At 36.5% G+C, this 136,435-nt stretch overlaps 2 protein-coding genes and 1 long non-coding RNA gene across 3 annotated transcripts; 2 read left to right on the plus strand and 1 right to left on the minus strand.

The window, feature by feature from the left end:
* The first annotated feature begins 9,492 nt into the window (after nt 1-9,492).
* On the plus strand, nt 9,493-10,107 carry LOC126695970 (secreted RxLR effector protein 161-like). Its single transcript, XM_050392759.1, has one exon. The coding sequence runs from the start codon at nt 9,493-9,495 to the stop codon at nt 10,105-10,107; it is 615 nt and encodes a 204-aa protein (XP_050248716.1).
* Nucleotides 10,108-34,394: 24,287 nt separating this feature from the next.
* LOC126694842 (uncharacterized) lies at nt 34,395-86,845 on the plus strand. The gene is made up of 4 exons (XR_007645903.1): nt 34,395-34,556; nt 72,583-72,647; nt 86,224-86,361; nt 86,494-86,845. It is a non-coding gene; the product is annotated as an uncharacterized LOC126694842 (long non-coding RNA).
* Nucleotides 86,846-93,861: 7,016 nt separating this feature from the next.
* On the minus strand, nt 93,862-98,970 carry LOC126694843 (G-type lectin S-receptor-like serine/threonine-protein kinase At4g03230). The gene is made up of 7 exons (XM_050391353.1): nt 97,569-98,970; nt 96,913-97,089; nt 96,607-96,806; nt 96,174-96,384; nt 95,824-96,061; nt 95,590-95,737; nt 93,862-94,595 (listed from the first exon to the last, which is right to left on the minus strand). The coding sequence occupies exons 1-7, from the start codon at nt 98,779-98,781 to the stop codon at nt 94,287-94,289; spliced, it is 2,496 nt and encodes an 831-aa protein (XP_050247310.1). The 5' UTR covers nt 98,782-98,970; the 3' UTR covers nt 93,862-94,286.
* Nucleotides 98,971-136,435: the final 37,465 nt, after the last annotated feature.

Genomic DNA, 136,435 nt, shown 5'->3' on the forward strand with positions numbered 1-136,435 from the left:
ATTGCAAACCCTCAATTCGTTTATGTAGAGAATAGCTGAGAATGAAGAAAGGCGTCTTAATTCTCCCAACAATGGATCACGAGCTCTTCAAATTGGGAATACCACCAACCTAGAATCTTCTTCAATGTGTACCATCAAGAACTTAAAGCTGGACTTCCCTCGGTTTCATGGTGAAGATCCAACTTGTTGGATTTCTAAACCAATCAGTTCTTTTCATTCCATGGTACTCCAGAACATCAGAAAGTACTCATGGCTTCTTATCATCTTGATGGAGTAGCTCTCATCTAGTTTCAAGATTCGGAACAAGTAGGTGGCTTTGCTATTTGGGAGGTCTTTATTAGAGCCTTTCAAACCCGTTTTGGTACCTTAGCCTATGAAGATCCAATGGAAGCACTCACTAGGCTGAAACAGACTACCTCTGTGGTTTCCTATAAAGGTAACTTTGAAATTCTTTCTAACAAAATTAAAGGGCTATCTGAATCTCACAAACTTAGTTGTTTTTTGAGTGGTCTAAAAGATGAGATTAGATTTCCTGTGGGGATGTTAGTTCCTAAGTCCCTTAATGATGCATTTAGGCTAGATAAGATTCAATTAGAGTTCTTAATCAGTAATAGGAAGTCTTTTAAACCTGTAACAGATGTTAGTAAACCTTCTATCTTAGGGTTACCTAGGTTGGAGGTCAGGAATGATTCTAAGGTTAAGCTTCCATTGTAAAAGTTAACTAATGCCCAAATAGAGGAGAGAAGGAAATAGGTCTTGTGTTATAATTGTAATGAGAAATGGCATTTCGGACATAAGTGTAAAGGGGAAAAGTTTTTTTTGTTGGAGGGCTGGGATATGCATGTTGAGCATTGTTCTGGTGCTCAATTAGTGGAGTTGGGGGAAGATAGGGTGGTGTTGGGACCTCAAGAGCATGTGCAAGTAGCTAACAATGTACCTGCTAAGATTACTTTGTATGCTTTGGTGGGTAATCCATCTACTCAAACTATGAGGGTGAAGGGTAGAATCAAGAATCATGAGGTTATGTCTCTCATTGATTCTGGGAGCACACACAATTTTTTGGATGCTGCTGAGTTGCTTACTCTAAATTTACCATTAGATACTTCCCAAATTGTAGAAGTTAAGGTGGCTGATGGCAATACTATCAAGACTTTAGGGGTTTATCATGGAGTGACCATTATTATCCAAGGGTTTACATTTGTTGTGGATTTCAATTTGTTGCATTTAGGGGGGTGTGCAATGGTCCTTAGTACTGAGTGGTTGAGCACATTGGGTGCTATTGTATGGAATTTTAAGCTTTTGACCATGAGGTTTTGCTATTTGGGTAAAGAGGTGTTCTTGCAAGGTCTGTATCTGTCACCTTCAAGCTTTTTAGAGGCAGACAACTTGTTTTCTCATGGAGAAAAGAAGGGCTTGGTTCTTCACATTGCTGTTGTCACTAGTTCTGGTCCTAAGGATAAGCCCTTGTTGCTTGCTGCCTTGTTAGATCTTTTGGCTCAATCTCCCAAGGTGTTTGAAGTTCCTACAGGATTACCTCCAATCCATGGGCATGAGCATCAGATTGTGTTAAAAGATGGCACCCTACCAGTCTGTGAAAGACCCTACAAGTACCCCTCTTTCCAAAAGTCTGAAATTGAGAAAATTGTAAATGAATTGTTAGAACTTGGGTCGATTCAACCTAGCCAAAGTCCTTTTTCCTCACCTGTTATTCTTGTTAGAAAGGCTGATGGTAGTTGGAGGATGTGCATTGATTATAGAGCACTTAATAAGGCCACCATTTAAGGATAAATTTCCAATTCTTGTGATGGATGAGTAGATGAACTTGTAGGTTCTACCATCTTTTCTAAGTTGGATTTAAGATCAGGGTATCACCAAATCTGTATGAAACCTGAGGATGTTCCTAAAACAACCTTTAGGACTCATTAGGGTCACTATGAGTTCCTTGTAATGCCTTTTGGACTAACAAATGCTCCTTCAACATTTCAGGCTCTTATGAATGCTATTTTTAGGCCTTATTTAAGGAAATTTGTACTGGTTTTCTTTGATGATATTTTGGTTTTCAGTTCCAATTTTTCTAATCATCTTTCTCACTTGAAGATTGTGTTAGAGGTCTTGCAATCTCATCAGTTATATGCTAAGCAATCCAAATGTGTGTTTAGGTGTGATGAGGTTGAGTATTTGGGCCATATCATTTCTGGCAATGGGGTGAAAGTTGATCCTAAGAAGACTTTAGCTATGCAATAGTGGCCAATTCCTTAAAATGCTAAGGCTTTGAGAGGGTTTCTTGGTCTTACAAGTTACTATAGATCAAAAACTATAGAGCTATTGCCCAACCTTTAACTGATCTTCTCAAGAAGGATGGGTTTCATTGGACAGACAAAGCTCTTCTTACTTTTAATGAGCTCAAGGCTATAGTAGCTCAGCCTCTAGTGTTGGCTCTTCCAGATTTTTCAAAGCCCTTCATCATTGAGTGTGATGCCCTAGAGAATGGGTTAAGGGCTGTTTTGATGCAAGATCATAGGTCCATTCCTTATTGCAGCCAGGCCTTGAAGGGAAAACATCTTCATCTATTTGCTTATGAGTCTGAATTGCTTTCCTTGGCCACTGCAATCAAGAAATAGAGGCCTTACCTGTTGGGCAGGCCCTTCATTGTGAGAATTGATTATCAGAGTTTGAAAATCTTATTAGAGTAGAGAATTGCCACACCAGCTCAGCCGAAGTGGTTGGCTAAATTTTTGGGGTGTGCTTTCATAGTTGAATAGAAAAAAGGGGCTGAAAACAAAGTGCCTGATGCCCTTTCAAGGAGGTCTGACCATATCCCTATGTCTGGTTAGCATGAGGAGTTTCCTAAAGCTAGCTATCTACTGCTTCTTTCAGTTCCCGATCCTACTTGGTTGCATATTCTCAGAGATAGTTATTCTCAAGATCAGTTTATGCAGCAACTCATCCCATCCATTCAAGCTGGTTCAGCTCCTAATGGATTCACTTGGAAGAATAATCTTGTTTTCTACAAGGGCAAATTTTTCTTAGGTCCTCAATGCCCTTTGAAGTCTCAAGTGTTGCAGCTGGTTCATAGCAACCCTATGGCTGGTCACTCAGGGTTCCTCAAGTGTTATTAGAGGGCTAAAAGGGAGTTTTTTTAGCATGGCATGAAGGCAGATATTAAAGCTTTTGTAAGGGATTGTGATGTGTACCAAAGAATCAAGTCTAAGACTTCTGCTCTAGCAAGTTTTCTTTAACCTTTGGAAATTCCTACCACTCCTTGGATAGATGTAAACTTGGATTTTGTTGAGGGTCTTCCTAAGTCCCAAGGGTATGAGGTAATTCTAGTTGTGGTTGATAGACTGACCAAGTATTCCCATTTTATACCTATTTCTCATCCCTATTCTGTAGCCAAGGTAGCTTCCATGTATATGCATTATGTCTTCAAATTGCATGGTCTACCAACCACATTCATTTCACTATTTTGGTCTAAACTCTTTAGGCTGCAAGGGACTAATTTGGACATGTCCACTACTTACCATCCTCAAAGTGATGGTCAAACAGAAGTTATGAATAGGAGTTTGGAGCAATACCTAAGGGCCTTCATTAGTGACAATCCACACAGATAGGCTGAATGGTTGCCCTTAGTTGAATTTTGGTTTAATTCCAACTTTCATACCAACTTGAAGCTAACCCCTTTTGAAGCTCTATATGGTTTTCCTCCTCCTACCTTGTAATCCTATGTGCTAGGTACTACTAGAGTGGTTTCTTTGGATGACCTTTTATGTCAAAGGGAAGTTGTCCTAGTTACTCTTAGAGCTAATTTAGCTGCTGCACAGGAGAATGAAGATCCAAGCTGATAAGCATAGACAGGACAGATCCTTTGAGGTTGGGGATTGGGTCTATTTGAGGTTACAACCCTATAGATAGGGAACTTTGGCTTATAAGGGTAAGTGGAAGCTGTCACCTAAGTTTTTTGGTCCTTTCCAAGTGCTACAGAAGGTAGGGGCAGTCTCTTATAGGTTGAATTTACCTCCTAAAGCCAAGATCCATCCTGTTTTTCATGAATCATGCCTGAAGTTAAAGCTTGGCTAGAAGGTTCATCCTATTCCTACTCTGCCTTCTGTGGATGCTAATGGACAAGTGTGTATGGAACCTATCAAGGTGTTGCAAACTAGGTCTAGATCACTAAGGTCCAGAGAGATTACTGATACGTATCTCAAGACCATTGGGAAGAGCATGGCACTTGCTGCTACTTTAAGCGACACCGAGCCTGAGGATGATTCTGATAATGAGGATGATGGAATCCTAAATGCCTTTACTGCCATTGTAAATCCTATTAAGGGGATTGTTGAAGATGTGGATGATGAAGAGGACTTGGTGGATTCTAAGTTTCGAGAAAATGGATGATCAAGATGATATCCATACATCTTATGAAAAATTGTATAAAGTGTCTAAGAAGCATGAAAAACTATATAGGCTGGCCACCAAGAAGCTGAGTGATTTGGAATTTAATTGAGAAGAGCTTTTCACAAAGTTTGATGAAGCGAATCAGACCATTAGAGCACTGCGGTTTGAGAACAATTTCTTGATTGAAAAGACCAAGAAGCTTGAGGCAAAGTTGTTCCAAGTCAAAGCTCAGTTGGAAAGGACTTCAAGTGCAAAGCTTGACGAGATGCTCAACATTAAGAAATCTGCTTTTGAATGAACCGGTTTAGGGTATGATTTCTCTTCTCCTAGTATTGTTTCTACTAGTACTACTGTTTTTGTTTCTCTTACTAATAATGTTGAATCGGAAAACAATGATGTGAAAAATGTGTTAGCTAGTGAGAACATAGACAAGGGTAAATCTATCTTAGGAGCACCCCTTAAGCTGGATAAGAAAGAGACTAAAAACCCTAGGGCTAAGAAGGGAAACACTCAAAAACCTAAATAAAAGAAGCAGCATCTTTGTCATCACTGTGGAGCAGCTGGACATACTCAACCTAATTGCTATAAGTGGTTAGCCACTCAAAAAAGTAACAGGATGATCTCATCAGGAAACCAGAATTAGTTTCCGTCCTCCTTTGCTCCTCTTGGAAATCTTCTCAAAGCCCTCATGTTCCTTTTGAACTTGAGCAGTTTCAATTCTTCCCCCTCACCGCCGGATCAAGAGTTTACTAAACGGAAAGGTTCTTTCAAGGTATGGAAGGAAAAAGGCTCCAAGTGATTTAGTCATTTTTTTTCTCTCTCTCCTTTTCTTGTTTTTGATTTTGCATTACTTGTGTGTTTTGCTTTCTTGTTTTTGGTCAGTCTAGTTTTATGCATTGCTTTGTTTACCATGTTTTTGTTTGTTTATTTTTTTTCAGTTTTGCTTTATTTTGTTTTTCATAAAAATTAAAAAAAAAATTGAAAAATCAGAAAAATACAAAAACAATGTGTGCTTGTGTACATTGGTATTTGTGTACCTTGAATGGCTATTGAAACAAAGTTTTCTAAACTTTGTATCTTTTGTAGTTTAGATGAGCATCTCTATGCACAACTAAGCAAGTGAGCTTTGTGGCTCGTGTTTCTGATGAGTAAGATTAAGTAATCTCTTATACTTAACACTCGTATCACTATTTTTTACGAGAAGTACTAGAAAATCCTAAGAGAAAGGCATAAGTAACCATCTCATCATTGTTGCCCATCAAACATGAAATGACATAGGCATAGCAAAAGTGCAATGTCAAAAGCTTAACATCATTGGGTATTTCTTTTCTCTCTCTTATATGCCCATGCACAATTTGCTTAAAAGAAAATATGCAAAGAAAAATAAAAGCAAAAAGAATCAAAATGCTTTATATATGATTGCAAGCGTGTCTTCTAGGAGATGTGAGAGTTATAGGATGTACCTCGAAGGTGATAGTGCCCATCAAGCAGTTATGATTGTGTGTGAGTTAAAATGATTTTCTCATATCTCAAATCGTCATAACATGTAGACACTTATGCAATCTTGCGATGTTTTTCACACACAACACGCAATATTCTTTGCTACTCTTGACACATGTGCATGTACAATGTGATTTGGCCATCACAAGAAATACATGTGTTAATATATGCTTACTAAACTGTCTTAACTTGTTTTTGAAATATAAAATTGGTTAGACTTGTTTAGTGTGTGTGTGTGTGTTTTGGATCTAAATGCTTGACATTTTTGTTGAGAAATGGTTTTGGGAGCTCAAAATGTTGTTTGGATCTTTGGTTGAGTAGCATGTTTGATTGCATTTATGTTTGTGTTTTTCTCTTCCTTGAAAAAACTATTTTTAAGCAATCTCAACAGCTTCTCGATACCTCTCGACAGCTAGGCTATCTGTCGAGCCTCTTAAGCTTCTTTTCTCAATAGCTATTATCGCAATCTCGATCCATCGAGATTCTTGAGATTCAATCTCGATAGCTTCTCGACAACTTCTCGATCCATCGAGGAAGTTTCTGTATGCTCGATAGATGCTCGATAGCTTCTCGATCCATCGAGCCCCTTTTGCTTTGGACACCTCTCGATAGCTTCTTGATAGCTGCTCGATAGCTCCTTCTAGCAAATTTTAATTCTCGACACCTACTGATCCATCGAGCTGCGAATATGTCTATATATGGTGATAGCGCAATTTTTCTTCATTTCTCCCCTATCTCTCTCGACAGTTTTTGTCTCTTCATCTCCCAAAACTTTTCTCTCTCACTCCAAACCTCAAACCTAGAAGTTTTTTAGCCTCAAGATCATTTCTTTATCTGGTATGATCTTATTCTCTCTTTTCTTATCATGCATTTCATGATTTTTGACCTAACTTTTGGGATTTTTTTTTTTTTTTAAAATTTGGGGTTTTTCAAAATTAATGAGTTTTTCACAAATTTTTAGGTTGGTTTTTGTGTAAATGATTTTAAATCATCATGCATTGCATCACATGTGCATTTTTAACAATGTTCATTCATTTTAGATGTGTGATTACTATGTTAAAATGTTGTGTGCTAGCAGGTTTGGATTGGGCTAAGCCTATGATGTTTTTAATGTTGCATGTCACATGTTCATGCATTTTTCATGCATACGGACCAATTTTTGTTTCTATCTGTTGATACTAAACTGTTTGGTGATTTTCTGCGTGTCTCTCTCTCTTTCTCTCTCTCTCTTTCTTTCGTTAGTTGCTCTATGGCACCTAATCAAAAATCTACTATGTCCCAGAACCCTCTTCATTCCATAACATCTTCTTCTTCTTCCCCCTCTAATTCTACTCCTTCTCACGTCCGATTCCATGATGATAAAGCCCGTAAGGAATTTTCAGAGAAGTTTTCATGACGAGGCATTCATTCGGAATGCCAAGTCGTTCTATCGGATTTTTCCGACACTGACCTTCCCATTGTCATCTACAGTGAGGGTTGGGAGTCACTGTGTGGCATCCTAGTCACTTGTCCCTCCGCAATCATACAAGAGTTTTACTCTAATATGCATAGATTCGATTATTCAGTACTCATTTTGTCACTCGTGTTTGAGGTACGCACATCGTAGTCATTCCGAATATTGTATCCAAGGTGCTACATGTTCCTAAGGTAGCGCATCTTGACTACCTTGGCTACGATCATCTGAGCACTATGTCCAAAAACGAACTCTTGTCTCTTTTCTATGAGACACCTTCTTTTTAGGGTAACCGTCAAAACACCCCTTGCTCGAGCTTTGCAAAAGGTCCAAGGTTCCTTAACATGGTGATGACATTTATTCTCCATCCATTGTCTCACTATAACTCTATCACAGAGCCTCGCGCTCCATTTTTGTTATCCCTTCTTGAGAGGCTTACCATTGATTTTCCCTCTCACTTCATTCTATCCCTTATAGATGTCTATAGGGATACGACGACCCATGATAAGCTCATTTTTCCTTCAGCTATCACGCGGATTCTTCACCATTTTTCTGTCTCCTATCCCGAGTCTCCTCATTTTTCGATTATGTATGCAACAAACACTGCTACCATCAGATGGAGTGAGGCCCAGCTTTGACCGAAGTAGCCACAGACAGAGACAGCAACTCCTCCAGCTTCTTCCGCTCCTTCCACATCCGCACCTTCTTCATCAACGGGTGGTGTAACCCTCGAGGCACTCATGGCGCAGCTGCAGTGCATGGATGCTCACCTTGACACACTCAGTGATGAGTTGTGTAAGGTGAACACCCGTGTTGGCCATATTGCTCGACGGTAGGCTCGCCTTGGTGGCTTCATAAAGTCTCCTTCTCCTTCTCCAGAGGCATCTGGGGACGAGGATGATGATGGTGACTCTGACGATGATGATGATGATGAGGATGAGGATGCTAGCTCGCCCAATGACGATGAGATGACTGCTTGAGTTACTTACCCTTTGTCATTCGTGACAAAAAGGGGGAGTAGTTTTGGGTATGAGAGTAGTCATGTACATAGGGGGAGAGTTAGCATAGGAGATTTTTGTTAAGGGGAGTGTTTTTTCTTTTTGAGGGATGTAGTGAGGACTTATGTATTTTTTTCTTTTCTTCTTTTTAGATACATTGTTCTTACTTTGTGATAGCAAACCTTATACTTATGATGTTATATATATGATGAGGTTGCTATTACAGTTCTTTCATCTATCTCTACATGTATTGTTTCTTTTCCCTTTTTATGCACATACTTCTTATTTATTGTATGCAATCTTTTATTTCTGCTTCACACTAAGATGCCTTGATGAGTTTTGTTTAAAGTGTTTCAAAAATACAGGTTATCAAAGTCTTCTTACCATAAACTCTCTTCTTGTAAAGTTTTCAAGAGTTTGTGTTAGGATAGATTTTCTTATATTTAACAAGTGAATATAAGTTGAGTGATTTATGACTTCTCTTATATGTTCATTTGTTTGTTGTGGTTTTGTCACGGATTGCCAAAGGAGGGAGATTGTTAGGACATATGTGAATCCTGTTAGGAACATATGTCAATGTAGAATTGGCTAATCCTTTGACAAAACACACTTTACTTGTAATTAGGTAGATCTAGGATGTGTTTAATGCTTCAAGGAACATGGTTTCAAGTTCAAGTGTTAAACCCATGCAAGTCTATCCAAGAATCAAGTGAAGAAGTGCTGGATTTTAAAGCTCGATAGCTAGAATCTATCGAGGTTTAAAAGGCTGTTTAAGCCCAATGCTCGACAACTGCTCAATAAATAGGGTATCTATCGAGATTTAAAAAAATAAAAAAAATCTGATTTTCAGTTCTGATTTTTATCCAATCCATGTATAGATGTTTGGGCTTTCTTTTCTCACAACCCTAAACATATATAAGGATTGTTTTAAGGGTCGTCATAGATGATGCAAGTGGATGCACCTCAATGCAAAAGTTTTTCACAAGCATATTGTGAACCGGATACATATGTCCTAGTTCATCTTTCTATTCAAGAAGTTGTCGTGTTTGTACACCATAGGGTTTTGTAACCAAGGAGCTTCGTGATCTTCAACGTGTTGATGAACTGAAGAACTTTGGACTTAATAAGTCTGCACATGCTAGAACACCAATGGCTTCAAATGCAAAATTAACCAATGACCCATCGGGTGAGTCTGTTGATGTTACATTATATAGAAGCATGATTGATTGTCTTTTGTATTTAACTGCAAGTCGGCCTGATATTGCATTTAGTGTTGGTGTATGTTCTAGGTTTCAATCTAATCCTAAGGTTTCACATTTGAATGCTGTTAAAAGAATCATAAAATATGTTAGTGGAACTTGTAATTATGGATTGTTTTATAACAAAGGGTCAAATTTGTCTCTTGCTGGATTTTCTAATTCTGATTGGGCCGACGATGCCGATGATAGAAAAAGCACCACTGGTAGGTGTTTTTATGTAGGAGCTAATCTTGTTGCTTGGATGCGTAAAAAGCAAAATTCTGTATCTTTGTCTGCTGTAGAGGCAGAATATATTGCTGCTGGAAGTTGTTGCTCACAGCTTCTTTGGATGAAAAAGCTCTTGAGTGATTATGGGATAACAGAAGACACCATGGTTGTTTACTGTGATAATTCTAGTGCTATTGATATCTCTAAGAATCTTGTTCAACACTCTAAGACTAAACACAAAGAGATTAGATATGACTTTATTAGGGATCTTGTTGAAAGAAAGATTGTTGTTCTTTAGTATATCTCTACTGAACGTCAGAATGCTGACATCTTCACCAAACCTTTTGATAGAAGTAAGTTTGAGACACTTCGTCAAGTTATTGGTGTGATTCTGTGCCCCTAGTCATCTTTGGCTTTCATGGTCTTTGTGCTTTGTTGTGAAATTTTAAAGTACTCACAAGTGTACGAACCGTACCGAAGTATAGTTGGACAAGAACGAGGTCGAACCCACAGGGACTTGTATGAACGTAGGAAAATTAATTAAATCTTAACCAAATTAATCCTAATCTAGTTTAATAAAAATTTGTTGTTTGCAATTAAATATACTAAACAAATAATAAAACTATAAAAAAAAAAAAGTTAAACTAAGCAAAAGATATAAAGCAATAAAAAGATGTAAACAATCAAGAGAAAGGAATTAAAGTTTTGGAATCCGCCTTGTAAATCATATCAGCATATATTTATGATCATTAATTTTTCCCAACCACTGCATGATAATTTAGAAATCAATCTTGCTATCATGAAAAATATCATCATTAAAATCCTTATTTTAAAAATCAAAAGCATGTTCTTCTTTCGCTTCTTAAGTATAAAATCAAATCATCAATTGTATCCGTAGCCAAACAAATCACAAGATATATCCAATTCTAAAAATCAATTCATAAATTGTATCCATTGACAGACAAATCACAAGCGATATCCAATTTTATAATCAAGAATTAATAAACCAAGCATGCAATTAATTATGACAAATCCTAAATCCTGAGAAAAACATGATTGAACTCATTTCTAGAATCCCATCTTAGTCAATTGATATGAAGCAAGAACAATTTAAATCATTAAAGAACAATTATTGTGGGAAAAATTAAATCACATAAATATTACTAATAATCGATAACAAGGTTTCATCCTCAACCCTAATTATAAATTTAGCTACTCATAGTAATTGAACTAAAACACAAAAATAAAATACTAAACATTAAACTAGACAAATAAAATAAAACTAACTGTCATGGAAGAAAACCAAAGAAGTAGCCGCACTCTCTATGTACAGCTCCCAGCCCTAGCACTAGCCTCAGCCCCCATGAATTTTGCCCTAAAGAGCCTTTAAATAGGTCAAGGAATCCTATTACAAGTTGAATTCCCGTTTGGAGAAAATTCCATATTTTTAGGCTTCAATTAACCGACTATTTTGGCCCACTTAACTTCAGAATTCAGACTTTTGCTAAACTACAAAGTTGTAGCCCTTTAAGTTAACGTTCCATCCCAACTTAAATCATCTCAATTGGACATCTGAGCCGAAAGTTAGGCCAAAAATACTAACTGATGTGCAGTCTGGAATTCTAATCCGAATTGGACTTGGATTTGGTGCAAATTTCCTTTGATTCCTTACTCCAATTGGACTTAAATTTAATTGGGTTGGTCTTTTCTTGAATTCATGCCTGGTTGGATGTAAGTTGGCTTGAATCAATTGGCCTAGCCCCACTTTGCATGTAAAGCCCTTGTTACCTACAACACAAAGATATTATATAATCAGTCACAAAATAATATAAAAGTAAGGCTAAATATGTAAATATGTGAGTACTTTATTGTATATATTTCATGCACATCATGCTTCATCGCTTTACTCTTTGTGACCATTTTTCTTTGTTGTTTTTGTTTCTTTGCTTTTCTAGGATTTGCATTGCATAACATTCATGCATTTCATTCTAGGTTGTTTTTGTTATTTCTTTTCAAAAATAAAGAAAAAAATGAATGAAAAGGGAAGCAAATGTGTTTTACATTATTTGTCTTGGATTTGAAATCAAGGTTGGCCAATTTATTTTTACATAAGATGTGTATGTAACTTGTTTAGCTTTGATGAGCTTATTTATTGCACTCTACTAGTTTGAGCTTTGTAGTGCATGTTGTGTGGGAAGATGTTTATAGTTTTTGATCACTTTGTCTTGATCTTGAAGTCACATGCTTTTGATTGTTGGAGTTGAACTTTTTCAGAAATGCAAAAATAACCATCTCACCACTGTTTACTAGCCAATCATGAACACCTTAGTGTATATCATATGATTCTATGCTCGAGAAAGTGTAGCACTTGCACAAAAAGAACATAAGGTGTAGCCTCAGTTTAAATGCTAAAATTGGTGTGTACATTATCCTGGCTATTTTAATAAGTTTCTAACCAAATAAAATTGGTGTGTATATTATAAGGCAAAATCAAGAAACTTACATGATTGCAAGCTTTTATTCTAGGAGATGTGAGAGTTATATAATGTAACTCTTTAGGTGATAGTCTCTCTCAAATTTATGTGTTGAATTTTGTAGAAATTGTGATTGATTTCTATTTACATATCACCTCACATGTATCTCAAGTTTTTGCTAGTTGCACACACTACACAAGTTACTCTTTGCTAAACTTTGTACATGTTATTGTGTGTGATTTTGGTTTGGCCAACCAAGTTTGAAAATTCCATGAGTTTTTTGCAAAACATGTTTGATGCTTGAGAATATAAGGTGAATTGATTGAAAATCTTAATTTTGGGAAAACTGGGTTCAAAACAAGTGTTTTTGAAAAGCATTTCATCTCAGATTGATGCATTTTATTCATAAAATTCAATGCTTTGAGGAGTTTTTGCAGAAAATTGCTATGTTTTTCAAAAAATTGTGTTTTCCAGATTTTCGATCGATTGAACTTGTTTTTTGACCGATCGAAAATGCGATTAAAATTCTAGTTTGAACCTAACCGTTTCGATCGCTAGTTGATTGGTTCTGGATCAATCGAAGGCATTTTCAATCGATCAAAAATCGTTTAGAGAGTTTTTTAAAAACCTTTGTTTTTCACGTGTTCAAACACTTTTCAAACTTTTCAAAACTTTTTTCTCTCTCTCTTCGATCAGTCAAGGCTTCCAATCAATTTTTTGTCGTTTTCCTCCGTTCTTTTTGCAAGGTTTTTCTCTCCCAAGGCCAATAAGACCATATTGCCCTTCATTTTTCATTTATTTTCAGTTTTCATGCATTAATTCATGCATTATTGGGTGATTTTCAAACCTATGAAATTTTGGGATTTTTGATAATTTAAGCCTTTTCTTTGGAAATTGATCGTTGGGTTTTTGTTGTGGGACAATATAAAACTGATCTTTGTGTTTTAATTTGATCAATTTGTTGATTTGTGAAAAATTGGAAATTCTAGGGCTTGAAACTACCCGATTTGGGGATTTTGTTTAATTGTGCTTAATTTGATGAAATTGGCTTGTTAGGTTGATTCATTTGATCATTGTAATGTGTTATCTCTCTTGTGTAATGGTCAATTAATCAATTTGTTGGGTTTTGTGAAAATGAGTTTTTCAAAATTTGGGGTTTTAGATGTAAACTCTATGCTCAAGCCAATTTTGTGATCTTGGAGTAAAATTGAACTTATTCTCACTGCATTAGAGCATGCATCATTTGCTTATATTGTTCATGCATCATATAGAATTGTTATTTCTATATTTTTTTGTGCTAACTTATAGTTTGCCCCTGTGTTTTCTTGTTTTTTTTCTTTCCTTGGTTCTTTTATGTTTGTCCTTCTGCTCTTTAGCATCATGTCTAGGAAGACTAAAGCCAATAGGAAATCCACCTTTACTTCTTCTCCCACCTTTGATAGTGAAAGGTTTTTTAGTGAAAAAAACCAGGAAGCTTATGAGAATCTGAACCTGCTTAGAAACATTTGGGTTAAGAGAAAGGTTCTTTTAGATGAGCTGGATGGTGAGATTAGGAGAAACTTTGACCGTAGGGGCTGGTTACCTCTATTGGATGTAGATCATCCTCCTTCAGCTACCTTGATTAAAGAGTTTTACTCGAACCTCTCTGTCCACTCCTATGATTTCAACATTCTTGTGAGAAGTTGGATACAGGGTGATGAGTACACCATTACTCATTTAGTAGTGGCTGCTGCTCTTGGGGTGCCATTGTCCAACATCCTGTTTACCCTTATGATGAGTCTCCACCCCTAGACAACATCATATCTTACATCACTAGGTCTTCTATCCAGCGGTGTTCTGATCCTTGGATCATTACTGCTGAGCTCACTAAGATTCACTATCTTTTCTTTAGGACTGTTTGTCATTCCTTGTGGCCTATCTCTCATCTGCACACCATTCCTTTGGAGCGTTATGCGTTTTTGTATGCCCTTGTCACTGATGCTCCTATGAGCTTTCCTTATCTTTTTATTCATTCTTTGATTGAGGTTCATAGGAGTGGTTCTATTGCTCATGCTCTTTTCTTCCCCCTTTTTATTCACCAGATTTTGTTACATCTAGGTTTAGATGAGTTTTCGACGTCTGAGCCTGTACACATTATCACTCCCATAGGTGCCACCTTTCTTAGGCAGAGGGCTGCTCAGTTGAGAGCAAGCTCTAAACGTCCTAGGGTTGAGCCTTCTGGTGTCGCACCCCCTCCTCCTTCTTCTACAGGTGATACTACAGCTAAGGAGTCTATTGATCTTACTGCTGCTACTGTTCCTCCACCTTCTACCTCGGATGATTCAGACATTCGACATACGTTGGAAACTGTCATGACCATTCAGGCGTCTCATGGTCAGATTTTGGTGGACAAGCTTGATGAGTTTCGTACTTTGCGAGCAAATTTGGAGTATTTTAGACGATCGCCTCCGCCACCTCCTTTTGATGATGGATTCTGATTGCCCTTTGGCATTCCATCACAAAAAGGGGGAGTACATTTGTAGATGATTTTTTGTAGTTATGGGGAGATTTTTGTTTTTATGGAGCTTGTGGAGCTTTTAGATTGCATCTAGGTGCTTCATCATGTATTTACATTTTTGGCTCATGATGTATTCTTTGTTTTTGTTTGGGTTGTCCATGATAGGGGGAGATACATTGATGATATATGTTTCTTGTTTCACATTGCTTATTGATTTATATTTATGAGTTATTCATGATATATGTCTTTATTTTGTGTTATGTCAAATCAAGAAGTTATTTTGTTTTGCTTGTATTTTCCACACATGCGTTTATGCGTTTGTTGAGTGTTTCAGGAAATATACAGGTTGATTCAGTTGTGTTGCTGTCTACACTTGCAACTAATAGATAGTAGTTAGGATGGATTTTTTTTTTTTTTTTTGGCTATATTTTTGTAACGGGCTGTTTTTGTAAACTTTGAGCATTTTGTTTAAGTTTGTGTTTTGTCACAGATTGCCAAAGGGGGAGTTTGTTAGGTTCTAAGAAATTAGAAACTAATGTATTGAAACTTCATTTTGTAATGTTGACAAACCATGATCAAAACATTTTAGTCTTGTTTAGGCTTGCTCAAAGTATATGCTTTTTATATAAAGTTGGAATCGAGTTGCTACAGGATTTATTGTGTAAATCTGCCTGGCTCGATCGATCGAGAATTAGACTTGACTAATCGAAAGTCGTGTAGATTGTTTTTTCTGCAGAATTCCCAACTTAGCCCAAACTCATTTGACGTGTAGAGTTTTATGTTTTGCCTTAAGTATAAAAGGGAAAACCCTATCCAAGTTTTAGTGTTGCTCCTTATGCTGTGTGTGTGAATCTTCTATGAGATTTAGAGGTGTTTGCCTTCACACATACTTAGGGTTATTAAGAATCAAGATTATGTCAAGAACTTGATGATCAATTCAATTGCTGCATTAAGAGCTTAAAGATACACAAGCGGGAGTGCTTATACTTGCTGGGAATTCAAGAAAGAAGTAGTCCGTGGACTCGGTGTTGTCATGTGGTCGTGGTAGTAAGTTTCCTACTTGAGGTAGTAATAGGATGTTAGTGGTCTAAGTTGCTATTGTGTAAACTTCAATTCTTTCATAGTAGATTCAGTTTTACCTTGAGGATAGCTAGGTTAAATCCTCTCTAGGTTTTTTACCGGTTTGATATGATATATTTGTGTTAACCTAGATTTGAGAATTTGACTAAGTAATCACTTGACTAATCAACTAGGTTAATCTGGTTGTGTTTTAAGGGGTCTAAAAACAAATAGATGTTAGTAAGGATTAACATAACAAGGTCTTATTGCATTACTTTAAAAAATATAAATAAAAAAATGGATTGTACATAGTCATGGTATATTGTATAAATGACTTATAAATTTTGAATTATTTTTAGTTACACTAAAAAAATGTATCATATATATAAAATCATTCACTCTTTCTCTAATTTTATATATAGAGTTCGATATATGATTTGGTTTTTTATGGTTTATTTCTATTAAACTCCTCGTTTTTTATATTGAATTAACACATTTGGCACAAAAATTAAAAACTTAGTAGATAGGACACGTGGTGCAAAATTAAACCCTAATTAAAGTCCAATTTTTATACTGAATTAACTCACTTGGGACAAAAATTTAAAAGCTTAAATTAGATGGGACACATGTCGCAAAATTAAACCCTAATTAAAATCCAATTTATATACTGAATTAACTCACTTGGCACAAAAATTTAAAAACTTGGATTAGATAGGACAAGTAGCGTAAAATTATATTCTAATTAAATTCCAATTTAAAATCTAATTGGATTTTGTCTTAGCTTTGTCTATTAATATATATATAGACTAGTATGTAACCCATGCAAATGCATTGATGTATTTAAAATTAAACACAATTTTTATTATAAAAATATAAAATCATTGGTCAATTATTAAAAAAAATAGCATGTAATACATTCATTAATGCATATGTATAGATATATTTAAAATTAAACACAATTTTTATCATAAAAATATAAATAATTAGTTAAATTTTTTTTTTTTAAAAAGTAAACATAATTAGTCACATATTAAAATTCTTACCTAAATTTAATACTACTTATGATTATTTGTTTTTACTAATTTTTAATAAAATAGAACGTGTGGTGATTTTTATTAAGTATATTTGATTGGTTTTTTTTTTTTTTTTTTTTATATGTATAAAAAAAATTATAGTTCATTAATATTAGGTTCTTTGTATTTTGCACTCAGTAACTCACTTGGCACAAAGATTAAAAAAATTTAAGTGGAAACATGGCACAAACTTAAGTGGATAAGTATGATATGGTCCTTACATAAATTTAGATGTATGACGCAAAATTGGATTCTAATTTTAAAATCTAATTGAACTTTCTCTAAGTTTTGCCTATATATATATGGGTTGGGTTCAAGTTACACTCGATGTAACTCTAAGTAATGTTACATCATCCAATAACTTGTTATAGAAATCATATTTTGAAAATCTCATTGTTGAATTACATTTTTTTATTATATGTTTTTAACATTCTTGCCAATTTTCATGTTAATTGGATGTTATTTACTATTTGATTCATAAACTCATATTAATCTTTGATTACTATGAAAATTTGCAAGAATGGAGAATTAATTCTAAAGGGGTAAATTAAAATTAAAATTAATCAAGTTCATCTTGTGGATCCAAGCACATTGATGGAGGAATTTAATAAAAAATTTGAAGGAGTGGTCTTAATTCTAAAAACGGAAAGTAAATTAAAAAACTAAACTTGAGACTTTCAGATATTGATGTTTCCATTGATGAGCATTGATCAAATGCAGACGCAGCGTACAATTGAGGTCTACAGCTTTTTTCATTGGGCTAAATTCATAAATCTGGCCTATCACATTCAATAATAAATTTCCAAAGAAATTCGGGGAGAGACATTCGACACCACCTTTTCAAGGATGAAAATGAAATTCTGCAACAATGTCATCATCTTCAATTTAGTCATCATTTCTAATGCACGGCAAGTTGGAAAGTTGCCAAATGTATAGAACAGTCCTTTCCCCTGATGCAGTCAATTCTTCCCTCAAATACACGGCTAGTTAGTCAATAAAACAATTGAAAGGGAAGCAAACAGCATCACCTATTAGTCTTCAAGAGCCTTTTCACTAGTGAGTCATACGAGAGAAAATAAAAACAAAAACACAAAAACATCAAGTGTTCAAAAAGCTTTGAACACCTATATTAGCTCAAAAATAAAAAGTATTCAATAGAAATAGTGCCTTTGCGACTCACTTGTAAAGTTTTAAATTTGGTTCAAGAGTTTCTTTTTATAAATTGAAATAGAGTATTTTCATACCAAAAATGGTTTGGTTGGCTAAGTACTAAGTAGTAAAGTTTGACAATTGATAGTTTTTTTTATTATTATTATTTTAAAAAAATAAATAGTTAATATAACATAATAGTAAAAAAATATTCTCTTAAACTTTTAGATCAAGTGGTGTACTTATAATAGTCATCTTAAATTTTTTTTTTTTTTTTAATGGATAGTTATAACGGGGAGGAGATTTCAATCATGGATGTCTTGAAAACACTAAAAAGTGCTAACCCATCTTATTTTAACTAATTAGTATTTATCAATATTGAAAATACTGGTGCCAATAATAATTGACGGCCTGCTATGTCAATAAAATATCAAGCTTGTTCGCATATATAAGAATATGCCACCACTGCACACCCTTGGCGCAATGGTCACTCTACAAGTATAAGTGTTTGTGGGATGCTTGTGGGGTGTGGGGGGTAAGAGTCGGGATTCAAATCCCTAAAAGGGAGTTTCACACACATATAAATTTAAATTAGACTAGAGTAGAATTTCTATCTTGTATAATAATAATAATATGCTAATGTAGTTTATAGGAGTTCTTTTTAGGACGCAAAAATTTTTTACAACCATTTTAAATTAGACTACCATCTCACATATGTGTTATTAAAAAAATTTTAATTGCAGATTGTGGTGAATAGGGGTAAGCTAATTTGAAATGTTGTGAGACTGTAGTAATTTTTTATGGGCTCCCTAACTTTATTAAGCCCATAATTCTTGAGATGTTTGAATGAAAATGTTTACAAAATGTAGCTGATAGAAAGAGAGACTCGTGAAAATGACTCCCCCATTCTTCTTAACATATTCCATAAATTTTGCTTTCAATTTCTTTCCACGTGAAACATGGAAAAGTAAGCAATAGCAGGGTCAGTTAAGTCAAATCCTGTTTCTACTCACTTTAGTTTCTTCGAAAGTGAAATGATTCTTCCCTCTAATGCCCGGCCAGTTAGAAAAATGATGATATGGATTGGAGTGTCAAGTAATGACTAATTTATAAGGACCGATCAAATACTTCCTCCAACCCATTTGATAAGCAAAGTTCATCCCACACCCAACTATCTGCCAATTGAAATAAGCATTCCATCACCACAAAAAGACACACAGCTATGAAAGAATGTAAGGTAATTGCATGTTCAAGATTTAGCGCTACTACGTTGTCAATATGAGCATCGCTGCCTTTGCCATCCCTTTCCTTGTCACTTCATGTACATGGTCACAGTTTGAATTGGTCCTCAAAGTGCCAATCAATTATTCATCATGATTGTAACAGCCAAGTAGTATCTCTTTGACCATTCATTCAGTCGGGTTGGTTTATTCGGGCTGATATTTTAGATATTTTATCAACAAGAAATCCAATTGGCCAGCTTTATATCAGGTAAATCATGTTTGTGGCCGCAGCTATATTTGTGGATATGCTTTTAATTACAGGATTTTTTTAAATAAAATAAATTAACTTAATTGTTGTCAAGAATCTTGTAATAAAATTGGTGCCTCTTTATGTTTCAAACCGCAACCTTAATTAGAGTTCAAATTTCCCCTCATCCCTCGTAACTATCTAATTATAAAAAATTAAAAAAAAATAAAATAAAAACTTAATGTTACATATCTCTAGAACACATAGATTGTAATAAACCACCATGTATTGGGCGTCAAGTGAGTATTCAATATATTAATCTGGCAACATCTTTGCATCAAAAGAGCTGGCAACATCTTATATTAATTTGTGACCAAATTCAAGAATGGGCAAGATTTAGATAATTTCTTCTTTACATGACCCAAAGCATATCTTCAACGATGATTTCTGCTTTACTTATTTAAGAAATTTTGGATATTAAGTAGAGGAGAGGCCAAGGAAGTGTAACCCAAATTCGCAACTCGTGAAGCACCGCCTGGACTCATGGAGACAACTCACTCTACCCCTTTCTCTCCAGCGCACAATGCCTTGTCTCCTCCATCCAAACAATGATGATTGTTCACCGCAGGGGAAGAACATGATCCATAATTTGGTCTAGGACTCACTCGATTCTGTCATCAACATGTTCAGTAATGATATTCTCCTCTCTCATTGAATTGGATTACTTTGATACTTAAGATCTTAGTTCAATCTATGAACCAAACAAACTAAAAAATATTTTCATGTTGTAGAGCCCGTTCTATATGCAGTTGTTTGTACTCTGATGAATTATGTGACAAAGAAACAAATTTCTTAGATAAAATTGAAATTGATAAATTAATCCAAAAAGGAAAATTCATTGCTTTACAAAAGTTCTTGATATCATAAGGTGGAGTGCAGGATTTCAAAAGAAAGATGAGGGATAAAGAAGAGAGAAAAAAGAGGAACCGAGAGAAGAGACAAAGTATTGTTGGCTTTACTGGTTTTCTAGCATGAATAAAGAAAAAGAACATAAAGAGACGTTTTAAATGCTGTTTGCTGAGATTGTTAAGTAAACGAGCGGCTGAAATATAAGAGGGGTATCTAGAGAACAATATCTAAATATTTTCCTTAGAAAATAGAGGCACATCTGGATGCCATGAATCATGCCATAAAAGCAAAGAGTTTCCTTGAAATCTCTCAGCTTTAAGATTTTCCTACAAGTCCAAAAAGAATTGCAAGGAACCTTTCCATATATGCTTCATGAATGTAGCTTTATTTCAGTCTCCACTCCTTTATTTTAATAACTTGATTGGGAAGGATGAACTACACCGGTAAATTTGAATGCTAAAGATGATTGATTTAGTAGTTTCACCTGGTCATCTAAATTGAATATTGTCCCAAACATTCAAAAAATAGAATGGTAATTTAACTAATTCCTAGTTGGTTGTTTCTCCCCCCTCCCCCCCCCCCCCCCCCCCCCCCCCCCCCAAAAAAAAAAAAAAACAAAAACAAAAACAAAAGCTCATTCCCCTCCCCAATTATTGATATCATGTTGTTTATGCCAAGCTTTATAGTTCAACTAACAACTCTTTTAATGTTTTCAATGAGGAGGTTCAACATTTAAATCTCTCATTCCCCAATTATCAAATTATCAACAAAAAAAAAAAAAAAAAAAAAAAATTGTTTATTAACATATTTGACTTTTAAAAAAAATATATATTGAAACTACTGTTTGGTTCACACCAAAAAAGATAAACAAAGAAATACTTTGTGTTTGGCACTTGAGTTATTTGCTAATTAGGATCCAAGTTAAAAATTCTAAAACTTTGAGATTTATATGTTGATAGGCCAAAAATGAATTGACCCCTTGTGATGAATTAACCAATTAATTTAGCCAAGTGAATTAATTAAGTTAATTAACATGCAAACGCCTGGTAGCACAAACAAATCACCAATAAACTAAGTATGTAGCGGAAAATAAATTTGACATAGTGATTTGTTTACGAATGGGGAAAACCAACACAGAAAAAACCCCACCGGGTGATTTTCAGGTTACCACTCCCGAAATTCCACTATTATCATAACAAGCGGTTACAAGTAGAGGAATCCCAGTACTTTATACCAACCTACAGTTGAACCCTTACCCCAATACCCAATTGGACTTGTTTTGTAGTGACAATTTCTCCTTTTGATGTACGGCTCCCAAGTACCTAACTAACCAATTTTGCTATGCCGAAGCACACAAATGTCATTGACATCACACTTTTGCTATGCCAAAACATACAAATGTCATTTCATGATTAGCGGGCAACAGTGATGAGATGGTTATTTATGCTCTTCTTTTAGGATTTTTTAGTCATTCTTGTCAAAAAGAGTGATACAAGTGTTAAGTACAAGAGATAACTTAATCTTACTCATCACAAACAAGAGCCACAAAACAAAGAGATACAAAGTTTAGAAAACTTTGTTTCAATGGCCATCCAAGGTACACAAATACCAATGTACACAAACACACAATGTTTTTGTATTTTTCTGATTTTTAAATTTTTTTATTATTATTTTTATATGAAAAAAAAAACAAAGCAAAACTGAAAAATAACCAAACAAAAACATGTTAAACAAAGCAAAGCATAAAAACTAGACTGACTCATAACAAAAGCAAAACACACAAGTTATGCAAAAACAAAAACTCAAAGAGAGAGAAGAAAGTGATAGAATCACTTGGAGCCCTTTTGCTTCCATGCCTTGGAAGAACCTTTCCTTTGAGTGAACCCTTAAACCGGTGATGAGGGGGAAGAATTGAAACCGTTCAAGTTCGAAAGGACCATGAGGGCTTTGAGAAGATCTCCAAGGGGAGCAAGAGAGGATTAACGCTGATTCTGGCTTCCAAATGCTATCATGTCGTCGCTTTGTTGAGTGGCTAACCACTTATTGTAATTTGGTCAAGTATGACTGGCAACTCCACAATGATGACAGAGATGCTACTTCTTCTGTTTAGGCTTTTGCAAGTTACCCTTCTTAGCCCTAGGGTTTTTAACATCTTTCTTATCCTATTTAGGGGGTGCTCCTAAGATAGATTTACCCTTGCCTAAGTTCTCACTAGCTAATTCATTTTTAACAAAATTGTTTTCAATTTCAACATTATTAGCAAAAGGAACAAAAATAGTAATACTTGTTGAAGCAATATTAGAGGAAGAGAAACCATACCCTAAACCTGTTCGATCAAAAGCAATTTTTTGAAGATTGAGCATCTCATCAAGCTTTGCACTTGAAGTCCTCTCCAATTGAGTTTTGACTTGAAACAGCTCCACTTCAAGCTTCTTAGTCTTCTCAGCCAAGAAATTATTCTCGAACCTTAGTGTTCCAATAGTCTGATTAGCCACATCAAACTTTGTGAAAAGCTCTTCACAATCTAGTTCCACATCATTGAGCTTCTTGGTGGTCAGCCTATAAAGTTTCTCATGTTTCTCAAAAATCTTGTATAATTTCTCATAGGCTGTATGGATATCATCTTGATCATCCATATTCTCAAACTTGGACTCCACCAATTCCTCTTCTTCATCTAAATCTTCAACAATCCCATCAGTAGGATTGACAGTGGCAATGAAGGCATTCAAGATTCCGTTATCCTCATTGTCGGAATCATCCTTAGGCTCAGTGTCGCTCAAAGTAGCAGCAAGTGCCTTGCTCTTCCCAATGCTCTTGAGATATGTAGGACACTCTTGCTTCATATGACCAAAGCCTTGACACCCAAAGCACTTAGGTCCTGCGGGAACAGTGTACTGACCGCCATCCCTTGCATCCTTCTTTCCTTTGTCTTAGCTCTTGAATTAAGAAGAACTGGATTGCCTATGGTCCTTGTCGAAGCCCTTTCTTGAACTGCCTAGGGATGTAGGACTTCATCTTGGAATCTTCATCATCAGAAGACTCATCTGTGTCACTGCTCTTGGCCTTCAGTGCCATACTCTTGCCTTACCCGACTTGCCAATCCTTGATAACCCTAGCTCGTAGGTCTGTAGATTACCAACCGACTCTGTTAAAGGAATCTTGTCAATATCCTTTGATTCCTCTATCGCCGTGATTTTGGCATGGAATCTCTCAACAGAGATCTGAGCACCTTTCTCACAATCTTAGGTTCAGGAATGGTTTCCCCAAGATTGAACGCTGAGTTCACTATGTCTTTAAGCTTGGCATAGAACTCATCAAACGACTCATCCTATTCCGTCTTAATCTCTTCGAAGCTTGTAGTGAGCCTCTGTAGCTTCGAATCCTTGACAGCCTTTGTTCCCTTATATGTTGTTTGAAGGATGGTCCATGCTTCTTTAGCAGTCTCAACGGAGGATATCTTCTTGAACTCTTCATTGGTGACCGCACTGAATAAGGCATGCAACGCTCTGCTGTTAAAGTTTGTCACATTGATCTTGGCATCATCCCAATCGGTCAGCAGCCTATCTCAATAGCTTGCCACACTTTCTCATCTAAAGACTGCAAGAAAGCTTTCATGCGTACTTTCCAGTATGCATAGTTAGTGCCATCAAATAAAGAAGGTATAATTAATGGCTGCCCTCTATCCATGATAAATAGGGGTCAATGAATCAAACACAGTAAAGATTAACCCTAATCAGAGTGTGTCTGCTCTAATACCACTTGATAGGTCAAAAAACAAATTGACCTCTTGTGATGAATTAACAAATTAATTTAGCCAAATGAATTAATTAAGTTAATTAACATGTAAACGCGTGGTAGCACAAACAAATCACCAATAAACTAAGTATGCAGCGGAAAATAAATTTGACACGGTAATTTGTTTATGAATAGGGAAAATCAACACGACAAAAACTCCACCGGGTGATTTTCAGGTCACCACTCCCGAAATTCCACTATTATCACAACAAGCGGTTACAAGTAAAGGAATCCCAGTACCTTATATCAACCTACAGTTGAACCCTTACCCCAATACCCAATTGAACTTGTTTTGTAGTGACAATTTCTCCTATTGATGCACAACTCCCAAGTACGTGACTAACTAATTGCACGGATCCCAGTACGCGACTTCAATCACCAACTAAAGAAGGTTGTTGGCTACAAAGTTCTTCAGTTCATCCACACAATGAAGATCAAGAAGATGCTTGGTCACAAAACCCTACGGTGCACAAACACAGCAACATCTTCAGAAGAGATGAACTAGGGCAAAACTTTGTCTATGGTTACAATTTGCTTGAACAGACTTTTCTCAAAGCTTGTGCAACTTGTGAACTCTTTGACGGCCCTTAAAATAATCATTTTATATGTCTAGGACTAGGAGAAAAGAAGTCCCAAAGACACATTCACGGATTCTAAGAAAATAGATTAGAATTTCTGATTCTTTCTTAAACCTCGACAAATAGGAGGTGTCGAGCAGCTGTTGAGTAGGTGTCGAGTACACGGGCTGAATGGCTTCTTAAACCTCGACACATGCTAGCTGTCGAGCTTTAATGAACTTGCACTTCTTAGCTTGTTTCTTGGACAGATTTGATGACTTTAACACTTGATTTTGAAACACAGTTTCTTGAAGTATTAAAAACACCTAAATCTATCCAATTATAAGTAAAGTGCGTTTTGTTAAAGAATTAGCCGATTACATAAAATAGTGACATATGTTCCTAACAAGTGAATCACATATGTCCTAACATATGTTATCGTATCATTGTTCTAATTACAATTAAACGATTTGTTTAGGTGCTTTTTTAAAATTTTATTTTTTACTCCGCAACACAAGTGAAAGAACACTGGGCGTACAAAATAAATTTGGGAGTTTTATTTATTTATTTACTTGGCAACAATAATTAGTTTTTAGATAGATTAATAATGGATATATATAATTAGAAAATAAATATGATTTTCATATTATTTGTGTATGATGGGATATAAACTACAATATTTGACTTTCATGTCAAAAGTCAAAACTAGGTTTCAAAACAAAATAGAGAATGATTTTTTAACGAACTCTTTAATTTTGTACATTGAAAGAGAAATTGCAGCAATATTTATTACAGAATCAATCATAAATAAATTTTGAAGTCAAAATAACATTAAATTCCATTTTAATAAATGATGAAGTTAAAAAATTATGAAACTGTTATTCAGTGCATTTTCTTTTATTTATTTTTTATTCATACTGAATAGATAATAGTTTAAAATTTCATATATTAGTTTAGTTTTGAATTACATTTCTTGCTCTTGAAATGTGGAAATTATTTGTTTTAAATTGTTGGTCCCCCAAAGATGTAATCTTGATCCCGTTCATAGACATAGCTACTGTTACCAATCATATCATAGAATAAAAGATTCTTTCTTTTCCTTTTAAAAAAGTTTTCTTTAAAAAAATCAACAAAAATAAAATCAACCTCTATATCTATAATCATTGGCAGGTTTCCGATAACTGGGCCAATCCATTATCTATACTCAAAGGCCCCTCATGAGTCATGAATCTTTTCAATCATATAGATTCTGGAAAAGACTCAGAAAATTCTTTTAAGCCCAGCTAACAAGCCTGTGAGCTTATCCCATGTAGTAGTTACTTTTTAGCCTATTTTAGATTGCTGGCAATGTAGAGAGTCACAATTCTCTATCTCCGCCCGGAATAGTTTGCTTTGAATCTGCACCAAGTCCTATGATCTCAACAACCTCCATTGGTCATCTTTAATAAGGCCGGAAATCTTTGCACCAAAAGATTTCTAGTGTGTCTAGTGTCCGTTATTTCCACTACAAATGTTAGACCATTTTGTAGTTGTACCATGGTTATGTAATATATTATAAACCCGGTTTAAAATACTAGTATTATCATTTTTGTGTGTGTTCTAATAAGTATTACTGATTACTCAAAAAAAGAAAAAAGAGTTGTGCAGCATCATATGTTAATAACATCTATGACCAAATTTAGGAAATATGAGTTCTTCATTGTCCCTACTTATGTGTACCATCTTAGGAAAAGCAAAACCATTTTAAGCATGTTTTCATCAAATTAATTCTCACCAAACTAATATTGATAAACACACACTTTTCATTTCTCTTAATGTGTTAACAATCTATTAATAATGAAATGAATAATATTTAACATAAACAAATAAAATAAACAAGGATCATGCAGGGTTTAAACACAAATTTTTTGACCACTGCATCTCGATCGCTCAATTCAACAATTCCAAATGGTGCACCTCTGTCCAGGTAGTCATATTTTTACCTATTAAAGATCAAATGGATCCAATACCTTAATGGTAATGGTAGAAAAGAAAGGCTTTGATTGGCAAATAAAACTCACTTGCATTGGTTTGGATTTAAGTAAACATTTTCCACACTTTCACATAAAATGGAGAAAATCCATTCTCACCATGAATGGTTAGAATTAAAAAAAATAAATAAATAAAATCCAATAGTATACTTGATACTACATCATTTAAATTTTATATAATGGGACATCAAGTTTATCTTTAGATTTGTAATATTTAACTTGAATCATGAGATTGATTCATTCGAAATGGAGAGAATCCTAATTAATCAATTAGAAAAAAAGAAAAAAAGAAAAAAAGAATCCTAATTAATCAAGAACAGAATATGGATTGTCAAAATAAATATTGCAAATTTGTTGAAATAATTTAAATCAATAAATTAAAATATGTGTAGTAAGTTGTCACTGTTGGAGTATAAAATAAAACAATCAAAATGAGACAAAAATATCTTTATTACTCTTTTAGTTATTTAATTGTCCTATTTTAGGTCAGATTTGTCTCTTTCTTAAAAATAATTCATTGTCAACGTTGTAAAAGTTTTTTTTTTTTTTTTTTTTTTAAATAATGCAACAATATTTAACATTTTTAATGATGTGGTACAAAGTACTCTATTGGAAATAGAAGATAAATTCTTAGCCATGAGTGAAGGGAATGGATGCTCTCCATTTTATGTGAATTTGTGGTCAATTTTTACTTAAATCCAAACCAAAGAAAGTATCTCATAAAAAATTAAAAAATAAAATAAAATAACTAAAGAAATTGAATTTTATATGCCAATCAAAAGCATTTCTTTTCGACCATTTCCTTGAAGTTTTTGGATCACATTGATCTTTAATGGTTAACTATGATTATCTCGACCATTAGATGTGCACATTTTGGGACGGGTGAATAGACTCGATAGAGAGACCAAGATGTAATGGTTGACATTTTTTTTCTTTCTTTTAAACCCTTGTATGATCCTTGTTTATTTCAGATATTATTCAATGCTTAAAATAGTTTTACACTTATACTTTTCGTAAGATGTATGGTAGACATAAGTGGAGACGATGAAGTGGACAACAAAGAGCAACTTCACGTTCCTTTAGTATAGGAACAAATTGAACATTAAAATGTTCAACTACCTTGCAAATAATTAGTTATTAGTTTTTTTTTTTTTTTTTTTTAAAGTGTTATTATTTATCACTTATTACTCAAACTCAACATTTAAAACTGGAGCCCGTTCTAGTAGTTGAAAACTATGATTGTTTCTAGCTATCCATGGTACTCTTCTATCAATGACACCAATTTCGCATTATTAATCGTGAGTGAAGGGAATGGATGCTCTCCATTTTACGTGAATTTGTGGTCAATTTTTACTTAAGTACAAACCAAAGAAAGTGTCTCATAAAAAATTAAAAAATAAAATAAATTAACTAAAGAAAGTGAATTTTATCTGTCAATCAAAAGCATTTCTTTTCGACCATTTCCTTGAAGTTTTTGGATCACATTGATCTTTAATGGGTACATATGATTACTTCGACCATTAGATGTGCACCTTTTGGGATGGGTGAATAGACTCAATAGAGAGACCAAGATGCAATGGCCAAATTTTTTCGTTTAAACCCTTTTATGGTCCTTGTTTATTTCAAATATTATTCAATGCTTAAATGGTTTTACACTTATACTTTTTACAAGATATATGGTAGACATAAGTGGGGAAAATGAAGTGGACAACAAAAAGCAAGTTCACGTTCCTTTAGTTTAGGAACAAATTGAACATTAAAATGTTCAACTACCTTGCAACTAATTAGTTATTACTTTCTCAAAAAAAAAAAAAAAAAAAAAAAGTTATTACTTATTAGTTATCTTTATCAAATAAATAAATAAATAAAATAAAAAAATAAAAAAAGAAGTAGTTATTAGTTATCACTTATCACTCAAACTTAACATTTAAAACTGGAACCCGCTCTGGTGGTTGAAAACTATGATTGTTTCTAGCTACCCATGGTACTCTTCTGTCAACGACATTGATTTCGCATTATTAACCGTGAGTGAAAGGAATGGATAAATTCTTAACCGTGAGTGAAGGGAATGGATGCTCTCCATTTTATGTGAATTTGTGGTCAATTTTTACTTAAGTCCAAACCAAAGAAAGTGTCTCATAAAAAAATAAAAAATAAAAAAAATAACTAAGGAAAGTGAATTTTATCTACCAATCAAAAGCATTTCTTTTCGACCATTTCCTAGAAGTTTTTGGATCACATTGATCTTTAATGGGTAAATATGATTACTTCGGCCATTAGATGTGCACCTTTTGGGATGGGTGAATAGACTCAATAGAGAGACCAAGATGCAATGGTCAAATTTTTTTTTGTTTAAACCCTTTTATGGTCCTTGTTTATTTTAAATATTATTCAATGCTTAAATGGTTTTACACTTATACTTTTTACAAGATATATGGTAGACATAAGTGGGGAAAATGAAGTGGACAACAAAAAGCAAGTTCACGTTCCTTTAGTTTAGGAACAAATTGAACATTAAAATGTTCAACTACCTTGCAACTAATCAGTTATTACTTTCTCAAAAAAAAAAAAAAGCTATTACTTATTAGTTATCTTTATCAAAAAATAAATAAATAAATAAAAAAGAAGTAGTTATTAGTTATCACTTATCACTCAAACTTAACATTTAAAACTGGAGCCCGCTCTAGTGGTTGAAAACTATGATTGTTTCTAGCTGCCCACGGTAATCTTCTGTCAGCGACATTGATTTCACATTATTAACCCTGAGTGAAAGGAATGGATAAATTCTTAACCGTGAGTGAAGGGAATGGATGCTCTCCATTTTATGTGAATTTGTGGTCAATTTTTACTTAAGTCCAAACCAAAGAAAGTGTCTCATAAAAAAATAAAAAATAAAAAAAATAACTAAGGAAAGTGAATTTTATCTACCAATCAAAAGCATTTCTTTTCGACCATTTCCTAGAAGTTTTTGGATCACATTGATCTTTAATGGGTAAATATGATTACTTCGACCATTAGATGTGCACCTTTTGGGATGGGTGAATAGACTCAATAGAGAGAACAAGATGCAATGGTCAAATTTTTTTCGTTTAAACCCTTTTATGGTCCTTGTTTATTTTAAATATTATTCAATGCTTAAATGGTTTTACACTTATACTTTTCATAAGATATATGGTAGACATAAGTGGGGAAAATGAAGTGGACAACAAAAAGCAAGTTCACGTTCCTTTAGTTTAGGAACAAATTGAACATTAAAATGTTCAACTACCTTGCAACTAATTAGTTATTACTTTCTCAAAAAAAAAAAAAAAAAAAAAAAAGTTATTACTTATTAGTTATCTTTATCAAATAAATAAATAAATAAAATAAAAAAATAAAAAAAGAAGTAGTTATTAGTTATCACTTATCACTCAAACTTAACATTTAAAACTGGAACCCGCTCTGGTGGTTGAAAACTATGATTGTTTCTAGCTACCCATGGTACTCTTCTGTCAACGACATTGATTTCGCATTATTAACCGTGAGTGAAAGGAATGGATAAATTCTTAACCGTGAGTGAAGGGAATGGATGCTCTCCATTTTATGTGAATTTGTGGTCAATTTTTACTTAAGTCCAAACCAAAGAAAGTGTCTCATAAAAAAATAAAAAATAAAAAAAATAACTAAGGAAAGTGAATTTTATCTACCAATCAAAAGCATTTCTTTTCGACCATTTCCTAGAAGTTTTTGGATCACATTGATCTTTAATGGGTAAATATGATTACTTCGGCCATTAGATGTGCACCTTTTGGGATGGGTGAATAGACTCAATAGAGAGACCAAGATGCAATGGTCAAATTTTTTTTTGTTTAAACCCTTTTATGGTCCTTGTTTATTTTAAATATTATTCAATGCTTAAATGGTTTTACACTTATACTTTTTACAAGATATATGGTAGACATAAGTGGGGAAAATGAAGTGGACAACAAAAAGCAAGTTCACGTTCCTTTAGTTTAGGAACAAATTGAACATTAAAATGTTCAACTACCTTGCAACTAATCAGTTATTACTTTCTCAAAAAAAAAAAAAAGCTATTACTTATTAGTTATCTTTATCAAAAAATAAATAAATAAATAAAAAAGAAGTAGTTATTAGTTATCACTTATCACTCAAACTTAACATTTAAAACTGGAGCCCGCTCTAGTGGTTGAAAACTATGATTGTTTCTAGCTGCCCACGGTAATCTTCTGTCAGCGACATTGATTTCACATTATTAACCCTGAGTGAAAGGAATGGATAAATTCTTAACCGTGAGTGAAGGGAATGGATGCTCTCCATTTTATGTGAATTTGTGGTCAATTTTTACTTAAGTCCAAACCAAAGAAAGTGTCTCATAAAAAAATAAAAAATAAAAAAAATAACTAAGGAAAGTGAATTTTATCTACCAATCAAAAGCATTTCTTTTCGACCATTTCCTAGAAGTTTTTGGATCACATTGATCTTTAATGGGTAAATATGATTACTTCGACCATTAGATGTGCACCTTTTGGGATGGGTGAATAGACTCAATAGAGAGAACAAGATGCAATGGTCAAATTTTTTTCGTTTAAACCCTTTTATGGTCCTTGTTTATTTTAAATATTATTCAATGCTTAAATGGTTTTACACTTATACTTTTCATAAGATATATGGTAGACATAAGTGGGGAAAATGAAGTGGACAACAAAAAGCAAGTTCACGTTCCTTTAGTTTAGGAACAAATTGAACATTAAAATGTTCAACTACCTTGCAACTAATTAGTTATTACTTTCTCAAAAAAAAAAAAAAAAAAAAGTTATTACTTATTAGTTATCTTTATCACAAAAAAAAAAAAAAAAAAAAAAAAAGGAAAAAAGAAAAAAAGAAGAAGAAGAAGTTATTAGTTATCACTTATCACTCAAACTTAACATTTAAAACTGGAGCCCGCTCTGGTGGTTGAAAACTATGATTGTTTCTAGCTGCCCACGCCCCACGGTACTCTTCTGTTAATGACATTGATTTCGCATTATTAACCGTGAGTGAAAGGAATGGATAAATTCTTAACCATGAGTGAAGGGAATGGATGCTCTCCATTTTATGTGAATTTGTGGTCAATTTTTACTTGAGTCCAAACCAAAGAAAGTGTCTCATAAAAAAATAAAGGGTAAATTCCACAAACCTACCCTGAGGTTTGTGATAATACCAGTTAGGTCCAAAACATTTTAAAACCCACCAATTTGGTCTTAAAAAGACAACTTTGCCCCTAAACATACAAACTCTCTATTCTCTCTTGTCTCTCTCACTCTCAAACCTCTCTCTGACCGAAAATACCCAACCCAAATCTCTGAATCCAAAAGAACAATACCAAAATCCCACTGAAGATCCCCTGAAAATGCTACAAAAAAGCACATAAAAATCACTCTTTCAAAACCCATTAATCCGCTTGTAAACCCCATTGAGATCTCCAGAAAAACCCAACAAAAATGCCCTAAAACCAGAAAAAATCCCAACCAAACACAACATAGAAAATCAATACAAAATGACCCAAGACCCCATTGTAAACATCAAAATAGAAACCAGAAAAAAAAAAAAAAAAAAAAAAAAAAAAAAAAAAAAACACCACACCACGAGATTGGGTCATCATCCCCTGAAGAACACTGCCCAAATTTGAAATCTAAAGCCCATGTCGAGATCCATGACGCCGCTGCAAAGACAATGGAGAGATCTAGATTGAAGCACCATCACCACCACCACCACCACATGGGTTCTGATAAGAGAGAGAGGGGCGAGAGTCTGTTGATGGCATCAAACTTGATGGGAATCGAGAAGACCCTTGCATGGTGGTGCTGCTGACACCGATGACCAAGCTTATGGGTTTTGCCGGTGACCAGATTGAAGCACCATCACCACCGTGTGGATTCCGATCTGAGAGGGACGAGAGTCCGTTAAATAGCACTGATGGCGTCAAACAACTCAAACCTGCGGTGGGAATCGGGAAGTCCTTTGTTGGGTGGTGTTTCCGGTGACCAAAACTCATGGGTTTCACCGGTTAGAGAGAGAGTTCTAAGAAAGAGAACTCAGAGAAGAGAGTTGACAGAGAGGGAGAGTAACGAGACAGGAGAGAGAGAAGAGATAATAAAAATTAGGGACAAAATGGTCTTTTAAGATGAAATTAGTAGGTTTGAAATTGTGATGGACCTAGTTGGATATTATGACAAACCTTAGGGTAGGTTTGTGGAATTTACCCAAAAATAAAAAATAAAAAAAATAACTAAGGAAAGTGAATTTTATCTACCAATCAAGAGCATTTCTTTTCGACCATTTCCTTGAAGTTTTTGGATCACATTGATCTTTAATGGGTAAATATGATTACTTCGACCATTAGATGTGCACCTTTTGGGATGGGTAAATAGACTCAATAGAGAGACCAAGATGCAATGGTCAAATTTTTTTTTTCATTTAAACCCTTTTATGGTCCTTGTTTATTTTAAATATTATTCAATTCGTAAGATGTATGGCAAACATGAGTGGGGACAATGAATTGGACAACAAAGAGCAACTTCATGTTCCTTTAGTATAGGAACAAATTGAAAATTTAAATATTCAACTACCTTGCAACTAATTAGTTATTAGTTATCTTTATCAAAAAAAAAAAAAGTTATTAGTTATCACTTATCACTCAAACTCAACATTTAAAACTGGAGCCTGCTCTAGTTGTTGAAAAATATGATTATTTTTAGCTGTCCATGGTACTCTTCTGTCAACGACATTAATTTCGCATTATTTTGGGTGTACATATTGGTGGGTGCCATGTTGAGTCCACCTCACCCTCTAATTATTTCTGGACCAGTTCGTTAAAAGCTATGTTTGGCTCAACGTAAAATGTTGTTTTTAGAATGTAAAATATTTTCACGTGAAAATAGTTTTTTTAAAGGAAAATAGTTTCAACTGTTTGGTTGCATCCAAAAAAATGCTTTGAAAAATATTTGAAGGTGTTTGGTTGTGTTCTTGAAAATCCTCTAGAAAACACATTTTCTCAACTTCTAATATAAAAAGGTATAATATAAAATGTATTTTACAAATCTAAAATAAAATAAATATTTATTTGTTATACGAATTATATAGATTGTATTAAATTGGTAATTTCGGATTGACAAGAATAAATTGATGTGTCAAACATGTCAATTGCAGGGTACTTGAATTGACCCGCTCACAGGGACGGAGCTACTGTTGGGCGTGGGGGACAGTGGTCCCTCCAATTTTTTTAAATATATATATATATATATATATATATATATATATATATTAATTTTAGCACTTTAGTTCAATCTTAACAATATTATTGGCACTCTAGAAGGCCTTAAAAAAAATTTATGGATCTCATTTAGAAGAAAATTTAGCAAGCCCAAAAAATTTATCACAACAACAAAAATCACAAATAACAAAGCGAAAGAAAATTTAACCCAATCAACTAAATTTTACCAAAAACAAATAGTCCGGCCTTTCAAATATATAAAACAAAACTAATCTGTCATTCCATCAAAGCCAAAGACCAAAAAAAAAAAAAAAAAAAAAAAAAAAAAAAAAACCCACAAACAAAGAAACAAAACCCTAAGCCTAACCTAGAGACATAGAGGCTGAAAGGCTGAACTGAAGCAGTGAAGGGAGAGATAGTAGCAGCAGCACGGCAGCAGAAGAGCCACCGGACTCACCCCCAACCCCGACTCACCAGATCTGGTATTTCTCTCTGTTTATCTCTCATATGAGCAAGAGCAATGAGTAAAAAAAAAATAAAAGCCTCTTTGTTACTGTCTGAAACGGGAGACAGAGAGAGCTATTTCTCTTTTTTTAAAACTTAAATAATGACTTTTTACCAAAAAAAAAAAAAAACTTAAATAATGACTTTAAAATAATAGTAGAAGTGACTAGTAATGGATTGGTTATTGATATCTACCCACGTGTTGTGCATTGTGAGTTGAATTTTGTCTTTTTGTGCTTATATAAATTGAAAATTTTTGAATCGTTAATAGTTATGCTTTTCTGATAGTGTCTATTAGCCCGTTTGGTTCCACTTTTTGAGCCCAAAAAGGGCGTTTTCAAAAAAGCTTAACCAGCTTGCGCGTTTGGTAAGCTCAAAACGCAGCTTTTTTATAAAAGTTGCGTTTTGAACTTTTATAAAAACTGAAGAGAAAACGCGGAAGATTTATGGACCCTCAGGGGTCCATAAATCAAAACGCGCATAGCACGTTTTGTGTTATTACCGTTGCAATATTAAAAATACCGAAATACCCATCACTCAGTTCTTCCTCTTCGTCTTCCTCTGCTTCTTCACAGGTCTATCCCCACAATTAACAAAACCCATTTCAACATTTCATATTCCGAACACAGAATCAACAAAACCAAACCAAAAATAACTCAAAATCAACACAAAAACAACTTAAAATCAACTCAAATCCCATTGGAAAACCCATCCCAAACCCAACTCAAAATCAACCCAAAATCCATAGAAAAAAAAAAACCCAAAATCCCAAAATCCTTATGTTTCAATCATCTTCATCTTCATCATCATCATCATCTTCTTCTTCTTCTCTGGAGTGTGAAAAAAAAAAAGAATAAAGAAGGAAAGACAAAATAAGGAAATAAAGAAAAAGGACGAAAAAAGAGATGCAGAGAGATGCAGAGACTTCATCATCATCTTCATCTTCTTCATCATCATCATTAGCTTCGAAGTGTCAAAAAAAAAAAAAAAGAGATGCAGAGAACGTTGAGTCGGCTTGAGGAATGAGAGAGGGGTTTGAACAAAGTGGAACATTCTGGAGTGGTGTGGAGTGTAAAGTGGAAAGGAAAAGTAAGGAAATAAAGAAAAAAAAAGGTAGGGGCACGTGTGTGGAGGAAGTGGCAGGGAAAGGGAGGAAAAAAGAAAATAAAGAAAAAAAATGAAGGGTATGTGTGTGGATGAGAAAAAAAAGGGAAAAAAAAGAAGAAAATATGGATAAAAAAATAAAATAAAATAAGGAAAACACAAAATAAAGAATAAGAAATTAAAATTGAGAAATATTGTTACAATATTTTTACAATATTTTCACAATAAATCTTAAGTGGTATGTTATTATTAGTTAATATTGGTGAGAAAAAAATAATTTGTTTAGAAATTGAAAAAAATAATTATAATAGTACATTCAAATTAAAATCAGTATAAATTATCACAATACTTTCACAATAAATCTTAAGTGGTAGGTTATTATTAGCTAATATTGGTGAAAAAAAAAATTTCACAATATTGATTTAAGTATGGAATAAGCTCTCTTATATACATTGTCCTTTTTGGTAATTTATCTTTCAAACTACCACTTTTATAAGTGTTAGCCAAACACTCAGCTTTTTTAAAAAGCACTTTTTAACAGCTTTTACCAAACACTCAGCTTTTTGAAAAAGCACTTTTTCATTATGCACTTTTTGAAAACTCCACTTTTTCATTATGCACTTTTTCAAAAAGCTGAACCAAACTCACCCTATGTCTTCTTTAAAAGTAAAAGTTAGTTTGTTTGAAATTATTTGGGACTTGAGATATAATAAAGTCAATGAATAGTAATGTTGTGCTGAGTACATAGTGCGACAACTTTTTTTTATTTTTTCTGTTTGTGCCTTTATTTCTTTGTTCACTTGTTTATTTTGTTTGCCTATTTGTGATTTTGATTTGTCCTTTTATATGTGTGTATATATATACACACACTAAACGGAAAATTTATTTAGACTTTCATAATGATTTTTTTTTTTGTTATACTTTGCCCCCCCCTAATACCAAGTTCTGGCTTCGTCCCTACCTGCTTATGATATGTTTCTTATCGTGTCTCTTCCAAGTCGATCCGTTTATAACCCGAATTTACTAACGCCCAACCCTAACAAATAAAAACCTATGTCGTGTTCGCAAGTTGTGTCAAACATTGACACCCCTAACTAAGGAAAGACGATGAGGATGACACTTAACTTTTTAAAAAAAAAAATCACCTTTTTCCTGTGTGTTGCTTGACCAATTTCTTCTCTATTTTGACACTTAATTAACTCTAATAACTTAAAAAATTTATAAATTAAAAAGCATTCTCTCTTCTTATCAATAGGGATTTTTTTTTTTTTTTTTTAGAATAAACAAACATCGGAAGAGGGGACTGGGTCTTCTTCTAATTCAAATATTCAATTTCCTATCTTAGAATTTAATTAATGGCGAAAAGAACATTTTAGTCCCTACATTTTCAGGCGATCCCCATTTTAGTCCCTATATTTTATTTTTACCGCTTTTAGTCCCTATCTTGAAAAACGCTTCCCGTTTTGGTCCCTGCCATTACTCATTTAACAGAAATATCCTACGTGGCAAATGGTCCAACAGTAAATGCTGACGTATCTATTAAAATAATATTTAAAAAAACCACGTCAGATAAAAATAATATTAAAAAATGCCATGTCAGCAATTTAATTTTTGACAAAAGCCAAATCAGATAAAAATAATATAAAAATTTCTAACCTAATTATTTTTTTAAAAAAAGAAAAGAAATAGTTAAATTAATTTTTTTTCCTTTTTTTTGGAAGAATATGAAGAACGTTCCAGGAGATGTTTCCCATTCCTCTTTCTCTATTCACAGTTCTCCATCTCTCCCTCTATATCTCTCTTCTACGTTTCCCATTCCTCTTTCTCTATTCACAGCATGTTTCGCTCATCTATCTCTTCTCATCTGACTAAGTTTTGGTTGGATCGAATCGGTGGTTGTTGGGTTTTAGTGGTGGCATTTCGGTGGTGGGTTTCGGTTGTGGAGTTGAATCGGTGGCCGGCTTTGGTGGTGGGTTTTTTTCGGTGTTTGCTAGGTTTTAGTGGTGACGTTTTGGTGGTGGGTTTCAGTTGTGGAGTTGAATCGGTGGCCGGCTTTGGTGGTGGGTTTTTTTTCGGTCTTTGCTGGGTTTTAGTGGTGGCGTTTCGGTGGTGGGTTTCGGTTGTGGAGTTGAATCGGTGGCCGGCTTTGGTGGTGGGTTTTTTTGGGTGTTTGTTGGATCCATTTGGTGGTGGGTTTCGATGCTTGCTGGGTCTGTTTGGTGGCTGGGTTTCGTGATGGTCTTTTTGGTAGTTGGGTTTCGTTGGTAACCGGGTTTTGGTGGTGGCTGGGTTCTGTTCGATGTGGTGGTGGTCGTGCCGGGTTTCGTTATGCTTTCTCTAAGATCTTATTCAAGCTTCGCTAGGTTTGGTTGTGCATGGAGGCCGAAAATCTGGGTTTGAGTTTTGTGTTTGGTTTCAAAGCATAAGAAAATCTTGTTGAATGTTTGTGTTTTGTAAATTTTTATGGGCATATCTTTTTATTTTGTAAATATGAGTGATTTTATAGTTTTGGTTGCTAAGAAAATGCAAGAAAAGAAAAGTAAATTTTTAATTTTTAATTTTCTGGGCAAGCTTAGTTGGGGAAGAAAAATGAAGAACACGTTCTTCATGTTCTTCCAAAAAAAAGGAAAAAAATTTAATTTAACTAATTTCTTTTCTTTTTTAAAAAAATAATTAGGTTAGAAATTTTTATATTATTTTTATCTAATGTGGTTTTTTTCAAAAATTAAATTGCTAACGTGACATTTTTTAATATTATTTTTATCTGACGTGGCTTTTTTTAATATTATTTTAATAGACACGTCAGCATTTACTGTTGGACCATTTGCCACGTAGGATATTTCTGTTAAATGAGTAACGGCAAGGACCAAAACAGGAAGCGTTTTTTAGGATAGAGACTAAAAACGGTAAAAATAAAATGTTGGGACTAAAATGGAAATCGTCTGAAAATGTAGGGACTAAAATGTGTTTTTCGCCTTAATTAATTTATTAGAATATTTTAATATTAAAATCTACTACTAAAATTTCATTTTAAGTAAAATGTTGCAATACTTTTATACACAAGATTTTAAAACAAGAAAAATAAATAAATTCTATATCAATCCTATCATTGGCAGGATCGAGAACTGGGACAAATCCAGCCACAAACTTTTTTTAATAGCACTTTTACAAATAATTAATATGACAAATTTTTAATGGTTCACACTTGCACCCAATCACTAATCTTATTAACCTTAAACTTTTATCCTTTAGATTCCTTATGCCCTCCTGAAGATTGGTCTCCCAAAATCAGCCAAAGTAATCAACCTTGCGCAAATTTTGAATCGGACGCCAGGTCCTTTCGGTAAAAAAACAATCAAACAAAATGTAGCCTCTCGCTCTACTCTCCATATGGTTTATGCGAAAGAAAGAAATCTCTCTTAATAACCCAACTAAGAATCGTGTCCCTAGTAGTTAGCCTATTTTAGACAGCTTCCAATGTACAGTCACAATTCTCTATCTGAACTTGGAATAGTCTGCTTTGAACCCGCACCAAGTTCCTCTGATCTAGTTGGTTTCCACCTCCATTGGTCATCTGTAATAACACTGGAAATCTTTGCATCAAAAAAGCTGGCAGCTTCTTATATTAATCTTTGACCAAATTTTGGAAATAGAGGTCCATCCAGATGCCAAGAAAACAGAAGTTCTCTTGTCCTATTTTGTGCTGAATAAAATGTCTATCATAATCACTCAAATTTAAGATTTTTCACAAGTCAGTAGAATTGCTAGGAACCTTTACTATCCATAAACTAAACATGCACCCATCTACCCAAATGGAACTAGGCACACCAAAAGGTTCCATATGTGCTTCATGAATGTAGCTAAATTTCAATCTCCAATTCTTTTATGCCTAATCCCCCTTCCTTCTTTGTAACACACACCATTTCCCATGAAACATTCACTCCAGGAGCTTTTGTGTCACATCATTAAATTTGTTAAATTTTCCTCAATGGTTTTAATAAATTGCTTGGGAAGGATTAACAAACTACACCAGTAAATTTGAATGCTATAGAGGATTGATTTTAGTAGTGTAACCTGCCAGCATGATAGGTACTTGGAATAAGAATTTATGTGATCAATCTTCTCAATAAGAGGCTGACAATCCTTGGCTGAAAGTTTGCTAGAAATTAGGGGTACTGCAATGTACCTTAGAGGCAATTTACCCTAAATGCCACAATATGGAGATTTGTTCCTTTTAATTCATCAGCCAACCTAACATAGGAAATTTCACTCTTGCTGGAATGACTCTCAAACTAGAAACTAGAAAGACGATGAAATTCCTGTAAAGGATCATTAATAATCTGACCAGCTGAGGTATTGGATACCACAAAAATCATTATATCATTTGCAAAACACAAATGAGATATACATGTATAGGTTTTGTTTTTTTTTAAATTTTTTATGAGTAAAAAATGGGTAGGAGGAAGTAATCAAAGTGGCTTTCTTACATGGGTGTGACCATAATAACACCTTACTTGATGAATTCAGGCCTACAGGTAGGAAAATCGGTAGCCATAATTGTTATCCTAAACCCATGAAGGCACTTGAGGGAAATGACCAAGGGGGTGTGGGTTTTATTCTAAACGCTTCCTATTGTGAAATTCAAACTTGAGTCATCCACCCCCAAAACCACTTTACATCCGTTGAACACTAGACCACCATCTTCGGTAGTAGCTAAACACATAGATATTCTTCAAATAAAATTTTAATATCATATTCCTTGAATGTAAACAAAAAATTTCTAACAACTTTATCATCCTCAAAATATTTTCATACATCCCTTTGTGACAACATTATTATGTTGAGATAGTGGAGTTGGAATGCCAACTATGATTCACGCAACAAAAATTAAAATGAAAGTAGTTTAATTTCTTTTCTTTTTTTAATTAAAATGTAGGCCTCTCACTTGGACAAATTGGCCCATAAATAATCTGAGGATGAGATGGACGCAGTAAGGGCCGTAAGGCACCCACCAATACGTACTCCAAAAATAATACGAAATTAATGTCACGGGCAGAAGGGTAGTACCATGGGCGGATACTAACAACCATGGCATGTGATTGTTTTCAACTACCAGAGCGAACTGGACACCAGTTTTAAATGTCGAATGTGTGGTACAACTAATAACTACTGGGAAAAGTTAACCTTAAAAAACTTTTTATGAAAAAATTAAGAAACAAATACACACAAAGGAAAGGGAAAAAGAAAAAGTTAATTGAAATTTTTAGCAACAAGGCAGTTGAACATTAATGTTCAATTTGTTCCTATACCTAAAGGAACTTGAAGTTGCTCTTTGTTGTCCACTTCATCGTCCCTAATTATGTGTACCATATATCTTACGAAAGTAAAATCATTTAAGCACTGTTGCATCAATAACTAAGTGAATAACTAAAATCATTATGTGTACCATATACCAATGTGTTAACGATCTATTAATAACTAAATGAATAATATTTAAAATAAACAAGGATCATTCAAAGGTTTAAACAAAAAAAAAAAAATTGATGATTGCAAATCTTGAAATTTTAAAGTGTAAAATTCAAAGACCATCAAATTTTAGAGATGTAGTTTGCTTTTAACTTCTACTTTTTATATGTTGATTATAGATTATTTTCTTAATTAATTAATTATTTTTCTTTATTTAATTTAATTTTTTATATTTTCATTTTTTAAATTAAAGCAGCTATTTTTTAATCATTTCTTCAATGCAAGACTATATGGGATAGTTATTTGCTGGCTTAGGAAAACATTGAAGTAAATTTTGATATATTTTATTGCATAAGTTGATATTGGAGTTTAAATTAAGTGCTTATTTTTTATTATCCGTGCATATGAAACTGCTTTGTGATTGATCTTGTTCTCTTGGGTCAAACGTATTTTGATGACAGAGCGTGAGTTTGGTCTTCGGACAAGCCTCAATGACTGTCCCAGGATATGTTAGGCCGACCCTTTCTTGCAGTATTTTCATCTGTAAAAACAGAAAAAAATTGGCAAATGCCCTTTTTGGGCAAAAAAAACAGCATTCTGCCCTCTTTTCCAAATTAATTAGGAAAATGACCATCTTTTGTAATTCGATAATACGGAAGTCAAGATTCATTGAAGAACTCGATTATATTATAATCGAGTTAGCTTCAGCCTTGTGCCATGCTGGCAAAGCAGATGTGGCCTTTTCCAATTAAAATATGGTCGTTTATAAACGCATAACTCGGTAAGTAGAAAATTGAGTTTGCTTTACATTTTCAAACCCAACGTCTCACAATGCTTATTCACTCTTTGCCTGTTCACTCTCCCTCGCTCTCTGCCATCACTCTCCCTCTACACTCTCCCGCTACACTCTCCCTCGCTCTCTGCCATCACTCTCCCTCCACACTCTCCCGCTACACTCTCCCTCGCTCTCTGTGATCACACTTCCTCACTCTCCCCCACCCTCCATCAGTCTCCCTCACCCTTTTCGATTAGTCGCCATTGTCGATACCCTGGTGCTCTGCCATACCCTTTCTGAACCCTCAACGTACCCACCGCTGTTGATTACAGGTATGTTGCTCTACAGTTTTACTGTTTTGTGCTGCATTTGTTTTGTGGGAAATGGATGTTTATCAGAGGGGGATCTCGCATTACCAAAATCTTCAATTTTTTTCATTTTTTTATGGGTATGACGCAGGTTCAGATTTTGCGTAGGGAAGAAAAGATGATAATAAGTGATAGTTAAATTTTCTACTATTTGAAAATGGGTTGTTGAAAGAGTTCTGTTTCATATTGCCAAAACAAATGGCTACTGTGGAAGGAGCAAAATAGTTGTATTTTTGAAGATACAAATTGATTAAAGACTCGGTTGGAATCATTGTTGATTAGAACTTTGGTTGATTGGTCTTGTGCCTGGGGTGCTTACAAATAGCAACCCCCTTCTAGATTTCACATAATCACTTAGCTTTGTACATAATTCTTTTAGGTTATGGTGTGCTTATCATCATGAACATGAAGTAACCTGTTCTATTAATAAAATTTATTTATTAATATACGAAAGTATAGTTTATATAAATATTTTCCATTTCTGCGATAGGTGTGGACATTAAACTTCATGTTGATATCGTTTCTTGATTTCATTTATTGTAGAATTTGTATTTGCTGCAAACAGTATGAGTGTATGCACTGACATTGAAAATAGAGAATATATTGCTGCTTTCATTAGAGTTCAAGCCATGACATTGAAGTGTGACAAATTGCTTCCTAATAATATACTTGGTAGAAAATTTAGCAAGTACATACTGCATAAGAAGGAGAAACAACTAAGCATTAAAGCATATATGTTTCAAGGCCATATTTAAGAGAACATCATGATCACATTATGTATAAAGGCTCACCATAATATGCGGCCACGAGATACCCATGAAAGAAGGATTTTTAGGCTTGAACTTTTTGACTGCCTAGATTGCTCTCTCTCTTCCTCTGGACATGCTGGAAAATATTTTCGTAACAAACTTTTCTCTGACTTCATGTTTTGTGGGCAAATCATCTGAGGGAGATATGTTTGTATCATCTTCATCTAAGTCTATTATTTCTACCTGATGATCTTCCAATTTACAATTCTTGCTGGGTGGATATTGAATCCCAGTGGCAGTCTTATCAAATATAAGAATATGGAAGCTTGAATTTCCTTCATATTTGAAGACTAAAAAATTACCATAACAGATAGAATGATATTCAATGAAATCCTCCTAACCAAGTTTCTAGACCAAATGTTGTTATCAGCTTTCTTCAATCTCACTTGCCAAATACCACCATAGGGAGCAATGAGTGTAGCTACGGTGGATAGCTCAGCACTATTGAACCCTGACCACAAGTACCCATCCACACTCATGTGAATACACAGAGCATCCATGGAAAGTTTATGTATCAATTTTGGGAGTGAGCTGTCCACCATTGCTACATTGATGTTCACAGTGCTGCATGTGCTGCTCAACAGCTTCGCACTATTGAACCCTGTCCAATCATATCACCTACACGCACATCAATACACAGTATTTATCATTTTGCAATGCACCGCTTTCAAGGATGCAGAGCATCCTTGAAAAGTTTATGATACATTTAACGGAGCTCGGCATTGTCTTGTCAAGTCATGTCAGATGAAGCATAAGAATGCTGAATAGTCTTCACGTGAATAAATACACAATCTCCTTTGCAGTACACATCATCAACCCGCTGTTGTAGCACAAGCTATAGCCATATCAAATAGCTGCCTCAGCGAACCACATGCACCAACAGGTGCCACTGTATACCCAAGTCGAGTCATATCATCTTTATTCACGTGAATACTTACCTTTACATATAGTCACATCCACATGAATATTTGCCCTTAAAAAACTCTTATATAAAGTCCCATTTACATCTATCCTTGCAAAACATCTACACATACTGATCAGAAGTCACATTTTCCAATGTCAATGCGCAATTGGATGCTACCTCGTTTTCCAGATAACTATAGGGGGGAGAGAGATTTCGACGAAAGGGAATACTATGCCAGACTGCGGCGAGAGTGGGACTTTCACGTGAACAAGTCCAACGCTCTGCACGATGATCTCATGAGACTCAGAGCGCCTCTTGTCGATCGTGTCTCGCTCACACTGTCACCGCGAAACATGCACCAATATGAGCGTGCAGTGACAACAATGAAAAAATAGAACAATCTAATGATACTCTATAGGTCCAAGTATCATATGCTATAGTTGGTGGAAGAGCTGGCCGCCGCAACGAACAGGCAACTCACTTTGGCGGAATGTAACAATGTCCTCAACTTCGAGGACTACCTGTCAGAGTAAATGCCTATGTGGTATGTGTGTTATGTCTAGGGTTAAGTTAATAATGTTAGTAGCGTTAGTGTTCAATATGCAATGCATGCATATTGGTGACATTGTGTAAGTTATTTTAAGTTTTCTATGTTATGTTGTAAGTGCTTATTGAAAAACATCATATGTGTAATATTTAACTTTTATGCGTTATGTGGGAATAAACTAGATTACGAATAACGTGCATGCTTATAAGGTTTACATAATACAAATGCAACAACAATGACACATATACATTTAAAACATAGTTAAGTAAAATAGTCAACAACAAAATCTAATTACACCACGACATGATTACTCTTTATCTGACATCTCCATGTCTGACTGATAAATGGGATCAGCAAAAAGTGATTGCATGAATTGTGCATGCTCGTACCACCCTCCCTCCACTCTCGACTTGGGTCCAATATTGATTAAGACGTATCTTCATTCGATTATTTTCTTCTCTTATGCGGGTCAATGCTTTACGAAGTTCGTCGATCGTGTCTCTAGGCATTTGCGATGCGAGTCGCCGAGGCACTGGCAACTTAAAAACAACCAACTCAACATAAAACATTTGTTATTCATGAAATAACCAAGCCCACTCCTGTCTCATGGTATTGTGAACGTAATCACTATTTTGCAAATTCAAATTGATTGGATAGCTAAACTCATCTTCAAATACCCAACAATGATCCATAGCAGTGAACACATCATGAGGCCTATAGAATTGTGGGTTGCTAGAACCAGACATTGATGCTAAATACAATAACAGCAAATGATCAAGTTAACAGTGTGCATCAACTATTGGTAAATAATGTAATGCCGCATAAAATGGTACACGACAAAGACATTCATAAATTTGTGTACTATTACATACTAAAAATGAAATACTAACACTAACATTTGACCATATACATTAGACATTGTTGTTAATGTCTACACGTTTTGTGCAATACAAAATGTTGTTGTTAATGTCTAACCAATGATGATTATGTACACTGCCTATATGATTATGACCAATGATGATTATGTGCAATACAAAGTGTTGCTATAATAAAGATTTCATTCTCTTGTGACCAACGTTTACTACAACAAACAACCAAAATCACACCAATGTACTTACTTCACACTCATTCAACCAAAAAAATAAAAATTCAGCACAATATCAAATGAAAATACCATTGCCATAAAATTCTAGTGTGAGTTTTTTACCTGAGGTAATACAAATTTTAGTTGAGTTCGAAAGCAGCTGTGGATCTATGGAGCAGAGTGGAATTCAGTTCAAATAGAAAGAAAGACACTGTGAATGGGAGGAGAAGAAATATACGAGAATAACTCAATTTTATGGAGTTCGAGTATGCTTTATAACTCGACATTCAATTAATCGAGTTATATTAAAAGACTTGAACCCGTACGCCTGACACCAAGACAGTGTGAAAACAGCTTTAACAAGAGTATAACTCGAGATCTGTATAGTCAGTTATATAACTCATTTTCCTTATAATCGAGTTATGTAGGGATTAAGAAAGGGAAGCCACGCTGGTTGTCCAGCGTGGCACAAAGCTGAAGCTAACTCAACTATAGTGAGATTGAGTTATTCACATAACTTGATTTTACTATTATCGAGTTACAAAAGAGGGGCATTTCCCATATTAGTTTGAGAAAGAGGGCAGAACGCTGCTTATTTTGCCCAAAAAGGGCATTTTCCCATTTTTGCCGTAAAAACATGCAAAGACTGCTGCTGGAGCTGGTCGTGTGGTAACTTTGTGTTGTGGTGCCACCATTATTAATGGGTGAAAGAAACTAGCTCGAGTATATTTATATTATGATGGCTGATGAGATTTGTTATATGGATAATTTGTGACGTCTCTTTATACATTTGGGGCTATTTTCGGTTCAAAATTCAAATTTATTGGGATAGATTATAGTTACCTCTATTATGTATAAGTTATAGGTTTGAATAATCTCGGTAAAAAAAATAAGAATGGATAAAAAATATCGTTGTTTTACCTCAAACTTAAATTTCTAGATATTTCAGTGAAATTTTATATTATTTTTCTGTCCATGACTCTTTTTATACTTGTAAGAAAACACAATCTTCTTAGCAAATTGTTTTCCATAAGCATTAGTGTATGCTCTAGAAAACTACTTTAATCCATTTTAACAATTCATTTTACAGTTCACGCAAATTTCATTTCTTATTTTTCATATCACATTTAACACTTTATTTTTTACTTTATTTCACTCCCTTTTTCTCTCTGTTATTCACCGTCTTTCTTCACTATAGCAATGCCTCTCTTCCTCTTCGTCTGGATCGTCTCTCTCTTCACCACATCACAACAACCATAGCTCACCACCACTACACACCATCAACAACCACCTAAAATCACATAGCCATACTCATAGTGAAAAATCACAACCATTAAGTCATACTGAAAATCACAACCATTAGCAGCTGCAACTAGCGACCCTCACCACCTCCCCACCAGCAACCCATTACCACTGTAAGGTGGAATTTATTCAACCATGTGTTGACTTTATTCCGTGCCAAATTTGCTTGTAATTTCAACAATTAGATACCCTGTATTTAGGTGGGAATTATGTAAAAGTTGTGTGTGAGAGAGTGTGAAGAAAACTCAAAATGTGTGCATTCAAAGGAGTCTCGTGACTGGATTTCGCGACTGACTTGCGACTGGCAAGTCGCCAAAGTGGCACACATGTGAAGCATGCAATGAGCTAAAGGGTCATGACAACTGGAGCACTACAAGACAAAAAGTACAGTTTGGCCTAGCAGTTAACTTGCGACTCGTTCCAATCGCAAGGCCAAGTCACCAAATTGCCTTGTTTTGCAGAAAAATAACTTTTCACATTCCTTACATACCCTACTATAAATACCCTTATACCCACGAAGTGTAAAGAGCTTTCAGAGTGAATTTTGAAAGAGAAACCCTAAAGAAAACCAATATTGACTCATCTACAATCTTTGCCTTTTGACTCTCCAAATTCCTCTACTCTCACCCTCTCCATTGACATATCCTTGAGAGGTTCATTAGCCAAATCCTTATCTCACCATACCCATACCAGTGAGGAGGTATTTTAGTACTTGGGAAGTAGTTTAGAGATGACCAATTCGTTTGGTTGATGCAATGGACTTATTTCGGGATTCGAAAAGCTAGAGAAGACACAGTTAGGCTTAACTAGTTGGTAGCAGGAGCTTGGAGGGCTCAAGTATATTGGGTAGACTGATAGGCCAAAAACGTATTGACCCATTGTGATGAATTAATTGATTAATTAACCAAGTTTATTAATTAATTAATTTAACATGCAAACACGTGGTAGCACAAACAAATCACCAATTAAACTAAGTATGCAGCGGAAAATAAATTGACACGGTCATTTGTTTATGAATGGGGAAAACCTACACTGCGAAAACCCCACCGGGTGATTTTAAGGTCACCACTCCTGAGAATCCACTATTATCAAAAAAAGTGGTTACAAGTAAAGAAATCTCAGTACCTTATACTAACCTACAGTTGAACCCTTACCCCAATACTCAATTGGACTTGCTCTGTAGTGACAATCTCTTCTTTTGATGTACGGCTCCCAGTACGTGACTAGCCAATTTGATGCGCGGATCCCAGTACGTGGCTTACTCCTTTGCACGAATCCAAGTACGTGACTAACTCCACAGCAACCCTTTGATTGTTGTAGTTGATTTGTGGCAGCTTCATATAGAAACACCAATAAGATCTTCAATGTTGGTGCGACAGACTTTGCTTGGTTATAGAACCCAAAGGCGTACAAGAAACGCAGCAAAAATTCTTTCTTCTGTAGGAGGAGGCTAGGGTTTCAAAAAAAAAAACCTTATGAAGCTCTCTAGGATTAAGGTTTTTCTTTTTCCACCTCCTTTAAATAGGAGCTTAATGGGCTCTCCTATTCCAAATAGGTTTACACAAACCTTGGGCTTTCCTAGTCCAATAAGGATTATACAAACCCATAAACAAATAGCCTTTTAGAATAAAAACGTTGCAGGCTATAGACTGAATCTTGTAAGCTTGATAGATCAAGACATGTGTCGAGCTTTAATGAATCTGGACAAATTGAGCTTTTGTCGAGGAGGTATCGAGACTTGCAGATTGCACTTTTCTTGAGCAGTTTTTGAGTAATCTTCATGTCTTCAATTTAACCACTTGTAATGACCATCTTAAACCTTCTTAGATTTACCCAAATACAAGTAAAGTGCGTTTCATTAAAGGATATGCCAATTACATAAAATTATATCCTTAACAATCTCCCCCTTTGGCAATCCATGACAAAAACACAAGAGTACATTGACTGTCCTAGAATACATTCTACTCAAAATTACAGAATAAATAAGCCTAGTCTAAAAGATCTTAACCTTGGAAGTTGCTACAAAAGAAGGTTCGGAATCTTGACTTGGTTTTAACTTGTCTTTCCTGGAAGGCACTATACCAAACACATCAAGGTACCATGTGGAAAATAACGACAAGTTAAATAAACAAGAAACATGTGTATAAAGAGAGAAAAGAAACAACACATGTGAGATAAAGAGTGAAACACATACATCATCATCAAATATAAAAATAACACATGATGTATGTAAATGATTACAAAACCAAAAAATACACAAAAAAAAAAATATCAATATCAAAGTGTATCAAACTAACTCTCCCCCTAAGTTAGTTACATCAAAAACATTCTTCCCTTTAACAAGAAGTTCTCCCCCTAAATCTATTACTCCCCCTGAGGAAAGACATTCAATTCTCAAATTTCTTCCCCTTTTTGACACAATTGTCAAAGGGCATAAAAAGCCAAAAGACTTGACAGGAGACAAACAAAAAACTGACATAGAGGGAATGAGGAGAACAAGGAACCATAGACCTACAAGAAAAAGAAAAACAAGATGCTATGGACACAAAAGGAAAAAAAATGCAAAAAAAAAAAAAAAAAAAAAAAAAAAAAAAAAAAAAAACTGAAATGCATGCAAGGATATCTCGATCGATCAAGAGGTGTTGAGCAGCTATCAAGCAGACCTTGATGGATCTAACAGCTATTGAGAAGCTATCGAGAAGACAGAAACTTTCTTGATGGATCGAGGAGCTATCGAGATTGCGATAAAAAGAAGTTGAAGAGCTCGATAGATAAGCTAGGTATCAAGAGGTGTCGAGATTGCTTAAAAACAGTTTTTCAAAAAGAGAAAAACATAGATATGAATGCAATCAAATATGCAACTCAGCCAAGGATCCAAACAACATTTTGAACTCTTAAAATCATCTCTCAACAATAAAAAAAGTTAAGCACATAGATCCCAAAAACACACACACACACACACTAAACAAGTCTAACTAATTTTATATTTCAAAAACAAGTCAGGATAGTTTAGTGAGCATATATTAACACATGTAAATTAAAACTTATGATGGCCAAATCACATTGTACCTGTACATGTATCAAGAATAGCAAAGAATATTGCGTGTTGTGTGTGAAAAACATCGCAATATTGCATAAGTGTATACATGTTATGACAATTTGAGATATAAGAAAATCACTTTAACTCACACACAATCATAACTGTTTGATGGAGACTATCACCTCCGAGGTACATCCTATAACTCCCACGTCTCCTAGAATACACGCTTGTAATCATATATAAAGCATTTTGATCTTTTTGCTTTTTTATTTTTCTTTGCATATTTTTCTTTTTAAGCAAATCATGCATGTGCATATAAGAGAAAGAAAAGAAATACCCAATGATGTTAAGCATTTGACATTCTAATTTTGCTATGCCGAAGCATACAAATGTCATTGACATTGCACTTTTGCTATGCCGAAGCATACAAATATCATTTCATGATTGGAGGGCAATAGTGATGAGATGGTTATTTATGCCTTTCTCTTAGGATTTTCTAGTCCTTCCCGTCAAAAAGAGTGATACGAGTGTTAAGTACAAGAGATTACTTAATCTTACTCATCACAAACACGAGCCACAAAGCTCATTTGCTTAGTTATGCATAGAGATGCTCATCTAAGCTACAAAAGATATAAAGTTTAGAAAACTTTGTTTCAATGGCCATCCAAGGTACACAAGTACCAATGTACACATACACACACTGTTTTTGTATTTTTCTGATTTTTCAATTTTTTTATTATAATTTTGAAAAAAAAAAAAACAAAGCAAAAATTGAAAACAAACAATCAAAAACATGTTAAACAAAACAAAGCATAAAACAAGATGCATATGCATGAAAGCATGATAGAAAAATGCAAATGCATGAAAGCGTGATTCCAAAAGCAGATAAGAAATCAAGCAAAGAGAGTTCTACAATAGATAGAAATAATTAAAGTAGGGGACAAATAGAAAAGACAATTAAGTCTTAGGATCCTTTATCACCCACACAGCACGAGTCCTTGGCCATTAAGATGAAAAGGCACGTGTCCTAGTATGACTACTAAAGGACATAGAGGAATTAGAATTCCCCTGAAATTGAGACAAAAAGCTCAAAGCTTTTAATAACTCACCAAGAATAGGTACATAGCCTTTAGACAAAGGATGAGACCTATTTGACACTCGCTTATGAGGAAACAACTTGAAACAATTAGGACGAGTATGTTCAGAAACACCACAATGGTGACAAACATGAGTAGTTTTAGAACTACTCGGTTTCCTAGAAGGAGGTCTAACCTTAGAGGTTGACAACTTAGGACAATTTGGCCTAATATGATCAACAATATGACAATGATGACAAGTGGGGACAAATTCAGAATTTTTATTCAACCTAAGAGGAGTTTTAGACATAGGTTTAGAAACTTCAGCATTAACATCAGAATTTTTACCTTTGTCTATCCTAGCAATATTAGCCTTCAACTCTTCATTATTCCTTTTAAATGGAGGAATATAAAAATCTTTTTCATTTGAGTTAGGCTCAAGAACAAGTTTGGCACTAGTTAATTTTTCAACTTCAGTTTTAGATTCAACTAGTTGCTCTTCCAAACTCTTAATTTTGTCCACCTGAGATGAAATTTGAATTTTAAATTTCTTATTCAAATTATTGGCTTCATCCAATTTTGCAATCAAATCATCTTTTTCAAGCTTGACCTTTTTAAATTTCGCTTTTAATTTTGTAGAACTTTTCAGAGATCTCATACAAAAATTATAAAGCTTACAATAGGCATCTTGAATATCATCATCATCATTCAACACAAGATCATGCAAATCAAAACAATCAAGAGTTTTCATGACAATAGGGGTCAATGGATCACACAGTAAAGATTAACCCTAATCAGAGTGTGTCTGCTCTGATACCACTTGATAGACCAAAAACGTATTGACCCCTTGTGATGAAGTAATTGATTAATTAGCTAAGTTTATTAATTAATCAATTTAACATGCAAACGTGTGGTAGTACAAACAAATCACCAATTAAACTAAGTATGCAACGGAAAATAAATTGACATTGTGATTTGTTTACGAATGAGGAAAACCTACACGACAAAAACCCCACCGGGTGATTTTAAGGTCACCACTTCCGAGAATCCACTATTATCAAAACAAGCAGTTACAAGTAAAGGAATCCCAGTACCTTATACCAACCTATTGTTGAACTCTTATCCCAATACCCAATTGGACTTGTTCTATAGTGACAATCTCTTCTTTTGATGTACAGCTCCCAGTACGTAACTAACCAATTTGATACGTGGATCCCAGTATGCGGCTTACTCCTTTGCACGAATCCAAGTACATGACTAACTCCACAACAACCCTTTGATTGTTGTAGTTGATTTGCAGCAGCTTCACATAGAAACACCAATAAGATCTTCAATATTGGTGCAAGAGACTTTGCTTGGTTATAGAACCCAAAGGCGTACAAGAAACGCAACAAGAACTCTTTCTTCTGTAGAAGGAGGCTAGGGTTTCAAAAAGAAAACCTTATGAAACTCTCTAGGGTTAGGGTTTTTCTTTTTCCACCTCCTTTAAATAGGAGCTTAATGGGTTTTCCTATTCCAAATAGCTTTACACAAACCTTAGGCTTTCCTAGTCCAATAAGGATTATACAAACCTATAAACAAATAGCCTTTTAGAAAAAAAAAAAAAAAAAAAAAAAAAAAAAAAAAAAAAAAAAAAAACGTTGCTGGCTATAGACTGAATCCCGTAAGCTCGATAGATCGAGACATGTGTCAAGTTTTAATGAATCTCGACAGATCGAGCTTCTATCGAGGAGGTATCGAGAATTGCAGATTGCACTTTTCTTGAGTAGTTCTTGAGTAATCTTCATGTCTTCAATTTAACCACTTGTAATGATCATCTTGAACCTTCTTGGATTTACCCAAATACAAGTAAAGTGTGTTTTGTCAAAAGATATGCCAATTACATAAAATTATGTCCTTAACATAGACTAGGCTTGGAGGGTCTTTTGTTATTCATGTACTCCAACTTTATTCTCTATTGCATCATTTCACCGCTTGGAGGGCGGCGAAGAGATTTTTCGTTGAGTTTTTCGGTTTCCTCTTCGATAACACGTGCCAGTGTTATATTTGTGTTTGCATCTCTCTTCCCTTGCTCTTTTCCTTTTAATTGCTACTAAGTTTATGATTAATTATGGTTTAGAGTGTTTTACCAATTTGGGTTTAGCTTATATTCATCATTCTGCACATATATTGTTTATGTATAAGCTTGTGTTGGTAATTTTGAAATTGGGGGTCTAAAAGTTCATTGGTGTTTTATACGTTAATTGAACTTTCAATTGGTATCAAAGCTGGTACACTTGTGTGGGTTCATTACCTAAGTGTGATCCTAGACCCCCCTTAGCTGTGGATGAAGCTATGGAAATGGCTATGTTGAATTGTGACTTAAATGTTTGTGATATTGACTTTATGAGTATGTTTGAAGATTATCCCAACAATGAACTCTTAGAGTTATAAAAAACAAAGAAACATGCTAGAATGTCTGTTTACATGCTCAAATATTTTGAAAATGAGAACCATATCCTACACAATAGTCTATGTGAGTCAAATTCTTTGATTGAGAAGTATACAAGAAGGAATAAAATATTGTGTGATAAGGTTGATGATCTTGAAAAGAAAATTCGATATAGCAAGAGAATGGAAAATGAAGAAAAATTTCTTTTTAAAGGTCAAAAGTGCTTGTCTCATGCTTGCTTATTTGTGCACACCTCTTTGATTTGTTTATGGTATCTTGATAGCAGTTGCTCTCGTCATATGATAGGAGATAAATCATTTTTCAAGTCACTCGAGGAGAAGGTCAGTGATTATGTGACTTTTGGAGATGGTAGTCATGCTCAAGTACTTGGGAAAGAAATCGTTGAGATACTGGGGCTACCACTATTGAAAGATGTCCTATACATCAAAGGGCTTGAGGCAAACCTCTTGAGCATCACTCAAATATGTGATGAGGACTTCCTAGTTCAATTCTCAAAGAAGGGGTGTGTGATCATTAATGAAGAAGGGATCCAAGTATTGAAGGGAAATAGGACCACCGACAATTGCTACGGAGTAGTTCCTACACCAAAGATTTCTTGTAGAAGTGCTCGGGTTGACATTTTGGAGCTTTGGCATCAAAGATTTGGGCGTGCAAACTTTAAGCAAGTGGCTAAAGTATCCAAACTTGAAGCCATTGTGGGGCTTCCAAAATATGGAAAGGTGAAGACTATTTGCGATGCATGTCAAATGGGGAAGCAAACACAGTCAAATCATCACAAGGTGAATGTGATCTCTACCTCACACTGTTTAGAGCTTTTTCATGTTGATTTAATGGGACCCACAAGAACCGAAAGCCTAGGAGGAAAAAGTATATCATGGTTATTGTTGATAATTTCTCAAGATACACTTGGGTGGAATTTCTTATAGAGAAATCGGAAGCATATGAGAAGATGGAGATTCTTTGCAAGAGACTTCAAAACGAGAAAGGGGTTCCTATAGTCAAGATAAGGAGTGATCATGGGAAGGTGTTTGAGAATTCAAGATTTGAGTCCTTTTGTGAGAAGAATGGGATCATGAAAGAATTTTTAGCTCCTAAAACTCCCCAACAAAATGGAGTGGTTGAGAGGAAGAATTGAGTAATTCAAGAAATGGCAAGAGTTATGCTACTCAATAAACAAATCCCTCAAAAGTTTTAGGGAGAAGCCGTGAACACCTCTTGTCACATTGGTAATAGAATATTCTTTCGAGCGGGAACAAAGAAGACCACATATGAAATTTGGAATGGAAAGAAGCCTAAGTGAAGTACTTCCGAGTCTTTGGAAACAAGTGCTACATTCTAAAAGATCGAGAGAACCTGGGGAAATTCGATGCAAAAAGTGATGAAGGCATCTTCCTTGGTTATTCTACCACTAGCTGGGCCTATAGAGTCTTCAACAAGAGAACAAAGACGGTGATGGAGTCCATCAATATGGTGATTGATGATGCCATAACAAGAGTAGAAATTGATGATGATGGAGAAGGACCAAGCTCCAAAGAAACCACCATTGAGGTTAAAGCCCAAGATGTTGAAGTGGAAGGACTTACACTGGAAAAGGAATCTACTCCCGTAAATTCTAGAATGGAGACAAGGTCAATGTCTAGATCATCAAGTCCTCTTACCCCTTCGGAAGTTCATCCTCCAATCTCCCGGAATGATGAGGTGTCCACCTCAAAGAAGCCGTCAAAAAGAGTGGTTAAAAACCTTCTAGAAAGTAACATCATCGGGACTCTAGATGAAGGGCTTCGTCTTAAAAAGGGAAGCACACTTGTTGCCAACCATGTAATGTACCATTGCTATCTTACCCAATTTAAGCCGAAAAAGGTAGAAGAAACCCTTCAAGATAAGAATTGGGTGGACTTAATGCATGAAGAGCTGAATCAATTCTTGAGAAATGATGTATGGGAACTTGTTCCAAGACCTAAAGATGCTCACGTCATTGGCACCAAATGGATCTTCAAAAACAAGACCAATGAGGATGGCAAGATTAATCAAAATAAGTCTCGGTTGGTGGATCAAGTTTACACTCAAGTAGAAGGGGTAGTTTTTGATGAATCCTTTACTCCCGTAGCTAGACTTGAGTCTATCCACATTCTCTTGTCAATTGCGTTCACCATGGACTTCAAACTCTATCAAATGGATGTGAAATGTGCATTTCTCAATGGATACCTTAATGAAGAAGTTTTTGTAGAACAACCCAAAGGTTTCCAAGATCCTCACTTCCTGAATCATGTGTTAAGATTGAAGAAGGCACTTTATGGCTTGAAACAAGCTCCTAGAGCTTGGTATGATTGGCTCTCACAGTACTTCCTAGATAGAGGATTCAAAAGAGGATATGCCGACTAGACTCTATTTGTCAAGAATGATGAAAACTATCTTCTTGTAGCTCAAGTATATGTTGATGACATAGTATTCGGAGCTACCATAGATGCTCGAGCTATAGAGTTCTTCAAAGAGATGAGGAAAGAATTTAAAATGAGTATGGTGGGGGAGCTTACATTTTTCTTGGGCCTTCAAGTCAAACAAAAGAAGGATGGCATATTCATTTCCCAAGAAAAATATGCTAGAACTCTTGTTAAGAAGTTTGGACTAGATTCCAAAAAGTATGCCTCCACTCCTATGAGTTCGTCATCCAATCTTAGTCTTGATCCTTTCGGGGTAGAAGTAAGTCCAACTCTATATAGAAGTATCATTGGGAGTTTGCTATACCTTACGGCAAGTAGACTGGATATTGCCTTTAGCGTAGGAGTTTGTGCTCAATATCAAGCCGCTCCAAAAGAGTCTCGCTTGACTGCTATGAAAAGGATCATATGATATGTCAATGGTACACCGGATTATGGTTTATGGTACTTAAAGGATTCCAATGCTTGCCTTTTAGGTTATTCAGATGTTGATTGGGCTATGAGAGTGGATGATCAGAAGAGTACTTCAGGTGGCTCTTTTTTACCTTGGCAACAACCTTGTCTCTTGGATGAGCAAGAAACAAAATTCAGTGTCCCTCTCAACAGCCGAAGCAGAGTACATAGCGGCTGGGAGCTGCTGCACACAACTTCTTTGGATGAAGAAGTTGCTTCACAACTACGAGATTCCTTAAGATACAATGTGTGTATTCTGTGATAACACTAGTGCTATAAGCCTCTCGAAGAATCCGGTTCAACATTCAAAGTCCAAGCACATTGAGATATGTTACCACTTCATCCAAGACTTGGTGGAAGATAAAGTAGTTTGTCTTGAGTTCATACATACTGACAATCAAAAGGCAGACATTTTCACCAAACCCCTCGACGGTCCACGGTTTGAATCACTCCGTAAGACCATCAACGTTGGTACAATTCCTTGAATCTCATGTGTGATGTGTGCTTTACTTATCTATCTTGCTTTGTACTCACTTGTGTTTAGCACACACTACTTTGATGGTATCATGTGTAGCATGTTTTTACTATTTTGTTTGTTGTTTTTAAATGCTTTGAGTGTTTGTTTCTTTTTGATCAATCTTTACTTGCTTTGTGTCAAAAATCCAAAAACACATAAAAAGTAGAAAATCCAAAAAGTTTGACCAGCATTTTTGTGTTTGTCACACGCATGTTTTGCCTTGTACCTTCGTACAAATGGTTTTGTGCATTTATGAGCATAGCTTGTTCTCTATGCACTCATATCATTGTGGGAGAAATCTTGGCATCTATGTGATTGTTGTAAATAGATCTTCAAACTTGTCATGAATGATTAGTCAATAGTTTTGTTGATCTTGAGACATGCATAGACTTGTGCCTATATATCTTCCCACTCTTTTATGTTTTTGGTTAATATAGCTCAACTAATGTTAAATCTCGAAAAGAGATACTGAGCTGCAAAAGTTGTCGCACATACTAGTATTTGACTAGGAAAAAGAGAAAGCGACTTGTAATGAAAATGTATGATGCCCAAAAAGCCAAAGGCTTGTTCATCAAATTAAAATATCAAGAATTTCAAGCATCGATCTCAAAATGAGATGTAATTTATTGTAAAGAAGCCAAATGAAAAAGTTCAAAGTTATGTAATCAAGTTTTATGGGAGGTTATATATGCATATTTCTATAATTGAGATTGGTCACTTTCCCTAGTGCTAATTGTGTATGTCTTGGTTGAATTGATCACTGAAACTTCATATTAGATTAAAGACTATCTCATATTTGATATCTACACACATCACACTTGTCTATGTTTAATGAATGCCTTATTCATTCGTGTGATTGTACTTGATTAAATGTGTTGCACATACTCAATCATATGTTGATCAAACACAAACTATTTTTAGTTGTTTTTGGAAAGTATTTTGTTTTGAAAAAGTTTTGTACATTTTTAGACCCCTTAAAACACAAGTTGTTTAATCTAGTTATTTAGTTAAGTGATAACTTAGGTAAATTATTCAAATCTAGGTTAACACAAGTAAATCATATTGTGTAAACAATGTGGAAAATAAATAACACACGATGTGATAACCCAAGAAAACCAAATCAGTAAAAACCTAGAGAGGATTTAACCTAGTTATCCTCAAGGTAAAACAGATCCATTATGAAAGAATTGAAGTTTTACAATAGCGACTTAGACCACTAACATCCTATTGCTACTTCGAGTAGAAAACTTACTACCACGACCACGTGACAGCTCCGAGTCCACGGACTACTTCTTTCCATGATCCACAGCAACCACAAGTACTCCCACTTGTGTTTTTCTTTAAGCTCTTTATGTAGCAACTGAAGCGATCACCAAGCTTTCAACATCAATCTTGATCTTGATAACCCTAAGTGTGTATGAAGGCAAACACCTCCAGATCTCACAAGAGATTCACAACACAGAATATCAACAACCACTAAAATGTGGCTAGGGTTTTTCCTTTTCTACTTAAGGCAAAACATAAAACCCTACATGTCATAAGGGCTTAGGCTGAGTTGGAAATTCTGCAGAAAAAATATTCTGCATGAGCTTCGATTGATCTAGCCTTGCAGAAACATTCTGCATGAGCTTCGATTCCAACTTTACACATAAATCACTTTGAGCAGCCTAAATCTAGACTCTAAGTTTTGATCATGGTTTGCCAACATTACACATTGAAGTTCTAATACATTTAGATCCTAAATCCTTAGAACCTAACAAACTCCCCCTTTGGCAATCCATGACAAAAAACATAACAAAAACAAAAATGCTTAAAGTTACAAAACAGCCCATTATAATAAAATACCCAAAAAAAAATTCAATCTAACTACTATCTATCAGTTACTAATGTAGACAGCAGCACGACTGAATCAACCTGTATATTCTTGTAACACTCAACAAACACATAAACGCACATGTGGAAAATACAAGTAAAAACAAAATAAATTCTTGATTTCACAAAACAGAAAATAAAAGACATATATCATGAATAACCTCATAATATAAATCAATAGCCAATGTAGCACATGTGAAACAAGAAACAGAAATAAAAACATAATGTCTCCCCCTATCATATACATCCCATAAAAATAAATACATCAAGGTAAACACATCATGAGCCCAAAAAAAAAAAAAAAAATACAAGATGAAGCACCTAGATACAATCTAAAGCTCCAAAGCTCCAAAAAACCAAAAACTCCCCTTATCCCCATCCATATGTACTCCCTCTTTTTGTGACGAATTGTCAAAGGGCAATCAAGACTCATCATCAAAAGGAGGTGGTGGAGTAGACCGCTGAATGCTCGCCAAATCCACACGCAAGGCCTGAAGCTCTGTGAGTACATCCACCAAAAGTTGACCATGAGCTGCCTGAACAGTCATAACAGTATCCAACATACTCCGAATGCTAGAATCACTTGAAGTAGAAGGTGAAGGATCAATTGCAGCAGTGGGATCGACATACTCCTCAACTGTGGCATTACCTGAAGCAGGAGGAGGAGGAGGTGGTGCAACACTTGAGGAAGACTCTGCTTAAGGGTGTTTAGAGCTAGCTTTCATTTGAGCTGCTCTCTGCCTAAGGAAGGTGGCACCTATAGGAGCTATAATATGTATAGGCTCAGAAGCAAGAAACTCATCTAATCCTAGATGTAACAAAATCCGATGTATAAAAACAGGGAAGAAAAGACCATGTGCTGTAGAACTACTCCAATGAACCTCAACCAAGGAACGAATAAAAAGAGTAGGAAAACTCATAAGAGCACCAGTCACAAGGGCATACAAAAATGCACATCTCTCAATAGGAATGGTGTGCAAGTGAGAGATGGGCCAGATAGAATGACAAGAAATCCGGAAAAACAAATAATGAATCTCGGTAAGCTCATGGGAGGTAATCCGAGGATTAGTACCCCACTAAATGGAAGTACCGGTGAGATATGACATAATGTCATCAAGAGGAGGGATCTCATCATAAGGGTAGACTGGCTATCATACCAAAGGTACCCCAAGAGTAGAGGCCACTACTGAAGGAGTAATGGTATACTCTTCACCCCTTATCCAACTCATCACGTAGTGATTGTTGGAATCATCGGAGTGGATAGAGAGGTTCAAAAAGAACTCTTTAATCAAGGCAGCTGGAGAAGGAAGAGAAATGTCCAACAAAGGTAACCGGCCCCTACACTTAAAGTTCCTTCTAATTTTCGGGTCTAACTCATCTAACACAACTTTCCTCTCAGCCTACACAGACCTAAATATGTTCAACTTCTCATAGGCTTCTTGGTCTTTCTCAAACCGAAACCGCTCACTATCAAAAGTTGGGGTAGAGGTCGAGGTGGTTTTCTTATTGGCTCTATTCTTCCTAACCATGATGCTAAGGGAAGGAAAGAAATACCAAAACAAAAACCAAAAGATAGAAAACAACGAAAACCAAGGGTAGATTACATCAGACAAGGTTAGAGAGAAAACAACAATAGAAAGATCAATCTATATGATGCATGAACAAAATGAACAGATGATGCATGTTCCAATGCATTGAGAACAGTTCAATTATACTTCATAAACCAAGAATTTGACTTGAACATAGAGTTTAGAACAAAAACCCCAAAATTTGAAAAACCCACTTTCAAAAATTTAACCAAATTGAGTAATTAAGCATTACACTAGATAGAAATCATCATATAATGACATAGTCAATCAATTTCACAAGTCAATTTTACCAAATTAAGCCCAATTGAACAAAATCCCCAAATTCATGTAGTTACAAGCCCTAGAATTTCAAATTGTTCTCAAATCACCAAATTAATCAAATTAAAGCATGAGACACATGTTTATAACATCTTAGAACAAAAACCCAATGATCAATTTGGAAAGAAACCAACTCAAAAATCAAAAACCCAAAATTCCTATAGGTCCGAAAATTTCCCTTAAAATGCATGAAATATGTGAATAAAATGAAAAAGAAAGGGTAGAAAGGTCTTACCGGCACAAGAAGACAAAAACCTTGAGAAAAATTTGGAAGAAAATGACAAAAAATCACTTGAACTGGATCGGTCGAAAAAAGAGAGCAAAAAGCTTTCTGGAAAGTTCGAATAAAGTGAAGAACAAGTGAGAAAAGCTATTTTTAAAAAACTCTCTGAACGATTTTTGATCGGTCGAAAATTAGATTCGATCGATAGAAAAACACATTCGATCGATCTAGCATCAATCGAGTAGCGATCGAGCTAGGCAAATTGTAACCAAGGTTTTTATCGCATTTTTGATCGGTCAAGAGACAGATTCGATCAATCGAAAATCTGGAAAAATCAATTTTTTAAAAAACAGAGCATTTTAATACAAAAACTCCTCAAAGCACAATGTTTTATGAATAGAATGCATGAGTATGAGATGAAAAGTTTTTCAAAAACCCTTGAATTCAACCTAGATCTTCCAAAAACAAGATTTTCAATCAGTTTGTCTTCAAAGCTCAAACTTGAAACACATTTTGCATTAAAATCGAGGCAGATTTAATCTTGGATGGCCACAACAAGTTCACACACAATATAATGTACTAAGTTTAGTAAAGAATAACTTGTGTAGTATGTGCAACTAGAATAGCTTGAGATACATGTGAGGTGATAAGTAAATAGTGATCAATCACAATTTTCACAAAATTCATCACTTAAGTTTGAAAGTGACTATCACCTAAAGAGTTTCATAATATAACTCTCACATCTACTAGAAAACAAGCTTGCAATCATGTGAGTTTCTTGATTTGCCTCATAATGTACACACAAATTTTATTTTATTTTGAATTTATTATAGCCCAATAATGTACACACTAAGTTTATTATTTAAGCCGAGGCCACACCTTATGTTCTTTTTGTGCATGTGCTACACTTTTTCAAGCACAAAATCATAAGATATGTACTAGGGTGTTCAGGATTGGCTAGTAAACAGTGGTGAGATGGTTATTTATGTCTTTCTCTTAGGATTTTTTAGTCCTTACAATCAAAAGCATATGACTTCAAGATCAAGATCATGTGATCAAAAACTATAAACAACTCACACACAACATGCACTACAAAGCTAAAACTAGTAAGGTGAAATAAAATAAGCTCATCCAAGCTAAATAAGGTACATAAACATATTATGTAAAGATAATATGACCAACCTTGATTTCAAATCCACGAAAAATAATGCAAAACACATTTTTCCTTCCTTTTCCTTTTTTTATTTTTTATTTTTTATTTATTCTGAAAAGAATTAACAAAAACAACCTAGCATGAAATGCATGAATGTTATGCAATGCAAATCCTAAAAACAAAGAAAACAAAAACAACAAAGAAGAATGGTCACATAGAATAGAAAGATGAAGCACAAGGACCATGTCAAAAAGACTCAATTAGATCGAGCTTTTTGCATCCAAAACTTTTTAGATGCAACTCTTGCATTGGAGTTATTATTCATATTAGAATAATGAGCAACTCCAGGATTGAAATAAAGGTTTAAAACCTTTACCAACTCACCAATAAGTACCATAGGATCTTGTGCTTAAGGCACAAGTACTTTTGGCTTATTTGCTCGCTTCGTAGCTTGCAATTTAAAACAGTTTGGACGAATGTGTCCAGTCTTTCCACAAAAATGACAAACCCATAAAGGTATTTCAAGCTCCTTATCCTTAGGAATGGTAGGATTCTTAGGCTTAGACTCTTTAAGATCAACCTTAGTCTTCCTAGAAGGTGTAACTTCTACTGGTTTGACAATCTCACTCACGGGAGGCTTAGAAGAAGTAACAAAGTTTGTGGAATAAGTCTTAGGCACAGAGATGCTATCTTTAAAACCTAGACCAATTTTGTCTAAGGGAGACTTCTGAATACTCAACATGTGTTCAAGTTTGGAACTAGCAGACCTATTTGTTTGTTCTCTAGCAACAGATAATTCAAGTTCCAAATTCTTAACTTTATCAAGCAACCACATGTTCTTAGTCTTCACCTTATCAAGCAATTCATTAGAATTAAACAATTTCAAGAGCAAATTTTTCTTATTATAGGCTTCTTGCAAATCAGCATTCTCAGGGAGTTCCCCATCAGAAGGGTTCTCATCAATTACAACACTTTCATCAACTACAGCAGTAGCTATGAAAGCAACGAAGTTTCCATCCTTATCACTACTAGACTCATGATCAGAAACTTCATCATCACTAAAGGTTACAGCCATAGCTTTACCCTCTGATCTCAAGAATGTAGGTGATTTCACATGACCATACCCTTGACAACCAAAACATTGTTGACCCATAGAATTATTAGAGGTTTAACCTACTTTCTCTTTAGGTTTATCAGTATTGTTCCCTTTAGTGGGTTCATTCCTCCTAAAATTTCTAGGTTCAACATTGTTTTTACCTCTTGCCCTTCTATTATTGTTTCTAAGAAAATTTCTAAAGTTCTTGGCAAGATACGTGTAAGATTGAATTTAATCAACCATCTTGTTGGCTTTATTCCGTGCCAAATTTGCTTGTATTTCAGCATTTAGTAACCCTGTATTTAGGTGGGATTATTGTAAGGGTAGTGAGTGAGATAGAGTGTTGAAATGCTCAAGAGTGTGCAAGAAAACAGAGACTTGCGATTGGATCTCACGGGTGACTCGTGGCTTCAAGCCGCCAGAAGCAGCACACGTGCCAAGCATGCCAGAAGTTGAAGCGTTATGCTAGCTAGAGCACTACAGGACAAAATAGGACAACTGGCCATTCTGTTATCTCACGGCTAGATCTCGCGACTCAGTCAAGCCGCGAGCCAGCCCTATTTTGAAAATCCTGATTCTTTATATTCCATTCTCACCCTAGTATAAATACCCCTTATACCCACAAAGAAAGAGAGTTTCCAGAGAGAAACCCTAGAGTAAAACAAGATTGATTCATCCACAATTTTTACATAAGAGACTCTTCAAATTCCTCAACTCTCTTCATCTCTATTGTTAAACCCTTGAGAGGTCTTTTTACCAAAACCTTTTCTCACCATATCCATTACTGTGAGAGGGCTGTTTGGTGTTCTGGGAAGCAGTTAGGAAGGAACCAATCTACATTGGTTGATGCTATGGTCAAGTAGCGGAATCCGGGAAGCTAGAAAAGAAATAGGTTCAACGCAACCTCGTTGGAGCAAGAAGTTTGGAGGGCTTAGGTACACTGGGTAGATTAGGCTTGGAGGGTCTATTGTTGTTCATATATCCCAACTACATTTTCTAGTGGATTACTTACCGCTTGGAGGGCGGAAGAGAGGTTTTACGCAGAGGGCTTCGGTTTCCTCTTCGGTAACACATCGTGTGTTGTCCTTGTATTTGCATCTTCCTTCCCTTTTATCTTTGTCATTTATTATCTGCTGTGGTTGTGTTTTAATTGGCTTAGATTGTTTACCAATTCTGTTTATAGCTTTTGTTCATTTTCCGCACATTAGTTGTTTGTCATAAAGCTTGAATTGGTTATTTTGTAATTGGGGGTCTAAACGTTCAAGGGTGTTTTATACACTATTTGAACTTTCAATTGGTATCAGAGCAGGTACACTTTTAGTGGTTTCATTACCATAGTGTGATCCTTGACTCCCTATTGAGATGGATCGATCTCAATCCCTAAATGCACCTCCATACTTTGATGGTAGTAATTATGCTTTTTGGAAGGTTCCCATGAGAGCATTTCTATGCTCCATTGATGAATTTGTTTGGGATGCTGTTGATATAGGTTGGACCAGGCTTGAGGAAGCCAAATCCACATGGGATAAGGCAGCATTCGCTGCATCTAATGCTAACAGTAAAGCACTCAATGCCATTTTCTGTGGTGTGTCTCCAGATGAGTTTCATAGGATTTCTCACATTACCATTGCCAAAGAAGCATGGGAGATATTGGAGACCACCTACGAAGGGACGAAGAAAGTGAAAGACACCAAGCTGCAAATGCTGACCACTTGGTTTGAGGAGCTAAAAATGAGTGAGGATGAGTCCTTTGACTCTTTCTATATCAAGCTAAATGAGGTGGTTGTCAGCAAGTTCAATTTGGAAGAGAAAACGGAAGATTCTAAAATTGTAAAGAAGATCCTTCGATCATTGCCAGAAAGTTTTCGTGCCAAAGTGACAGCAATTGAAGAGAGTAAGGACCTTGATGACATCAAAGTCCAAGAGCTGATTGGTTCTCTTCAGACTTATGAAATGTTGCTGCCCATTCAACGGAAGAGCAAATCTCTAGCTCTTAAGACCATTAATGAAAAGTTGGAAGTCCATGACTCATCGGATGAGGATGTGGTTGACAAAGATGTTGCATACCTAGTGAAAAACTTCCGAAAATTCTTGAAATTCAAGAATAATGGTAAATTTGGTGATAAAGGAAAATTCCAAAGTTCAGGAAGGGAGAAAAGGGAATTTATAAAGAAAGATGGAAAAGAATCCCAATCTACACAAGGTGTCACTTGTTTTGAATGCAACGAACATGGGCACTTTGCCGCGACCCTGAGTGACTCGGATTCATCCAACTCAGATTCTAAGGAAAGCTGTGACGAAGAAGGAAATTATTCTACTTTTATGACTATTGCCCATGTTGAGTCTTCAGACGAGTTGAATTTGGTTGTACGTGAACTTGGAGAACATAGTGATGAAGAATCATTGGGAGTTGTTGAAGAATCAAATGCTGAAGAAGATGAAAGCACAGCCAATCTTCAAGAGAATTATAACTCACTCCTGGAGAAGTCGGGTGAGTACAAAAGGGTGGCCAAGGCAGCTGTGAGAAAGATGAAGAAGGCAGAGGAGGACTATAAAAGTCTTCTAATTCGCTATAAGGAGGCCAAATGTGAGATAGAAACACTGAATGGTGAGCTATCAAAAGCCTACACAAAAGTGAAATTTCTTGAGTAAGAGGTTGTGCAAGCAAATGCTAAGATAGAGAGGGTCATCACTAAGAAGATAGATGATGTTATTTCATCACAAAAGAGCTTTTCAGACAAATTTGGGTTGGGATATACTGGAGGGAGTAGTTCATCTGGCAATATCACTAAAGAAGTGAAGTTTATAAAGGCCAAAGAGTCAGTTGAAGTTGGCCCTACTGCTGAGAAGCCCAAGATTGAGGAGAAGAGGAATGTGGAGAACCAATGAATGGTGAACAACCCTCGTAATCAATCTGTGGGCAGGTCTGAATCCTGAGCCAAGTCTCGTCCACGATCACAAAGAGGTCCTAGATCGAACTATATGTGTCATCATTGCGGACTTCAAGGGCATACTCAGCCAAATTATCAAAAGCTGAGAGCAATGAATAATGCAACTGCTCCAAGGTCACGAGGATCTAGAAATGACAGGAGAAATTGGACCGGTGAACCATCAAGAGATTAAAGTGGTGATCCCGGAATGATGGACGTGATGAAGATAATTGGTGCTTTCACCAACTGCTTGGAAAGCTTCACACGAAGGTTTGAAAGCCCTAACTCTCGTACCCAATCCTATAAGGAAATCGCCCTCCAAGCTTCTTGCTCCAATGAGATTACGCTAAACCTTTGTCTTCTTTAGCTTATTGGATTCCGCTATAGCCCATAGCATCAACCAATATCAATTGGTCCCTTCCTAACTGCTTCCTAAGCACCAAATAGCTTCCTCACAGATATGGGTATGGTGAAAAAAGGTTTTGGCTAATGTACCTCTCAAGGATTTAACAATGGAGAGGGTGAGAGTAGAGGAATTTGGAGAATCAAAGGATGAAGATTGTGGATGAGTCAATCTTGTTTTTCTCTAGGGTTTCTCTCTCAAAATTCTCTCTGGAAGCTCTCTATATTTTGTGGGTGTAAGGCGTATTTATATTGTAGTGAGAAAGGAATGCGAAGAGTCAGTTTTTCCATAACAGAGTGGACTGGCGACTTGATTGAGTCGTGAGTCCAAGCCGCGAGCTAATTGAATGGTCAGTCTGGATTTTTTGTCCTGTAGTGCTACAGCTGGTATAACGGTTCAGCTTCTCTGCATGCTTCACTTATGTGCATCTTCTAGTGGCTTGCAGCGCTTGCATGCCGCAAGCCACCCGCTAGTCCCTGCTTCACTGCATAGTCTTGAGCATTTATTCACACTCTCACACACACTACCCTTACATGATTCCCACCTAAACACAGGGTTACTAATTGCTAAATTACAAGCAAATTTGGCATGGAATAAAGCCAACAAGATGGTTGATTAAATTCAACCTTACACTATGAAACTTAACTTGGTAAAACAAGTGCAGACATTAAAATATGGCTACAATGATCATCCAAACACGCAACCAATGCGAAATACAAGAAGTATTTGCATCAAGGATACAAAATTCAACAAGGGCATAAGTGTGTAGTACTAAAGATAATGCAACAAAATCTAAAAGTACTAAAAAATGCTACAAAACAAGGATACAAAAACAAAGTACTGAATATAAACTGAAAGTTTTAAACCAAAGTACTTAAAGGCTTAAAAAAAAGTAATGTAAATATCCAAGAGTTAAAAAAACTATAAAGGAAAATGAACTAGTAAAACCACTAAGCCACCAAAATGAACCAATATCTATGATATGTTATGCTATGCTCCCCCTTAAACTGTGCATCTCCCCCTCAAAAATTTCTCCCACTTTTTGACCAGAATGGCCAAAAGAGCCAGAATTGCTCAAATTCCGAGTCAAATCCCTTTTGTTGCTATCGCTACTCCATCATCATGTCTTTAATCTGAGACGATAGTGCAATAATCTGGCCTTCGACATAGGTAAACTGATCTGAGGTGTGTTGCACATGGAATTCTAGCATACCATACATCTTCTCAACCCTAGTAATGAGATGATCAAGATGATCGGGTCCTCGTGCCTGTGCTTGGGAATATGGTTGTGCAGAGCCCTCTGGGCTGATGTAAACCTATTAATCTCTTCCTCCATGTCCCTACCTTCATCCTCAATATCTTCCCTTGGGATTTGTGAAATGCCAGGTGATGTGGGGTTTGCTTCAGGTAACCATTTGTTAGTACAGAATTTGTTACATCCCTATCCATAACCCCCCAAAAATTGTGGAAAAATAATGGTGGCATGCCATCAGGTCCTGGGGCTTTGAGAGGGGCCATTTGCTTAAGGGCTTCCTTAACTTCGTCATCTCTAAAAGGGGCAACAAGGGCTTCATTCATGTGGTCGGTGATGACATTTGGGATGTGATCCAAGGCTGCCCCATGTGCATTTGGCCTTAAGGAGGTGAAGAGGTCCTAATAGTGCTTGATCATAAGTACTTGATCATAAGGGTTGCTATATCATCCGGATCCATTCTCCAACTATTTGATTCATCCATGATCCCACAAATAACATTTTTCTGGAATCTCCTAGTGGCTTGGCAATGAAAGAATCTAGTATTTTTATCTCCATTCTTAAGCCATAGTGTACATGATCTTTGGCTCCACATGCATGCTTCCCTATCCAAGAGAATATTGATTTCCTCTTTGAGTGCTCTAACTCGTGTGTTGACCCCAATTTCTTGTTCTGTTTGAATCAGAAGCACTTTCTTTTTTGCCAACTCTTTCCTCAAATTTCCAAAAATATTGTAATTCCACCATTCAAGATCACGCCCACACTTATCAACCCTTTTCAAGATGTCACTATTACTAAAACCTTGGTTATAGGATGACCACGAAGCTTCCACCACTTCACCACAACGCTCATCTGATAACCACATCTCTTCGAATCTAAATATTTTCCTTCGTGATGGAATCTCCAAACCTGACAGGTTAATGTATAGAGGCATGTGGTCTAATGAAGTACAATGGAGATGGTGAACAATTGTACCTGGGAACTTAAGGAACCAGCTTGCATTTACCACACCTCGATCTAGTCTCTCCCAAATAAAGTGACCATCTACAAAATGCTTACTCCAAGTAAATATGTTTCCTACAAAGCCAAGATCAAGGAACCCACATTCATTCAACACATCCTTGAATAGCTGCATTTGACCCTAATTTCTTGGTCACCCCTAAGTTTCTCTTCTTGTCTAGCAATCTCATTGAAATCTCCTGCACACAACCATGGGATATCGAGGTGGTGATTTAGACTTCTTAAACTATCCCATGCTTCACTACGCCTTAAAGTGCCTGGTTCACCATAAAACCCTGTGAATCTCCATTTATTTGGGGAATCTTTGTCAATCCAGGTATCAATGTATTACTTGGATGAATCTATCACCACCAAGTTAACTGTTGCCTTCCCAAAAGAGAACCAAGCCACCACCATGCCCCACTCTTGGAACCACCCACTTATTTTCAAAATCCAAGTTCTGTTGAATCGTATCTAGCCTTGCTTCGTCTGCCAATGTCTCGGCAATGAACACGACAGAGGGATCTTTTGCTCGGATTATTTCTCCAAACTCCTTTCCTGTACGCAAGTTCCCAAGCCCGCAACAGTTCCATACTAAGTAACTCATGGTGACTATCGGGGCTAGGTGTCAGCCTCCGCTAATTCAATATCAATATCCTTCTCATTCCTTGAAACATGATAACATTTATTGGGTAACTCGGAATGATCTTCACTGAGTGCTGTTGTTCTCTTTTTCTTACTCGGCTTGTCAAGTGAAACTCCCTCTGATGGCTTGTTGTTCACACGTACAACCATAGTCCAACGTGGCTTGTTGGCTTGCAAAGAAACCCTAGGAGTCTTTTGGTTGTCACGTGCATTGTTGCTGATCCCACTTGAATTCAAATCCAGGTTTAATTCCGGAGTTATTGCTGAGGAAATAATACCCTTCAGTTTTGGTTTTGCATGACTTTCTTCAGTGGATGCATCTGGACATGATTCAGGGTAGGTGTAGTTTCCTATTTTGGTAGGATTTTCTAGGCAATCAAAATCCTTTAAAGCCGCCCCAATCTCATTAAGGTGAATATCATTATTGCGTGCATTTGGAGGAGAGACATCATTGCGCATTAACTCCTGAGCACCGTTGGAATTTTCAGTCGATGGGGAATTTAATTGTGTAATGGTCTGCCTTAACTCCTTGTCTCCCACAACGTCTGAGTCAACTTGGTTCTGAGAGTGTTCGTCCTGCTCACGGCTTTCATCTACCTAAACACCGGTCTGCTCCTCTCTTTCCCCGTCGTTCTTCTTCTCCACCTTTGCCTTCTTAGCCGAGGTTTGGTTTTTGTTGGTATGAACCTGTAAAAACCAGGAACAGCTACGACTTGTTTACGAGAAATGGAGAATGGTGTTGCCTTGAGATTTGGTCCAAATTGCTTCTGATCTTGAGTTAGTGTACCTTCGCTGTTCAACCATATTTCGAATCCTTGTCATCATGATCAAAACAGCCACACCAGTAGCAAATATTTGGTAGTCTCTCGTATTTAAAACTAATCCAAACCTATTTTTCCTGGCCAATTGAAACCAAACGTCCACAGCATTATGGACTGGTAACATCCATTGAAACTCTAACTCGAATAAAGTTTCCTCCCTCTGTTTCCCTTGGATTGGCAGTAGGTATGACCCTTCCCAGAACTTCACAAATCTTCTCCGCTGCCCTCAAGTTCATAAACTTAATAGGGAGGCCGTGTACTTACACCCAAAAAGAAGTCCTATACAGTTTGAGTTCATCAACAGAGTAATTTGTGTCGTATTTTTCCGTAACTACCAAATGCTTATCAAAAGTCCATGGTTCACTCTAGGGTACTCTATCCACTTCCACTTCGTTATCAAACACAAACAAAACTCTGTGGTCCCCCAAATGACACACCCTAAAGCTGTTTTTGGAGCGCCAAAGTGGGATGAAAGTTTTGGTAATTGCATCGATGTTCAAAGCTCTTTTTGTGAGGAATTTTGTAACAATACTGAACTCTAGTGAGCTCAGTTCCTCATCCAGACAACAACCTGGACCTTCTTTTTCTGACAAAGTAAGTCAATTCCAATTAAAGGTCAGATCATCCATGGTGGTGAGAAAAAACATCAATCCATGAATGGATAAAAACTTTCACTGTTTCACAGTACCCTAAAAAAAAAAAAAAAAAAAAAAAACCCCACAAACCTTAGGATAACCTTGTTATCCCAAGGGTTACTATCACTTCTTCCTAAGGAAGGGACCTCTATTCTACTGTAAAAGAAAGCTGGCCAGAGAGCTTTCCTTGGTACAGAGAAACTTTTTCCATTGAAGTACTTTCGAAAATGAAATAGTCATTTATTTTTATTATCTATTCTATTATCTAATTTTAAGTAAATTAATAATAAAAAAAAAACAAACTATTTACATATGAATTTTGATTAAGCTGTGCATCTCATGGCATAGTACTAGTATTTTATATTTTTAGCCTCACCTTCACACTCATTCCCCAAATTTTACTCCCTATTTAAAAAAAAGAGCAAGACTTAGATATAGTACTTAGATGTTGTTCCTTAGGTTCTTCTTTTAAGATTCTGCCATATGAATTTTTTCTCATAAGAAAAAGTATATTTTTTTAATTAAGTAGACACATAATTAAATCTTAAGAGGAGAATCTAAGGAATAACATCTAAGTTGCTGTACCTATTTTTTTTTTCCTTAACCGTCTCTTTATATATTCTCAACTTCACCTTAATTTTGCCTCTGCGAGAAGAAATTCTGTGAAGAGAGATAGGATATAGGATTGTCTCCACTAGCCTGCCACCGTCACACAGTGGAACCACTGTCGGTGAAATTGTCTTCTTTTGTTTTTCCCTTTTGGTCCAACTAGGGCCGGCCCTCTCATTAGTTAAGTTAGGCAATTGCCTAAGGCTCCCAAGTGGGAGGGCCCCAAAATTTTAAAAAAGAAGGGGTAGTAGGGTCAAATAAAAAAAAAAAAATTTAGATGAATTACAAAAATCTAGCACATACTTTTAACCAAAAAACAAAAAATTTGGTAAATCCGATTAAACATTGGTTCTAAACAAAATCATTGCCCAAAAATAACATTATTATTCTCTAGACAAACCAAAAATCAACCAGATAAACTACAAATTCGGTCTAAGAGATTAACTGCAAAACAATCACAAATCAAAAGAAATAAAACCACTCAAAACCCTAAAAATTTTACCTTTCTCTCTGCTCTCCACCTCTCTTTGTCTCTCATTCTCTCTGATTCTCTCCACTGTTCTCATCTGCTCAACAGCTCAAGCAAGGCAGCAAGCTTCCTCCGCCTAGACAGCTGGTCTGCCTCTCTCAACTGCTCATTGCTTAAGTAAGCTTTCTCGATTTCTCCACCTCTCTCATTCTTTCTCTGAATCTGATCTCTACTCTCCGCCTCTCTCAAGCTCACCATATTAGGTTCTGAGGTTCAAGTATAAATATTTGGGCATGGGGCACTCCGCACTTGGCTTTCTCTTCAGACTTCATTTTATTTGTTAAGAACTTAAGATAATAAGATTGGGCCCTGGTTTTGTTACTTTTGTAACTTTGTTTATTAGTTTATCATTATGGCTACCTAGACCCTGGACTAGGCATTAAGTTTGGGCCTTCAAGGGTTTCTTTTTTTTTTTTTCTTTTTTTCTTTTTTGGTTATAGATAGGATTTGCTTTGTATTTTTTTGTGGGTGGGTCTTATTAATAAGCCTTATGTTATGGCTGTGCTTAAATTTTTGTTATGCTTGTGCTTAATTTTTTTTTTTTTTTTAAATTTTAGTTAGTGGTAATATATTAAATAAGTCTTTATTTATGCAGGTTGAGATTGCTAAAAACTTGTTATTGTTCGGTGAAACTACAACAATACTTTTTATATAAATCAGGTTCTATTTCCCATTTGCTTTATACTTGAAAGTTATTTTTTATTTTAGTCTTTATAAATATATTTTTTGATTAGAAATGTCTACTAGAAAATATGCATCTGGATATGAAAAAATTAAAAAAAGAAAAAAATTAATTGAGTCTCAAAAAGGCTCAATGGATAAATTTGTTATTAGTAATAAACAAAATAAAACACATGTAGGGGCAAAGACTCCAAATCATGTAATGGGCCTTGGGCCCTATCCAGAACAATTAGCAAGGTCCGAGGAGAGGAAATGGTTGCTAAAGGGATTTCCAACTTAGCTCTTGTAGACAAGGGGCATTTGGAGGACGATTCGAGGAGGAATGCCTCCTCGAACGTGATGAGTATGGCTCAAACATGCACTCTGTCTACTAGAAAGAACCCCCCAATAGGCATTAACAGTAGGGATGCGCCCCACAGACTCGTAGGAAAGAAGGAAACGTAAAATATCCAAGGAGAGGCTACTGCTACCGCATTAAATGCATTGCAGCTACTTTTCTGGCCGCATTAATGTGGAGAGGACCTGTAAACAGTGCTGCCTTCGCCACCACAACTCACAGAAAGCTAAAAGGGGATGTCCGATGGGACAATCACTAAAGTAAGGATCCAGATGATCAACAAATGTAAGACCACGATGGCTTCAAGAAGACTATATAAGATGGGGAGTCCCCATGAGGAAGGGATGGAGAAAAAAGAAGAGAGAATACTATAGCAGTATAAACGACCATAATCTTCAAACAGTTATCGACATATATTCATCTAACCTCCTTGGACTGAAGATCTATGGATGTTAACATGTTTTACTGGTGTGCAACTGTTGTATAACCCAATACTAACCGCAGTCCAACTCACTAAGACCTAGTTCTACAGCCCACTCTCTACAAATTCATTGTTTCTAGGCTCCTTGGACCAAGACCCCATACAACTTGGGCGTGGGTTCCAAATTGTGACCCTACAATTGGCGCCGTCTGTGGGAAAAGCTTGTGTCTCAGCAAGTGCAACGGTTAAATATGATAGGATCAAGTCCGTACCGAACGAATCCTGCACACTCCCAACGGCAGGACAACTTTCTTAACCTCGAACGGGAAAGAGATCAAGACAAGCGACGAGAGGGTAGTGTACATACCACCCATACAAGCAGAAGCCATTCAAGGGGGAAAGGTCATATATCCCAAAACCGGGATGATAACAAAGCTCTACAGTAGGAGATTGATGACTTGAAGAGGAAGTTGCGTCGAGCGCAGCGGAGGCGTCCCCCCTCGAGCCCGAACACCAGCGATGAAGAGGACAACGAATACAGGCGAAGGTCGAGAACTCCACCAAGTGAAACCTTCTCCTATGAGGAAGAGCAACATCACAAACGCAGTCATAGAAGTCCGTCCTACAAAAGCCTAGTAAACGACGCCATGAGCAAAGCCCTGGATTGAATCTCCCAGTCACCCTTCACACGCAAGATTGAGGGGGCTGAACTTCCTCGGCGATTCCATCAACCTACCTTCACCATATATAATGGTCAAACGGACCCCGTAGAGCACGTAAGTCAGTTCAACCAGAGGATGGCCGTCCATTCCAAAGACGAAGCTTTGATGTGCAAAGTATTTCCATCTAGTCTAGGACTGATGGCGATGAGATGGTTTGACGGCCTTAGGCCGAACTCCATAAATTCCTTTAAGCAGCTAACCCAGGCCTTTGACTCCCGCTTCATCATGAGCAGCAAGGTTCCTCGACCCTTGGATTCCCTTCTGTCTTTATCCATGCGAGAAGGGGAGACCTTAAAGGCCTACTCGGATAGGTATTAGGAGATGTACAACGAGATAGAGGGCAATTATGATGTCGTCGCCATCAGTACCTTCAAGAGAGGCCTGCCGACCGAGCATGGTTTAAGAAAATCTCTGACTAGGAAATCGGTCACCAGCTTGCGCCAACTCATGGACCGAATCGATATGTACAAGAGGGTCGAAGAGGACCAACAATTGAGTAAGGGTAAAGCGAAGGTTGTCTCTCAGGAGAGGAGGGACTTCAGGTCGGACCGATTTAGCAACAACAACGGATCGAGGAGAGATTACACAGAGCAACCCGGATCAGCCAGTGCGTAGGCAATCTACGCTGTGTTCCGAGATCCGATACATCAGGTTCTGGAGAAAATCAGGAATGAGCCGTTTTTCAAATGGACAAATAAGATGGTAGGAGACCCCACGAAACGCAACCAGAACATATACTGTCAATACCCTCAAGAACCGGGGCACACCACCGAAGACTGCAGAAACCTAAAAAACCACTTGGACCAGCTGGTCCGAGAGGGAAAATTAAGTCATCTCCTACATTATTCCATTGGCCGACAAGAATAGATGAATGTTGAGACACGGAGGGACACTTTGAGACTGCCTATAGGCACGATAAATGTCATTTTCGCCGCTCCAGGAAGGACCGGCTCTCATCCTTCTAGAGTAATGTCGGTAGCTCGACTGCCCGTTGAAAGTGACGATCAGGAGTCTAAGAAGGCCAAGAGGATGGCCTCACCCATTCTGAGTTTCTCGGACGAGGATAAGGTCGGAACCATCCAGCCTCACGATGATGCTCTAGTCATCACGCTCAAGATTGGGGGATATGATGTGAAGAAAGTGTTAGTCGATCAGGGCAGTGCTGTGGAAGTAATGTACCCCAACCTATACAAGGGATTGAATCTGAAACCCGAAGATTTAACGACATACGACTCCCCTCTGGTAAGTTTCGAAGGGAAGACCATTACTTTAAAAGGCCAGATCAGATTGCCTATACAAACAGGCTCGGACATAGTGGAGGTGGACTTCATAGTGGTGGACATATACTCACCCTACACAGCCATTGTAGCTAGGCCTTGGCTTCATGCCCTAGGGGCTGTTTCTTCTACCCTGCACCAAAAGGTGAAGTACCCGTCGGAGGGTCGAGTCAAAGAAGTTATAGGGGATCAGACCATGGCCCGACAGTGCATGGTGTCCGCCAACTCACGACGGCTGAGTACCGAGAGCTTAACCTCTACCAAGAACGGCTTATAGCAATCAACAACCCCGGCAATGACCGATGGAGGTTCAGCCGAGGAGGCAAATTGCGAGGATCTGGAAAAGGTTCCTGTGGGCATTGATCCGGAAAGGTTCTTTCAAGTCAGCTCGGAACTACCTCCCTAAGAGAAAGAAAAGCTAATTGATTTTCTCAGGGAAAATGTGGACGTGTTTGCATGGGACACTTATAAGGCCCCGGGGGTTGATTTGGACTTCATATGCCACCACCTTAACGTTAATCCATCCGTTACGCCCACGAAGCAACCCCCTCAGCGTCCATCGAAAGAGCATGCTAATGCAGTCAAGGAGGAGGTGATGAAACTCAAGAAAGCAGGGGCTATTAAAGAAGTTTTTTACCCTGAGTGGCTGGCCAATACTGTAGTGGTGAAGAAGAAGAGTGGAAAATGGTGGGTCTGTGTAGACTTCACAGATCTAAATAAGGCCTGCCCAAAAGATCCCTTCCTTATGCCTCGGATAAATCGATTGGTAGACACAACCGCAGGACATCCTCAAATGAGCTTTTTAGATGCCTTTCAAGGATACCATCAAATACCCCTGGCTATAAACGACTAAGAAAATACAGCTTTTGTCACCCCCATCAGAAACTACTACTATAAGGTGATGCCTTTTGGTTTGAAGAACGCCAGTTCCACCTACCAGAGAATGATGATCAGGATGTTTGAACTGCAGATGGGTAAGAACATTGAAGTCTACATAGATGACATGGTGGTAAAAAGCAAATTGGTGTCCGAACATGTGAGAGACCTCGGCGACATCTTTGAAATCCTGAGAAGACACAAGTTGCGTCTTAACGCGTCTAAGTGTTCATTCGGGGTGGGATCAGGAAAGTTCCTAGGCTACATGGTGACCCACAGAGGTATTGAAGTTAGCCCCGACCAAATCAAAGCTATCCACAGTATGCAACCTCCTTAGAATCCCAAGGAGGTCCAAAAGCTTATCAGCATGATTACCGCTTTATTTCTCATTCGGCGGATAGGTGTAGACCTTTCTTTCTCTTGTTGAATAAATGAAAAGGATTCGAATGGATCGAAGAATGCGCCTCGGCCTTCCAACAACTTAAAGAGTATCTATCCTGGCCACCAATCATGTCTAGCCTTGAGGCCGATGAAGTTTTGTTCGCTTACATTGTTGTGGCCCATCATGCAGTAAGTTTAGTGTTGATACGAATGGACAACGGCGTACAACGACTGGTCTATTATGTGAGCAAGTCATTGCACGAGGCTGAGATTCGCTACCTTCCGCTAGAAAAGGCCATCCTAGTGATTGTTCAAGCTACATGAAAGCTCCCCCATTATTTCCAGGAACACACAATTATTGTTCTAACCCAACTCCCGCTCAAGTCCATACTCCGGAGTGCTAATTACATAGGGAGAATTGCTAAATGGGGCATAATTCTGGGTGCTTTTGACATTAAGTACATGCCTCGCATCACCGTGAAAGGCCAAGTCCTCGCTGATTTGGTAGCAGAATTTGCTGAACCTTCACTAGAAGAAGAAGTAATGCGAAGCATGGATGAAAAATTAGTTGGCACAATCTCTCTGCAAGGGCCCACCTGTTGGAAAGTATACATCGATGACACGGCAAATCAAAGGGGCTCTGGTGTGGGATTGGTCCTGATTTCCCCCGAGGGGATTACCATTGAAAAATCGTTAAGACTAGGCTTCTTGGCCACGAATAATGAAGCGGAATATGAAGCCCTGCTGGAAGGAATGTCCATAGTCGAGAAATTGGGTAGGAAATCCGTAAACATGTTCTCGGACTCAAGACTTATTGTGGGTCAAATAAATGGGGAATTAGAGGTAAAAGATGAAAGAATGTAAGAGTACTTAGACCAAGCTAACACCTGCGGTCACATTTCAATTCTTTTAGCCTACTGCACATATCCAGAAGTGGAAACACCCACGCCGATTCCTTGGCCACGCTGGCCACCTTCTCGGCTTAACGTTTACCTCGGGTCATACTTGTGGAAGACTTACACAGGCCCTCGATGATGAAGATAGGAGTGATCCATGTCCACAATGTCAGAGTGGGGCCTAGCTGGATGGACCCTTTGGTATTGTTTCTAAAAGAGGACACTGAAGAGAAGAGCGAAGCCGGCAAGATTAGAAGAAAAGCCTCTCAGTTCTGGCTATTGGAGGACTCGAAACTGTATAAACGCTCATTTTCAGGACCGTACTTGCTCTGCGTGCACCTTGACGCCACAGAACTTATCCTGGAGGAATTGCATGAAGGAATTTGCGGAAGCCATATAGGAGGCAGGTCCTTATCCCATAAAGCCATAACCCAAGGTTACTGGTGGCCAAACATGCATGTGAAGAAGTGCGACCAATGCCAAAGGCTTGCGCCAAATATACACCAACCAGGGGGGATCCTCAATCCACTGTCCAGCCTTTGGCCGTTTGCTCAGTGGGGCTTGGATATTGTAGGTCCATTTCCTAAAGCAGCTGAGAACAAGAGATATCTGCTCGTCGGCACTGATTATTTCACTAAATGGGTCGAAGCTGAACCTCTGGCAAATATCAGAGACGTGGATGCCAAGAAGTTTGTCTGGAGAAGCATTGTCACCAGGTTTGGAGTCCCTCATACCCTAATCTCGGACAATGGTCTTCAGTTCAATAGTAAGGCTTTTAGAAGGTACTACAGCGAATTAGGAATTGCGAACAGATATTCCACACCGGCCTACCCCTAGGGGAATGAGCAGGCCGAAGTCATTAACAAGGTCATAGTAAACGGGCTAAAGAAGAGGTTAGATGACGCGACGGGAAGATGGGTGGAAGAGCTACCACATATCTTGTGGACGTATCGAACCACACCCCGCAGATCAATAGGGGAGATCCCCTTTTCAATGACCTATAGGGCCAAGGCTGTCATTCCTCTATAAACAAACATTCCAACACTGAAAACCAGCTCATTCTGTCCCAGTGGCAACAATGAGCTGCTAGAAAAGAGTTTAGACCTTATCGAGGAAAGAAGGAAAGGGCAATGGTTCAACTCGCCTATTACCAACACAAGCTTAAGCAAGGTTATGACGCCAAGGTAAAGCTAAGGCCATTAGCACCTGGGGACCTGGTATTAAGGAAAGTTCTGGACACTGCAAAAAATCCCGCATGGGGAAAGCTCAGACCAAATTGGGAAGAGTCATATCGTATCACTTCAGTGGTCTGCATAGGGGCATACTTTTTAGAAGATTTGGATGAGCATGTAGTACCACACCCTTGGAATGTAAATAACCTGAAAATGTACTATTATTAATGAAAGTTCCCACTCTTGATATACCCTTCTATTACGAAAAGCCTTTGTGCTACTTATTTCTCATTTATCAATCTGAGTATTAAATAAAACCTAAGTCCTGCGTGGCTCCTCGGACCACAGGTTTAGGGGAAATTAATCACTTCGTATTTTTACCCAAGTATTAAACAGAACCTAAGCCCTGCATGGCTCCTCGGACCACAGGCTTAGGGGAAATTAATCACTTCATATTTTTACCCAAGTATTAAATAGAACCTAAGTCCTGCGTGGCTCCTCGGACCACAGGCTTAGGGGAAATTAATCGCTTTGTATTTTTGCCCAAGTATTAAACAGAACCTAAGTTTTGCATGGCTCCTCAAACCATAGGCTTAAGGGAAATTAATCACTTCGTATTTTTACCCAAGTATTAAACAGAACCTAAGTCCTACGTGACTCCTTGGACCACAAGCATAGGGAAAATTAATCGCTGCGTATTCTTACCCAAGTATTAAATAGAACCTAAGTCCTGCGTGGCTCCTCGGAGTACAGGCTTAGGGGAAATTAATCACTCCGTATTTTTACCCAAGTATTAAACAGAACCTAAGTCCTGCATGGCTCCTCGGACCATAGGCTCAGGGAAAATTAATCACTCCATATCTTTATACAAGTATTAAACAGAATCTAGGTCCTGCGTGGCCCCTCGGACCACAAGCTTAGGGGAAATTAATTACTCAGAAAGAATGCAAGACACCGGGGAAGAATCTTTTTCTCTTGTTCATAGTTAGCTATATTACTTGAACTACGAATAATGAATTACCATTAGAAATCTAGCAACACAGTTCGAATTCATGCATGACGACAATAAAGTTAAAAAAGTAAAAATAAAGACCAAAGAAGAAGAAATTATATCATTCATTAAACTCAAAGAGAAGTTATCTTACAGACATTGGCAAAATCCAAGGAAATGAAAGACGAAACGAAACAATTACAAAAGAACACCCTACACCTAAAGTTCTAGGCTTTATCTTTGATTGGGCTTTTTGCGGGGTCATCAGTCTCAAGATGATCATCTCCGGCTTTGGATTTAGATTTGGCATCCTTGGCCCGCGAGACAACATCTCTGATTGTGATGGTGTCCTCAGATGACTTATCCTTGGCTGGTGGCTGAGCCTCCTCATCCACCCCTTTCCCCTCAAGAACGATGGGATCAAGAACGGCAGCCGAGGCAGAAAGGAGCTTCTCAGGAGTATCTGAATCAGGAATCTCTCGAATATCCACGGGGAAGAAGATATTCTCGATCCTCCTGAGCTCAAAATCTGCAGGAACTCCCACCTGGTCCATTGCTACTCCACAGTAGGGATGGCAATTTAAATCCGATCCGTGGATACCCGATCCGGCCTGACCCTAATGGGCCGGATTTTACCCGGTCCGATAAATAATAGGGTCGGGTATGGGATTTTAAAAAAAAAACCCAAAGCGGATCCAAGTACGGGTTCGGATTTTATCAAAAAAAATTCGAAACCCGACTCGAAACCCGGCCGGGATATGACCCGGTTAAAAATGAAATTACCAAAAAAACCCTAGTATATATATAAACTTATAAACCCTAACTTATTTATTCTCTCATTTCACTCAGCCCTACCCTAGCCGCTCCTCCCACTCTCACTCACTTTCCTCTCCCACTCCTACTCTCACTCACTTTCCTCTCATATCTCACGCCGTCGGCCATCAAATGTCAGTCGGCCCTTTCTTATGCTCTTAGCCTCTCAGTCTCACTCTCTTTGCCGAAGAAGACAAAGACGAAAATCTAAGATTCTCGCCGCAAAGCCTCTCCGATCTCACCCAGTTTCATTCATTATTGCTCTCTATATTTGCTTTGCACCGAGTTTAATGATAGTTGAAGCCAACGACCACAACCACGGTGATTACGGCAATGATTTTTGATGTTCTTCTTCCATTTTTTCTTTATTTGATTAATGGGTTTGGGGATTTAGATTCTCTTTGTTTAACCTGTGGGTTTGGGGATTTAGATTTAGTTGTTAAGATTTGATGTTCCTTGCACGTGCTTGTTTTAGATTTTGATTTCAAATGTATTTGGTTTCTGTGAATAGTTTGATTTTAGCTAGAATAGGTGCTAATCAAGAGGCAAATTTCCTTTTGTTTTTCCAATCCACCTGTGGACTTGCTTAAGACCTTAGAGGATGACTGTAATGGAGTTTATTTCAACAGACTTTGTACTGATTTGGATGTAGTTGTTTAGTTTAATGATATCATCCTTTTTAATTAAAAAAAAAAAAGTTTGGTTTCAAATGTATTTGGTTTCTGTGAATAGGAAATTTGAATGGGTATGGTGGATTTGATTTGAGATTTACTTGGATTTGTTGTTTGTGCTACTGTGATTTTTTTTCTCAGGAAAACATAATTTATTTTTTTGATTGGGCCATGGATTGGGCCACTGTTAGGGGCTGAAGATTGGGCCTTGAGGTGGCCTGGCTGGGCGGGGCCCAGCGTTGTGGGTCTGAGTCCCGGAAAAAAAAAATCCGTTTAATAAACGGGCCGGGTCTGGCCTGCAGGTCTTGACCCGTGGGTCGGGTACGGGTATGAAAAAACCCGGCCCGAACCCGACCCGTTGCCATTCCTACTCCACAGGACTCGGTGCAGTAGTCCCTGCAAACCACAGCCACCTCCTCAGTCAGCCTGACCTCGGTGTCCTTCACCCCACACTCGTAAGAGGCTGCCACCACAGCCTCAGCTGCCTCCCTAGCCACCCAAGCCGTCTCCTTAGCTTGTTGCAGCTGTGCCTTGAGGTCCAGAACTGTTTGCTTCTCGAAGACCAAGTTTATTTCCGTTAAGTGTAGTTGCTGGCACATGTCCTCAACCTACCTCGTTGTAGTCTTAAAGCCCACTTCAGTGCTGTCCCGGGCCTTAATAACCTCTTTGACCTTCTCATTTAGGCTCTCTTTTTCCAGCCTAAGGGCACCGACAGCTTTCTCAACTACGAGGCGGGACTGAACCTTAGCGTTCACTTCCTCTCGGGAATTCTTCACCCACTCCTCGGCCACGTAGATTTGTTGGGTAACCTGCATAAAAGTAATGGAAGAATCATCAAAACATAGATGACAAATAGATGAACATAGAATCAGGAACCTGAACAATGGAGAGTCTTCGTTTTACCATGGCGAGATCCCTCTTCAATGACATGAAGAGGTCCGATTGCCTCATAGTCTGGAGCCCGTCCATGTCACGGGGCAAGAGGAGGGGCTGCTACAGAGCCTTAGCAAGATATGACGCCTCCCCCCGCTGGGACTCCCAAAGGGTCGCGTCCCAACGGATGGGAGCGTTGTCCAATTCGAGCTGGGGAGACCAAGTGTGCTGCCCTTTCCTATATGCAGCCTCATCTCGGCTGTTTGGCCTTTTGAGGGCCGATGTCACCCTCCTTCAGTTTGTCGACTGGCCTTTTCCACCTCAAGTTTGGAATGGGTTGTAGTGCAGAGTCAATGAGAGAAGGAGGTGGAGGAGGAAGGCTAGCAGGAACTTGCTCCTTAGGGGCATCCTTGGAGGATTGCCCTTTGTTCCTATTGGACATAAGGCCCCTCAGACTGGATCTTGGCTTTAGATCCATGCCTTCCTCTTCAGCTTCTTGGCTTGTATCGATCCGAGCAACTAGTAGTTTCGGGGAGTGAGTCGCCGAGAAGCGATCAAGATCCAAGCCAGAGTCTGAAAGCTCTATGGGCCTTGTTGACACCTCACCCTCTTCATTGAAGTGGAAGTGATCGATTTCAGCTTCGAGGGACGAGTGCATAAAGTCAATTCCCTCCCCTAGAACGGCTACCTCCTAGGGAACGCGATGAGTGGGTGGCTGGACTGGTGGCAAGTCTCTCCGAGCTAAGAATCCCGGTTTAGAAACGTCAATACGAGCTAATCGGGAACTCTCGGCCCTTATCGCCTAACCCACGTCCACAAATGCACGAGATAGAGGCTTGTAGTCCAAAATGAGGTGAGCGGCCGGCAACTGCCTGTCCTCGCTCACAAAGATCTCCGACCTTAAGAGGTAGTTGAGAGCTTGGATGTTGACCAAGATGATCCTTGGAGTGGTGTGTACTTTGTCCGCAAAACATCCAAAGGAAGGGTTACGTTAGTCCGAGAGAACAAGTGACCAAAACCAAGACCAAAACAAATAAAAAGAAAGCTTAAAAGACTAAGATCCCAGCCAAGGGACCTGATCCTAGAGTGTCCTACTTGGTGTTCCTGCCCTAATTGGGCAGTGAAGACCATCGTGCCATTCTCCGGAGATGACCAGATAATCGTCCTTCAAGCCTTTGTTGGACTTGGGAAGGCATGATATCAGTCTCACCTCGTCGAACCTGGATTTCAGGTAATACATCTCGAAAAGGCAGTGGCACTCGTACAAGTGAACAACATCGTGCCATGAAAGGCCGAGGTTCATCTAGTCATTTAAAGCATCTACGCATCCTAGAATCCGGAACATATTAGCGGTGCACTAGTGAGGGGCCAGCCTATGGCCACACAAGTAATCCCTAGTTATCCTACCCATAGGAATCGTCATCCCTCCTTCTATGAAAGCGATCATAGGAATGACAATCTGCCTCATTTCTCTGTTGGTTAGGATTTTGTCCGAAGCGCAATACTTCAAACCCACTCCTTGCGGGATATGGTACCTGGCCCTAAAACCCTTCATACCGGCCGGAGAATCTACTAGGCTCTTAAACTTACCCATCCAGGTAACCCTAAAGGGCACGGAGAAAGGTTTATAAATGAAAGAAGGCCGAGGAGAACAACAAAAAAAAAGGGCAAGGGAATATGGGGAAATGAAGACTTACGAGAGTACGAGTTCTAAATCTCTCAAACTTTCAAAAGATCCACAGGGAATCCTTACAGGAATAGCTATGGAACTCAGGGACTTGGAGTATTTCGCGAGAGAAGACGCTGAAATGCTCTGGAACACTTGAATGTCTTTTATAAAAAAGGGAAAGTAATCTCCCTCAGGAGCCTTATATAGCGAGGAAAAATGAACGGGATTACTCCCGCTCAAAGTTTAGAAGAATATATGCCATTGATTTAGCGCCCCACCATTGGGTGCGAGGGGACATAGAACCGCCTGGTGCAATTAATGGCGCCTCGTGGGCTACGAAACATCAATAGCAGTAATGAGGCGCATGAGATGGTGCTCCCACAAGTGTCAATCAAGGAATTGTGGTGACTTATCCATTAAATATCAAAATTCCACTTTTTTCTCCTCGGATATGAGGGAAAAACCGGAATTTTGAGGGCCTATTGTAGGGGCAAAGACTCCAAATCATGTATTGGGCCTTGGGCCCCATCCGAGAGGATTAGCAATGTCCGAGGAGAGGAAATGGTTGCTAAAGGGATTTCCAACTTAGCTCTCGTAGACAAGGGGGCATTTAGAGGACGGTCCAAGGAGGAATGCCTCCTCGGACGTGATGAGTATGACTTAAACATGCACTCTGTCTACTAGAATGACCCCCCCCCCCAATAGGCATTAGTAATAGGGATACGCCCCACAGACCTACAGGAAAGAAGGAAACGTAAAATATCCAAGGAGAGGCTGCTGCTACCGCATTAAATGCATTGCAGCTACTTTTCTGGCAGCATTAATGTGGAAAGGACCTGTAAACAGTGTTGCCTTGGCCACCACAAGTCACAAAAGGCTGAAAGGGGGTGTCCGATGGGACAAGCACTCAAGTAAGGATCCAGATGATCAACAAGTGTAAGACCACGATGGCTTCAAGAAGATTATATAAGATGGGGAGTCCCCATGAGGAAGGGATGGAGAAAAAAGAAGAGAGAATATTGTAGCAGTATAAACGACCATAATCTTCAAACAGTGATCGACATATATTCATCTAACCTCCTCGGACTGAAGATCTATGGATGTTAACATGTTTTACTAGTGTGCAATTGTTGTATAGCCCAATACTAACCGCTGTCCAACTCGCTAAGACCTAGTTCTATAGCCCACTCTCTACAAATTCATTATTTCTAAGCTCCTTGGACCAAGACCCCATACAACTTGGGCGTAGGCTCCAAATTGTGACCCTACAACACAAAATTTAGATGAAAATATCACAAATGAGCAAGAAATTCACCAAAAAGGGTTAGAAGATAATGAAATGATACAATTACAAGATAACAATGATGTTCAATTTTGCAATACAACAAATCTTGATAATGAACTTCAAAATAATTTAGAAGAAAATGAAAATAATGATGAAAATGTCACAAATGAACAAGTTCACCATAATGATGTTCAACTAGAAGAAAATGAAAATAATAATGACATGTTGAATTATATTCCTTCAAATATTTATGATCCAGGTAATTGAAAAAATATTGACACAAAATTAAGAGATTTATTAGTATAGAGAGGTCCAATTAGAGACAATGATATAATTTTTCCTAGAGGTGATGCCACTAGACATTTTTCTACTATTCATTACACTTGAATATTATCAAATGGGGAGAAGCATGATAGAAAATGGCTAGTGTATTCAAAAGATACGGACCAAGTATTTTGTTTTTGTTGCAAGTTGTTTGAGTCTAAATGTACTGGCCAACTATGTAATGAAGGAATTTGAGATTGGAAAAATATATAAGTATAAAAAAGGCTCCATTTTTAATTCTCGCCTTAGGCCCCAAAATGTCTAGGGTCGGCCTTAGGTCCAACGTCAAGCATAGAACCTCTACCCTCTACCCCTCTATCAAACACAGACCCAAGTTATTTCGCAAAAAGCTTGCAAGGGCATGACCATGGGTACCAACATTTCTCTGACCCGACCTCCATATCAGACCATTCTCTCTCAGTTTTTCTCAGGTTTTCCTTTATTGGTGTTTTTTATTGGCTTTACTTTTGTATGCAATTTTGTTAATCAAATGGTTTGAGAAAAGTGTATGTCTTCATAGTAGGTTTGTGTAATTGTATTTGAAATTGTAATTTTAAGATGGATTTTCTTGATTTTGATTGCTTGAATTTATTTGTTAAAAGGAATTTTCCATAATGATACTTTTTGGGGTTAGTTTTATTACTTTTATTTAAACTAAGTGATATTTGAATTATGGAAGAATTTCATAGTGAGGTTGCGTTTGAAATTGTAATTTTCAATTCGGCTTGCTTGATTTTGATTGCTCAAACTTCTTTCTTCTCTACATTCACCCTCTCCCAGCTCTCTGTACTTTATTTCTTGCAACAACAATTTTTACATACAAGTTTTACCCTATTTGCGAGCAAAGCCCCAAAGCAAGAAAAACATCTGTAAGGCACATTGAAAAGAAAGAGAGATAAGCCTAAGGGCTGCTAGCATTGTCAAGCCAGCAACCACCTTTAGGCGGCATCCCACCACCGTAATACCACGTACCACAATAGTAAAGGTATTTTCTTATAAACAAATATTTTGGCATTAAATATGATTTAGGTTTGGTTGTTATGGACTCCTTAGTTTTGATTTAGGTATCTAGCCTAGATTTCATTTTGATAAAGGTTTATGTGTTGTGGCCTATTAGAGAAGAACCAGTTATGAGGAGACGTAAGGAATATAGAGATTGTGGCTCATGTTGATCCTAGAAAGACATCTTTGGTTGATTCTATTTTAAACAAGCAAAGGTAATAATTCTTAATGATTTTCCTCTACATAATTTGCCACATTGATTGGTTATAATGAAATTTTTCTAAGAAAATTGATTTTCATCTAGGCTATAGGGTGGCAATCAATCATAGGGTTACAAAGTATAACACAAGTAGCCAACTACAAGTTGTCTTTGTTACTCTTTGTTCATTATTGTGAACCCTGTATATTTTTCCTGTTATTCCTTTTTTTAATAATATTTTCTTTCTTACCTTAGAAAAAAAAAAAAAAAAAAAGTGGTCTCTATTACCCCCAAACTGAAAACCTAATAAAGACCCACAATACATAGGAAAATCTCATGATTCAATTGCTTCCTTCTCTACCAGATCGCTTGCTCTTAGGTACGTTTCTTCTCTTCCTTCTCTTTTCTCTAAGTTTATTTATTTATTTAGTTTTGTTTTACCACTGATTTCAAGATCAGGTATTAAGTTTAAGGATCTCTTGCTTCTGTTTTTTCCCTTCTTGATTGATTTCACATAGTCCCAAAAACCTTCCCACAAAATCCCCTAAGCAGAAGCCAAAGGCTATCTTTTTCAAGTGGGTATGTATTTCTTATTCGAATATCGATTGTGGGAATTATTACTGGTTGAAGATAGGTCATAAGCATTGGTTTCTAGGATCATTTTTGAGAAATCCAAATAGATTTTTTGTTGTGTTTTGTTTGATTTGTGTTAAGTTAAGGAATTGTTTTAGTTTCCCTATTAATGCTTTGGGATATCATATAAACTTCAAAATTTTTTTTTTTTTTTTTTTTTTGGTTTATGAATATTGATACAAGAAAAAACTGCCAATTAATGACGAAAAACAAGGCAAAGGTGATGTAGTAAGAAAATGTGGGTGTGGTCATAAGAAAATGTTTGGTCTACTCTCTGCCCTCTTCTACTACACCCCAATATCTAACCCAAGTATAGTTTTTTTGTTATCTTTTTTATTACCTGATTTGTTTTAAAAAAAATTCAGGTAGCAATTTAGGTGATCTGATGTTGGTTCCTTAAATTTTACTTGATGTATCAATATGTTTTTGATTTGTGAATTCCGTTATTCTAAATATGTCTTAGATACTAGAAATTATGGTTCCCTCTATTTTCAACACTTGTAGATTAACCAAGTTCTATTTCTTGGTTATATCTGCTAGGTGTTCAACAAAATGCCTCTAAGAGCAGCTGGTATTACTTGGCTTTTTTGCATCTACGTAAGTTTAAAGCCTGTACATGTGTTGGGCTAATAGTATAGATGAACTGTCATAAACTATCTGATGATTACCCACTAAGTTTTGTATTTATGTTTTATATCTTAGACGTTGTTACATTCTGCTTTATGCAGATTGGGGATGTGTTGACTTGGGTTTGAATATTGGAAATTTAATTGTTTGGACTCTTTGATGTGCTTATTCCCACTCCTTTTGATTTATGTAAGGATTGTGCATTTTTGGTTTTATGCCATATTCTAATGTTGAAATTTTCTTTGTAAATAGATATAAATCATGTCAAATGTCAAAACTCATGTGCAAATTAGTCATCAAACCTTAGTTGGTTGCAGCTTAACTGTAATGAGGAGGTGGCAAGTCAGTTGGTTTACATGGTTTTTCTGCAATTGATAGATCATCACCCAATTTGCATATAAGCATGCGACAATGGAGTTAGGATTTCACCTGAGGTAGTTCAGTTTTATTAATATAGCAATTCGTTGCAACATATTGGATTTAGAAAAATGCAAGGGTGTTTAGTGGCAAAGTATTATAAGAGAAGGTTATACTGTATTTGTTCAATTGTAACGTGTTTAGTTTGTCATGGGCGTAATTTTTGGGTGGATTCATGTTATAGTCATTTTAATACTATTTTATCAAAAAGTTGTTCTCTTTCCAAGTTACTGTTTTCTTTTCATATTAAGTCACGTTTTCTCTTTATAATGTTAGGTATAAATAAAAAGGCAAGTTAAATTCTACTACAAGTCTCTAATATGCCAATAGACCTTCGCATCGCTATGCTTTTTGTTGTTGTTCTTTGGAATCATCATTTAACTTTGCCTTGACGTAAAAAATTACATTATATCATACAAAAATACAATTCATCTATAAATCAGTTTGTGTAATATAAATTTCTGGTTATTTATGATGGATAAGATTTAAAACTGTAGCAGCCATTGATCTGGGCATAGAACAGAGCCTTGAAGCTAAGTTTTAATTATATGTCTTCAACTAGATTTTCTATCAATTTATGGATTTCAATTCCTAACCCTTTTTCCTCTTTTTTTTTTCTTTTTTTTTCTTTTTTTTTTTTGAAGTCAAGGAAACACTCATAGAAAAAATCCAGTTCTATAAGTTTTGTAAGAAAATATTGTGGATATGGATGGGTTTCGTAGTGGAGATAGTATCAATTTAATGGTTTTTTTTAGTTTGTGTGTTTTTGAAAGGCTTGAGAGTGGGCATGGTGATTAATTTATTTGGCTGAAAAATTAATTTATGTTGATGTAGATTGTGGTTTCAGAATTTTTAGTGATATATATGGGCTGCTTGTTGCAGATAGTTTTGTTTATGGGATTCAATAAAAATATTGGGCACAGTTGATTTGATGCTAAATAGTTATTGAGTTTTTAAATTAGAAAATCTTTAGATTTTTTTTTTTTTTTTTTTTTTTTTTTTTTTTTTTTTTTTTTTTTTTTTTTTTTTTTTTCGGTTGATGCTTATTACTATCTTTATTAAATTGATGAAGTCTGGCAACACACATATTTTTACTCAATGAGGTGTTATACTGATAGCATATATATTGATAAAGCATTGGAGCTTGCAGCACGATCTAGAGATAGTAATGGTCAATGGGTTAAGGCTGTGGGGTAACTGCCAATACTCCCACTTGGACCTTTAAGGGTGACTGCATTGAAACAAGCAAATGTTGCTATCATCGATAATGCAGATCTAGCATGCAACATGTTTGACCTTTTTCAGTTTCCCTTTTTAAGTAATTTTGCTTCAATGCATTGCTCATTTTGGTCAGCATGTATTTAGCTACTTGAATTCTGTCAGATGCAAACTTAAAACATAATTAATATGCTGTTGAAATAATTAAGGTTGAAGTTTAATCTTGGGTTTGAGACAGTCATATCTATGCTAATAATATTTTACTCTAATTTTCCCCCCTAATAATATAGCAGCATTTTTGCAGTTTTGCATGTGTAAATTTTAGGTTATTTATGATGGATAAGATTTAAAATTGTAGTGGTCATTGATCTGAGCATTTGTTTGATATGAATAGGAGGTTTAAAATTTTAGAACTTTTACCTGGTCTTTTCATAATTTTGCTTGGAGTCAAAGTGGTGTGTGGTTACTTTTAAGAATATTATTTCCTTAAGAATTTCTAGATATTGATGTGAAAGCCATTTTAGTAGTTATGTCTCTATTTAATGCTGTTTTTATTTGCTTATATCCCACTTTGAACACCATTTTTTTTTAAAAAAAATATTAGTTTATTACATACCTTGTGTTGGTTTTAAAACTAACGCTTGACGATTAGTTTTACGTCATTAGTGTGTCACCTAAGCTTTTGATGATAGATCTGTCTATCTTTACTAATAGTTTCTAATGGATAACAGAGTATACTTGGATTAGCAACCTATATACTTTTTTTTTTTTTTTTTTGAAACGAACCTATATACTTTTCTTTATATTGTTGTGATTGGTGACATTAAGCAACAACTATATCTTAACATCAATTATATAATATTTTGTTCTACCGAATAAAATTACTGATTTGAGTTGTCTTTCTTTGTCATAGGGGTTAGTTAATCTATTAATTGGCTTTCATTATGTCACTATTGAAACCAAACTAAAGGTCATATATCCTTTCTATTCTTTTTTTTTTTTTTTAATTTAAAATTTTGTGCATCAAATATTGTTAAATATGGTATATATTTTCTTTAACAAATATGATCTAGGCTTGGGTATTTTCTTGGGATAGATTATGATTTAGGCATTTGGATTAGATAAAGGTATAAAGGTTAGATTTGGTTATGTTTTAGATATTTATTTGTGTTAGATTTTGTTTGGTTCACTAAACCATTTGACTTGCCTCAAAATTGTACATACCGTGTGTAATGCAATTGAGAAGGATACATAATAAGTCAACTTTACATACATACTAAACAAATAGTAGGTATGGAAATAAACATTACCTTTATGAACTGTAAGTGCAATAGAGATATTTACCGTTGTAATAAACATTACCATTACTTGTGTTGCCTTTGATTCCATTTGGAATTCACCCATTTTTTGTAGATAAGCTTTGGCTTTGCTGAAAATTTTTTCAACTAATAAAATGGTCCAACCTGATATGATCTTTTGTACTAATTTTTTAAATAAGTGATTGTGTCAAATGTTTCACCAAATTATTTGACCCATAGAAGATTGGGGCTATATCAGATCTCTATGTTGGTGTTTCAGCTCTGCATGAAGCTACAAGCAAATTCATTTTATAGATATCATATCATATGCAAATTTTTTTTTCCAAATAACCTTAAATATCAAACAATTTTGTTAGTTGTCACGTTTCAAAACAATTTTTCTTTAGATCGTTCTTCCTATGTTCTTCTTCAAATCTGTTCTTCTTCAAGTCTTATAAACTGAGTCTTCAGACAAAAATCGAGTCTTAGAGACTTGGTTTTGCTTTTTAGAACTCGAGTCTATAAGATTCGAGATCTATGTGGCATCATACTTTCAACTCGCCAAGTGAGAATTGAGTCTTTGACCCTCGAGTTTTAGACTGAAATCGGGTCTATAAAACTCGAGATGCTAATTTGCAAAATTCTTTCAAACGTATGTTAACTTATGATATTCTTTCTCCTCACTTTGCCAACCTGCAAATTACCTCTATCATATGCCAAGGCTTTGCATCTTCAAGGGATTTTTTTTTCCGTTGGATCTAAATGCAAAAAATTTATTATTGCATAGTTATATTTCTTTCCCACTTGTTGTAGTGTGCATATATTGCACATTTTTATTCGAAATTGTTGCTGCTTTCTAGGCAAAGATTTTTGTATGGTTTTGATTCAAGAAGTGGTACAAATTCAAAATATTGTTATCTTCCTTTAGCAGTTTGCGTACAATTATATTTTTACTTAATTTTATTCATTTTCAAATAAATGTACTTACAAATAAAATAATAATATTTAATTTTTATTTACTAATCCTGTGCATAGTACAAATTAGCAACTAGTATATATATATATATATATATATATATATATAAATGAAACATAAGCTATAAAACCCAATTTAAGATGATTTTGATTCCAAAGATTAGGGCCCGTTTGGTACTGGTGTTTAAACACCATAACACATATTTTCACAACACTTTTTAACTCACACGTATTTCTACAACACTTAAACAACATTACTAGAAATTTCTTACTAAACGGGATGTGAAAATGCCTCGATTAAGAAGACTTTTTGAGAAAGTTGTAAATAAAAGATTAAAAAACTAAAGTGACTTGATTGATAAAGTCTAATTGCAAAGTCTAAGCTATTCTTATTGCCATTGATTCGAATGACTTGATTAGAAGTAAATCAATTTGAAGTGAATTATACGTAATCAGACTAAATCAAAGTGCTCTGATTCGAAGTTCATCTCGTCAAAGTAAACTAGATTAAAGTGAATCAGATCAAAGTAATTGCAACAAATTAAAGTCTGAGTTATTATTATTCTAACATCAAATTAGTTCATAGTAAGCACAAACTCATATCAAACACGAACAAACACCTAAATATTGCATCAAACTACAATAAACTTGATTAAATAAGATCACAATTACAAGGGAAGGACCTATCTGCACAAAGTCTTTGCAAATTCCTATGAATTAACTGATTCGTAAGAATTTAGAAATAATCTCAAGAAACTTTCTGGTAAATTCAAACTATGCTCCGCATGACAATGCCTTCCTTTATACACAAGAAATGTAGTTATTTATAGCCCATAACTACCCACCAAGCAAGAGAGTGGGTGGTTACTTCCAGCAAGTAACTACCCATAATGTCAATAACTTCCTGTAACAGCTTTCAAGTAACTGCTTCAAGGTTGCCTCTTTCAGCACCATTTGTCTTCATCGTAAGTGCTTAAACAAGTTTCACCAAGATTATCGCATCAGCATTGCACAACCTTATTTAGGTTTTTTACTATTACAATTAATTTTTATATAAAATACATTAAAAAGGTGAATTGACGAATATTTAATTATTTTCAATCTCTTAAGCATGCAATTATTATTATTATCTTTATTCTTGATGTTTTACTGAAATTTGCTTTAACCTTTTATTGGGTTTTGTTTCATTTTTTACCAAACCAAAATCACATTATCTAATTTTAATAATCTGTCAGTTGGCACCTCAAATAACAAAATGGCCATAGGCACAGAGTTACAATCCCGCACATATAAAAAGGATTAAAAAACCATCAAATAAAATGTGGATTTTCTTATCAGGCTGTATTCGGTTAATCTTTAATCCCCAAGGGGAAAAAACTTTGTGGGCCACTACTAATCCCACAAGCTCAAAGCCCATCTCAGCCATGACCCCAGTAACTTTTTAACATATTATCGAGCCCGCAGTTGTCGAATTGAGCTTCACTCGTAGTAGCCAAGCAACGGGCTGAGAGCAACCCATATCAAAAGTCGATGGCTCTCCTCCCCCAAATTAAAAGTAACGCCTATCAAAAGCAATGGAACAAGGGCCATCCCTCTATCAAGCCGAGGAAAATACCTTAGTAGTGTTATTATGATTTCTTGCTGACTCTTTGGGGAATGCTGACCCATTTTTTTCCTACATTTTCTTCAAAGTGCCTCCAACAGACAATACAGATTGATCTTTGGCATAGTCGTTAGATTATTTACTTCTGGGGCAAATCCTTGACCGATGAAGCCTACGACATTTGACCTTTCTACTCGGTTTTGAGTTCATTTTTAGTAAGCTTTGAACTTATGTGTGACCCATCAAGAAGTCTGGAATACAACAAAGAGATAATGACATGTGAGGAGAAAATTGTTAGATACAAATGCGTGTGTGGAAGTCCCACGTGAAAAACGATAGAAGAAAAACCTAGAGAAATTAATATAAAATAATTTGACCATAACAAAGTCTCAAACTTTTGGGTTAAATCGTTACTGTATGTTATGTTAAGGCCTCCTTTGGAGTCTCCCAACTATTATCCCCCAACAGAACTTTCCAGCAAAGAATTACATAAAAACTTGCCAATCTAAAATATTCTTATTCACAACATTTCTCTTGAATATTATTGCAAAGCTTCTAGATAATCAACATTCATTTATGAGACTATTTTTTTACGCAAATGCAAAATTGTCCTCTCTCAAAATCACTCTAAAATAGTTGTTGTAGGGTTGTAACAAAAACAAAAATATACGTTCTCCATCATAATATGGCTTCCTATATTAGCATTGCCACTTTGAAGTGACAGAAAGACCTTGAATTTCAATTCAGACATGCTTGTCTCCACCAGAGCAATGCAAGAAGCTAATCTCTCGAATGTCAGGTACCAACGGATCTTTTGATGATACATATCAGAACCATAATACATTTGAATAATGTTGTTAGGCCATAGGAAAAGAAATTGAAAGTTTTTGGATGATTTACTAGGATATACTAATGCTTATGGCTTTAATTCAAAAATGTTACCGGCCGTCCATAATTGAAACAGTTGCATCACTCACAGAACAGATTTCTGCCCTGCTATTATCTGTTTTTGCCTTCATCACACTTTTCATATTCAAGAAAGCAGGTTGTTTAGGATAAGGTAGAGCTGTGCTTTCATTGCTAAGCATTGCGACAACATCAGACATTGTAGGTCTATCCGCTGCATTTTCTTGAACACAGAGGAGACCTATGTTAACATATTTCAATGCCACACGAATAGAGGATACATCATCAAGTAGTGGATCCACCAAGTCCGATCCCCTGTCACTTGTCCATAACTCCCATGCCTTACATATTGGAGAAAGAAAAAAATAAAAATGCTGTGCAATAATATAGTGAAGTTTCAAACTACTAATAACAAAGAGAACAAATAAATCACGAAGTACACACACAAAGAACATGTGGAGTTACATGGTAGGCATGCATGATACCTATGTTCACAAGCGGCAACAAGGAGAAAACTTCACTATGAATATGGGAAGATTACAATATTGGCAGAAGTGCTCTCTTAAGAAATTCAGAGTCCAAATACACCCAAAGAACACTCTCTCTATTAAACATTAGCACACGATAAGATACCTGATTATAACACACATGTAGGAGTACTAGTTAAAAGGTTGAATATATGTTCAGCACATGGTGGACACAAGGGAACCTGGAACCCCTTGCGCAAGTCGAATTTAGCTAAAGGTTTGCCAACTTTCAGGTGACACAACTGAAGCCACAAACCACATCAACAAATCTCCATCTTAGCTTGAGTTGGATCAAGTCATACAAGCAAAATGCCTATATTGCCTCGACTAAAGCCCTCAAGGGTATCACAGATCTTGGAATAATTACATAATAAAATCTAGAGTTTAGTATTATTTAAGTTTAAAACTTTGAGTTAAGGTTCATAAATGTTCAGAGTATAATTTTAAATTTTTTATGATTTGGGGTCCATTTAACAACTAAAAATTATTTCATATGAATTCTAAATGAAATTCTGACTTTGAAATAATTATAACAATAACTGATTCATGTCAAAAACCTTACATAGAAAAACACAAATAAACTAATATATTACTATTGTGTGGGTTTCTTTGGAATGAAAATACTATAATCATAAGGATCTGAATGTGTTAAGATGGGGGGGGGGGGGGGGGGGGGGAGTGAGATTGGGGGATTGTTGAAAATATTCATATTAAAAAATTTAAAAAAAAAAAAAGCAGCAATTGTTAATAAGAAGTAAAAAGTATATTGAACTTTTGCAAAAAAAATGGTGGCAAATAGGATACTCACATATCCAAGAAGATGGAAAGAATCGGTTTGATAAAACCCAGTGTTCTTCCTACCACTCACAATCTCTAATAGCAAGACACCAAAACTGAAAACATCTGACTTGATAGAAAAGAGGCCTTCCAAAGCATATTCAGGGGACATATAACCACTGAAACCATAATCAAGTTAAAATATTAGTAGTCATGTTTTGTCTCTCGAACTGTTTGAGAACATATCATGTTGGTTTGTACTTACTAAGTGCCAACGATTCTATTTGTATTTGCCTGTGATTCGTTTCCTCCAAATATTCTTGCCATTCCAAAATCTGATATCTTCGGATTCATTTCGCTATCTAACAAAATGTTGCTAGCCTTTAAGTCTCTATGAATAATCCTCAACCTAGAATATTGATGAAGGTAAAGAAGCCCTTGTGCAATGCCTTCAATCACTCGAATCTGTGCTTGCCAATCTAAAATCTTACGCTTTTCTGGATCTATATTACAATTATGAGAAATTAGTTATGCACAATTAAAAGATCATATGCAAAGGTCAACCATGAAATCAATCACAATTATATATATATATATATATGAAACATTACTAACCAAAAATGAAGAAGTCCAAACTTTTATTCGGCATATACTCATATACTAGTATCTTTTCATCTCGTTCAATGCAGCAGCCCAAAAGTCTAACAAGATTGTTGTGTTGGAGCTTGGCTATGAGCATAGCTTCATTTTTTAGCTCCTCCCAACCTTGGCCCGATCTTCTTGAAAGCCTTTTCACAGCTACCAAATCCCCTTTCAGTAATATTCCCTGAAATTGTTTTCCTTAAAGCTTAGTTTTGTGACCACCATGAAGAAATTAGGATAGCCCAATTATAATCGACAGAAATATACAGAGTAGTGATTATAACAGACGCAGTAATAAACTGTCAGTGCTTGTTTGTTCTTGTTAACATGGCAAGTGTAAAGTTGATAAGAGTTAACCTTTGTATTCATTCCTCATCCTAAGAATTGCTTTTATGGATAATCATACCTTGTAAACAGGTCCAAAACCACCCTCTCCAAGCTTATTTGCATCGGAGAAATTATCAGTTGCAGTAGAAACACTCGCAAAACTGAATAATGGCATTTTGACTTCCTTTTTCCTGATATCTCCACGCTTATTTACTTCCAGCAGCTCCGAATTTTCAGACTTTATGGTCATGCCCAAATCTAACTGTACCAAATCCTCACCTGAACAGTGAACAATTACAACACACACACATATATATATTTAGGGCAATAATTAAGCATATTCATTTTGATTGCTTAAATAGCGTTATCAGCAATTCTTTCTCACCCTTGCTTGTCATCCTGAGTTTTCTCCATACACAACAGAGAAAGAGGCCCAACATAAGCGTTGCAAGAGGCAGAGATATAGCCAGTATGGCTACTAATTGCTTAGCTCGTACAAGCATTACTCCTTCAGTTGCTCCAGGTGTCGCTGCTGTGTTAGATTCATTCTTTGAGCTTGAGTCTGTCAAAGAAAATCAGAGGAATAAATAAATGTATTCATTGTACTTAAACTAAAAATTGGCAATGCGTACCATCTCAAGTAATAATAATATGGCAACGCCTAGACTTATCCCGTAAAAACCTTTGGAACTCAATAAGTCTAAATGTAAAGTGGTGACCCAGTTCCAAATTAAGACAATTTAGCTTAAGAGTAAAACATAGATGAAGTACTCTTCTTTTTTTTTTTTTTTTGCTGAATTAGATAAAGTGCCTTATATGTTATACAATAGGATGCCCAATTGAATTTAACATTGGCTTATTTATTTTTATAATTCTATTGGTAGGGGAAGGAGATTTAAACCCGGATTGTCTTCCTGGTGTACAAACTGAGCTACAAGCTGTTGGAAGGAAAGAGTGAATTTAATAACACAAACATATACAATTACAAATCGAACAGCTAGTTATCCACTTTACCAACAAAAGTTCATACATATTTCTTACCATTGGTGACCAATTCTTGGGGGGGTAGTTTCAGGTAGAAATCATTTCCATATTTATCTTCGATTGATAGTTGCTTCAGATATGAACCTTGCCATGTTAAGCAGCCAGACTTGGTCCTATTGAGATCGAACTTTTGCTCAAAAGCATAAGCAATACAAGAACAATTGTTCAAGCAAGATGATTGGCACTCCTTATCACTGCTAATCTCCGATCTCAGCGGTTTATTATCAAGCCAATCAACTTTAGACATGCGAAAAAACCCATCCTTCTGAACATCACTATTATTACTGCACTGCAGAGCAGTTTTCCTCACACAGCCGTTGGACACGTCTCCTTTGCTCCAAGCACCAGCACCAGCAGAAACGGGTTTGAAACCTGGCAAACATCCACATGGTTCTTGCGCAGTCTCATTGCATACACTAAAAGCGCCGCATAAAGCATAATCCCCACACCTGGATGACTGTAACGAGGTATTCCACGTTTTCTCTTCTTGTAACCATGACTGCAGTTTAAGCTTCCCGGTTTCATCCAACACGATTCTCGAAATTTGAGTTTGAGAAGTGTATTTAATAGTAGGCCAAGAATTAGAAGACAAAACAACAAAGCTAGCGAGTGAACCAGTCCAATATACGTCAGGCCCCTCCATTATTGTCAGTGAGTAATCCAGCCGTAGGGTGAAATTACCAGGAGCTGGGTCTTCTTTACTTTTCCACGATGTTAATGGCCGACTATATTCGAGAGTCATTCCGGGCAAAAGAGTATCAGTAGGATAGTCAAAGCTTTGCCAAAAAAGCTCTAAGACCCTGTTTGTGAGTATAAGATTACCTGTATCCAACAGCATGGCATGGGTACCGTTGCCAGCTGAAGTGTTGGTCATGGCGAATGTCATTGTGCCATCAGATATTACAAGATCTCCATCCTGATTAATATTGAGAACAGGAGTGGAATCAGGGAATGGGTACTTTCTGTTCGCAACCCAAACTACACTCTGCTCAGAAACATTCTTGAATCGTATTGCCAAGTAATACTTTGTCGAATTTCCTGGAGAGAAGAAACAAAGTTCGAAGATTCCATTAGGCGACACAATGGTCTCCGGGTGTGTCAGTGATTGGCCAGGTAAGATGGTATCCGTGACAGTATTATTAGTGGATTGAAAACCCAGAGAGAAAAAAAGAAGCAGGAAAGCAATAAGAAGGGAAATTCTACTATTCATGTTTGTATCAGGCAGCTATGCAGTGCAGCACACTTTACAACTTGCAATTTGCAGTGCAACCCGGAAGGAGACTTAGAGGTAGGAGACTCAAAAGTCGTGTTCTTAGATTGAAGAAGGAGACTAGGTCAACCATCAGCGTTTTCGCCGTGTCACTGAAAAGGCATTAATCATTATGGTGACATTTCACGTAAACTACAGTGTCGTACAATTCTAGGTTTTACTGGAATCAATTTTATCCCCAGTGAACATAATATGACATTACATAGTTCATAAACTTGCTAATCAGGTTTTAATTTTTGGTTTCACTAACATTATTTGGTCCAGGAACGTTGAATTCAGATATCCGTGACAGTATCAGTGGCGGTGGTAGCATACTAGTATAATAGTATTGGTGGACTGAAAACCCAGCCAGAAAAACAGTAGCAGAGGAGCAATAAGAGCTGAAGTTCTGCTACTCATATTTGTATGTATCGAGATCGAGGGGAGGTTGTTTTTGGAAGATTTTGATGTCTCTGACTGAGGGACCAAAAATTTCCTCGGAGGTTCATTTGAGAGATTTTTGTTTCTCTTTTCTTTGTTTTTGAGTTCTTTGTCGTAAGATTACTTCCCCCTCTTTAGTTATCTTGGAATTTTTTATTGTGAAATCTTTTATGAAATTTTGGGTCTAGAGAGGTTAGAAGTGAATGGTTTTTTTTTTTTTTTTGGCAAATTCCTTGATGCATTAATTGATATCTTTGGTTGAAATTTTCTGTGGGGCTGTAGGATTGATAAATTATGTACTCGGACCAATGCCTTCCCGAAATTGACATGTGTGACAGTGTGGGTCTCTCCATTACTGGCTTTGTTGCCGAATCGTGTCTTTGCTGAAGACTTTTGATTCTTCTTCTTTGTTTAGATTCTGAATTCTGTGGTTCTTAAACTTCAAGTTTCATTTATTGTCATATCATAATGAGAGTTAGTTGAGAGAAAGAGACAGAGCGAGAGAGGTGGTATTACTTCTTCTCCTTTATGAGAGAGAGAGAGAGAAAAAAAAAAAAAAAAAAAAAAAAAAAAAAAAAAAAAAAGATAAAGATGAAGCAAGTTTAGATATGTTTTCTTTTTTGGGATGATTTAGATACGTTTGGTCCTCATGTGTTGATGTGTGTGGTTATTGGATCTCCATAAACGTAGGAGCAAATGATTTATTTATTTATTATTATTATTATTATTGAAAAAGAAGGAGCAAATGAATTTAGATATGTTTGGTTAGTAAGAAAGGGGAGGTAATATTAAAATAATAATAATAAGATCTTGATTTTTTTAGTTCATTTTAAATGCTGACATGAAATTTATTATTATTTATTTTTGTAGTCATTTAAGCTTTAGTGACTAGTGAATTACCATAGGGATTAACTTCACAACAAATTAAAAATAACATAAATTAAATTTAGTTAAAAAAATAATAAAGATTAGATTGAAAATAATTCCAAAATATAACGACTATAATAGTAATTTTGCCATCTTATAACCTCAAGTTGTGTACAATAAGCCTGCCTATCAGAGTTGTGACTAGGGATTATAAATCTAGCACATGAACTACAAAGGGATTATAAAACTTTTGAACCTAAAAAATGTTATAAGTAATGAAAAGAAAATAACATATTCACGTGATTCCACAAATTCACCTGTTATAACTCACAAGAATTTTCTCCCAAAAAAAAAAAAAAAAACTCGTTAGTTGTAACAAAAATTGAATGTGCCTTTTTGAAGGACTTATCAATGACTTGTATGGTTGTGCCTCAAAGCCTTCCAAAATTATATATTTTCCTACACTTTTTCCTACCAGAATTTGCCTTTTTTTACCAGTTTTTCTATCATGAGTATCAGAACCAATTAACCAAACTGCTTTTTCCTCTGATTGATTTGTCTACCCTAGCACCGACACTATTTAATTTTATTCTTTTTATCCCTCCCTCCAATAAGCCCTCATTTCACACCTACACTCACCTGACTCTCTCTTTCTCTCTCTCTCTCTGTTGATTTCTTTCTCTTTTCCTAGTGTTCAAGCTTGCAGGTCCGGGGCAACTAATATCAAAAGTCAATGGCTAACCTCCCCGAAATAAAAAGGAACGCCTATTCAACCGCAATGGAATATGAGTCAAGGGTCATGGTCATCCCTCTTTTTTGCCGAGGAAAACACCTTACTTGTATTATGTGTAACTTTATATATATATATATATATATATATATATATATATATATATATATTATAAGATCGGTGTTTTTAATGCGCACATTTTAAAACATAATAAAAAAGAAGACTAATAGTTTAGTCATAATTTGGCTGATATTTTTATGAAAATTATGAAATGTGTGTGGTTGTTTAATTTTTGACTAGATAGCAACCTAACATTGCCTTCTCTCTCAAAAAACCAATTACATCTCTCTTTGATTTGAAAAATCAAAAGGGAAAAATCAAATTGAAAAAGAAATAAGAGTACTAATAGCTATTTTACTTTCACCAAAACACAAAAATTCATACTACAGCAGTGGAGTTAAAGGTAAAATTTTTACCTTCATTGCTACAGTGCATAGCTATATATGGCTGTGCACTGTAGCTGAGAGCTAAAAAAAAAAAAATTTATTTTGCGTTCACACTATTTTTTTTTTTTTTTAATTCTTCCTGCATTTCATTCTCTATTCTCCGTGTCTCTCTCCTCACTCCCTCTCCATCTCTTCTTTCTTCCTCCACAGACCCATCGCCAATCTGCACGAGCCTAGCTGCCACAGACCCATCGCCGATCTGCATGAGCCTAGCTGCCATAGACCTATTGTCGCCGACCCACACTCGGCTGCCGACCTGACCCATCTCAGCCTCTCTTCTCTATTTTCGGTGTTTTGGCTTGTGTTTCGACTTTGTGTTTTAGGCTAGGTTTTTGTTTTAGGCATGGGTTTCGGTTTGGCTGTGCTAATTTTTCTGCTTTCTTTTTTTGTTCTTCTTCACTGGTTTTGATGGACACGGCAGGGTTGTGGTTGTGCAGTGATTTTTATGGGTTTGGTGGTGGTTGTGTGTTGGTAGTTGAATTAAATATTATTTTATTGTAGTGTTTATATTATTTTATTGTGTTAAAAGCTAAAATAGCCCCATCGCTGTAGGATGTGAGAAAGTAAAATAGATAAAGTGACTTTTTGTAGTGCTAAAAAAACTAAAAATTTAACTCCACTACTGTGAATGCTCTAAGTACCCACAAATTGATTATGCATTGATACTTGATAGGACAACTGCAATGAAATGTTGAATAGAAATGCCTAGGAGGAAAAGTGATGAAACTATGAATTTCGAAGGAATGTGGATCCGTAGTATTAATTTGAAATTGAGAGCCCATTAAGTATTTGTTAAATATTAGTGTTAATATATTATATTGAATATTTTAGAATACTTACGAAAGTAGAAACATAAAATAGTGAACATAAGAACAAAAGACTACATCTTTAGTATATAAGAGTATAGTACAAATCCTATGTTATAATAAACATAACATGAGTATATATGCGGACGACTAAATTCCTTAGTTTGAAATAAGTCAAAAAACTAAAAATAGTTTCACAAATGCAAATTTGTATTGATGAATGTGTGGTACAATTCCCTGTGATTACAAAAAAGTGATCCTTTGATTCAATCTCCTTGAAAGATTTGTTGATTGAAATTGTGGTAATGTGATTTTGATTCGAACACAAGATATCCTTCAATTTGGCTAGGGAATGAATCGAAGATCTTTGAAACGGAATTACAATGAACCTCTGGCTATGAGCTTGTTAGAAATTCTTTGTTCTTCAAGTTCTTCATGTTCTTCGTGTGTTTTTCCTTTTTGAGATGTTAGGACATGTGTGATTCACTTGTTAGGAACATATATCACTATTTTATGTAATTGGCTAATCCTTTGACAAAACGCACTTTACTTATATTTGGGTAGATCTAGGATGTTTTTAATACTTCAAGAAACTGTGCTTCAAGATCAAGTGTTAAAGACATGCAAGCCTGTCCAAGATTCAAGTTGAAGAAATGTTGTTCATTAAAGCTCGACAATTGCTCGACAGCATCTCAATAGACAAGTATCTGTCGAGCTTTATGAAAAACAGAATTCTAGTTCTATTTTGACTCCAATCCGTTTTATGTGTTTGGGCTTTATTTTCTCACAATCCTAGACATATAAAATAATTATTTTAAAAGCTGTCAAAGTGTTCACAAGTTGCACAAGCTTTGAGAATAGTTTGTTAAAGCAGATTGTGACCAGAGACAAAATTTTGTCCTAATTCATCTCTTCTGAAGAAGTTGCTGTGTATGTGCACCATAGGATTTTGTGACCAAGCATCTTCTTGATCTTCATCGTGTGGATGAAATGAAAAACTTTGCAGCCAACAACATTTTCTAGTTGGTGATTGAAGTCGTGTATGGGACCCGCCCAATTGGTTAGTCACGTACTTGGGAGCCGTGCATCAAAATGAGAAATTGTCACTACAGAACAAGTCCAATTGGGTATTGGGGTAAAGGTTCAATTATAGGTTGATATAAGGTACTGAGATTCCTTTACTTGTAACCGCTTATTGTGATAATAGTGGAATTTTGAGAGTGGTGACCTGAAAATCACTCATTGAGGTTTTTGCCCTGTAGGTTTTCCCCATTCGTAAACAAATTACCATGTCATTTATTTTCTGCTGCATATTTAGTTATTTGATGATTTGTTTGTGCTACCACGCGCTTTGCAAGTTAATTTGATTAATTAATAAACATGGCTAATTAATCAATTAATTGATCACAAGGGGTTAATTCGTTTTTGGCCTATCAAGTGATATCAAAGTAAGCACACTCTGATTAGGTTTTAATCTTTGTTGTGTTGATCCATTGACCCCTATTTGTCATGGATAGAGTACAGTCTTTAATCATACCTCCTTTATTTGATGACACTAACTACGCATACTGGAAAGTACGTATGAGAGTTTTCTTGCAGTCTTTAGATGAAAAAGTGTGGCAAGCTGTGGAGTTAGGCTAGACTAAGCCTACAGAAGTGCCGGCCGATTGGGATGATGCCAAGATCAAGGCGGCAAACTTCAACAGCAGAGCGTTGAATGCCTTATTCAATACGGTCACCAATGAGGAGTTTAAGAAGATATCCTCAACTGAAACTACCAAGGAGGCTTAGACCATTCTCTAAACAACCTATGAGGGAACCAAGGCTGTCAAGGATTCGAAGCTACAAAGGCTCATTGTAAGTTTCAAAAAGATTAAGATGGAGGAGGATGAGTCATTTGATGAGTTCTATGCCAAGCTAAAGGACATAGTGAACTCTGTGTTCAATCTCGGGGAAACCATTCCTGAACCCAAGATTGTGAGAAAGGTGCTTAAATCTCTGCCCGAGAGATTCCATGCCAAGATCACTGCAATTGAGGAATCAAAGGATATTGACAAGATTCCTTTGACAGAGCTGGTTGGTAATCTGCAGACCTACGAGCTAAGGTTATTAAGGATTGGCAAGTCGGGCAAAAGTAAGAGTATGACACTAAAGGCTAAAAGTAGTAACACCGATGAGTCTTCTGATAATGAAGATTCTAAAATGAAGTCCTACATCACTAGGTAGTTCAAGAATTTTATGAAAAATGCAATGGAAAGGGCTTCGACAAGGACCGTAGGCAATCCAGTTCTTCTTAGTTCAAGAGCCTCTTGCTCGATTTTTGATTTCTTTGTTAAAGCATCTCACTATTGATTTTCCTTCACATTTTATTCTTTCTTTTATAGATGTGTTTAGGGATACGGTTACCCGTGATAAGCTCATCTTTCCTTCGGCTATCACGAGGATCTTATGCCATTTTTCTATTCCTTTTCCCTCTTCCACCCACTTTTCTGTCATGTGTGCCATAGATGCTGCTACCGTTAAACGTAGCGAGGCACAGTTTAGGTCGCGACAGATAGATTCCGTATCTCCTCCCTCCTGTTCGGCTCCATCGATCTACTCCATCCACATCCGCCCCCTTCTCTTCTTCAAGCAATGTGTCACTAGGGGACATCATGGCGCAGCTGCAGCGCATGGATGCTCGCCTTGATATACTCTCTATAGAGTTGTATTAGGTGAACGCCTATGTCAGTCGTATCGCACGGCGGCAGGTAACTATGGGCAATTTTGCTCCTGAGGTTTCTCCTCCACCTCTTCCAGTGGTTTCTGATTCTGATTCTAAGGATGAGGATGATGATGGTGGTGATGACGATGATGCTTCTAATGATGATGATGATGATGGAGATGTTAGCTCTATCGATGAGATGTTTACTTGATACTCTTACCCTTTGTCACTCGTGACAAAAAGGGGAAGTAGTTTTGGTATAGAGTAGTCATACTTAGGGGGAGAATTAGTATAGGACATTTTTGTTAGGGTGAGTGTTGATATCTTGAGGGATGTAGTGAGGATTTTATATATTTTTTCTTTTCTTTCTTTTATAGATACATTGTTCTTGCACTTTAGGTCTTGTGACCATTATTGACATACATTGTACTTATCTTCTTTATATATGGATGTATGTTTTTCTTTCACCTACCCTTTACATGTGTTGTTTCTTTTCTCTCTTTATGCACATGCTTCTTATTAATTGTATGCAATCTATTATTTCTGTTTTACATAAAGATGTCTTGATGAGTTTTGTTTAAAGTGTTTCAAAAATACAAGCTCTCAAAGTCTACTTGCCATAAACTCTCTTCTTGCAAAGTTTTTCAAGAGTTTGTGTTAGGATAAATTTTATTGTATTCAACAAGTGAATATAAGTTGAGTGATTTATGACTTCTCTCATATGTTCATTTGTTTGATATGGTTTTGTCACGAATTGCCAAATGGGGAGATTGTTAGAACATGTGTGATTCACTTGTTAGGAACATGTGTGATTCACTTGTTAGAAACATGTGTGATTCACTATTTTATGTAATTGGCTAATCCTTTGACAAAATGCACTTTACTTGTGTTTGGGTAGATCTAGGATGTTTTTAATACTTCAAGAAACTGTGTTTCAAGATCAAATGTTGAAGACATGCAAGTTTGTCCAAGATTCAAGCTGAAGAAGTGTTGTTCATTAAAGCTCGATAGTTAGCTATCCATCGAGCTTAAGAAGCTGTTCTAGCCCGTGGCTCGACAACTACTCGACAGCATCTCGACAGACAAGTATTTGTCGAGCATTATGTAAGGTTGAATTTATTCAACCATCTAATTGGCTTTATTCCGTGCCAAATTTGCTTATAATTCAGCATTTAGTAACCCTGTATTTAGGTGGGTTTGTTGTAAGGGTAGTGAGTGAGATAGAGTGAAGACTGCTCAAAAATGTGCAAGAAAACAGAGTGTCGCGGCTGGGACTCGCGGGTGGACTCGCGGCTGCAAGCCGCCAGAAGATGCACACGTGCCAAGCATGCTGGAAGATGAACAGTCATGCTAGCTGGAGCACTACAGGACAAAACAGGACAACTGGCCATACGGTTAACTCGCGACTGGATCTCGCGACTTAGTCAAGCCGCGAGGTCAAGCCGCGAGCCACCCCTGTTTTGTAAAATCCTGACGTTTCACATTCCTCTCCACTCTAGTATAAATACCCCTTTAACCCTCGATTGAAAGAGGGCTTCCAGAGAGAATTTTGAGAGAGAAACCCTAAAGAAAAACAAGATTGTTTCACACACAATCCCTACCTTAGAGTCTCATCAAAATCCCTCACTCTCTTCCTCTCCATTGTCAAAACCTTGAGAGGTATTATACCAAACCTGGTTCTCACCATTATCATCTCTATGAGACAGTCGTTTGGAGTTCTGGGAAGCAGTTAGGAATGAGCCAATCTTCATTGGTTGATGCTACGGTGCAGTAGCGGAATCCGGAAAGCTAGAAAAGAAAAAGGTTCGGCGCAACCTCGTTGGAGCAAGAAGCTTGGAGGGCTTAGGTGCACTGGATAGATTAGGCTTGGAGGGTCTATTGCTGTCCTTGTATCCCAACTGTATTTTCTAGTGGATTGATTACTGCTTGGAGGGCGGCGGAGAGGTTTTTCGCCGAGGTCTTCGGTTTCCTCTTCGATAACACATCGGGTGTTATCTTTGTGTTTGCTTCTTCCTTCCTCTCTATCTCTGCCTTTATATTATCTGCTGTGATTTTATTATGTTATGGTTTAGATAGTCTTTATCCTATTTCACATTATAGCATATGTTAAGTTTCCGCACACTTGTTGTTTAACATATTGCTTGTGTTGGTTAAGTTAATTTTTGGGGGTCTAAACGTTCAAAAGTGTATTGGTACACGTTTTTGAACTTTCAATTGGTATCAGAGCGGGTACACTGCTATTGGTTTTATTACCTAAGTGTGATCCTAGACCCCTGAGTTGTGGTTGTTGTTTTTCGTTTATACCATGCTGAATTGTAGCTCAAGTGTTTGTGAAAATGTCTCTATGCATATGTCTGAAAGGAGTCTTACTGATGATCTTGTAGAGTTATTAAAAACTAAGAAACATGCTAGAGTTTTTGGTCACATGCTGGAATATCTTGAGAATCAGAATCTTGTCTTACACAGTAGCATATCTGAATCAAAATCATTGATTAAGAAATATAAAAGAAAGAATAGAATGTTGTGTGAGATGATTGAGAATCTAAAAATGAAAAATCAATCTAAAAGTAGCATGAAACCTGATGATGAGTTTGTGTTTGAAGGTCAAGATTGTCTGTCACATGTGAACCTATTTGTGCATACCTCATTAAAGGTGTTTAATGCATGTTTGTGGTATCTTGATAGTGGGTGTTCTCGCCATATGACAGGGGATAAGTCACTGTTTAAGTCACTCAAAGAAAAGGTAGGTGACTATGTGACCTTTGGGGATGGAAGCCATGCTCAAGTCCTAGGCAAAGGAACCATTGAGATACCCGGTTTGCCTCTGTTGAAAGATGTGCTGTTCATAAAAGGGCTGAAGGCGAACTTGCTGAGCATCACTCAAATTTGTGATGACGATTTTCTGGTACAATTCTCCAAGAAAGGATGTTTGATCATCAATGAAGAGGGGATTCAGGTTTTGGAAGGAAATCGGACTATGGATAATTGTTATGGAATAGTTCCCACGGCACCAATATCGTGTAGAAGTGCTCGAGTGGATGTGTTGGAGCTGTGGCATCATAGATTTGGGCATGCCAACTTCAAACAAGTAGCAAAAGTCTCCAAACTTGAAGCAGTCGAGGGACTTCCTAAGTTTGGAAAAGTAAAGAAGACCATTTGTGGTGCATGTCAAATGGGGAAGCAAACTAAGGCAAGTCATCACAAGGTAAATGTGATAGCCACCTCTCGTTGTTTGGAGTTACTTCATGTTGATCTGATGGGGCCCACCAAAACTGAAAGCCTAGGGGGAAAAAGATATATCATGGTCATTGTGGACGACTACTCAAGATATACTTGGGTTGAATTCCTTAGAGAAAAATCAGAAGCTTGTGAGAGGCTGGAGATTCTGTGCAAGAAACTACAAAATGAAAAGGGGGTTCCAATAGCCAAAGTTAGAAGTGATCATGGGAGAGAATTTGAGAATGCAAGATTCGAGTCCTTCTGTGAGAAGAATGGTATTAAAAGAGAGTTTTCAGCTCCCAAAACTCCACAACAAAATGGAGTGGTAGAGAGAAAAAATCATGTGATTCAGGAGATGGCAAGAGTCATGTTGCTTAACAAGCAAATACCTCAAAAATTTTGGGGAGAAGCTGTCAACACCTCGTGTCACATTGGCAATAGGATTTTCTTTCGAATTGGTACAAAGAAGACTGCATATGAGATATGGAATGGGAAGAAGCCTAAAGTGAAGTATTTCCGGGTATTTGGAAGTAAATGTTATATCTTAAATGATCGAGAGAATCTTGGGAAGTTTGATGCAAGAAGTGATGAGGGTATTTTTCTTGGCTACTCTACTACAAGTCGAGCGTATAGAGTGTTTAACAAGAGAACAAAGACTGTGATGGAATCCATAAATGTCAAGATTGATGATGCCTTACCTAAGGTGGAAATGATTGATGATGTAGAAGGGTCGAGCACCGAAGAACCTAATGTTGAGGTAGAAGCTTTGGATATAGAAGGTGAAGAACCTATACCAGAAGTAGAATCGACTCCCATCAACCCAAGAAGGGAAACGAGATCGATGTCTAGAACTTCAAGTCCTCCTACTCCTCCAGAAGTTCATCCTCCTATCTCTCGTAGTGATGAAGTTTCCACTTCAAAAAGGCCATCCTCAAGAATTATCAAGAATCATCCGGAAAGTAATATCATAGGATCACTTGATGACGGTCTTCGCCTCAGGAAAGGAAATATTCTGCTAGCCAATCATGTAACATATCACTGTTATCTTGCACAGTTTGAACCAAAAAGGGTTGAAGAGGCTCTTCAAGATGAGAATTGGGTTGAGTCAATGCATGAAGAGCTGAATCAGTTTGTGAGGAATGACGTGTGGGAACTTGCTCCACGGCCTGAGAACGTTCATGTTATAGGCACAAAGTGGATTTTTAAAAACAAAACTGATGAAGATGGAGAGATAATTCGAAACAAGTCTCGGTTGGTGGCTCAAGGATACACACAAGTAGAAGGGGTGGATTTTGATGAATCATTTGCTCCGGTGGCAAGACTCGAATCCATTCGAATCCTCATGTCCATTGCGTGCACTTTGAATTTCAAACTTTATCAAATGGATGTTAAGTGCGCTTTTCTGAATGGATATCTAAATGAAGAAGTTTTTGTTGAGCAACCAAAAGGATTTGAGGATCCTCATTTTCCAGACCATGTATTAAGATTAAAGAAAGCACTTTATGGTTTGAAACAAGCTCCTAGAGCCTGGTACGATCGTCTTACACATTATCTTCTAAATAGAGGTTTCAAGAGAGGGTACGCCAATCGAACTCTGTTTGTCAAAAATGATGAAGATTATCTCCTTATGGCACAAGTCTATGTTGATGACATAGTGTTTGGGGCAACTATCGAAGATCGTGCTACTGAATTTTCTGAGGAGATGAAGAAGGAGTTTGAGATGAGCATGGTGGGGGAGCTCACATTCTTCTTGGGTCTTCAAGTCAAACAACAGAAGGAGGGTATATTTGTATCTCAAGAGAAGTATGCCAGAAACATTGTCAAGAAGTTTGGCCTAGACTCCAAAAAACATGCCTCCACTCCCATGAGCTCTTCCACTAAACTGAATGTGGATTCGTCAGGAGTTGAAGTAAGCCCTACATTGTATAGGAGCATCATAGGAAGTTTGCTCTACCTTACAGCCAGTAGACCGGACATTGCTTTCAGTGTGGGCGTTTGTGCCAGGTACCAAGCTAATCCGAAGGAATCTCATCTGACTGCTGCTAAGCGAATCATTCGATATGTGAATGGTACTGCAAACTATGGTCTGTGGTATTCAAAAGACTCAAATGCTTGTCTTGCTGGGTATTCAGATGCTGACTGGGCTGGCAGTGTAGACAATCGGAAAAGCACTTCAGGCGGCTGTTTTTATCTTGGTAACAATCTGGTTTCGTGGATGAGCAAGAAGCAGAATTCAGTGTCTCTATCTACTGCAGAAGCAGAATACATCGCTGCTGGAAGTTGCTGCACTCAGCTTCTTTGGATGAAGAAATTACTTCATGACTATGGAATTCCTCAAGAAACGATGTGTGTCTTCTGTGACAACACCAGTGCCTTCAATCTTTCCAAGAATCCTGTTCAGCATTCAAAATCCAAACACATAGAGATACGTTACCATTTCATTCGGGATTTGGTAGAGGAAAGAGTTGTGTGTCTTGAGTTCATACACACCGACAATCAAAAGGCGGATATCTTCACCAAGCCTCTCGATGGTCCACGGTTTGCATCACTCCGTAAGACCATTGGTGTTGGTACAATTCCTTGACTCTCTTGTGTGTTGTGTGCTTCACATTTTTATAATATGCTAAATCTGTTTGTGTTGGGGCACACACCTTTTTTATTAGTCTTTTTGTGCAACATGTTTCTTGTTTGTTTGTCCATTTGTGAATACTGTTGTTTCTTTTTATGTTTGTTCAATCTTTTTTGCTTCTTGTGTCAAAAATCCAAAAATCACATAAAAATTAGAAAATTAAAAAGCTTGATTGACTTTGTTGAGTTTTGTCTCAAAACTTGTTTTGCCTTGTACCTTTGTGCTAATGGCTTTGTGCATTTTCGAGCATTGCTTGTTTTCATGCACTCATATCACTGTGGGAAAAATCTTGAAATCTATGTGATTGTTGTAAATAGATCTTCAAACTTGTCATGAATGATTAGTGAATGGTTATGTTGATCTTGAGACATGCATAGACTTGTGTCTATATATCTTCCCACTTTTTATTTTTGTTTTTGTTTTGCTAAAAAGAGCTCACCAAATGTAAATCTCCAAATGAAAAGAGATATTGAGCTGCAAAAGCCTGTTGCACATTCTAGTATTTGACTAGGAAAAAGGGTAAGCGACCTTATATTAAAAGTGATGTTTCATTCAAAAAGGCCAAAGGCCTGTTCTTCAAAGAGAAATGTTAGAGATGATTGCCTCAAAAGATCAAAAAGATCAAATGCTATGATTGTTAGTGGAGTCAAATGAAAAGCTCCAAGTTTTGTTATCAAGATGTGTGGGAGGTCATATATTCATATTTCTATAATTGAGATTGGTCACATGATCTAGTGCTAATTGTGTATGCCTTGGTTGAATTGATCATTGAAGCTTCACATTAGACAAAGGACTATCTCATTGTTGATATCCACACACAACACACAAGTTTATGTTCAATAAATGCCATATTCATTTGTGTGATTGTACTTGATAAAATGTGTTTTTCACATGCTCAATCTTTGTTAATTCAAGCACAAAAAGATTTTGAGTGTTTTAGGTGTTTTCGGAAAGTATTTTGTTTAAAAAATATGAAAATTTCAAAAATACAGTTTTACCCTGTTTTGGCGGCTCAGTCGTGGGTATGTCAAGTCGCGAGCCTCAGTCGCATCTTCGCTGGTCATTTTTGGCGACTTGTTCACGAGTGGAAGGTCCAGTCACGAGGTTCACTCAGAGATTTTCGCGGCTCAACTCGCGACTCACTCGCGGGTAGACCTTCCAGTCGCGAAAAACACTTAGAAAAATTTTTCAAAATTTTGTTCTTAGGAGCTTTGGCGGCTTGAGCTGGCGACTGTGTGGCGACTTTATCCAGTCGCGAAAATCGCGTGTTTTTGCAGAAACAGGAGCAGTTTTTAAACTTTTCATTTTTCCCTCGATCTTTTTGTGACTGTTCATTGTCTTTCTCATTTGCTCTTACACTGTATCACCGTGCCTCCATTTTCGATCTCCCATACTTGTCTCTTTTCTGCTCAAAATCGTCGCCTAACAGGTATGGTTTTCTGTCCTGCACTCTATTTTACTTGTTCTTTTGGTTTTCCCTCTGGCTCTTTCACATTTGATTGTGATTTTGTGATGGGTTTTTAGCTCAACTATTATTCTTTGTTCTAGCTTCGCTTGGGTGCTTATGTTTCTGTGTTTGAGCTAGTTTATGTTGGTGGTTGTGTTCCTAATCCTGTGCTTAGCTAGGGTTAGCAATTTTTGTCTGATCTGCTGTTGCTATCATGTTTCACTTTGATCCTGTGTGGTATCTTGTTGATGTGGTGTTGGTTTTGGTCCTTTTTCAGCTGATTATGTGGTTATATTTGATCTCTCTATACTGTGTAGTTCTAATTTGGGCCTTTGGTGTTCCTCATTACTACTTTCTGACCATACTCATCCAGCTGTTAGGGTTTCTTCATTGTTCCTAAATTTTCACTAACCCACTGCTGATATAGTCTGTTGGATTGTGTTGTGCCATTTCCCTTGTTTATAATACAGACTGGTCATGTCTCCATTCAAAAAGGCTGCTGTGAAAGGAGGTTCTTCCAAAGGGAAGGAACCCGTAATTGATGTTGATGAAGACACACCTCTCCCGAAAGTGACTCGCTCTTCATCACAGCGATTCGATCCAACTAAGTTCAGATCATATGCAGCTTATCAGTCATATGAGAATTTTTTTCTTCATGCCACACCATTACTAGAGAGAGCTGTGGATCTGCCCTCACTTCATAACACTGACATTCCGATATGGTTTGCTCACAAGGATTGGAATTACCTTCTCTCTGATCCGGATATCGTGTATGAAGAGTTGGTTAAAGAATTTTATGCTAACGCAATTGTGGAAGGAGATGAACTTAAGTGCTGGGTTCGGCAAAGAAGCTTTTCTGTCTCTCCTCAATACCTGGCAGAAATTCTTCACATCAACAGACCCATTTTTCGTCATTCACCGGTCTATGATGATCTATGTCCTGATGAGGAGCTTCTCAGACAAAGTCTTGGTCAAGACTTGGAGTTCTCACCCAATGGCAAATCCATCAGTGTTTCCTCCCTTTCTCCGAAACTGCGAGTGCTACAATTGTGATGTTTCACAATTTGTACCCTTTATCAAGTACTGGGTATATGAATCTCGGACGTGCTTTGTTTCTTCATGATCTAATCTCTGATGAAGAAATCGACATTTGTGCTCATATCTTTCATGTTCTGCGCAAAACAGTTCTTCAAAGTGAGTCTCGGATATGCATTCCTTTCTGCAGTCTCATTTCACGGATCTTGAAGCTCAAGGGAATTTATCCAACGGCTGATGAGTCTCCTCTCCCCAAACCGAGTCCAATCAACATGCGTACATACAATGCAAGTGTTGGACATAGTCGGAAGAGAGCCAAACCAGAAACTTCTGCATCTCACAATGACTCTCAGTTCAGCAATCTCTCCCTCGATGAGAAACTTGATCGCATTGTTTCCTCTGTCCACGAGTTGAATACAAAGATGTCTAGACTCACTGCTTCTCTACACCATCAAAGCAACCGATGGGATATGAAGTTTACTTCTCTTCAAACTCAATTGGATCAAATTCAGAGGAAGCTAGAAGAGGATGACTAGCCTATTCCATGACAAAAAGGGGGAGTGATAGGCATAATCAGAGGGGGAGGATATTACCCTAAGGGGGAGTGTCTTTATTTATTTTTTTTTTTTTTGTTTTTTTAAGTTGATATATTGTGTTTTGTAAAACTGTTATTCAGGTATTTGTTGGTCTGTACCCATGTGCTTTTGTAACCTTTTAGGGTTATTGTTTTATGCATAGTTTGTAGGCTTTATGGTATGTACCTTGCTTAAGTGCAGCCTCTATGCTATGTTGAAATTAGTACCTTAATCTAAATGTTCTGCATTTTGGTTTATGTACTGTCACTCTTGTGCCCTTGTAGGATTGTTCCTAGATGCATATGCCTTGTGTGCTATGCATTGGTTGAGTGTTGAGCATACAAGTGTCTTGCCTTGTGCTTGTTAACTTGTATGTCCTTGTGTTCATTCCAAGTGTGAATGAGCATTGTGATCATTACCTTGTGGTGTTCACTTGGTTGATCAAGCCATGGTTTGTTTATTAACTCCATCTTTGCTTGATCTCATATTGCCTGTTTCATATGCATTTATAATTTTCTGCTTACAATGATCATGGTGTATTGTTGTGTTTCAGGAGTTTATGTTCATATGATTCAAGTGCTTCACAGCTTCTAGAGTTAGGTGTGAGTGAGTTTTGTTCAACTGTTCCCAACTCACATGTTAAGTCTAGAGTCTGTTTTAGGGTTTTGTCACGGAATAGCCAAAGGGGGAGATTGTAAAGTTGAATTTATTCAACCATCTAATTGGCTTTATTCTGTGCCAAATTTGCTTGTAATTCAGCATTTAGTAACCCTGTATTTAGGTGGGTTTGTTGTAAGGGTAGTGAGTGAGATAGAGTGAAGACTGCTCAAGAGTGTGCAAGAAAACAGAGTGTCACGGCTGGGACTCGCGGGTGGACTCGCGGCTGCAAGCCGCCAGAAGATGCACACGTGCCAAGCATGCTGGAAGATGAACAGTCATGCTAGCTGGAGCACTACAGGACAAAACAGGACAACTGGCCATACGGTTAACTCGCGACTGGATCTCGAGACTTAGTCAAGCCGCGAGGTCAAGCCGCGAGCCACCCCTGTTTTGTAAAATCCTGACGCTTCACATTCCTCTCCACTCTAGTATAAATACCCCTTTAACCCTCGATTGAAAGAGGCCTTCCAGAGAGAATTTTGAGAGAGAAACCCTAAAGAAAAACAAGATTGTTTCACACACAATCCCTACCTTAGAGTCTCATCAAAATCCCTCACTCTCTTCCTCTCCATTGTCAAAACCTTGAGAGGCATTATACCAAACCTGGTTCTCACCATTATCATCTCTGTGAGACAGTCGTTTGGAGTTCTGGGAAGCAGTTAGGAATGAGCCAATCTTCATTGGTTGATGCTACGGTGCAGTAGCGGAATCCGGAAAGCTAGAAAAGAAAAAGGTTCGGCGCAACCTCGTTGGAGCAAGAAGCTTGGAGGGCTTAGGTGCACTGGGTAGATTAGGCTTGGAGGGTCTATTGCTGTCCTTGTATCCCAACTGTATTTTCTAGTGGATTGATTACCGCTTGGAGGGCGGCGGAGAGGTTTTTCGCCGAGGTCTTTGGTTTCCTCTTCGATAACACATCGGGTGTTATCTTTGTGTTTGCTTCTTCCTTCCTCTCTATCTCTGCCTTTATATTATCTGCTGTGATTTTATTATGTTATGGCTTAGATAGTCTTTATCCTATTTCACATTATAGCATATGTTAAGTTTCCGCACACTTGTTGTTTAACATATTGCTTGTGTTGGTTAAGTTAATTTTTGGGGGTCTAAACGTTCAAAAGTGTATTGGTACACGTTTTTGAACTTTCACATTATGAAAAACAAAATTCTAGTTCTGTTTTGATTCCAATCCAGTTTTACGTGTTTAGACTTTCTTTTCTCACAACCCTAGACATATAAAATGATTATTTTAAGGGACGTAAAAGTGTTCACAAGTTGCACAAGCTTTAAGAATAGTTTGTTCAAGCAAATTGTGACTGGAGACAAAGTTTTGCCCTAGTTCATCTCTTCTGAAGAAGTTGTTATGTATGCATACCATAGGGTTTTGTGACCAAGCATCTTCTTGATCTTCATTGTGTGGATGAACTAAAAAACTTTGCAGCCAACAACCTTCTCTAGTTAGTGATTGAAGTCGCGTACTGGGATCCACACAATTGGTTAGTCACGTACTTGGGAGCCGTGCATTAAAAGGAGAAATTGTCACTATAGAAGAAGTCCAATTGGGTATTGGGGTAAGGGCTCAACTGTAGGTTGGTATAAGGTACTGTGATTCCTTTACTTGTAATCTCTTGTTGTGATAATAGTGGAATTTCGGGAGTAGTGACCTGAAAATCACCCGATAGAGTTTTTGTCGTGTAGGTTTTCCCCATTCGTAAACAAATCACCGTGTCATTTATTTTCCGCTGCATATTTAGTTATTTGGTGATTTGTTTGTGTTACCACGTGCTTTGCATATTAATTTGATTAATTAATAAACTTGGCTAATTAATCAATTAGTTTATCACAAGAGGTCAATTCGTTTTTGGCCTATCATGAGGGTTTCTAGTGGAAGTTTTTTGGTGCTTTAGAGGTTTGAATCCATAGATCATACAGATGTTATTCATGATTGGCGGGCTTTAGTGGTGAGATGGTTATTTATGCCTTTCTTTTAGGATTTTTTAGTCCTTCACGTCAAAAAAAGTGATATGATTGTTAAGTACAAGAGATTACTTAATTGTACTCATCACAAATACGAGCCACAAAGCTCACTTGCTTAGTTGTGCATTGAGGTGCTCATCTAAGCTACAAAAGATACAAAGTTTAGAAAACTTTGTTTCAATGGCCATCCAACGTACACAAGTACCAATGTACACAAACACACACTGTTTTTGTATTTTTCTTATTTTTTTCAAATTTTTATTTTTATTTTTATGAAGAAAAAAATAAAGCAAAATTGAAAACACATAAACAAAAACATGTTAAACCAAGCAAAGCATAAAACTAGATGCAAATGCATAAGGAAGGAGGAGAAGGAAGAGAGATCACTGCATGGAGATTACACCAATGTTTTGGCGTAGGAATTCAAACCTTTTGCCATCAAAAGGCTTAGTGAACAAATCAGCCTTCTGATCTTCTGTATGGATGAACTCAAGAGTGAGTGTGCCATCTTCGACAAGCTCTCGAATGAAGTGGTGTCGAATCTCTATATGTTTTGTTTGAGACTGTTGAACAGGATTTTTAGAGATGTTAATGGCACTAGTATTATCACAATAGATGGTAAGATGTTCTTGACGAATATCATAATCAAGGAGGAGTTTTTTTGCATCCATAGAAGTTGGGTGCAACAGCTACCAGCAATGATGTATTCAGCCTCAGCAGTGGATAATGAGATGAAATTATACTTCTTACTCATCTAGGAGACAAGATTATTACCTACATAAAAAAAAACCACCCAAAGTACTTTTTCTATCATCAGCATTACCAGTCCAGTCTGCATCAGAATACCCAGCTAAGAAATCGTTGGTGTCCTTGTTATACCACACATCGAAATTGGTAGTGGATTTGACATACTTTATGATTCTTTTCAAATCAATCGTATGAGACTCTTTGGGATTAGCCTAATATCTAGCACACACTCCCACGCTATAACTAATGTCAGGTATACTAGCAATAAAGTAAAGCAGACTACCTATCATTCTTCTATATAGAGAAGAATCAACACTTTTTCCTAACAAATCAACAGTAAGTTTAATATTTTGGCTCATGGAGGTTCTAACAGAACTAGCAGATTCCAAACCAAACTTTTTCACAAGATTTTTAGCATATTTAGATTGAGATGTGAATATACCTGACTCTTGTTGATGGATCTACAATCCAAGGAAGTGATTCAACTCTCCAATCATGCTCATCTCGAATTGGCTTGCATAAGCTTGGAAATATTATGAGTAAGTTCATCCTTTGTAGACCCGAAGATGATATCATCAACATAGACTTGAGCAACTATCAACTCGCAATTTTCCCTTTTGCTAAAGAGAGTTTGATCAGCTTGTCCTCTTGTGAAACCATGTGAGACCAAATATTGTGTAAGCCAGTCATCCAAGCTTTGGGTGTTTTCTTTAGTCCATAGAGTGCCTTCTTGAGGTACAACACATGATTCAGAAAGTGATATAATAAGTAATTGTCCTCTATGTATAACATGCAGGGGTCAATGGATCACACAACAAAGATTAAACCTAATTAGAGTGTGCACGCTCTAATACCACTTCATAAGCCACGAATGTATTGACCCATTTGGTAAATTAATCAATTAATTAGTCAAGTTAATTAATTAGATTCAATTACAAGCAATAAGTTTGGTAGCACAAACAAATCACCAACTAAGTTAAATGCAGCAGAAAATAAATTTGACACAGGTGATTTTTTTACGAATGGGGAAAACCACCGAGGCAAAACCCTACTGGGTGAATTTAAGGTCACAATTTCCAAGAATCTACTATTATCAAAACAAGCGGTTACAAGTAAAAAGAGTCCTAGTACCTAATACCAACCTATAGTTGAACCCTTACTCCAATACCCAATTAGACTTGTAATGTAGCAACAATCAATCTCTCTTTTCAATGCATGAATCTTAGTACGTGACTAACCAATGATGCATGGATTCCAAGTATGTGACTAACACACCAATTTGAGGAAGATGTTGGCTGCAAAGTTCTTCAATTCATCTAACAATGAAGATCAGAAAGCTCCTTGGTCACAAAACCTTTGGTGAGAATATGATGAACTAGGGCAAATTCTGTCTCTGGTCATAATTTGCATGCACAATGACTTTGCATCACCTTGCATCACCTTTGATGGCCCTTAAAATAATCCTTATATATGTCTAGGGTTGTGAGAAAAGAAACCCTACATAAATACACATGGAAATGCGTAAAATCAGATCTGAAAATCTGAATTTTGTAATTCTCGATAGATACAGCTTCTGTTGAGCTATTGTCAAGCATCAACATTAAACCTCGATAGATATGATCTGTCGAGCTTTAATGAACAGTACTTTTTCCCTTGTTTCTTGGATAGATTTGTATGGCATCAATACTAAACTGGAATTCTTATTCCTTGAAGTACTAAACCCATCCTAGATCTACCCAATTACAAGTAAAATGCGTTTTGTCAAAGGATTGACCAATTTACATAACATGTGTTTCTAACAAGTCTCACACATTTCCTAACATTTTATATGAGGGCCAACATATTATTATATGCTTAAAACTGCATTATGTTCCCTCCCCACCACTTCTGCCCAACCAAACAGGGGAAAAGTCCTTTTCCCTCTCTCCCTTTCCCTTCCTTCTTCCTTCACCAAATCCAACCTCATATTGAGATAATTACCCAGTGCCCAACCAAGAGATAACATCATTTTTCACACATTTCGTCAAACATTTTCTATGCATTCTCCATGTCAAAAATCTGCATACAAACTCAACAAAAAGTTCTGAACTAAAGTAATGGCCAAAAAGGATCAAGATATAACATCAATAATAGCAACCAATCCATTTGTGAAATCACAGCAAAACTTAAAGCTTTCAATAAACACTCTAAAAGCATCTTAATGCTTTATTTGTTCATAAAGCTTTCAGTAAGTACCATATCATATGACTAGCACATGTTATTGGCTACCAATCACCCCAAATTCTAAATCCTAAAGTTTGCAAAATAACAAATCATAACCAAAATCTCTTTTAAGTCAAACCTGTGCATACATAGTTTTCAGTAACACTAAACTAGCAATGTAGTTCAATAAAAGTTCACATACATAACTCATATGAAAATACAATAAAATCTTACACTCTTGAAGTTGCCACAAATTATTGATAAGGTCCGATTGGAGTTGGGAATGGATTTCTTGTTCTCTAATGCGTTCATGACTTTGCATGAATGCCATAAATCTATTTGCATGCTTACGTGACACTTGTAGAGGAGGATTATTCACTTCTTCAATTTGTTCATAATTGAAGTCTACCGCTTCATTTTCATCTCACTCATCTTCTACAATCATGTTATGGAGAATTATGCATGCTTTCATGATTTTTTGGAGCATTTCAGGATGGAAAAATCATGCAGGTCCATGAACAATTGCAAATCATGCTTGTAGTACTCCAAATGTACACTCAACATCCTTCCTATATTCCTCTTAGGTTTTTGCAAATAATTTTCTTTTTTCTCCTTGTGGAGCTGGAATAGTCTTCACAAATGTTGCCCACTTTGGATATATTCCATTAGCAAGGTAATATCCCATTGTGAAGTTATTACCATTGATTGAGTAATTAAATGGAGGAGCACGTCCTTGTAACCTAAAAAATGAATGCCATATTCAAAGATCATATGATGCCATTGCTTCCAAAGTAATAGTCGGCTTATGAATATGACCACAATATTGACCTTTCCATGCACATAGACAATTTTTCCATTTCCAATGCATGCAATCAATTGAATCTAACATATCTAGAAATCCACACCTTTTGCCATGGGCCAATAATCTAGCAATGTCTTCATTATTTGGCTTCCTCAAATATTCATCAAAGAAAATATCAACCACAACAGTATCAAATTTTTCCAAACTCTGTAGGGCAATGGTTTCTCCAATCCGTATATACTCATCCATAAAATCACCCGTTACTCCATACGCAAGCATCTTGAGTGCAGTAGTGATCTTTTGAAAGGAAGATAACCCAAGCTTTTTGTCACCATTTCTTTTTTGGACAAAGTATGGATCATGAGCTTTTACCTTAGAAATAATATTGAGAAAAAGAGAACAGCTCATCTGAAATCTCTTCTGAAATACTTACTCTGGATAAATTGGTAAGCTAGCAAAGTAGTCAAGGTAAAGTCTTTCATGGCCTACCAAATTGTTACGTCTAATATAGGAACGACTTTTACGTCATGACGTTGAATCCATGACAACTTCTTCGATTATTTCATCCTCATCAGAGTCATCAAGAAGCAATTTACAAAACAAAGAGCTACCCATGAATACTACCTTCAAGACAAAATTGGAAAGCAAAAATATATTTTTGATAAGTAATTAAAACTAACTATATATATATTATTCCATTTCAATTTTCAAACAATTGCACAAAAACCATAACCATCAATAAATATAAGAAACACAAAATAAGATAGTAATTCTAGAATCTTGTAAGGTTCTAGAATCCTTGCATATTTTTTTATTATGGTTGTTACATATACATTTTCTAATTCGGTAGAACTGAACCTTTTTAAACATGCAAGAGTTTCATGCTAGGTTAGCCCATAGCCATCTTAAGTTTTGACTGCCTTTAGCAAAATGTAGATTTGTATGGGTTCTTTCGAGTAGGTTTGATCATTGATACTCTGATATTTACTTTATTGGTCCAAAACCCATGTCAAATATCATGATGCCTAGAGTGGGCTAATTGCTGTAATTCGACTGTGTTGAATAACTATAGTTAGGTTTCAAAAAATCTGCATTGGTTTCATATCTTTAGCAGACTGGTGCCTTAAAGTCTCAAACAATATAATGGGTAGCATTTAGACCTGTGACTCTTTATATATTACTTTGGAGGGTGAAAAAGTAGTGCACTTTTTGGACTGAAGATTGTTCTAGTTTTGTCATTTTGCAATATCAATCTGTATATTTAGTCACATTAGTAGCTATACTTGTGCAAATAGTTAGAGAGATCTTCCCTAATGATAGTAATAGAGTTCAAAGGATTTTGTATGTAGAGTTACATTACGTACTCTAAATTTAGTTAACCCACACCCAACCAACTCCAGCATCATAGGCTACTCAAGTCCAACCTAAACTCCTTTCTTGCCACAATATCAACCAGAAAATTAAGGGGAAAAAGAAACTCCCAGCACCCCCCCCCCCCCCCCCAGCTTCTTTTTTTCATCCCAAAAATAAGACTGAAACTCATCTCCTTTGAGGAATCAATTTACATTATGAATATATGAAACTCTAGTATCTGGCAGTCAGGGATTGATACTCCAAAGACAACCAAATTCAATCCAAACTTTAGAATATATATATATATATAAAACCCAAACCTATTAACTCAAAAAAAAAAAAAAAAAAAAATCAATCTAAGTGGGTTAACTGCACATCCATATTTGTCTAATGAAAAAAACAAAATTATAAACACTCACATTGCAAATTGTCTCTTATTTTTTTCTCCCTCTTGTCAAGCAAATTGTGCTTCCTACTCATCCACATGTGATTCTCATCTATATTCTATAAAGCCCATAAGAATGTGGATAGGAAAGCACCATGCTACAATAATGTCTAGAGAATTAGCAACCTCTAATTGGAGTCAACTTAGCTTCAATTATAACAAAGGTTACTTTTCTCTTCCACGTTGGTAACATTCACCCACTAAACATACCCACTTAGCAATGACGGTATGACCTTTTGCTTTTTTTTTTTTTTTTTTTTTCTTCTCTTCCAATGTGTTAAAGCACAATCTTAGATCAGCTAGTCTCCTAGTTTTTTTTTTTTTTTAGCCTCATGACTCAAAAGCATTAAACAATGAAAGAAATTTTGATGACATCAAAATTACTGGAGTCCAGTGTTATATCGCATCATGAACCACTAATTGGATCCAAATATTTATACCCCACCTCTCCAAAATGAACAAAATAAGAGCAAAAAGAAAAAAGAAACAAGTCAATTTTCTCTCTCATTCACAACCCAAGTCGCAGTCTCACTCTCACCAAGTCTTCCATACTTTTATGGTCTAATAAGTAAGTCTAGAAATGGTCATTTTATTTTTATCAAACAGTCATTAGGAGTGAACTGCACCAAGGAAATCTTATTTGTTTCGTCTGACTCACCGACAAATGTCAACTGTTGAATAATGGAAAGCAACAAATGTCAACTAATGTATAATGGAAAGCTAGTCTGCCATGATGTCGACAATGAATTAGTTTGCCATAATAGGTATATCTGAGTGCAATCTATCTCCTATGAGCCAATATCCATTGTAAGAATAATTCAACCATCCACACAAAAAAAGAAGCAAGTAAATATCAAAGAACACAATGATCTAATACATTCCTTTTTTATATATGGTATAAAATAACAAAATACATCAACTATTTTCTAACGTAACAAAGTTGATCTAGGCTTCAACAAAATACATCAACCATTTTTCTAACATAACAAGGTTGATCAAACACAACAAAATACATCAACCCTTTTTCTAACATAACAAAGTTGATAAACTACTACCAAAATAAAGTCTATCCAAGACATCATTTACATGTTTCAACTTTCAACTACTAAACTATTTACTTGACGCTTGTCTTGCAAGGATTCCCTCTTGGAGTTGTTCATAAAAAAGTTTTAGTGCTCCGGACATGTCACTTGTGTCCAAACTCATAATTCTCTCATCCTCTATCATACTTTTGATATGAAGCTTTTCTCTTTCATTTCTAATTCTTTCCTCCTCTATTTGAATTCTTTTTTCCTCAACTCGAACTATATCCCTATCTCTCAACTCTTCCAATTGAATTCTTTCCTTATCCCTTAACTCTTCCAATCGAACCCTTTCCACTTTGATGCAGAGACTCTCTTTTTCTTGTTCTTGTAAGTCCTCAATAACTTTCATATTCTTTACCAAGTATTCTCCAACATCTTTCCCACTAGCCTTTTTCTTTCGATTGGCCTTTTCGGCCTTCCTACCTATTGGTCTCTCAAAGTTGGTAGTGTCATCAACTAAGGACACATCATCCCCATCAGCAATAGATATTGAATCTTGAGTTGGAGGTAGCACTACTCTTAAGTTTTCCTTAGGCATGCTCCATTTTGGTTGGTGCTTCAACATATGTCAACAATGTTCAAATGGAAAGTCTTTTTTGACTCTATTTCTATACATAGCCTTTGCATTTTCAATCTAAAAAAATTAAAAGAAATAGAACATAATTAGTATCTTCAAACTATTGGTGAATATCTATTTTGATTGCAATATAATTATACCTTGTCCTATTTGGTTGTACCATTATGAAAGGTTGCTTCAAGTGCAGCTATGAACCCACAAAATCTACTTGTCTCCCTATTAATCATTCCCTATTGACTTAATAGGGAGATAGCAGTATGTGTGGTGCTGAATGGACTATGTTAGCAGAAGTATTGCCAAATTTTTTCACGGAATGTTTCTTGTTTCTGCTCATTACCATGCACAACATCCATACTAGTATTGAGCCAAGCCGAAACAAGGATATTATCCTCCTCTACACTAAAGTTGGTACCCCATCTTGGTTTATTAGAGGTGGTGATCTCAACTTCAGGTGAAGAAATTGGGTTATTTTGGGATATAACCAACAAAGGAGAGTCAACATCAATTTGCCCTTGTATGATACCAGTGTAAATCGACATGTATTGTTGTGGGTCCATAAGTAGATAATGTACAATCAACTAAAGTTCAATATAAAATTAGAACCAATAAAAAGAGTAAATAATTACAACTTGAGTAAATAAGTATGTGATAAAAGTCAATGAACTATAACAAGAACAAAAACATGATATAATGCCCAGATTACAACTAGATTGAAATGCTGAATTACAATACCATTTCAAATCTCCATAAAAGATTCAGAATAAAATCATAGAAAGATTGACAGATATAACTAACTTGTTTTGGATTTGAATTGGCTAGAAGTTTTGCCCTAATCGATGATGAACTTGTGACAGCAATATAAGACCCACAAAATCCCTAACCCAAACCAAAACCTAATAACCCATTGTTTATACCCATGGAGCTTTCGTCTGACCCAAATGGAAGCCTAATCTCCTCCTTTGAATCTTCAGTTTTGAGATGAGAATATGGGTTTCAAGATTGGGTTTTTGGGTTTAGTCAAGGAGAGAAGAGTGGATTCAGTTAGAGGAAGAAGATAAGCGGTTGGGTTTGTGATTGTGGGTTCTATCAGTTAGAGAATGCTTGGGTTTGTGATTGTGGGTTCAGTTAGAGGAAGAAGAGAAGAGGTTGTGTTTGTGATGGTGGGTTCGGTCAGAGGAAGTAGTGAAGCACAGATGGGTTTAGCGGCGTGGGTTGAGGGAAGGGAAGTGCGACTTAGGTTGAGGGAGAACAAAGAAAATAAAAAATAAAAGAGAGGAGGCAGAGGCGTAGGCGTGGGAGAAGACTAAAAAAACAAAAACAAAAAAAAAAAGGAGATTGGTGCAAAAAGGTGGAGCGTGTGAGAGGAAAAGTGAAAAGGGGCACACGTGTTTTATTAAACAAGTATGTATATATATATATATATATATATATATATATATATATTTTAACATCTTGCTACAATGGGCTACTAGAGATAGCAGCCCATTGTAGCTAGATGTCAAAAGTAATAGCATTTAACATTCTTGATGGAGTGTGCTTTTTACAAATTTGATATTAAAATTTAGCATTTATAGCATTTAACATTCTTGATGAGAATGCTCTAACCCTCCTGATTGATTTGTCTACTTAGCAATGACAATAATTTATATTATTCTTTTCTTCTCTAACCACACCTCATTTCACACTGGTAATTAAAAATCCTTTATTTTTAAAGTAATAAGAAAAATACCTATAATTTTAAAGTATTTAACAAATGTCTCTGTTTTTAGAACTCGATTTTAATTAACAAAATCAAGTTCTAGGTGGAAATAATGTCGAGTTCTATACATATTTTTTCACTTAATTTTTTTTTTTTTTTTTGAAATTAAGTGGAAATTGACATTGCTAATGTCGAGTTCTACTTAAAAATACACCTAGAACTCGATTTTGATGATATTGAATTTTACACAAAACTAGTTCCAAAATAAGGACATTTTGCTATATACTTTGCAAAGAAAGATGTTTTTCTAAATACTTTAAAATCGAAGGAGATTTAGCCATTTTTCCTATTTCACACTGATTCTCCCACCCTTTCACAGCCCTTATTACCATTGGTCCCACCAAAATAAATGCCACACTTTTTTTTTAAATGGAAATACTAAAAACTTCATTAAACACAAGATAAGAGATTATTTTAAAGATGTTCAACAAAAACGATGACTTTTTTTTTTTTTTTTTTAATTCAAACAGAGAAATCATTGATACCTAAGGTAAGTTTAGCTAAAAAATAAACATGTCTATTACCTTGTTGTCTAATATAGGAAAACTCTACATTACGAAAACCATGAACTAAAGACAAAATACCATAGACAATCAGAGCAACACTGGATGGAAGAGGAAATTGTTCACATAAAGCACTAGAAATAAGATTTAAAGAAATCTTATGTTTGTAAAGGTCATACTTTTATGTATTGGTATATCTGAGATCAATACACACTTTATATGTATTGGAGTCTTAGTTTGTAGTACGTTCATGTTAGGTTCTAAGTAATTAGGAACTAATGTATTAGAACTCTATTTTGTATTGTTGGTAAACCATGATTAAAACAGATGTTAGTCTTGTTTAGACTTGCTCAAAGTATAGGTCTTTTATGTAAAGTTGGAATCGAGTTAACTACAGAATTGAGTGTGCAATTTTGACTGGCTCGATCAATCGAGAATTAGACTTGATCAATCGAAAGTCAGGCAGAATGTTTTTTCCGCAAAATTTCCAACTCAGCCCTAAGCCCATATGACGTGTAGGGATTTATGTTTTTGCCCTAGGTATAAAAGAGAAACCCTAGTCACATTTTTGAGGTTGCTCTGTTTGCTCTGTGTGTGAATCTTCTGTGAAATCTGAGAGGCGGTTGCCTTCACACATGCTTAGGATTATCAAGAAGGAGATTTCATTGAGAGGTTGATGATCACTTCAATTGCTGCAATAAGAGCTTAAAAATACACAAGCGGGAGTGCTTGTACTTGTTAGGAATCCAAGAAAGAAGGAATCCGTGGTCTTAGACTTTGCACGTGGTCGTGTTAGTAAGTTTTCTACACGAGGTAGCAATAGGATATTAGTGATCTAAATCGCTATTGTATAAACTTCGATTTTTTCATAGTGGATTCTGTTTTACCTTGAGGACAGCTAGATTAAATTCTCCCTAGAGTTTTACCGGTTTGGTTTCCTGGATCATCATATCTTTGTGTTCTTTATTTTCCGCACTTTACATTGACAGGATTATATGATTGTGTTAACCTAGATCTAGAATTTGGATTAAGTAATAACTTGGCTAAATAACTAGGTTAATCTAGTTGTGTTTTAAGGGGTCTAAAAACAAACAAGTGGTATCAGAGTGGGTTGCTCTCTTGTTGTAGATCATTTAATCTCTAAGCTGTCCTTGACCTCGATTGTTATGGAACACGGACACTCTCGTGTTATTCCACCTCACTTTGATGGGAATAACTATACTTATTGGAAAGTAAGGATGAAAGCATTCCTGAAATCTATTGATGAGAGAGTTTAGAACTCTGTTGAATACGGATGGGAAAAACCCACTACTCCTGTTAGTGAGTGGCAAACTTCTCAAAAAGAAGCAGCCGCATTCAATAGCAAAACTATGAATGCTATCTTTATTACTATTTATATGGAGGAATCTAAGAGAATCTCTAATGTTGAGGTTGCTCATACTTCTTGGAATATCCTTCAGACTGTGCATGAAGGCACAAAGGCAATTAAGATCAATAAGTTGCAGTAATTAACGACTAGATTTGAAAGCGTTAGGATGTCTGATGACGAATCTTTTAATGAATTCTATGCTAAGATTAATGATATTGTTAATTCTGCATATAATTTAGGTGAAATCTATGATCATCCTAAAATTGTTAGGAAGATTCTTAGATCTTTAACTGAAGATTTTAGACCTAAAGTGACTGCCATCATTGAAAGCAAGGATGTGGACTCCATCCTTGTTGATGAACTTGTAGGATTTCTTCAATCCTATGAGTTGGACCTATCTAAGATTAGCAAATTCAAATCAATGGCTCTCAAGTCTGTTGATGATGTTGATGTGAGTGGATTTGATGATGAGCTCTCTGCAGAGATTGCTAATCTTGCCAAGAATTTTAGAAATTTTCTTAGGAACAATAACAAAAAGGCAAGAGGTAAGAATACTGCTGAACCTAGAAACTTTAGGAGGAATAATCCCACTAAGGTTAATAACACTGAAAAACCTAAAGAAAAAGTAGGTCAACCTTCTAATAATAATATGGGTCAACAATGTTTTGGGTGTCAAGGGTATGGTCATATGAAATCTGAATGTCCTACATTCTTGAGATCTAAAGGCAAGGCTATAGTTGTAACCCTTAGTGATGAAGAAATTTTTGACAATGAGTCTGGCAGTGATGATGATGGAAACTTCATTACTTTCACTGCTACTACTGTAGTTGATGAAAGTGTTGCTGCTGAGGAAAACCCTTCTAATGGGGAACTCTCTGAGGATGCAGATTTACAAGAAGCCTACAATAAATTTTGTAAAGTTGCTGCAAAGGATGCTATGAGTGTTGATTTAGGCTTAAAGAAAATTGCATCTCTTGAACTTGAAAAGAAAAATTTGCTTGTAAAACTGTTTGATACTAATGAAAGGATGTGGACTCCATTCCTGTTGATGAACTTGTAGGATCTCTTCAATCCTATAAGTTGGACCTATCTAAGATTAGCAAATTCAAATCAATGGCTCTTAAGTCTGTTGATGATGTTGATGTGAGTAGAATTGATGATGAGCTCTCTGTAGAGATTGCTAATCTTGCCAAGAATTTTAGAAACTTTCTTAGGAACAATAACAAAAGGGCAAGAGGTAAGAATACTGCTGAACCTAGAAACTTTAGGAGGAATAATCCCACTAAGGTTAATAACACTGAAAAACCTAAAGAAAAAGTAGGTCAACCTTCTAATAATAATATGGGTCAACAATGTTTTGGGTGTCAAGGGTATGGTCATATGAAATCTGAATGTCCTACATTCTTGAGATCTAAGAGCAAGGCTATGGTTGTAACCCTTAGTGATGATGAAGTTTTTGACAATGAGTTTGGTAGTGATGAAGATGGAAACTTCATTACTTTCACTGCTACTGCTGTAGTTGATGAAAGTGTTGCTGTTGAGGAAAACCCTTCTAATGGGGAACTCTCTGAGGATGCAGATTTACAAGAAGCCTACAATAAACTTTGTAAAGTTGCTGCAAAGGATGCTATGAGTGTTGATTTAGGCTTAAAGAAAATTGCATCTCTTAAACTTGAAAAGTAAAATTTGCTTGTAAAACCGTTTGATACTAATGAATTGTTGAATAATGTGAAAACTGAGAACATGCTTTTGCTTGCTAAAGTTAAGAATTTGGAATTTGAATTATCTGTTGCTAGAGAACAAACTGATAGGTCTGCAAGCTCCAAACTTGATCACATCCTGAGTGTTCAAAAGTCTCCCTTTGACAAAACTGGCTTAGGTTTTGTTGAAAGCATCTCTGTGTCTGCACCCCATTCCACAAACTTTGTTCCTTCTTCTTTCTCCGAACCCCTTGTGAGTGAGATTTTTAAACCCTTTGTGAGTGAGGCTAAATCTGTAGAAGTTACACCTCCTAGAAAGATTAAAGTTAATCTTCAAGAGTCTAAACCTAAGGCTCCTAACCCTCCTAAGGGCAAGTTGCTTGATAAGCCTACATGAGTTTGTCATTTTTGTGGAAAGTCTGGGCACATTCATTCAAACTGTTACAAGCTGCAAGCTGCTAAGCGAGCAAACAAACCAAAAGTACATGTGTCTTAAGCATAAGACCCTATGGTACTTATTGGTGAATTGGTAAAGGCTCTAAACCTTTATTCCAATCCTAGAGTTGGTAATCATTTTCATGTGAATAAGAACTCCAATGCTCGAGGTGCATCTAAAAAGTTTTGGATGCAAAAAGCTCAATCAAATTGAGTCTTTCTGACATGGTCCTTATGCTTCATTGCTCTACTATTTGTGACCATTGTTATTTGGTTTTTGTTTTTTTGTTTCTAGAATTTGTATTGCATAACATTCATGCATTTCATTCTAGGTTGTTTTTGTTTTCTTTTTATAAAAATAAAAATAAAAAGGAAAAGGAAGCAAATTATGTCTTTGTATTATCTTCTTGGTTTTTGAAAAACAAGGTTGGTCAATTTATTTTCACAAAACATGTCTTTGTACCTTGTTTAGCTTGAATGACCTTATTTATTGCACCTTACTAGTTGAAGCTTTGAAGTGCATGTTGTGTGGGAAGATGTTTATATTCTTTGATCACTTTATCTTGATCTTGAAGTCACATGTCTTTGACTATCGAACTTGAACCTTTTGAAAAAGGCATAAATAACCATCTCACCACTATTCACTAGCCAATCATGAACACCTTAGTGTATATCGTAAGATTTTGTGCTCGAGAAAATGTAGCACATGCATAAAAAGAACATAAAGTGTAGCCTCGATTAAATACTTAAAATTGGTGTGTACATTATTGGACTTAAAGTTAAATCAATCAAATAAAATTGGTATGTACATTATCCCGACTATTTTAATAAGTTTCTGCTCAATTAAAATTGATGTGTACAATATGAGGCAAATCAAGAAACTTACATGATTGTAAGCTTATGATCTAGGAGATGTGAGAGTTATATGACGTAACTCTTTATATAATAGTCTCTTTCAAATTCTATGTGATGAATTTTGTAGACTTTGTATTTGATTTCTATTCACATATTACCTCACATGTATCTCAAGTTTTTACTAGTTGTACACACTATACAAGTTACTCTTTGCTAAACTTTGTACATGTTATAGTATGTGTCTTTGGTTTGACCAACCAACTTTGAAAATTCCTTGAGTTTTATGCAAAACATATTTGATACTTGAGAATTTAAGGAGGATGGATTGAAACTCTTAATTTTGGGAAAACTGGGTTCAAAACTTGTGTTTTTGAAAAATATTTCATCTCATACTCATGCATTTTATTCATAAAATTCAAAGTTTTGAGGAATTTCTACACAAAATTGCTTTGTTTTTTTTTTTTTTTTTTTTTTTTTTTTTTTTTTTTTTAAGAATTTCAATCAATCTAAATTGCGTTTAAAATCTTTGGTCAACTTCTATTTGTTTCGATCGATGCTCGATTGATACTGGATCAATCTAAGCATTTTCGATCAATCGAAAATCGTATAGAGAGTTTTTTAAAAAACCTGATTCTCACATGTTCAACTTACTTTTCAAAAAGTTTTCAAACACACACACTCTCTCTCTATTCAATCGGTCAAGGCTCAAATCATTTTTTTTTTTTTTTTGTCGTTTTCCTCCAATTCTTTTGCAAGGTTTTTCTCCCCTAAGGCTGGTAAGACTCTTTTACCCTTCCTTTTGCATTTATTTTTAAGTTTCATCATTTTTCATGCATTTTTTGGGGAAATTTCGAACCTATAAATTTTTGGGATTTTTGATGATTCAAGTTTGTTTTCTTCAAATTGATCAATAGGTTTTTGTTCTAAGATGCTATATAACTGTTCTTGACGGTTTAATTTGATCTATTTGGTAATTTGCGAGAAATTGAAATTTCTAGGGCTTGAATATACCCAAATTGGGGATTTTGTTCAAATTAAGCTTAATTGATGAAATTGGCTTGTTGGGTTGATTGAGTTGATCATTCTAAAATATTTTCTAACTTGTGTAATGATCAATTGGTCAATTTATTACAAATTGAACAAGTGGTTTTTCAAATTTTGGGGTTTTTGTTATAAACTCTATGCTCAAGCCAATTTTGTGATTCTAAACTCAAATTGAACTTATTCTCACTGCATTAGAGCATGCATCATGACATTCTATTGTTCATGCATCATATAGATTGTTATTTCTATTTTTTTTTTTGTGCTAACTTGCAGTCTACCCTTGGTTTTTCTTTTTGTTTCTTCTTGGTTCTTTTTCTTATGTCTTTGTCCTTACCCTAGCACTATGTCTAGGAAGACTAGAGCCAATAGGAAAGCCTCCACTTCTTCTGAGTCTTCTTTTGAGAGTGATAGGTTTCCGAGTGTGAAAAACCAAGAGTTGTATGAGACACTGAACATTAAGAGAAAAATTTGGGCTGAGAGAAAGGTTTTGTTAGATGAGCTTGATCCAGCCATTAGGGCTAATTTTGAGCATAGAGGCTAGTTGCCACTGTTGGATATTGATCATCCACCCCCAATTGCCCTGATTAAAGAGTTCTACTCAAACCTCTCTATCCACGTCTATGATTCCAACACTCAAGTAAAGTGTTGGATACGAGGTGAAAAGTACACCATTACTCCTAGAGTAGTGGCTGATGCTCTTAGGGTACCTTTGGTCCAGCACTCTGTCTATCCCTATTCAGAGTCTCCACCCCTTGACGACATTATGTCATACATCACTGGGTCTTCTATCTAGTGGGGTTCTGATCCTCAGATCACTACTGCTAAGCTTACTGAGATTCATTATCTTTTCTTTAGGATAGCTTGTCATTCTTTGTGGCCTATCTCTCATCTGCACACCATTCCTTTGGAACGTTGTGCATTTTTGTATGCTCTTGTTACTGATGCTCTAATCAGTTTTCCTCATCTGTTTCTTTGTTCTGTTAATGAGGTTTATAGGAGTTCTTCTACTGCTCATGCTCTTTTCCATCCAGTTTTTATTCATCGGATTTTGTTGTTTTAAGGTTTAGATGACTTTCCCACTTCTAAGCCTATACACATAGTAGCTCCTATTGGTGCCACCTTTCTTAGGCAGAGGATTGCTCATATGAGAGCTGGCTCTAAACATCCTAGGGATGAGCCTACTGGTGTCATACCCCCCTCCTTCCACTTCTACAGGTGATACTTCGGCCAAGGCGTCTGTTGATCCTACTGCTGCTGTTCCTCCACCATCTACTTCAGATGTTTTTGATATTTGTCGTACGTTGGAGACTGTCATGACCATTCAAGTGGCTCATGGTCAGCTTTTGGTGGACTTGCTTGACGAGATCCATGCTTTGCGAGCAGATCTGGAGCATTTTAGACGATCCCCTTCGCCACCTCCTTTTGATGATGGATACTGATTGCCCTTTGACATTCTGTCACAAAAAAGGGGGAGTACATTTGGACATTTGTAGAGGGTTTTGTAGTTAGGGGGAGATTTTGTATGTTGGAGCTTGTGGAGCTTATAGATTGTATAAAGGTGCTTCATTGTGTATTTACCTTTATTGGCTCTTGATGAATTTTTGTTCATGATAGGGGGAGTTACATTATTTGGTATATGATTCTTGTTTCACATTACTTATTGATTTATATTTATGAGTTATTCATGATATATGTCTTTATTTTGTGTTATGTGAAATCAAGAATTTATTTACTTGTATTTTCCACACATGCGTTTATGCGTCTGTTGAGTGTTTCAAGAAATATATAGATTGATTCAGTTGTGCTGTTGTCTACACTTGCAACTGATGGATAGTAGTTAGGTTGGATTTTTTGTAATGGGCTTTATTGTTTGTAAAGGGTTGTTTTCCTTGTAACTTTGAGCATTGTGTTTGTGTTTTGTCACGGATTGCCAAAGGGGGAGTATGTTAGGTTCTAAGTAATTAGGAACTAATGTATTAGAACCCTATTTTGTATTGTTGGCAAACCATGAACAAAACAAATGTTAGTCTTGTTTAGATTTGCCCAAAGTATAGGTCCTTTATGTAAAGTTGGAATTGAGTTAACTGTAGAATTGAGTGTGCAATTCTGACTGGCTCGATCGATTGAGAATTAGACTTAATCGATCGAAAGTCGGGCAGAATGTGTTTTCTGCTGAATTTCCAACTCAGCCCTAAGCCCGTATGACGTGTAGGAATTTATGTTTTTGCCCTAAGTATAAAAGGTTAATCCTAGTCAATTTTTTGAGGTTACTTTGTTTGCTGTGTGTGTGAATCTTCTGTGAGATCTAAGAGGCGGTTGCCTTCACACATGCTTAGGATTATCAAGAAGGAGATTTCATTGAGAGCTTGATAATCATTTTAGTTGCTGCAATAAGAGCTTAAAGATACACAAGCGGGAGTGCTTGTATTTGCTGGGAATCCAAGAAAGAAGGAGTTCGTGGTCTCGGAGTTTACACGTGGTCGTGTCAGTAAATTTTCTATATAAGATAGCAATAGGATGTTAGTGGTCTAAGTCGCTATTGTATAAACTTCGATTCTTTTATAGTGGATTCTGTTTTACCTTGAGAATAGCTAGGTTAAATCCTCTCCAGGTTTTTACCGGTTTGATTTCCTGGGTCATCATATCTTTATGTTCTTTATTTTCTGCACTTTACATTGATATGATTATATGATTGTGTTAACCTTGATCTGAAATTTAGACTAAGTAATAACTTGGCTAAATAACTATGTTAATCTGGTTGTGTTTTAAGGGGTCTAAAAACAAACAGTTCAAGAAGTACATTTGTTGACTAACAAGTGGTATTATTGAAGATATAAGACTACTCAAGAAACTGCTCAAGAAAAGCTAAATTTGCAAGTTTCAATACCTCCTTGATACTTGTCAATCTATCAAGAATTAATGAAGCTCGGTATATGTCTTTGATACCTCTCAATTTATTGAGATATGAGATTTTTGATATCATTTTATTTAAGCAACTATTTATTTATGAGTTTGTGCAACCTAATAGGAGAGCCTATTTAAAGGCCAATTAAGCTCCTATTTAAATAAGGTGGTAGAGACAGAATACCTAAGGCTTTCATATTGAAACTCTACCCTCCATCTATTGAACCTATGAATTCTGAAAACAAAAGCTATAACTCTTGTGCACCTTTTGGTCCTGTACCAAGCAAAGTCTTTGACACCAATAATTGAAAATCTTATTGGTGTTTCATGTGAAACGGCTACAAAAAGCTACAATAATTAAAAAGGTTACTGTGGAATTAGTTACTTATAAGAGATTTGTACAAAGAAGAAGTCTTCTACATGATCAAGTTCAATTAGTTGGAGCTGAGCTTCTTACATAGATTAGTAAGCTCTATGATAGGTAGATACCGCGGGATAGATCTATAGGATTAGATTTTATTTGTACTTGTAACTACTTTTCTTATTAATAGATTATTAGTTTGGAGATTTGGTTGTGCCTTAATCTGATACTGTAGCTAAAATAAAACCAGTACAGAACACGTCATATTGCAATCGGAACAGAACATCATTGTAGTGGTCGACATTTGGCCTCTCTTTTACCTTTCTCCTCATTTAGCCTCTCCTCATTCCCTCTCTCTCCCTCCCCTTCAAGCGATCTTGGAGTCTCTCTTTTGCCTCTTTGATCGACAGCATATGTGGTGGTCAGTCTTTGGCTGTGGTGGATTCAGCGTTTGACAACCACAAGGGTTCAATTTCTATATTGTTGGCTTTGGTGGGTGTTAAGAGTAATTGAGGGCCGAGTTTGTGCTCGCAGCGTGGCATTTTGGAGGTGGTTCTGATTCTTTGGCCGGTTTGGAGAACTGGGTCATGCTGGTTTTGTTGGAATATAGAACTAAGATGTTTGATTTGGCTACATTGAAAAGCTTCATGTGAATTTGTTGTTGTTTTCTATTATTTATTTATCTGCAACCTCACCGACCTTCAATATGCTGTAGTCAAACTTATCTGACGCTATTATAGGAGCACACTTTGATCATGGTATTCTCTTCCAGCGTGGTCCTTTGTCTCTGTCAGCTTACATAAATGTTGATTGAGCTGTTAATGCCTTTGATAGACACTCTACATTAGGTAAAATTGTTTTTGTTGGCAATAATCCCATTACTTGGTCTGCCAAGAAACAATCCACAGTATTTCAATCTTCCACTGAAGTTCAATATCAATCATTGCTACCACTGCTACTAAGTTATGTTGGCTTAGTACAATTTTATAGGACTTGGGTGTTTTCCTTTCCATCATATTGCTTGAATTTGGTGTGAAAATGTTTCGGCACTAGCCATTGCCCCAAATCATGTCTATAGTGCTCGTAGTCTCGCACTAAACATATTGATGTTGACTTTCATTTTGTCCATGAAAAATTTGTTTTAAATAATTAGGAAGTTAATTTCATTCTAGCACTGATCAAACTGTCTGATATTTTTACCGAGGGCTTATGACCTATGAAGCACGGGTGCGTTTCGGGACTCGGGTGCGGGTGCGGGTGCGGGTGCGGGACTCGGCAATTTTTGAAAAAGGTGGGTGCGGGTGCGGCAGGACTCGGCGATTAAAAAATTATTAAAAATATTTTTATAATATATATTTAATATATTGCTAAGCATACTTTTACTTTTTCATATTATATAAACAAATACCAAATTTAAGAGTAATAATAGATAACAACTAAAACGTAAATTTTCAGATTCACAAATTTATTTCTAAGCAATTTGAAAGAGAGAAATCGTAAAGAACAAAGAATAAAAATTAAAGAAAAGAGCAGAGAGAGCACACATAAGGCTGAAGCAGTGCAGTGTGAGGGACGGAGTGACTGAGGAGATGAGGGACGAAGATGAGGGACGAAGCAGCTATGAACACAGAGAAGGAGATGAGGGACGGAGTGACTGGATGAAGTGTGAGGGACTTAAGGGGTCTGGGTATTACGGTGCGTTTGCACCTTTTTTTTTTTTTTTTTTTTGAATTTCGGCCTGACTCGGCCGTTTCGGCCGTTTCGGCCGATACAGGCCGATACGGCCGATACGGACCGAGTCGGCCCGATTTCGGCCGCGTCGGCGCCGATTTCGGCCGCGTCGGCGCCGACTTTGGCCGCGTCGGCCCGCGTCGGCCCGATTCG

The sequence above is a fragment of the Quercus robur genome, chromosome 8 (assembly GCF_932294415.1).
Source record: "Quercus robur chromosome 8, dhQueRobu3.1, whole genome shotgun sequence".
Lineage (NCBI taxonomy): Eukaryota > Viridiplantae > Streptophyta > Magnoliopsida > Fagales > Fagaceae > Quercus > Quercus robur.

Bases quoted from the DNA above. Each gene is read 5' to 3' on its own strand.
- LOC126695970 (XM_050392759.1), top strand. From the start codon at position 9,493: ATGGCTTCAAATGCAAAATTAACCAATGACCCATCGGGTGAGTCTGTT.
- LOC126694843 (XM_050391353.1), bottom strand. From the start codon at position 98,781: ATGAATAGTAGAATTTCCCTTCTTATTGCTTTCCTGCTTCTTTTTTTC. The intron at 95,738-95,823 runs GTAAGTACAAAC...TTATGGTTTCAG, and splicing joins AATAGAATCGTTGGCACTTA to TGGTTATATGTCCCCTGAAT. The intron at 94,596-95,589 runs GTGAGTATCCTA...CCAATATGTAAG, and splicing joins CTTTCCATCTTCTTGGATAT to GCATGGGAGTTATGGACAAG.